The sequence below is a fragment of the Salvelinus namaycush genome, unplaced genomic scaffold, assembly GCF_016432855.1.
Source record: "Salvelinus namaycush isolate Seneca unplaced genomic scaffold, SaNama_1.0 Scaffold901, whole genome shotgun sequence".
Classification (NCBI taxonomy): domain Eukaryota; kingdom Metazoa; phylum Chordata; class Actinopteri; order Salmoniformes; family Salmonidae; genus Salvelinus; species Salvelinus namaycush.
The window spans coordinates 1-105,198 of NW_024061644.1; the positions used below are offsets into that span (position 1 = coordinate 1).

Consider the following 105,198-nt stretch of genomic DNA (forward strand, 5'->3'; position numbering starts at 1 on the left):
AGCACAGAGCACACACAAGCTGCATTCAGTAACAATATTCTTATTTGTCTTATAAATAAAAGGCAGTTGCTCCCTGACAACACAAGGAACTTTGATCGTATTAACCTGTTAGGGCTGCAAGCCCGATATCGGTACACCTCTGACAACATCCAGCTCAAGTGCAGGGCGCGAAATTCAAAATCTATTTTTTTTTAAATATTTAACTTTCACACATTAACAAGTCCAATACAGCATTTGAAAGATAAACATCTTGTCAATCCAGCCAACATGTCCGATTTTTTAAATGTTTTACAGAGGAAAACACCACATATATTTATGTTAGCTCACCACCAAATAAAAAAGAGGACAGACATTTTTCACAGCACAAGTAGGATGAAGTAGCATGCACAAGCCAACCTAACTAACCTAAAACCAACCTAAATAACCTAGAAAAAAACTACATCAGATGACAGTCCTATAACATGTTACACAATAAATCTATGTTTTGTTCAAAAAATTGCATATTTTAGCTATAAATCAGTTTTACATTACTGCTACCATCAAAGCTACAGTCAGAAATCGCACGGGAGTAGCCAGAGAAAATACAGACACCAACATCAACTACTAATTACACATCAGAAAACATTTCAGAGAAATATATGGTGGATAGCTAATGAAAGACAAAGATCTTGTGAATACAGACAATATTTCAGATTCTTTAAATGTTTTACAGCGAAAACACCACATATATTCATGTTAGCTCACCACCAAATACAAAAAGAGAGACAGATATTTTTCACAGCACCGGTAGCATGCAGCTAGCATGCAGCTAGCATGCAAAGCCAACCTAACTAACCTAGAACTAACCTAAATAACCTAGAAAAAACTCCCTCAGATGACAGTCCTATAACATGTTACACAATAAATCTATGTTTTGTTCGAAAAAGTTGAATATTTTAGCTATAAATCAGTTTTACATTACTGCTACCATCTTAGCCACCATCATAGCTACAGTCAGAAATCGCACGGCAGTAGCCAGAGAAAACAGACACCAACGTCAACTACTAATTTCACATCAGAAAAGATTTCAGAAAAATATATGGTGGATAGCTAATGAAAGAGAAAGATCTTGTGAATACAGACAATATTTCCGATTTCTGAAGTGTTTTACAGCGAAAACACAATATATCGTTATATTAGCTTACTACAATAGCTAACACACAGCAGCATTGATTCTAGTCAAACGCTAGCGATAGCACAGTTCGACAGATATATGAAAAAGCATCCCAAATTGGGTCCTTATCTTTGTTGATTTTCCATCAGAATGTTCTCCAAAGGGTCCTTTGTTCAGAACCGTGTTCATTTGGACCTAGAACGAACGATGTCCCTGTTGAATTAGCATGACACACTGGCCATGCCGTGCTAACCTCTCCGTCTTGACAAAATTCTTGCGTCGCATCACGTCTAAAGTCCAGAATAAATTTCAATAATATAATTAAAGTATATTGAAAAAACATACTTTAGGATGATATTGTGACATGTATCAAAGAAAATCGAAGCTGGAGGTCATATTCACCTATAACGAGTGTTTTCCAGGAGCGCAGTCCAGTTCCTACTTCGCGCCCAGAAAAAAAAATTAAGTGCGCACTTATCACTCAAAGATGTTCTTTTCAGTCCCTGACAGAGATAATCAAGTCATTTTTTCTCTCACTTCCGCATGACAACCAGGGGAAGATGTGTGACGTGTTTGTACAGTCCTAAGTGCCAAGGCCTTTTATAGAGAGTATCTTGAAGAGAGACATAGCTTCTTGGAAATGTCACTTTTTACAGAAAATGGGCTGTAAAAAGAGTTATGTTTCACTTAGAGAAATAATTAAACCTGTTTTAGAAACTAGAAGGTGTTTTCTATCCAAAGGTAATAATAATATGCATATTGTACAAGCAAGAATTGAGTACGAGGCCGTTTGAAATGGCCACCTCTTTCCACTGCTGATACTCACTGCTGATTTTTGAGCCATAAGAGGTTAAAAGGGCAGGGGAGACTAGCCCATAGAAGCTGCATTTAGTCAATTCAGCATCAAATGCTTACTACAAGGCAGTGTTGCTGATGAAATAATGCCACACCCCCTAGTGGACAAAAGGCTTACAGCACCTGGTATTCCCAGGCGGTCTCCCATCCAAGTACTAACCAGGCCCGACCCTGCTTAGCTTCCGAGATCAGACGAGATCGGGCGTATTCAGGCTGGTATGGCCGTAAGCGAAGGTGCATCTCTTGGCACACCATATAAAGTCAAAGTGAGTCTGATAAACAGACATTGCATTCTCACCAATTAGATAAGCAGCTTGAACTTTGGCTCACTCAAAAAGTGGAAGAAATTACATATACTGTAGCCATCACTTTTTAGCACAGATAGTTGGATGAAATACAAACAAACCTTGCAAACATTTCTAAGCGAGGGCACATATTTCAGCCTTGTGGGAAAAAACGGACAAATACAATGACTTCTGACAAATACATCATCAGCAACAGTTTCCCATGCAGCTATCCTACTAGCCACAATAAATACACAAAAGCTCTGGATGTTGAAAACCTATTGCATTGTTCTGTGCTAAGGAGGAACGCATGTATGGACAATTTCATATTGGAAGCGCATGACACATCATGACCGGGGGGGGGGGTTAGAGTGGCTTCTCAACTATCTCCTGATTGAAGTACCAGCGTGGCATAAATACAATGCTGCATTTCGCAACATAATGTTTTGACAAAATGCCAACAATATTTTGCTACAAACAAATGTTTCCACCTTTCGATTGGTCCACAAAGTCTCCTTCACAACTGACTTCAAAGATCTCCATAAGCACAGTCAGTTGACTCAAGTCATCCTTAAGCCTGCCGCCAAGCAACGGTTTATCATTAACAAAGACATCAGGGTAAAGCGCAAACGAGCACTACCATAAATTTTGCAATTGAGATTCCCACATTTGGAAAATTCGCAAGGGGTCAGCACAGCCAGAGTGGAATGGCTGAGCCCCACACCGGGTGAACCAACATTTTCCGCTAACGGTAACCACTTTGTGTTCTGATAATATCATATCACATCGACCTGCGTTAAATGCCGTTTAGGAATGCACTTGCACACAGAGTAGTGAAAAAGTAGTTTATTTTGTTTACTAGATTATATCAGTGAACCACTAGATTCCCATCATGCAACACTGTCGAAAAAATCACCAATTACTTTTTAATATCTTAACCTATCTGATATCACAAATGTTTGCGATATGACGAAATACAATCACATTCAGACACACACACACACACACACACACAGACAAATGCATGAAACCAATTGATTTATTATCGATAACATCTCAGATTCTCTTGTGCTTTTGATTTACTCCATAAAAGAAGGGTTGTAATTCCAACATGGAAAACACAGGGCCATCAGACACCAGTCCAGTTCCACTCCTCACCAGCATTATTTCCTTTGATCATTTGAACAGGGCGAGGGAGCACAGAGCACACACAAGCTGCATTCAGTAACAATATTCTTATTTGTCTTATAAATAAAAGGCAGTTGCTCCCTGACAACACAAGGAACTTTGATCGTATTAAAAGGGCAGGGGAGACTAGCCCATAGAAGCTGCATTTAGTCAATTCAGCATCAAATGCTTACTACAAGGCAGTGTTGCTGATGAAATAATGCCACACCCCCTAGTGGACAAAAGGCTTACAGCACCTGGTATTCCCAGGCGGTCTCCCATCCAAGTACTAACCAGGCCCGACCCTGCTTAGCTTCCGAGATCAGACGAGATCGGGCGTATTTTTTTTTTTCTCTTTTATTATGGAGAAACACATAACATTTACAACATTCAATCAACAATCAAAAGGTTGAACAATTCATCCTTTTACAAAATCAAAAAAAAGAAAAGAAAATAGAACCTATTAAAAACACAATCATCCACCAAAACCAATTAATAATTAAAAACAAGTTTTCCATTCGACTCAATTTCAATAAAATTGCTCCCCCACACAAACAATTTTTCAAAATTACATCCACCATATTTATATATTACTTCTATATCTTTCTCTAACATACTTCTAAATAAAACCTCTACACTCACAATTTTCCCTTCATAATGTCCCAAATTCCTTCTTAGTCTTACAGCGTATCTGGCATGACTAAGAACAAAATTCATCAAATTAAAATTAATAACTTTGCTTTTCCCAGTTAAACCAAAAAGAAACAACCTCCTCCACTCAACCCCAGCAACAATCTCTTCTCCCCACTGTTGTACTAAAATCCCCTTTAAAAACTTATGAAACTCATCTAATCTACTACATTCAACAAAAAAGTGCATAAAATTTTCCACCCCCGTACCACAAATATCACATTCTCTTTTAATATCTCTATTTATTTGATGTAAAACCACGTTCGTAAAAATTCTATTATGTTTCATTTTAAAATCATTGTCTTCACATTCTATAGAATTATATTTTACATTTACATTCTTCCATATTGATTTTACATCTATATTTGCAAACACCCTAGACCACACTTTTTCCGAAGCAGGAGTTTTTATCTCTCTTAAAATACATTTTTCATAAACTTTTTTAACTTTCAAACCTGACAAATCATGCTTCTTCCCATTACCTTCATAATATAAAACCGGTAAACCCCTAGCTCTTGTTGCCACCTCTTTATTTATTAAAACACCCCACTCCCCAGGAAGACATCCTAATATTCTCTTATACATGTTCTCCACAGTAGTTCTACTTATTTCATCATTTTCTTCAACCACATTATCAAATATTGCCTGACTTGGAAGGAACCCCGGAATTACCTCATATAAGATGTCCCCAATCTGTCTCATCCCAGCCCTCATAAAATATTTACAAAACAACATCTTATTATTATACTGTATCTTGGGATTTAAAAAAATTGGCTGATTTAAAATATTGTCTAAAATGGTACACTCATAATAAATATTTGGTAAAAACTCCCCCCAAGCCTCAAACACTTCTCTATAAAACAAAGGTATATTACCTAACATTTCCTTTTTCATACACATCAATAAACCATTGTCCCCCATCCTCCCAACCTCCTGCAAATACTCCTTAAAAAATCTTTTCCATCCATAATCTAATTCCCCATATAAATATTTACGTACCATTTTGACTCTAATTGCTGTTTTCCTCACATTTAAATCCACCAACTTCAAGCCCCCCTCCTCATAACCTGCAATCAAAGTTTTAAAAGCTATTTTCACCCCCTTCCCTTCCCATAAAAAATCAACTACAATTTTATTCATTTCAGATAAAACCCATTCTGGCATATCCAAAACATTCATTACATAAATAAAAATTGACATCAACAATGAATTTATGACAATTACTTTCCCTTTTAATTTCAAAGACCTCCCCCTCCACATATTTACCACCTTCCTAACTTTGTTTATAACCCCACTCCATGTCATATCCCTAGCTTCCTGTTCCTTCACCCCTAAAAACACACCTAACACCTTAAAATAATCATTTACCATTTTAAAAGGAAAAATCTCCTCATTAATCTTCCCAACATACATTATTACTGACTTCTCCATATTCACTTTTGCTCCTGAGGCTTTCTCATATACTTTAAAACACTCCATCACCCTTTTAACACTTTCCTCATCTCTAACTGTTATTGTGGTATCGTCTGCATATTGATGAATTAAACTAAAACCTCCTTGCGGAGTCTCTACACAATTTATAAAATGATCTTTTTTAAGGTATGCCGCTAAGGGTTCTACCGATAAAACATACAGTAATGCTGATAAAGGGCACCCCTGTCTCACTGATCTCTCAAGAATAAAAGAATCTGTTAAAACCCCATTACATTTTACCCTACTTTTTGCCTTTCTATATAATAATTTTATCCATCCTATTATTCTATTTCCAAACCCATATTTTTCCAGTACCCTAAACATAAAATCATGTTCCACCCTGTCAAAAGCTTTATTAAAATCTATACTTAAAACAATTCCCCCTCTCTTATCGCTATTCATTTTATTTATCACATCTCTAAGTGTAATGATGGTATCAGCTATGTCTCTTCCAGGCACACTATAATTTTGTGTAGGTGCTATAATATCATTTAAAACCATCTTCATCCTATTCGCCAATATCTTAGCTAAAATCTTATAATCTGAATTTAATAAACTAATTGGCCTATAATTTTCTAATTTCATTTTGCTCCCCTTATTTTTATATAAAACCGATATCAGTCCTGTCACCATGGAGTCTGAAACAGTATTATTATCTTCCATATATTGATACACTTCCATTAAAATCGGTGCTAAAAAACTTTCATACATTTTGTAAAACTCTGCAATTAGTCCATCTACTCCAGGACTTTTATTTATTTGTAATCCCTTAATTGCATCTTTCACTTCATCCACTGTTATCTTCCTATCACATATTTGCTTTTCCTCAACACCAATTTGCACATCCACACTACCTAAAATCTCCTTTACACACTCTTCATCCACCTCCCCTTTCTTAAATAAATCCTTATAAAAATTCTGTACAGTTTCTAATATCTCAACATAATCATTTACCACTTCACCCTTTACATTTTCTATCTCACTAATATATGATTTCGTCTGTTTAGTTTTCTCTAAACCAAGAAAAAAAGACGTACATTTCTCCCCTTCTAAAACATACTTTGCCCTACTTCTAATAGATGCCCCCTTACATTTATCTATTTCACATTTGCTCAATTGTGCCTTTAAATCTAAAAACCTTTCAATATTATAAATAGGATCAATATCACATTTCCTCATTTCTTCATTCAATTTTGCTCTTAAATAATTTTCTTCTCTTGTCATCCTACTCCTTTTCTTCCTTGCATATCTAATACTAAAATCTTTTATTTTTTTCTTAACATTTTCCCACCACTGGCACTTATCATTCCCTTTTTGCTTATCCTCCATTTCATGTTCTATCAAAGATTTAAGTTGTATTCCATATTCCTCATCACCTAGATACCTTGCATTCATACACCACACTCCCCCCCCTTTCCCCTCCCTATCTAACCCCACCGAAAATGTTAACCCAGCATGATCACTAAAAGTTGTAAAAATATACTTAATATCCTTCATAAAATTCCTTAACCCTTCATTTACTAAAACCAGATCTATCCGTGTCTGTTTCAACTCCCCTAAAACCACCTGCCTTCTAGAAAATTCTCTCTTGTACGGATTCTCATCCCTCCATATATCAATCATTCCTTTTTCTATCATCATCTTCTTTAAAACCCCCCTAGATACATCACTTCTAAAAATAGCTCCTCTTGTCATATCCAGTCTATCCATTTTAACATTAAAATCCCCAACTACAATACAGTTTCCCTCACACCATTTTCCTATTTCTAAAAATAAATCTTTGCGCTCTATTTCAGTATTAGGCGCATAAATATTTATAATTCTAAAAACCCTACTCATATATTCAAAATCTACAATTAAAATCCTCCCATTATTATCATTATATATCTGTTTCACATTATCCACCACATCCTTCCTCAATAAAATAGCAACCCCACTTGAATTCCCCCTGCCATTGTTAACAAAAATAAAATCTCTCCATATTTTTTTTACTTCTAAAATACATACATTGTCCCAATGTGTTTCTTGCAGGCATAAAATATCCGAATTCTTCATTTTAACTATTCTTTGAAATTTTTCCATTGTTCTTAAACCATTCGCATTGATTGACATACAATTAACCATTCCAATAAATAATAATAAGAAAATATATTTTCTCATTTTCCTCTACCTTTTGTCATGTTTTCTTCCTTTTTCGTCCTTTTTCACCTCCAACGCCACTTTCCTCTTCCTGTAGCTTACCCTTGCTCTATCAATCTTTTCCATGTCTTCTGAATCTGAAATTGCCTCTAAATCCATCTCTTCCAACCAACTCGAATTCTTCTTTCCTGTGCCTGTTGTGCTGCTTGTATCCATTTGCGTCTCCTGTATAGTTGTCAGCATCCCACTCCCCTCCACTTCACCTCCTTCCGAAGCACCCACATAGCCCGAGGCCCCCCCCAAAAACTGTGAGTCCCCAGTGCCTCCACCCATCCCACTCCCGTCCTCCTCCTGAAAACTCCCTCTTCTTATCTCTGAATCCATACTGCCTCCTATTTCCTCCGTCTTCTGTTCCATCTTTTCCCCTCTTCTTTTCTCCGTCTCTCCTCCCTCCACCACGTCTTCTCCTCCATCGTCTTCTTCTACTCGGGGTGATACATCAGCCTCCACAAAAAGATCCTGGCTCCCCTCCTCATTCACAACCTCTCCACATTTGCACTCGTCAGCTCTCATGCGACATCCTTCGCAAAATGCCCTTTCCTTTCCACCTACACATTCTCTTGCATAATGCCCTTGCTTCCCGCACTTATAACATTTAAATTCAGGGCAGTCCTTCACAATATGCCCAGGCTGAATACAAAGCCTACAAACTCTGACCTGCTTATCATGCATGACTCTAAAGTACTCTCCACCTTCAAGCGTATCAAACTTTGTAGAGTACGGCAGTGATTTCACAGTATCAGTGAATTTGACTTTGCAGTATCTCGTGCCATCTGCTATATCCGTGCCTGGCCAAACTCTCCTCCTGATTTCAGAGACTGCTGATACACCCCAGCTACATAGCTTGCCCAATATAGCACTGTCTTCCATGTATACAGGCAGATTCATGAACGACACCACCACTTCCTTCACATTAATATCTCTCGCCAGTATCTTGGTGTCCTTTATTCGTATTCCATCCATTAGCCGTTCTTTTCCTTTTTCATTCCTCATCGTAACTTCATACTTCTTTTCTCCTTTCATTCGGCATCCCACCACCTCTCCACACACCTCCTTAATTGCTCTTAGTAGTTCCATTGTCGTCACTTTGTCTTCTCCTTCCAACTCAATTGCCACCGTGTATTCTTTTCCATATTTCATTCCTTCTTTATCTTCATTTTTCTTCCGTTGCGCATTTTCGTTGTCCTTTTCCATTCCGTTTGTCGTTGCCATGTTGTCCGTCATAATATATCAAAAAATGGGTCCAAAAAAGGCTCTCCCCCAAGCAGAAAACCTGCAAGGGGGAAGACTAACCAAACTTTAAACTATTCAACTGAAGAAAATAATAAATTATATTGCAAAAACCAATTAATTAACAAAAATAGCTCTCGAGCAAACACTCTCCAGCAAACACTCACTCACAGCTCAAAACTCGCACCTGTCGTCACTTCTCCAATCAGGATGGGCGTATTCAGGCTGGTATGGCCGTAAGCGAAGGTACATCTCTTGGTACACCATATAAAGTCAAAGTGAGTCTGATAAACAGACATTGCATTCTCACCAATTAGATAAGCAGCTTGAACTTTGGCTCACTCAAAAAGTGGAAGAAATTACATATACTGTAGCCATCACTTTTTAGCACAGATAGTTGGATGAAATACAAACAAACCTTGCTAACATTTCTAAGCGAGGGCACATATTTCAGCCTTGTGGGAAAAAACGGACAAATACAATGACTTCTGACAAATACATCATCAGCAACAGTTTCCCATGCAGCTATCCTACTAGCCACAATAAATACACAAAAGCTCTGGATGTTGAAAACCTATTGCATTGTTCTGTGCTAAGGAGGAACGCATGTATGGACAATTTCATATTGGAAGCGCATGACACATCATGACCGGGGGGGGGGGGTTAGAGTGGCTTCTCAACTATCTCCTGATTGAAGTACCAGCGTGGCATAAATACAATGCTGCATTTCGCAACATAATGTTTCGACAAAATGCCAACAATATTTTGCTACAAACAAATGTTTCCACCTTTCGATTGGTCCACAAAGTCTCCTTCACAACTGACTTCAAAGATCTCCATAAGCACAGTCAGTTGACTCAAGTCATCCTTAAGCCTGCCGCCAAGCAACAGTTTATCATTAACAAAGACATCAGGGTAAAGCGCAAACGAGCACTACCATAAATTTTGCAATCGAGATTCCCACATTTGGAAAATTCGCAAGGGGTCAGCACAGCCAGAGTGCAATGGCTGAGCCCCACACCGGGTGAACCACCTTCTTGATCACGGTATCTCTTCTGCTTAGTGGAGGAAAAGTCTCTCCAGTGCCAACATTTTCCGCTAACGGTAACCACTTTGTGTTCTGATAATATCATATCACATCGACCTGCGTTAAATGCCGTTTAGGAATGCACTTGCACACAGAGTAGTGAAAAAGTAGTTTATTTTGTTTACTAGATTATATCAGTGAACCACTAGATTCCCATCATGCAACACTGTCGAAAAAATCACCAATTACTTTTTAATATCTTAACCTATCTGATATCACAAATGTTTGCGATATGACGAAATACAATCACATTCAGACACACACACACACACACAGACAAATGCATGAAACCAATTGATTTATTATCGATAACATCTCAGATTCTCTTGTGCTTTTGATTTACTCCATAAAAGAAGGGTTGTAATTCCAACATGGAAAACACAGGGCCATCAGACACCAGTCCAGTTCCACTCCTCACCAGCATTATTTCCTTTGATCATTTGAACAGGGCGAGGGAGCACAGAGCACACACAAGCTGCATTCAGTAACAATATTCTTATTTGTCTTATAAATAAAAGGCAGTTGCTCCCTGACAACACAAGGAACTTTGATCGTATTAAAAGGGCAGGGGAGACTAGCCCATAGAAGCTGCATTTAGTCAATTCAGCATCAAATGCTTACTACAAGGCAGTGTTGCTGATGAAATAATGCCACACCCCCTAGTGGACAAAAGGCTTACAGCACCTGGTATTCCCAGGCGGTCTCCCATCCAAGTACTAACCAGGCCCGACCCTGCTTAGCTTCCGAGATCAGACGAGATCGGGCGTATTTTTTTTTTTTTTTTTTTTATTATAAAAAAGTTTCAATTACAATATTTTATCAAATGTACAATACACAAAAACCGAGACTAACATAGGCAGGTGAACAATTCACCCCCTATCAAATCAAAGAACTCAAATAAATAAAATACAACAAAAACTAATAAAAGCCTAACATAAATTCCAATCTCACAAAACAGGCATGTTGAAATCAACTCCCGAACAACTATGAAAACCAATAAATTAATAAACATACCAATACTTTCAAAAATTATAAGTGATTCTTCCACCATCCACGTTTGAAATCAACCCACTCCCCTCCACAAAAGCTTCATCAAAACATTCCTTTCCATAACAATAAAACATATCTATATGCTTCTTTAACAATACTACAAAAATATCCCACACCCTTACCTTCTTCCCCTCAAAAAAAGCATAATTCCTCCTACAAAAAATAGCATACCTCAAGAAACTCAAAACAACATTCAACAAACCCACATTAACACCCTCACATTTACCAGACACGCCAAATAACACCAATTCATCCCACACATATTTTTTCAAAATATCACCCCCCCAGTTTCTATGAATCATTCCCTTTACTTTACAAAATAAATCTTTTAACTCCTTACATTCCACAAACAAATGCATTAAATTTTCCGGTGACTCACCACATAAGTCACATTCTCTATTTATTTCCCTATTGATTTGATGTAAAACCACTTTTGTATATATACGATTATGCCTTATTTTAAAATCGTTACTTTCACATTCCATACTATTATATTTTACATTTAAAGTTTTCCATATCTTTTTTACGTCCAAAGTCGGAAAAATTCCTTTCCAAACTTTCTCCGCAGCTGGCCTTTTCACATTTTTCTCTACCATTATTTTATAGAATCTTTTCACTGGGATACTAGATAAATGAGCCTTCTCCTTACTGTTACCAATAAACAAATTTGGAAAGACAAATAAATCTTCCCTAACAACTTCACTATTTATTAAATCCACCCATTTACTTGGTATACTTTCTTTTATCTTCTCATACATATTTCTCACTGTTCCCCTACCCACCTCTACATCCCATTCATGGATGGTATCAAAAATAGCTTCCTCAGGAAAAAAACCTGGAATTACCTCATATGTGTAATCTTTTATTTGTCTAAGACCTGCACTCATGAATACTTCACTATATAACACCTTTTCTTTGTACTTAAGTTTCTCATTCAGAAAAACAGGATGATTCATAATTAGGTCAATATGCCCACACTCATAATACACATTAGGCAACAACTCTGCCCATGCATTTAACACTTCTTTATAAAAATCTGGTACCTTTTCACACATTTTCCTTTTAAGACCCATCAACAAACCATTATCTTCACATCCACCACTCTCATCTAAATAGACTTTGAAAAAATGTTTCCAGCCATAATCTAAGCTGTCATACAAATATTTCTTTACTATTTTTATCCTAATAGCTTTTCTTTTAACATCCAAATCTACAAGTTTTAAACCTCCATCATCATAGTCTGCTATCAATGTTTTCTGCGCAATTCTAACACCTTTACCATCCCATATAAAATTAGACACCACATTATTCAATTCATTTAGAATCCACTCTGGCATGTCTAGAACTCCCAAAACATACACAAGTTTAGATGATACCAAAGCATTTACTACAATTATTTTACCTTTTAACTTTAATTTTCTATTTTTCCAGAAATTCAAAGTTTGCTTGATTTTATTGAGGATCCCTGTCCAAGTTATATCCCTTGCCTCTTTCTCCTCTACACCAATATGTACTCCCAGCACCTTCATAAAATCCTTAGCTACCTTAAATGGAATCTCACACTTATTTGCATTGATATCCCCAAAGAACATAATTTCCGTCTTCTCTATATTAACTTCAGCCCCCGATGCCTTACAATAGATATCTATGATTTTCATAATGCTTTCAATGCTACCTACATCCTTCACAGTAAAAGTAGTGTCATCAGCGTACTGATGTATAACACTGACACCACCACCTGGGATTCCCACACCCCTCACCTCTTTGTCTCCAAGTATTAAAACAGCTAAAGGTTCTGTAGAAACACTGTACAACAGAGCTGACAAAGGACAACCCTGCCTTACTGACCTCTCTATAGGGAAAGTATCTGTTAACACTCCGTTACATTTAACACAACTTTTTGCTCCACTATACAACAAGTTAATCCAAGATACAAATTTTGGCCCAAAACCAAACCTCTCCAAAGTCTGTAGTAGAAAACTATGTTCCACTTTATCAAAAGCTTTCTTAAAATCTAAACTTAAAACTATACCACCTTCATTTTTCATTTGATTAACAACATCTCTAATTGTACAAATTACATCGGCAACATCTCTTCCGGGTATTCCGTAGGCTTGTGTTGATGTAATAATACTTCCAATCACCATTTTCATCCTATTAGCCAAAACTTTAGTCAGTATTTTATAATCTGAATTCAGAAGACTAATAGGCCTATAATTTTCTAACTTTAACCTACTGCCTCTATTTTTAAACAAGATGGTTAACATACCAATTGACATAGACTCAGGGATTTCCTTATTCTCTTCCATATACTGAAAAACCTTCAATAAAATGGGTGCCAAAATATCCACAAAAGCTTTATAGAATTCATTTGTTAAACCATCCAAACCTGGACTTTTATTTCCTTGAGTGTTCTCAATTGCTTTCTTGATTTCCACAATTGAAATATCTTCATCACACATCATTCTATCTGCCTGAGATACTTTGGCACTGATTTTCTCCAACACTTTTGCAACACACACTTTGTCCACATCATTCTTTTTATAAAGATTTCTGTAAAAGGATTCAACTGAATCTAAGATGTCAACAAAATCATTTACCTTTACACCTTTTTCATTTTCTAATTCTACAATATAACTCTTAAATTTCTTTCGTTTTTCAAGCCCCAGAAAAAAGGAAGTACATTTCTCTCCCTCCAAGGCGTACTGTGCCTTACTCCTAACAATAGCCCCTAAACATTTCTTTTTTTCATAAAACCCTAGCTCTGCATGGATTTTCAAATAGTTCACAACATCATAGTCTGGATCAGCATCAGCCTTTTCAAGTTCATGTAACATCCTATTTCTAAGCATTTTTTCTTTCTGCTTATCTAAACGGTTACGATTTTTAGAGTACCTAATACTCCTGTTTTTTACTTTAACTTTCACTTCCTCCCACCATAAACACACATTCTCTTTTAACAGTACATTAGACATTTCATCCTCGATACATTCAACAATTTCCTTTATATAACTTTCTTCCTTTAACAGACTGGCATTTAAACACCAGACACCTCCCCCCCTCATCTCCACAGCAAAACCTATCTGAAATGACATTACTGCATGATCACTGTATGCTGTAAAATTATATGTCATCTTCTGAACCTGCTGTACCACATCTACCTTTGCTAAACATAAATCAATTCTACTTTGTTTTAGTTCATTTAACACCACCTGCCTTCTCGAAAACTCTCTTCTATTTACATTTTCAGCCCTCCATATATCTACAAGATTTTCCTTATTCATTAATTCCCGTAAAGCATTTCTAGACGAATCATGTCTGAAACTATCACATCTCGAGACATCCATTCTAGTACACTTCACGTTAAAATCTCCTACTAGTATACAGTTCTCTGAACACAGTGTTCTTAGGTTATTAAACATATCTCTCCTTTCCGCTTCAATATTCGAAGCATAAACATTAATTAGACGAAAAATGACATTTTGCACTTCAAACTCAATAACAATAATTCTTCCCTGATTATCTGCATATACCTGCTTGACATTTTTAACCACATCATTTTTTACCAAAATAGCCACTCCACATGTTTTATCACTTCCGTGACTACAAAAAATGAGCTCAGACCATTTGCTCTTAATTTCCAGCATTTTGGCGTCCGTCCAATTAGTCTCTTGAAAACACCACATGTCCGTTTCAACAGACACCAAAACCTGCTCCAATTTGTTCATATTTCTTAAACTGTTGCCATTTAGTGATGCAACTCTAATCATTGTTAATATATGCAGAAATATAGCCAAAAACAAACATGTCATTTCAAAATAGACTTTTTCTTTTTTCCAGATCCCGTCACCTCCTTAGCTTTCACTAATGCTCTCTTATTTCTAGCAAACCGCTGAAAATCCTCAATATCTATTTCTTCGTCTGACTCCTGACTTGTACTTGTAAGGGGAGCAACATCCAAGCCTTTTGTAAAACATTCTTTAACAGTGCCATCAACTCCAGTGGACCCAGCCCTCTCCTTGGTTTCATTTTCACACAGGTTTAAAGCTGGTTCAGGCACCTGAGAAGCACCCTGCACCATCTCTACCTGTGTATCCAATTCACCAATCATGTGCTGCTGCTCCACCTTGTCAGCAGCAGAGACCAAGACTGCGTCTCGAGTACTGCCAGAAGGCATTACATACTCTCCAAGCATATCTATAGCTGTCTCTGGAATCACCTGCGACACACTTTCCATATCACTCTCTTCCTCCCCCTCCATAGTCTCACTCCTCTCAACCTCTTCTTCAGTAATGAGGTCCAGTGTTTGCAGAAATAAGACATCCTTTTCCTTCTTACATTTACATCTGTCCTTAGGTCTGTCACACCTTCTACACATATCACCGATGTTCGAACATTCTCTGGCATAATGTCCTTGTTCACCACATTTATGACATACAAATTCTGGACATTCTTTGAGTATGTGTCCCGGTTGAATACATAGTCTACATACCTTCACTTGGTTATCGTGGATCACTCGGAAATATTCAAATCCTTCTACAGTGTTGAATTTGGTTGAGTAAGGTAATGATTGCACACTGTCCGTAAACTTCACCTTACAAAATCTCGTCCCGTCCACAATGTCCGTTCCTGGCCACATCCTCCTCTTGATTGGTGTTGTTGCGTTCACATTCCATCCTTGTAATTTGTCATGTATTTCCTCATCCGTAATATATGCCGGCATGTTCAAAAAGGACACCACAAGTTCATCATTTCCCAGTTCTTTCGCCATTATTTGGCAGCTCTTTATTTTTAGCCCGTCTAGTAGTCTTTCTTTTCCTTTCGCGTGTGACATGGTTATTTCGTACTTATTTCTGTCCTTCATTCTACATCCCAATATCATTCCACATACTTCTTTTATTCCTCTCAGCAATTCCATCGTTGTTATTTTTTCTTCTCCAATAACTTCCACGTTCACCGTCAATTCTTTCTCATATTTTCTTCTCCTCAACTCTTCATTCGACGCTCTTTTTTCTCCGTTGTCCATTCTCATTGTTGTTGTTATTCTTGATGTCGAAGCCATTGTATCCGTCCAATTATTTTACTTAGAATCCCCCAAACAGCTCACGCCGTTGGGGGATAAAAACGCAAATATTTACAAAGAAAATAAGCTACACTCCCCACACAAACTTCCAAACTTAAAGTATATAAACCAGCAAAACCAAAAACGATTTTCTCTCTACAAACAATTCACAAACAATCCAACACCTGCTGCTCACTCACTTCCTGAAACTTCCAAAAAGGGGCGTATTCAGGCTGGTATGGCCGTAAGCGAAGGTACATCTCTTGGTACACCATATAAAGTCAAAGTGAGTCTGATAAACAGACATTGCATTCTCACCAATTAGATAAGCAGCTTGAACTTTGGCTCACTCAAAAAGTGGAAGAAATTACATATACTGTAGCCATCACTTTTTAGCACAGATAGTTGGATGAAATACAAACAAACCTTGCAAACATTTCTAAGCGAGGGCACATATTTCAGCCTTGTGGGAAAAAACGGACAAATACAATGACTTCTGACAAATACATCATCAGCAACAGTTTCCCATGCAGCTATCCTACTAGCCACAATAAATACACAAAAGCTCTGGATGTTGAAAACCTATTGCATTGTTCTGTGCTAAGGAGGAACGCATGTATGGACAATTTCATATTGGAAGCGCATGACACATCATGACCGGGGGGGGGGTTAGAGTGGCTTCTCAACTATCTCCTGATTGAAGTACCAGCGTGGCATAAATACAATGCTGCATTTCGCAACATAATGTTTCGACAAAATGCCAACAATATTTTGCTACAAACAAATGTTTCCACCTTTCGATTGGTCCACAAAGTCTCCTTCACAACTGACTTCAAAGATCTCCATAAGCACAGTCAGTTGACTCAAGTCATCCTTAAGCCTGCCGCCAAGCAACAGGTTTATCATTAACAAAGACATCAGGGTAAAGCGCAAACGAGCACTACCATAAATTTTGCAATCGAGATTCCCACATTTGGAAAATTCGCAAGGGGTCAGCACAGCCAGAGTGCAATGGCTGAGCCCCACACCGGGTGAACCACCTTCTTGATCACGGTATCTCTTCTGCTTAGTGGAGGAAAAGTCTCTCCAGTGCCAACATTTTCCGCTAACGGTAACCACTTTGTGTTCTGATAATATCATATCACATCGACCTGCGTTAAATGCCGTTTAGGAATGCACTTGCACACAGAGTAGTGAAAAAGTAGTTTATTTTGTTTACTAGATTATATCAGTGAACCACTAGATTCCCATCATGCAACACTGTCGAAAAAATCACCAATTACTTTTTAATATCTTAACCTATCTGATATCACAAATGTTTGCGATATGACGAAATACAATCACATTCAGACACACACACACACACACAGACAAATGCATGAAACCAATTGATTTATTATCGATAACATCTCAGATTCTCTTGTGCTTTTGATTTACTCCATAAAAGAAGGGTTGTAATTCCAACATGGAAAACACAGGGCCATCAGACACCAGTCCAGTTCCACTCCTCACCAGCATTATTTCCTTTGATCATTTGAACAGGGCGAGGGAGCACAGAGCACACACAAGCTGCATTCAGTAACAATATTCTTATTTGTCTTATGCATAAAAGGCAGTTGCTCCCTGACAACACAAGGAACTTTGATCGTATTAAAAGGGCAGGGGAGACTAGCCCATAGAAGCTGCATTTAGTCAATTCAGCATCAAATGCTTACTACAAGGCAGTGTTGCTGATGAAATAATGCCACACCCCCTAGTGGACAAAAGGCTTACAGCACCTGGTATTCCCAGGCGGTCTCCCATCCAAGTACTAACCAGGCCCGACCCTGCTTAGCTTCCGAGATCAGACGAGATCGGGCGTATTCAGGCTGGTATGGCCGTAAGCGAAGGTACATCTCTTGGTACACCATATAAAGTCAAAGTGAGTCTGATAAACAGACATTGCATTCTCACCAATTAGATAAGCAGCTTGAACTTTGGCTCACTCAAAAAGTGGAAGAAATTACATATACTGTAGCCATCACTTTTTAGCACAGATAGTTGGATGAAATACAAACAAACCTTGCAAACATTTCTAAGCGAGGGCACATATTTCAGCCTTGTGGGAAAAAACGGACAAATACAATGACTTCTGACAAATACATCATCAGCAACAGTTTCCCATGCAGCTATCCTACTAGCCACAATAAATACACAAAAGCTCTGGATGTTGAAAACCTATTGCATTGTTCTGTGCTAAGGAGGAACGCATGTATGGACAATTTCATATTGGAAGCGCATGGGGCGCGTATGACACATCATGACCGGGGGGGGGGTTAGAGTGGCTTCTCAACTATCTCCTGATTGAAGTACCAGCGTGGCATAAATACAATGCTGCATTTCGCAACATAATGTTTCGACAAAATGCCAACAATATTTTGCTACAAACAAATGTTTCCACCTTTCGATTGGTCCACAAAGTCTCCTTCACAACTGACTTCAAAGATCTCCATAAGCACAGTCAGTTGACTCAAGTCATCCTTAAGCCTGCCGCCAAGCAACAGTTTATCATTAACAAAGACATCAGGGTAAAGCTCAAACGAGCACTACCATAAATTTTGCAATCGGATTCCCACATTTGGAAAATTCGCAAGGGGTCAGCACAGCCAGAGTGCAATGGCTGAGCCCCACACCGGGTGAACCACCTTCTTGATCACGGTATCTCTTCTGCTTAGTGGAGGAAAAGTGTCTCCAGTGCCAACATTTTCCGCTAACGGTAACCACTTTGTGTTCTGATAATATCATATCACATCGACCTGCGTTAAATGCCGTTTAGGAATGCACTTGCACACAGAGTAGTGAAAAAGTAGTTTATTTTGTTTACTAGATTATATCAGTGAACCACTAGATTCCCATCATGCAACACTGTCGAAAAAATCACCAATTACTTTTTAATATCTTAACCTATCTGATATCACAAATGTTTGCGATATGACGAAATACAATCACATTCAGACACACACACACACACACACACAGACAAATGCATGAAACCAATTGATTTATTATCGATAACATCTCAGATTCTCTTGTGCTTTTGATTTACTCCATAAAAGAAGGGTTGTAATTCCAACATGGAAAACACAGGGCCATCAGACACCAGTCCAGTTCCACTCCTCACCAGCATTATTTCCTTTGATCATTTGAACAGGGCGAGGGAGCACAGAGCACACACAAGCTGCATTCAGTAACAATATTCTTATTTGTCTTATGCAATAAAAGGCAGTTGCTCCCTGACAACACAAGGAACTTTGATCGTATTAAAAGGGCAGGGGAGACTAGCCCATAGAAGCTGCATTTAGTCAATTCAGCATCAAATGCTTACTACAAGGCAGTGTTGCTGATGAAATAATGCCACACCCCCTAGTGGACAAAAGGCTTACAGCACCTGGTATTCCCAGGCGGTCTCCCATCCAAGTACTAACCAGGCCCGACCCTGCTTAGCTTCCGAGATCAGACGAGATCGGGCGTATTCAGGCTGGTATGGCCGTAAGCGAAGGTACATCTCTTGGCACACCATATAAAGTCAAAGTGAGTCTGATAAACAGACATTGCATTCTCACCAATTAGATAAGCAGCTTGAACTTTGGCTCACTCAAAAAGTGGAAGAAATTACATATACTGTAGCCATCACTTTTTAGCACAGATAGTTGGATGAAATACAAACAAACCTTGCTAACATTTCAAAGCGAGGGCACATATTTCAGCCTTGTGGGAAAAAACGGACAAATACAATGACTTCTGACAAATACATCATCAGCAACAGTTTCCCATGCAGCTATCCTACTAGCCACAATAAATACACAAAAGCTCTGGATGTTGAAAACCTATTGCATTGTTCTGTGCTAAGGAGGAACGCATGTATGGACAATTTCATATTGGAAGCGCATGACACATCATGACCGGGGGGGGGGGTTAGAGTGGCTTCTCAACTATCTCCTGATTGAAGTACCAGCGTGGCATAAATACAATGCTGCATTTCGCAACATAATGTTTCGACAAAATGCCAACAATATTTTGCTACAAACAAATGTTTCCACCTTTCGATTGGTCCACAAAGTCTCCTTCACAACTGACTTCAAAGATCTCCATAAGCACAGTCAGTTGACTCAAGTCATCCTTAAGCCTGCCGCCAAGCAACAGTTTATCATTAACAAAGACATCAGGGTAAAGCTCAAACGAGCACTACCATAAATTTTGCAATCGGATTCCCACATTTGGAAAATTCGCAAGGGGTCAGCACAGCCAGAGTGCAATGGCTGAGCCCCACACCGGGTGAACCACCTTCTTGATCACGGTATCTCTTCTGCTTAGTGGAGGAAAAGTGTCTCCAGTGCCAACATTTTCCGCTAACGGTAACCACTTTGTGTTCTGATAATATCATATCACATCGACCTGCGTTAAATGCCGTTTAGGAATGCACTTGCACACAGAGTAGTGAAAAAGTAGTTTATTTTGTTTACTAGATTATATCAGTGAACCACTAGATTCCCATCATGCAACACTGTCGAAAAAATCACCAATTACTTTTTAATATCTTAACCTATCTGATATCACAAATGTTTGCGATATGACGAAATACAATCACATTCAGACACACACACACACACACAGACAAATGCATGAAACCAATTGATTTATTATCGATAACATCTCAGATTCTCTTGTGCTTTTGATTTACTCCATAAAAGAAGGGTTGTAATTCCAACATGGAAAACACAGGGCCATCAGACACCAGTCCAGTTCCACTCCTCACCAGCATTATTTCCTTTGATCATTTGAACAGGGCGAGGGAGCACAGAGCACACACAAGCTGCATTCAGTAACAATATTCTTATTTGTCTTATGCATAAAAGGCAGTTGCTCCCTGACAACACAAGGAACTTTGATCGTATTAAAAGGGCAGGGGAGACTAGCCCATAGAAGCTGCATTTAGTCAATTCAGCATCAAATGCTTACTACAAGGCAGTGTTGCTGATGAAATAATGCCACACCCCCTAGTGGACAAAAGGCTTACAGCACCTGGTATTCCCAGGCGGTCTCCCATCCAAGTACTAACCAGGCCCGACCCTGCTTAGCTTCCGAGATCAGACGAGATCGGGCGTATTCAGGCTGGTATGGCCGTAAGCGAAGGTACATCTCTTGGCACACCATATAAAGTCAAAGTGAGTCTGATAAACAGACATTGCATTCTCACCAATTAGATAAGCAGCTTGAACTTTGGCTCACTCAAAAAGTGGAAGAAATTACATATACTGTAGCCATCACTTTTTAGCACAGATAGTTGGATGAAATACAAACAAACCTTGCAAACATTTCTAAGCGAGGGCACATATTTCAGCCTTGTGGGAAAAAACGGACAAATACAATGACTTCTGACAAATACATCATCAGCAACAGTTTCCCATGCAGCTATCCTACTAGCCACAATAAATACACAAAAGCTCTGGATGTTGAAAACCTATTGCATTGTTCTGTGCTAAGGAGGAACGCATGTATGGACAATTTCATATTGGAAGCGCATGACACATCATGACCGGGGGGGGGGGGTTAGAGTGGCTTCTCAACTATCTCCTGATTGAAGTACCAGCGTGGCATAAATACAATGCTGCATTTCGCAACATAATGTTTCGACAAAATGCCAACAATATTTTGCTACAAACAAATGTTTCCACCTTTCGATTGGTCCACAAAGTCTCCTTCACAACTGACTTCAAAGATCTCCATAAGCACAGTCAGTTGACTCAAGTCATCCTTAAGCCTGCCGCCAAGCAACGGTTTATCATTAACAAAGACATCAGGGTAAAGCGCAAACGAGCACTACCATAAATTTTGCAATCGAGATTCCCACATTTGGAAAATTCACAAGGGGTCAGCACAGCCAGAGTGCAATGGCTGAGCCCCACACCGGGTGAACCACCTTCTTGATCACGTTTTCTCTTCTGCTTAGTGGAGGAAAAGTCTCTCCAGTGCCAACATTTTCCGCTAACGGTAACCACTTTGTGTTCTGATAATATCATATCACATCGACCTGCGTTAAATGCCGTTTAGGAATGCACTTGCACACAGAGTAGTGAAAAAGTAGTTTATTTTGTTTACTAGATTATATCAGTGAACCACTAGATTCCCATCATGCAACACTGTCGAAAAAATCACCAATTACTTTTTAATATCTTAACCTATCTGATATCACAAATGTTTGCGATATGACGAAATACAATCACATTCAGACACACACACACACACACACAGACAAATGCATGAAACCAATTGATTTATTATCGATAACATCTCAGATTCTCTTGTGCTTTTGATTTACTCCATAAAAGAAGGGTTGTAATTCCAACATGGAAAACACAGGGCCATCAGACACCAGTCCAGTTCCACTCCTCACCAGCATTATTTCCTTTGATCATTTGAACAGGGCGAGGGAGCACAGAGCACACACAAGCTGCATTCAGTAACAATATTCTTATTTGTCTTATGAATAAAAGGCAGTTGCTCCCTGACAACACAAGGAACTTTGATCGTATTAAAAGGGCAGGGGAGACTAGCCCATAGAAGCTGCATTTAGTCAATTCAGCATCAAATGCTTACTACAAGGCAGTGTTGCTGATGAAATAATGCCACACCCCCTAGTGGACAAAAGGCTTACAGCACCTGGTATTCCCAGGCGGTCTCCCATCCAAGTACTAACCAGGCCCGACCCTGCTTAGCTTCCGAGATCAGACGAGATCGGGCAGTATTCAGGCTGGTATGGCCGTAAGCGAAGGTACATCTCTTGGCACACCATATAAAGTCAAAGTGAGTCTGATAAACAGACATTGCATTCTCACCAATTAGATAAGCAGCTTGAACTTTGGCTCACTCAAAAAGTGGAAGAAATTACATATACTGTAGCCATCACTTTTTAGCACAGATAGTTGGATGAAATACAAACAAACCTTGCAAACATTTCTAAGCGAGGGCACATATTTCAGCCTTGTGGGAAAAAACGGACAAATACAATGACTTCTGACAAATACATCATCAGCAACAGTTTCCCATGCAGCTATCCTACTAGCCACAATAAATACACAAAAGCTCTGGATGTTGAAAACCTATTGCATTGTTCTGTGCTAAGGAGGAACGCATGTATGGACAATTTCATATTGGAAGCGCATGACACATCATGACCGGGGGGGGGGTTAGAGTGGCTTCTCAACTATCTCCTGATTGAAGTACCAGCGTGGCATAAATACAATGCTGCATTTCGCAACATAATGTTTCGACAAAATGCCAACAATATTTTGCTACAAACAAATGTTTCCACCTTTCGATTGGTCCACAAAGTCTCCTTCACAACTGACTTCAAAGATCTCCATAAGCACAGTCAGTTGACTCAAGTCATCCTTAAGCCTGCCGCCAAGCAACAGTTTATCATTAACAAAGACATCAGGGTAAAGCTCAAACGAGCACTACCATAAATTTTGCAATCGGATTCCCACATTTGGAAAATTCGCAAGGGGTCAGCACAGCCAGAGTGCAATGGCTGAGCCCCACACCGGGTGAACCACCTTCTTGATCACGGTATCTCTTCTGCTTAGTGGAGGAAAAGTGTCTCCAGTGCCAACATTTTCCGCTAACGGTAACCACTTTGTGTTCTGATAATATCATATCACATCGACCTGCGTTAAATGCCGTTTAGGAATGCACTTGCACACAGAGTAGTGAAAAAGTAGTTTATTTTGTTTACTAGATTATATCAGTGAACCACTAGATTCCCATCATGCAACACTGTCGAAAAAATCACCAATTACTTTTTAATATCTTAACCCATCTGATATCACAAATGTTTGCGATATGACGAAATACAATCACATTCAGACACACACACACACACAGACAAATGCATGAAACCAATTGATTTATTATCGATAACATCTCAGATTCTCTTGTGCTTTTGATTTACTCCATAAAAGAAGGGTTGTAATTCCAACATGGAAAACACAGGGCCATCAGACACCAGTCCAGTTCCACTCCTCACCAGCATTATTTCCTTTGATCATTTGAACAGGGCGAGGGAGCACAGAGCACACACAAGCTGCATTCAGTAACAATATTCTTATTTGTCTTATAAATAAAAGGCAGTTGCTCCCTGACAACACAAGGAACTTTGATCGTATTAAAAGGGCAGGGGAGACTAGCCCATAGAAGCTGCATTTAGTCAATTCAGCATCAAATGCTTACTACAAGGCAGTGTTGCTGATGAAATAATGCCACACCCCCTAGTGGACAAAAGGCTTACAGCACCTGGTATTCCCAGGCGGTCTCCCATCCAAGTACTAACCAGGCCCGACCCTGCTTAGCTTCCGAGATCAGACGAGATCGGGCGTATTCAGGCTGGTATGGCCGTAAGCGAAGGTACATCTCTTGGCACACCATATAAAGTCAAAGTGAGTCTGATAAACAGACATTGCATTCTCACCAATTAGATAAGCAGCTTGAACTTTGGCTCACTCAAAAAGTGGAAGAAATTACATATACTGTAGCCATCACTTTTTAGCACAGATAGTTGGATGAAATACAAACAAACCTTGCAAACATTTCTAAGCGAGGGCACATATTTCAGCCTTGTGGGAAAAAACGGACAAATACAATGACTTCTGACAAATACATCATCAGCAACAGTTTCCCATGCAGCTATCCTACTAGCCACAATAAATACACAAAAGCTCTGGATGTTGAAAACCTATTGCATTGTTCTGTGCTAAGGAGGAACGCATGTATGGACAATTTCATATTGGAAGCGCATGACACATCATGACCGGGGGGGGGGTTAGAGTGGCTTCTCAACTATCTCCTGATTGAAGTACCAGCGTGGCATAAATACAATGCTGCATTTCGCAACATAATGTTTCGACAAAATGCCAACAATATTTTGCTACAAACAAATGTTTCCACCTTTCGATTGGTCCACAAAGTCTCCTTCACAACTGACTTCAAAGATCTCCATAAGCACAGTCAGTTGACTCAAGTCATCCTTAAGCCTGCCGCCAAGCAACAGTTTATCATTAACAAAGACATCAGGGTAAAGCTCAAACGAGCACTACCATAAATTTTGCAATCGAGATTCCCACATTTGGAAAATTCGCAAGGGGTCAGCACAGCCAGAGTGCAATGGCTGAGCCCCACACCGGGTGAACCACCTTCTTGATCACGGTATCTCTTCTGCTTAGTGGAGGAAAAGTGTCTCCAGTGCCAACATTTTCCGCTAACGGTAACCACTTTGTGTTCTGATAATATCATATCACATCGACCTGCGTTAAATGCCGTTTAGGAATGCACTTGCACACAGAGTAGTGAAAAAGTAGTTTATTTTGTTTACTAGATTATATCAGTGAACCACTAGATTCCCATCATGCAACACTGTCGAAAAAATCACCAATTACTTTTTAATATCTTAACCTATCTGATATCACAAATGTTTGCGATATGACGAAATACAATCACATTCAGACACACACACACACACACACAGACAAATGCATGAAACCAATTGATTTATTATCGATAACATCTCAGATTCTCTTGTGCTTTTGATTTACTCCATAAAAGAAGGGTTGTAATTCCAACATGGAAAACACAGGGCCATCAGACACCAGTCCAGTTCCACTCCTCACCAGCATTATTTCCTTTGATCATTTGAACAGGGCGAGGGAGCACAGAGCACACACAAGCTGCATTCAGTAACAATATTCTTATTTGTCTTATAATAAAAGGCAGTTGCTCCCTGACAACACAAGGAACTTTGATCGTATTAAAAGGGCAGGGGAGACTAGCCCATAGAAGCTGCATTTAGTCAATTCAGCATCAAATGCTTACTACAAGGCAGTGTTGCTGATGAAATAATGCCACACCCCCTAGTGGACAAAAGGCTTACAGCACCTGGTATTCCCAGGCGGTCTCCCATCCAAGTACTAACCAGGCCCGACCCTGCTTAGCTTCCGAGATCAGACGAGATCGGGCGTATTCAGGCTGGTATGGCCGTAAGCGAAGGTACATCTCTTGGCACACCATATAAAGTCAAAGTGAGTCTGATAAACAGACATTGCATTCTCACCAATTAGATAAGCAGCTTGAACTTTGGCTCACTCAAAAAGTGGAAGAAATTACATATACTGTAGCCATCACTTTTTAGCACAGATAGTTGGATGAAATACAAACAAACCTTGCTAACATTTCTAAGCGAGGGCACATATTTCAGCCTTGTGGGAAAAAACGGACAAATACAATGACTTCTGACAAATACATCATCAGCAACAGTTTCCCATGCAGCTATCCTACTAGCCACAATAAATACACAAAAGCTCTGGATGTTGAAAACCTATTGCATTGTTCTGTGCTAAGGAGGAACGCATGTATGGACAATTTCATATTGGAAGCGCATGACACATCATGACCGGGGGGGGGGTTAGAGTGGCTTCTCAACTATCTCCTGATTGAAGTACCAGCGTGGCATAAATACAATGCTGCATTTCGCAACATAATGTTTCGACAAAATGCCAACAATATTTTGCTACAAACAAATGTTTCCACCTTTCGATTGGTCCACAAAGTCTCCTTCACAACTGACTTCAAAGATCTCCATAAGCACAGTCAGTTGACTCAAGTCATCCTTAAGCCTGCCGCCAAGCAACAGGTTTATCATTAACAAAGACATCAGGGTAAAGCGCAAACGAGCACTACCATAAATTTTGCAATCGAGATTCCCACATTTGGAAAATTCGCAAGGGGTCAGCACAGCCAGAGTGCAATGGCTGAGCCCCACACCGGGTGAACCACCTTCTTGATCACGGTATCTCTTCTGCTTAGTGGAGGAAAAGTGTCTCCAGTGCCAACATTTTCCGCTAACGGTAACCACTTTGTGTTCTGATAATATCATATCACATCGACCTGCGTTAAATGCCGTTTAGGAATGCACTTGCACACAGAGTAGTGAAAAAGTAGTTTATTTTGTTTACTAGATTATATCAGTGAACCACTAGATTCCCATCATGCAACACTGTCGAAAAAATCACCAATTACTTTTTAATATCTTAACCTATCTGATATCACAAATGTTTGCGATATGACGAAATACAATCACATTCAGACACACACACACACACACACAGACAAATGCATGAAACCAATTGATTTATTATCGATAACATCTCAGATTCTCTTGTGCTTTTGATTTACTCCATAAAAGAAGGGTTGTAATTCCAACATGGAAAACACAGGGCCATCAGACACCAGTCCAGTTCCACTCCTCACCAGCATTATTTCCTTTGATCATTTGAACAGGGCGAGGGAGCACAGAGCACACACAAGCTGCATTCAGTAACAATATTCTTATTTGTCTTATAATAAAAGGCAGTTGCTCCCTGACAACACAAGGAACTTTGATCGTATTAAAAGGGCAGGGGAGACTAGCCCATAGAAGCTGCATTTAGTCAATTCAGCATCAAATGCTTACTACAAGGCAGTGTTGCTGATGAAATAATGCCACACCCCCTAGTGGACAAAAGGCTTACAGCACCTGGTATTCCCAGGCGGTCTCCCATCCAAGTACTAACCAGGCCCGACCCTGCTTAGCTTCCGAGATCAGACGAGATCGGGCATATTTTATTTTTTTTTTTTTTTTTTATTATAAAAAAGTTTCAATTACAATATTTTATCAAATGTACAATACACAAAAACCGAGACTAACATAGGCAGGTGAACAATTCACCCCCTATCAAATCAAAGAACTCAAATAAATAAAATACAACAAAAACTAATAAAAGCCTAACATAAATTCCAATCTCACAAAACAGGCATGTTGAAATCAACTCTCGAACAACTATGAAAACCAATAAATTAATAAACATACCAATACTTTCAAAAATTATAAGTGATTCTTCCACCATCCACGTTTGAAATCAACCCACTCCCCTCCACAAAAGCTTCATCAAAACATTCCTTTCCATAACAATAAAACATATCTATATGCTTCTTTAACAATACTACAAAAATATCCCACACCCTTACCTTCTTCCCCTCAAAAAAAGCATAATTCCTCCTACAAAAAATAGCATACCTCAAGAAACTCAAAACAACATTCAACAAACCCACATTAACACCCTCACATTTACCAGACACGCCAAATAACACCAATTCATCCCACACATATTTTTTCAAAATATCACCCCCCCAGTTTCTATGAATCATTCCCTTTACTTTACAAAATAAATCTTTTAACTCCTTACATTCCACAAACAAATGCATTAAATTTTCCGGTGACTCACCACATAAGTCACATTCTCTATTTATTTCCCTATTGATTTGATGTAAAACCACTTTTGTATATATACGATTATGCCTTATTTTAAAATCGTTACTTTCACATTCCATACTATTATATTTTACATTTAAAGTTTTCCATATCTTTTTTACGTCCAAAGTCGGAAAAATTCCTTTCCAAACTTTCTCCGCAGCTGGCCTTTTCACATTTTTCTCTACCATTATTTTATAGAATCTTTTCACTGGGATACTAGATAAATGAGCCTTCTCCTTACTGTTACCAATAAACAAATTTGGAAAGACAAATAAATCTTCCCTAACAACTTCACTATTTATTAAATCCACCCATTTACTTGGTATACTTTCTTTTATCTTCTCATACATATTTCTCACTGTTCCCCTACCCACCTCTACATCCCATTCATGGATGGTATCAAAAATAGCTTCCTCAGGAAAAAAACCTGGAATTACCTCATATGTGTAATCTTTTATTTGTCTAAGACCTGCACTCATGAATACTTCACTATATAACACCTTTTCTTTGTACTTAAGTTTCTCATTCAGAAAAACAGGATGATTCATAATTAGGTCAATATGCCCACACTCATAATACACATTAGGCAACAACTCTGCCCATGCATTTAACACTTCTTTATAAAAATCTGGTACCTTTTCACACATTTTCCTTTTAAGACCCATCAACAAACCATTATCTTCACATCCACCACTCTCATCTAAATAGACTTTGAAAAAATGTTTCCAGCCATAATCTAAGCTGTCATACAAATATTTCTTTACTATTTTTATCCTAATAGCTTTTCTTTTAACATCCAAATCTACAAGTTTTAAACCTCCATCATCATAGTCTGCTATCAATGTTTTCTGCGCAATTCTAACACCTTTACCATCCCATATAAAATTAGACACCACATTATTCAATTCATTTAGAACCCACTCTGGCATGTCTAGAACTCCCAAAACATACACAAGTTTAGATGATACCAAAGCATTTACTACAATTATTTTACCTTTTAACTTTAATTTTCTATTTTTCCAGAAATTCAAAGTTTGCTTGATTTTATTGAGGATCCCTGTCCAAGTTATATCCCTTGCCTCTTTCTCCTCTACACCAATATGTACTCCCAGCACCTTCATAAAATCCTTAGCTACCTTAAATGGAATCTCACACTTATTTGCATTGATATCCCCAAAGAACATAATTTCCGTCTTCTCTATATTAACTTCAGCCCCCGATGCCTTACAATAGATATCTATGATTTTCATAATGCTTTCAATGCTACCTACATCCTTCACAGTAAAAGTAGTGTCATCAGCGTACTGATGTATAACACTGACACCACCACCTGGGATTCCCACACCCCTCACCTCTTTGTCTCCAAGTATTAAAACAGCTAAAGGTTCTGTAGAAACACTGTACAACAGAGCTGACAAAGGACAACCCTGCCTTACTGACCTCTCTATAGGGAAAGTATCTGTTAACACTCCGTTACATTTAACACAACTTTTTGCTCCACTATACAACAAGTTAATCCAAGATACAAATTTTGGCCCAAAACCAAACCTCTCCAAAGTCTGTAGTAGAAAACTATGTTCCACTTTATCAAAAGCTTTCTTAAAATCTAAACTTAAAACTATACCACCTTCATTTTTCATTTGATTAACAACATCTCTAATTGTACAAATTACATCGGCAACATCTCTTCCGGGTATTCCGTAGGCTTGTGTTGATGTAATAATACTTCCAATCACCATTTTCATCCTATTAGCCAAAACTTTAGTCAGTATTTTATAATCTGAATTCAGAAGACTAATAGGCCTATAATTTTCTAACTTTAACCTACTGCCTCTATTTTTAAACAAGATGGTTAACATACCAATTGACATAGACTCAGGGATTTCCTTATTCTCTTCCATATACTGAAAAACCTTCAATAAAATGGGTGCCAAAATATCCACAAAAGCTTTATAGAATTCATTTGTTAAACCATCCAAACCTGGACTTTTATTTCCTTGAGTGTTCTCAATTGCTTTCTTGATTTCCACAATTGAAATATCTTCATCACACATCATTCTATCTGCCTGAGATACTTTGGCACTGATTTTCTCCAACACTTTTGCAACACACACTTTGTCCACATCATTCTTTTTATAAAGATTTCTGTAAAAGGATTCAACTGAATCTAAGATGTCAACAAAATCATTTACCTTTACACCTTTTTCATTTTCTAATTCTACAATATAACTCTTAAATTTCTTTCGTTTTTCAAGCCCCAGAAAAAAGGAAGTACATTTCTCTCCCTCCAAGGCGTACTGTGCCTTACTCCTAACAATAGCCCCTAAACATTTCTTTTTTTCATAAAACCCTAGCTCTGCATGGATTTTCAAATAGTTCACAACATCATAGTCTGGATCAGCATCAGCCTTTTCAAGTTCATGTAACATCCTATTTCTAAGCATTTTTTCTTTCTGCTTATCTAAACGGTTACGATTTTTAGAGTACCTAATACTCCTGTTTTTTACTTTAACTTTCACTTCCTCCCACCATAAACACACATTCTCTTTTAACAGTACATTAGACATTTCATCCTCGATACATTCAACAATTTCCTTTATATAACTTTCTTCCTTTAACAGACTGGCATTTAAACACCAGACACCTCCCCCCCTCATCTCCACAGCAAAACCTATCTGAAATGACATTACTGCATGATCACTGTATGCTGTAAAATTATATGTCATCTTCTGAACCTGCTGTACCACATCTACCTTTGCTAAACATAAATCAATTCTACTTTGTTTTAGTTCATTTAACACCACCTGCCTTCTCGAAAACTCTCTTCTATTTACATTTTCAGCCCTCCATATATCTACAAGATTTTCCTTATTCATTAATTCCCGTAAAGCATTTCTAGACGAATCATGTCTGAAACTATCACATCTCGAGACATCCATTCTAGTACACTTCACGTTAAAATCTCCTACTAGTATACAGTTCTCTGAACACAGTGTTCTTAGGTTATTAAACATATCTCTCCTTTCCGCTTCAATATTCGAAGCATAAACATTAATTAGACGAAAAATGACATTTTGCACTTCAAACTCAATAACAATAATTCTTCCCTGATTATCTGCATATACCTGCTTGACATTTTTAACCACATCATTTTTTACCAAAATAGCCACTCCACATGTTTTATCACTTCCGTGACTACAAAAAATGAGCTCAGACCATTTGCTCTTAATTTCCAGCATTTTGGCGTCCGTCCAATTAGTCTCTTGAAAACACCACATGTCCGTTTCAACAGACACCAAAACCTGCTCCAATTTGTTCATATTTCTTAAACTGTTGCCATTTAGTGATGCAACTCTAATCATTGTTAATATATGCAGAAATATAGCCAAAAACAAACATGTCATTTCAAAATAGACTTTTTCTTTTTTCCAGATCCCGTCACCTCCTTAGCTTTCACTAATGCTCTCTTATTTCTAGCAAACCGCTGAAAATCCTCAATATCTATTTCTTCGTCTGACTCCTGACTTGTACTTGTAAGGGGAGCAACATCCAAGCCTTTTGTAAAACATTCTTTAACAGTGCCATCAACTCCAGTGGACCCAGCCCTCTCCTTGGTTTCATTTTCACACAGGTTTAAAGCTGGTTCAGGCACCTGAGAAGCACCCTGCACCATCTCTACCTGTGTATCCAATTCACCAATCATGTGCTGCTGCTCCACCTTGTCAGCAGCAGAGACCAAGACTGCGTCTCGAGTACTGCCAGAAGGCATTACATACTCTCCAAGCATATCTATAGCTGTCTCTGGAATCACCTGCGACACACTTTCCATATCACTCTCTTCCTCCCCCTCCATAGTCTCACTCCTCTCAACCTCTTCTTCAGTAATGAGGTCCAGTGTTTGCAGAAATAAGACATCCTTTTCCTTCTTACATTTACATCTGTCCTTAGGTCTGTCACACCTTCTACACATATCACCGATGTTCGAACATTCTCTGGCATAATGTCCTTGTTCACCACATTTATGACATACAAATTCTGGACATTCTTTGAGTATGTGTCCCGGTTGAATACATAGTCTACATACCTTCACTTGGTTATCGTGGATCACTCGGAAATATTCAAATCCTTCTACAGTGTTGAATTTGGTTGAGTAAGGTAATGATTGCACACTGTCCGTAAACTTCACCTTACAAAATCTCGTCCCGTCCACAATGTCCGTTCCTGGCCACATCCTCCTCTTGATTGGTGTTGTTGCGTTCACATTCCATCCTTGTAATTTGTCATGTATTTCCTCATCCGTAATATATGCCGGCATGTTCAAAAAGGACACCACAAGTTCATCATTTCCCAGTTCTTTCGCCATTATTTGGCAGCTCTTTATTTTTAGCCCGTCTAGTAGTCTTTCTTTTCCTTTCGCGTGTGACATGGTTATTTCGTACTTATTTCTGTCCTTCATTCTACATCCCAATATCATTCCACATACTTCTTTTATTCCTCTCAGCAATTCCATCGTTGTTATTTTTTCTTCTCCAATAACTTCCACGTTCACCGTCAATTCTTTCTCATATTTTCTTCTCCTCAACTCTTCATTCGACGCTCTTTTTTCTCCGTTGTCCATTCTCATTGTTGTTGTTATTCTTGATGTCGAAGCCATTGTATCCGTCCAATTATTTTACTTAGAATCCCCCAAACAGCTCACGCCGTTGGGGGATAAAAACGCAAATATTTACAAAGAAAATAAGCTACACTCCCCACACAAACTTCCAAACTTAAAGTATATAAACCAGCAAAACCAAAAACGATTTTCTCTCTACAAACAATTCACAAACAATCCAACACCTGCTGCTCACTCACTTCCTGAAACTTCCAAAAAAGGGGCGTATTCAGGCTGGTATGGCCGTAAGCGAAGGTACATCTCTTGGCACACCATATAAAGTCAAAGTGAGTCTGATAAACAGACATTGCATTCTCACCAATTAGATAAGCAGCTTGAACTTTGGCTCACTCAAAAAGTGGAAGAAATTACATATACTGTAGCCATCACTTTTTAGCACAGATAGTTGGATGAAATACAAACAAACCTTGCTAACATTTCTAAGCGAGGGCACATATTTCAGCCTTGTGGGAAAAAACGGACAAATACAATGACTTCTGACAAATACATCATCAGCAACAGTTTCCCATGCAGCTATCCTACTAGCCACAATAAATACACAAAAGCTCTGGATGTTGAAAACCTATTGCATTGTTCTGTGCTAAGGAGGAACGCATGTATGGACAATTTCATATTGGAAGCGCATGGCACATCATGACCGGGGGGGGGGTTAGAGTGGCTTCTCAACTATCTCCTGATTGAAGTACCAGCGTGGCATAAATACAATGCTGCATTTCGCAACATAATGTTTCGACAAAATGCCAACAATATTTTGCTACAAACAAATGTTTCCACCTTTCGATTGGTCCACAAAGTCTCCTTCACAACTGACTTCAAAGATCTCCATAAGCACAGTCAGTTGACTCAAGTCATCCTTAAGCCTGCCGCCAAGCAACAGTTTATCATTAACAAAGACATCAGGGTAAAGCTCAAACGAGCACTACCATAAATTTTGCAATCGGATTCCCACATTTGGAAAATTCGCAAGGGGTCAGCACAGCCAGAGTGCAATGGCTGAGCCCCACACCGGGTGAACCACCTTCTTGATCACGGTATCTCTTCTGCTTAGTGGAGGAAAAGTGTCTCCAGTGCCAACATTTTCCGCTAACGGTAACCACTTTGTGTTCTGATAATATCATATCACATCGACCTGCGTTAAATGCCGTTTAGGAATGCACTTGCACACAGAGTAGTGAAAAAGTAGTTTATTTTGTTTACTAGATTATATCAGTGAACCACTAGATTCCCATCATGCAACACTGTCGAAAAAATCACCAATTACTTTTTAATATCTTAACCCTATCTGATATCACAAATGTTTGCGATATGACGAAATACAATCACATTCAGACACACACACACACACACAGACAAATGCATGAAACCAATTGATTTATTATCGATAACATCTCAGATTCTCTTGTGCTTTTGATTTACTCCATAAAAGAAGGGTTGTAATTCCAACATGGAAAACACAGGGCCATCAGACACCAGTCCAGTTCCACTCCTCACCAGCATTATTTCCTTTGATCATTTGAACAGGGCGAGGGAGCACAGAGCACACACAAGCTGCATTCAGTAACAATATTCTTATTTGTCTTATGCATAAAAGGCAGTTGCTCCCTGACAACACAAGGAACTTTGATCGTATTAAAAGGGCAGGGGAGACTAGCCCATAGAAGCTGCATTTAGTCAATTCAGCATCAAATGCTTACTACAAGGCAGTGTTGCTGATGAAATAATGCCACACCCCCTAGTGGACAAAAGGCTTACAGCACCTGGTATTCCCAGGCGGTCTCCCATCCAAGTACTAACCAGGCCCGACCCTGCTTAGCTTCCGAGATCAGACGAGATCGGGCGTATTTTTTTTTTTTTTTTCTTTTATTATGAAGAAACACATAACATTTACAACATTCAATCAACAATCAAAAGGTTGAACAATTCATCCTTTTACAAAATCAAAAAAAGAAAAGAAAATAAAACCTATTAGAAACACAATCATCCACCAAAACCAATTAATAATTAAAAACAAGTTTTCCATTCGACCCAATTTCAATAAAATTGCTCCCCCACACAAACAATTTTTCAAAATTACATCCACCATATTTATATATTACTTCTATATCTTTCTCTAACATACTTCTAAATAAAACCTCTACACTCACAATTTTCCCTTCATAATGTCCCAAATTCCTTCTTAGTCTTACAGCGTATCTGGCATGACTAAGAACAAAATTCATCAAATTAAAATTAATAACTTTGCTTTTCCCAGTTAAACCAAAAAGAAACAACCTCCTCCACTCAACCCCAGCAACAATCTCTTCTCCCCACTGTTGTACTAAAATCCCCTTTAAAAACTTATGAAACTCATCTAATCTACTACATTCAACAAAAAAGTGCATAAAATTTTCCACCCCCGTACCACAAATATCACATTCTCTTTTAATATCTCTATTTATTTGATGTAAAACCACGTTCGTAAAAATTCTATTATGTTTCATTTTAAAATCATTGTCTTCACATTCTATAGAATTATATTTTACATTTACATTCTTCCATATTGATTTTACATCTATATTTGCAAACACCCTAGACCACACTTTTTCCGAAGCAGGAGTTTTTATCTCTCTTAAAATACATTTTTCATAAACTTTTTTAACTTTCAAACCTGACAAATCATGCTTCTTCCCATTACCTTCATAATATAAAACCGGTAAACCCCTAGCTCTTGTTGCCACCTCTTTATTTATTAAAACACCCCACTCCCCAGGAAGACATCCTAATATTCTCTTATACATGTTCTCCACAGTAGTTCTACTTATTTCATCATTTTCTTCAACCACATTATCAAATATTGCCTGACTTGGAAGGAACCCCGGAATTACCTCATATAAGATGTCCCCAATCTGTCTCATCCCAGCCCTCATAAAATATTTACAAAACAACATCTTATTATTATACTGTATCTTGGGATTTAAAAAAATTGGCTGATTTAAAATATTGTCTAAAATGGTACACTCATAATAAATATTTGGTAAAAACTCCCCCCAAGCCTCAAACACTTCTCTATAAAACAAAGGTATATTACCTAACATTTCCTTTTTCATACACATCAATAAACCATTGTCCCCCATCCTCCCAACCTCCTGCAAATACTCCTTAAAAAATCTTTTCCATCCATAATCTAATTCCCCATATAAATATTTACGTACCATTTTGACTCTAATTGCTGTTTTCCTCACATTTAAATCCACCAACTTCAAGCCCCCCTCCTCATAACCTGCAATCAAAGTTTTAAAAGCTATTTTCACCCCCTTCCCTTCCCATAAAAAATCAACTACAATTTTATTCATTTCAGATAAAACCCATTCTGGCATATCCAAAACATTCATTACATAAATAAAAATTGACATCAACAATGAATTTATGACAATTACTTTCCCTTTTAATTTCAAAGACCTCCCCCTCCACATATTTACCACCTTCCTAACTTTGTTTATAACCCCACTCCATGTCATATCCCTAGCTTCCTGTTCCTTCACCCCTAAAAACACACCTAACACCTTAAAATAATCATTTACCATTTTAAAAGGAAAAATCTCCTCATTAATCTTCCCAACATACATTATTACTGACTTCTCCATATTCACTTTTGCTCCTGAGGCTTTCTCATATACTTTAAAACACTCCATCACCCTTTTAACACTTTCCTCATCTCTAACTGTTATTGTGGTATCGTCTGCATATTGATGAATTAAACTAAAACCTCCTTGCGGAGTCTCTACACAATTTATAAAATGATCTTTTTTAAGGTATGCCGCTAAGGGTTCTACCGATAAAACATACAGTAATGCTGATAAAGGGCACCCCTGTCTCACTGATCTCTCAAGAATAAAAGAATCTGTTAAAACCCCATTACATTTTACCCTACTTTTTGCCTTTCTATATAATAATTTTATCCATCCTATTATTCTATTTCCAAACCCATATTTTTCCAGTACCCTAAACATAAAATCATGTTCCACCCTGTCAAAAGCTTTATTAAAATCTATACTTAAAACAATTCCCCCTCTCTTATCGCTATTCATTTTATTTATCACATCTCTAAGTGTAATGATGGTATCAGCTATGTCTCTTCCAGGCACACTATAATTTTGTGTAGGTGCTATAATATCATTTAAAACCATCTTCATCCTATTCGCCAATATCTTAGCTAAAATCTTATAATCTGAATTTAATAAACTAATTGGCCTATAATTTTCTAATTTCATTTTGCTCCCCTTATTTTTATATAAAACCGATATCAGTCCTGTCACCATGGAGTCTGAAACAGTATTATTATCTTCCATATATTGATACACTTCCATTAAAATCGGTGCTAAAAAACTTTCATACATTTTGTAAAACTCTGCAATTAGTCCATCTACTCCAGGACTTTTATTTATTTGTAATCCCTTAATTGCATCTTTCACTTCATCCACTGTTATCTTCCTATCACATATTTGCTTTTCCTCAACACCAATTTGCACATCCACACTACCTAAAATCTCCTTTACACACTCTTCATCCACCTCCCCTTTCTTAAATAAATCCTTATAAAAATTCTGTACAGTTTCTAATATCTCAACATAATCATTTACCACTTCACCCTTTACATTTTCTATCTCACTAATATATGATTTCGTCTGTTTAGTTTTCTCTAAACCAAGAAAAAAAGACGTACATTTCTCCCCTTCTAAAACATACTTTGCCCTACTTCTAATAGATGCCCCCTTACATTTATCTATTTCACATTTGCTCAATTGTGCCTTTAAATCTAAAAACCTTTCAATATTATAAATAGGATCAATATCACATTTCCTCATTTCTTCATTCAATTTTGCTCTTAAATAATTTTCTTCTCTTGTCATCCTACTCCTTTTCTTCCTTGCATATCTAATACTAAAATCTTTTATTTTTTTCTTAACATTTTCCCACCACTGGCACTTATCATTCCCTTTTTGCTTATCCTCCATTTCATGTTCTATCAAAGATTTAAGTTGTATTCCATATTCCTCATCACCTAGATACCTTGCATTCATACACCACACTCCCCCCCCTTTCCCCTCCCTATCTAACCCCACCGAAAATGTTAACCCAGCATGATCACTAAAAGTTGTAAAAATATACTTAATATCCTTCATAAAATTCCTTAACCCTTCATTTACTAAAACCAGATCTATCCGTGTCTGTTTCAACTCCCCTAAAACCACCTGCCTTCTAGAAAATTCTCTCTTGTACGGATTCTCATCCCTCCATATATCAATCATTCCTTTTTCTATCATCATCTTCTTTAAAACCCCCCTAGATACATCACTTCTAAAAATAGCTCCTCTTGTCATATCCAGTCTATCCATTTTAACATTAAAATCCCCAACTACAATACAGTTTCCCTCACACCATTTTCCTATTTCTAAAAATAAATCTTTGCGCTCTATTTCAGTATTAGGCGCATAAATATTTATAATTCTAAAAACCCTACTCATATATTCAAAATCTACAATTAAAATCCTCCCATTATTATCATTATATATCTGTTTCACATTATCCACTACATCCTTCCTCAATAAAATAGCAACCCCACTTGAATTCCCCCTGCCATTGTTAACAAAAATAAAATCTCTCCATATTTTTTTTACTTCTAAAATACATACATTGTCCCAATGTGTTTCTTGCAGGCATAAAATATCCGAATTCTTCATTTTAACTATTCTTTGAAATTTTTCCATTGTTCTTAAACCATTCGCATTGATTGACATACAATTAACCATTCCAATAAATAATAATAAGAAAATATATTTTCTCATTTTCCTCTACCTTTTGTCATGTTTTCTTCCTTTTTCGTCCTTTTTCACCTCCAACGCCACTTTCCTCTTCCTGTAGCTTACCCTTGCTCTATCAATCTTTTCCATGTCTTCTGAATCTGAAATTGCCTCTAAATCCATCTCTTCCAACCAACTCGAATTCTTCTTTCCTGTGCCTGTTGTGCTGCTTGTATCCATTTGCGTCTCCTGTATAGTTGTCAGCATCCCACTCCCCTCCACTTCACCTCCTTCCGAAGCACCCACATAGCCCGAGGCCCCCCCCAAAAACTGTGAGTCCCCAGTGCCTCCACCCATCCCACTCCCGTCCTCCTCCTGAAAACTCCCTCTTCTTATCTCTGAATCCATACTGCCTCCTATTTCCTCCGTCTTCTGTTCCATCTTTTCCCCTCTTCTTTTCTCCGTCTCTCCTCCCTCCACCACGTCTTCTCCTCCATCGTCTTCTTCTACTCGGGGTGATACATCAGCCTCCACAAAAAGATCCTGGCTCCCCTCCTCATTCACAACCTCTCCACATTTGCACTCGTCAGCTCTCATGCGACATCCTTCGCAAAATGCCCTTTCCTTTCCACCTACACATTCTCTTGCATAATGCCCTTGCTTCCCGCACTTATAACATTTAAATTCAGGGCAGTCCTTCACAATATGCCCAGGCTGAATACAAAGCCTACAAACTCTGACCTGCTTATCATGCATGACTCTAAAGTACTCTCCACCTTCAAGCGTATCAAACTTTGTAGAGTACGGCAGTGATTTCACAGTATCAGTGAATTTGACTTTGCAGTATCTCGTGCCATCTGCTATATCCGTGCCTGGCCAAACTCTCCTCCTGATTTCAGAGACTGCTGATACACCCCAGCTACATAGCTTGCCCAATATAGCACTGTCTTCCATGTATACAGGCAGATTCATGAACGACACCACCACTTCCTTCACATTAATATCTCTCGCCAGTATCTTGGTGTCCTTTATTCGTATTCCATCCATTAGCCGTTCTTTTCCTTTTTCATTCCTCATCGTAACTTCATACTTCTTTTCTCCTTTCATTCGGCATCCCACCACCTCTCCACACACCTCCTTAATTGCTCTTAGTAGTTCCATTGTCGTCACTTTGTCTTCTCCTTCCAACTCAATTGCCACCGTGTATTCTTTTCCATATTTCATTCCTTCTTTATCTTCATTTTTCTTCCGTTGCGCATTTTCGTTGTCCTTTTCCATTCCGTTTGTCGTTGCCATGTTGTCCGTCATAATATATCAAAAAATGGGTCCAAAAAAGGCTCTCCCCCAAGCAGAAAACCTGCAAGGGGGAAGACTAACCAAACTTTAAACTATTCAACTGAAGAAAATAATAAATTATATTGCAAAAACCAATTAATTAACAAAAATAGCTCTCGAGCAAACACTCTCCAGCAAACACTCACTCACAGCTCAGACACTCGCACCTGTCGTCACTTCTCCAATCAGGATGGGCGTATTCAGGCTGGTATGGCCGTAAGCGAAGGTACATCTCTTGGCACACCATATAAAGTCAAAGTGAGTCTGATAAACAGACATTGCATTCTCACCAATTAGATAAGCAGCTTGAACTTTGGCTCACTCAAAAAGTGGAAGAAATTACATATACTGTAGCCATCACTTTTTAGCACAGATAGTTGGATGAAATACAAACAAACCTTGCAAACATTTCTAAGCGAGGGCACATATTTCAGCCTTGTGGGAAAAAACGGACAAATACAATGACTTCTGACAAATACATCATCAGCAACAGTTTCCCATGCAGGCTATCCTACTAGCCACAATAAATACACAAAAGCTCTGGATGTTGAAAACCTATTGCATTGTTCTGTGCTAAGGAGGAACGCATGTATGGACAATTTCATATTGGAAGCGCATGACACATCATGACCGGGGGGGGGTTAGAGTGGCTTCTCAACTATCTCCTGATTGAAGTACCAGCGTGGCATAAATACAATGCTGCATTTCGCAACATAATGTTTTGACAAAATGCCAACAATATTTTGCTACAAACAAATGTTTCCACCTTTCGATTGGTCCACAAAGTCTCCTTCACAACTGACTTCAAAGATCTCCATAAGCACAGTCAGTTGACTCAAGTCATCCTTAAGCCTGCCGCCAAGCAACGGTTTATCATTAACAAAGACATCAAGGTAAAGCGCAAACGAGCACTACCATAAATTTTGCAATCGAGATTCCCACATTTGGAAAATTCACAAGGGGTCAGCACAGCCAGAGTGCAATGGCTGAGCCCCACACCGGGTGAACCACCTTCTTGATCACGGTTTCTCTTCTGCTTAGTGGAGGAAAAGTCTCTCCAGTGCCAACATTTTCCGCTAACGGTAACCACTTTGTGTTCTGATAATATCATATCACATCGACCTGCGTTAAATGCCGTTTAGGAATGCACTTGCACACAGAGTAGTGAAAAAGTAGTTTATTTTGTTTACTAGATTATATCAGTGAACCACTAGATTCCCATCATGCAACACTGTCGAAAAAATCACCAATTACTTTTTAATATCTTAACCTATCTGATATCACAAATGTTTGCGATATGACGAAATACAATCACATTCAGACACACACACACACACACACACAGACAAATGCATGAAACCAATTGATTTATTATCGATAACATCTCAGATTCTCTTGTGCTTTTGATTTACTCCATAAAAGAAGGGTTGTAATTCCAACATGGAAAACACAGGGCCATCAGACACCAGTCCAGTTCCACTCCTCACCAGCATTATTTCCTTTGATCATTTGAACAGGGCGAGGGAGCACAGAGCACACACAAGCTGCATTCAGTAACAATATTCTTATTTGTCTTATAAATAAAAGGCAGTTGCTCCCTGACAACACAAGGAACTTTGATCGTATTAAAAGGGCAGGGGAGACTAGCCCATAGAAGCTGCATTTAGTCAATTCAGCATCAAATGCTTACTACAAGGCAGTGTTGCTGATGAAATAATGCCACACCCCCTAGTGGACAAAAGGCTTACAGCACCTGGTATTCCCAGGCGGTCTCCCATCCAAGTACTAACCAGGCCCGACCCTGCTTAGCTTCCGAGATCAGACGAGATCGGGCGTATTTTTTTTTTTTATCTTTTATTATGAAAAAACACATAATATTTACAACATTCAATCAATAATAAAAAAGGATGAACAATTCATCCTTTTACAAAATCAAAAAATCAAAAATAAATAAAATAAAACCTATTAAAAAACACAATCATCCACTAAATCCACTTAATAATGAAATACAAGTTTCCCATTTGACAGAATTTCAATAAAAGTACTCCCCCACACAAACAATTTTTCAAAATTTCCTCCACCGTATCTATATATTATCTCTATATCTCTCTCTAATATGCTCCTAAAAAAACCTTCCACACTCACAATTTTCCCTTCATAATGACCTAAATTTCTTCTTAATCTTATCGCATATCTAGCATGACTTAGTATAAAATTCACCAAATTAAAATTTAAAACTTTACTTTTCCCATTTACACCAAAAAGAAACAACCTCCTCCACTCCACCCCAGTAAAAATCTCTTCTCCCCAATGTTTTACTAAAAGCCCTTTTAAAAACTCGTGAAAGTCTTTCAACCTACTACATTCAATAAAAAAGTGCATCAAATTTTCCACCCCCGTACCACAAATATCGCATTCTCTTTTAATATCCCTATTTATTTGATGCAAAACCACATTTGTAAAAATCCTATTATGTTTCAATTTAAAATCATTGTCTTCACATTCTATAAAATTATATTTTACATTTACATTCTTCCATATTGATTTTACATCCATGTTTGGAAACACCCTAGACCACACTTTCTCCGCAGCAGGACTTTTTATCTCTTTTAAAATACATTTTCTATAAACCATTTTAACTTTTAGCCCTGATAAATCATGTTTCTCCCCATTACTTTCATAATATAAAACTGGTAAAGCCCTAGATCTTTTGACCACCTCTTTGTTTATTAAAATCACCCACTCCCCGGGAATACATCCTAATATTTTCTTGTACATATTCTCCACAGTAGTTTTACTTATTTCTTCATCTACTTCAACCACATTGTCATATATAGCCTGAAATGGAAGAAACCCAGGAATTACCTCATATGCTATGTCACCTATCTGCCTCATCCCAGCCCTCATAAAATATTTACAAAACAACATCATATTATTGCACTTTATCTTTGGATTTAAAAATATCGGCTGATTTAAAATATTTTCTAAACTGGTACATTCATAATAAATATTTGGTAAAAACCGCCCCCAAGCCTCAAACACTTCTCTGTAAAACAAAGGTATATTACCTAACATTTCCTTCTTCATACTCATCAATAAACCATTGTCCCCCATCCTCCCAACCTCCTGCAAATACTCTTTAAAAAACCTTTTCCACCCATAATCCAATTCACCAAATAAATATTTCCGTACCATTTTTACTCTAATTGCTGTTTTCCTTACACTTAAATCTACCAACTTCAAACCCCCCTCCTCATAACCTGCAATCAAAGTTTTAAAAGCTATTCTCACCCCCTTCCCTTCCCATAAAAAATCAACTACAATTTTATTCATTTCAGATAAAACCCATTCTGGCATATCCAAAACATTCATTACATAAATAAATATTGACATCAACAATGAATTTATGACAATTACTTTCCCTTTTAATTTCAAAGACCTCCCCCTCCACATATTTACCACCTTTCTAACTTTATTTATTACACCACTCCATGTCAAATCCCTAGCTTCCATTTCTTTCACCCCTAAAAACACTCCTAATACCTTAAAATAATCTTTAACCACTTTAAAAGGAAAATTCCCCTCATTAATCTTCCCAATATACATTACTACTGACTTCTCCATGTTAACCTTTGCACCCGATGCTTGTCCATATACTTTAAAACACTCCATCACCCTTTTTACACTACCCTCATCTCTAACTGTTATAGTGGTATCATCTGCGTATTGATGTATCAAACTAAAACCTCCTTGCGGAGTCTCTACACAATTTATAAGATTATCTCTTTTAAGAAATGCTGCTAAAGGTTCTACCGATAAAACGAATAATAAAGCTGATAAAGGACACCCCTGTCTCACAGATCTCTCAAGAATAAAAGAATCGGTTAAAACCCCATTACATTTCACCCTACTTTTTGCCTTCTTATATAATAATTTTATCCATCCTATTATTCTATTACCAAAACCATATTTATCCATTACCCTAAACATAAAATCATGTTCCACCCTATCAAAAGCTTTATTTAAATCTATGCTTAAAACAATTCCCCCCATCTTATCATGATTCATTTTATTTATCACATCTCTAATTGTATTAATTGTATCCGCAATATCTCTACCAGGCACACTATAATTCTGTGTAGGTGCTATAATATCATTTAAAACTTGCTTCATTCTATTTGCCAGTATCTTTGCTAAAATCTTATAATCCGAATTTAATAAACTAATTGGCCTATAATTCTCCTAATTTTAATTTACTCCCCTTATTTTTATATAAAATCGTTATCAGCCCTGTCACCATAGATTCAGAAATACTATCATTATCCTCCATATATTGATAAACTTCCAATAAAATAGGTGCTAAAAAACTGGCATATATTTTATAAAACTCTGCAATTATTCCATCTACTCCAGGACTCTTATTTACTTGTAAACCCTTAATCGCATCTTTAACTTCAGTCAATGTTATCTTCCCATCACACATTTGTTTATCCTCTACATTAATTTGCACATCCACACTATCCAATATCTCCTTTACACACCCCTCATCCACCTCCCCTTTCTTAAATAAATCCTTATAAAAATTCTGCACTGTTTCTAAAACCTCTACATAATCATTGACAACTTCACCCTTTATATTTTCGATCTCTCTAATATATGTTCTCCTCTGTTTATTCTTCTCTAAACCAAGAAAAAATGAAGTACATTTCTCCCCCTCCAAAACATACTTTGCCTTACTTCTTATAATTGCACCCTTACACTTATCTATTTCATATTTAGTCAATTGTGCTTTTAATTCCAAAAACTTTCCTATATTATAATTAGGTTCACTGTCACACTTCCTCATTTCTTTATCCAATTTAGCCCTCAACTCATTTTCTTCTCTTTTCATCCTACCTCTCTTTTTCCTTGCATATCCTATACTAAAAACTTTTATTTTTTCCTTAACCTTATCCCACCATGAACACTTATCATTCTCTTTCTGCTTATCCTCCATTTCACATGCTATCAAAGATTTAAGTTGTTTCCCATATTCCTCATCTCCCAAATACCCTGCATTCATACACCATATTCCACCCCCTGTTCTTTCCTTATCTAATCCCACTGAAAATGTTAAACCTGCATGATCACTAAAAGTTGTAAAAACATACTTAATATCTTTCATAAAATTCCTTAAACCTTCTTTTACTAAAACCAGATCTATCCTCGTTTGTTTCAAATCCCCTAAAACCACCTGCCTTCTAGAAAATTCTCTTTTTTCTGGATTTTCCTCTCTCCATATATCAATTATTCCTTTTTCTAACATCATCTTCTTTAAAACCCCCCTAGATACATCACTTCTAAAAATAGCTCCTCTTGTCATATCCAGTCTATCCATTTTAACATTAAAATCCCCAACTACAATACAGTTTCCCTCACACCATTTCCCTATTTCTAAAAATAAATCTTTGCGCTCTATTTCAGTATTAGGCGCATAAATATTTATAATTCTAAAAACCATACTCATATATTCAAAATCTACAATTAAAATCCTCCCATTATTATCATTATATATCTGTTTCACATTATCCACCACATCCTTCCTCAATAAAATAGCAACCCCACTTGAATTCCCTCTGCCATTGTTTACATAAATAAAATCCCTCCATATTTTTTTTACTTCTAAAACACATACGTTATCCCAGTGCGTCTCTTGAATACATAAAATATCTGAATTCTTCATTTTTACTATTCTATTAAATTTTCCCATTGTCCTCAAACCATTTGCATTTATTGACATTATATTAACCATTCTAATAAATAAAAAAATAATAAAATATAATTTCATTATTCTCTACCTGTTATCCAGTTTCTTTCCTCTTCCACCCTTTCTCTCCCCCTCTTCCCCCCGCTTTCCTCTTCCTGTATCCTTCCCTCGTTCTTTCAATCTTTTCTCCATCATCCGTATCCGATATCTCTTCCAAGTCCATGTTTTCCAGCCAACTCCCCTTCTTGACATCCACATCTGTTGTGCTCCCCGTGCTCATCGCCGTCTCTGGTATTGTCATCAACTCCATAACCCCCTCCATTTCTTCACCCCCCGAGCTACTTGTTAGTGCTGTGCTTTCCCCCAAAACCTGTGAGTCCCCCGTGCTTCCCCCCCGTCCACTCCCCCCCTCCTCCTGAAAACTCCCTCTTCTTATTTCTGTGTCCATACTGCTCCCAATTTCATTTATCTTCTGGTCCTTCTTCTTTCTTCCTTCCTCCGTCTCTCCACCTTCCACCACGTCCTCTCCTCCACCTTCTTCTCCTTCTTGCGACAATCCCACTGCTTCCTCATATATTGTTTGACTCCCCTCTTCAGCCCTAACCTCTCCACAGTTGCACTCCGCCAATCTTTTTCTGCATCCACCACAAAAATTCCTTTCCTTCTCTCCATCACATTCTCTCGCATAGTGTCCTTGATTGCCACACTTAAAACACTTAAATTCCGGGCAGTCTTTTACTATGTGCCCGGGTTGAATACACATACGACACACTCTGACCTGTTTGTCATGAATGACTCTGAAATATTCTGCTCCCTCCAACGTCTCAATTCTTGTAGAATAAGGTAATGATGTCACTTTTTCTGTGAACTTGACCTTGCAGAAACGTGTCCCGTCAACCACCTCCGTTCCTGGCCAAACTCTCCTCCTTATCTCCGAGACAGCCGCCACTCCCCAGCTACTCAGCTTGCCCAGTATCACACCATCTTCTACATATACTGGGAGATTCATGAACGACACCACCACTTCCTTCACATTAATATCTCTCGCCAGAATCTTTGTATCCTTTATTCTTAATCCATCCATTAGACGTTCTTTTCCTTTTTCATTTCTCATCGTAATTTCGTACTTCTTCTCCCCTTTCATTCGGCATCCCACCACCTCTCCACACACCTCCTTAATTGCTCTTAGTAGTTCCATTGTCGTCACCTTGTCTTCTCCTTCCAACTCAATTGCCACCGTGTATTCCTTGCCATATTTCATTTCTTCTTTATCTTCATTTTTCTTCCGTTGCGCTTTTTCGTTGTCTTTGTCCATTCCGTTTGTCTTTTCCATGTTGTCCGTCATAGTAAAAAAATGAATCCAAAAAACTCTCCCCCAAGCAGAAAAACTGCAAGGGGGAAGACTAACCAAACTTAAAACTATTCAACTGAAGAAAATAATAAATTATATTGCAAAAACCAATTAATTAACAAAAATAGCTCTCGAGCAAACACTCTCCAGCAAACACTCACTCACAGCTCAGACACTCGCACCTGTCGTCACTTCTCCAATCAGGAAATGCGCATTCAGGCTGGTATGGCCGTAAGCGAAGGTACATCTCTTGGCACACCATATAAAGTCAAAGTGAGTCTGATAAACAGACATTGCATTCTCACCAATTAGATAAGCAGCTTGAACTTTGGCTCACTCAAAAAGTGGAAGAAATTACATATACTGTAGCCATCACTTTTTAGCACAGATAGTTGGATGAAATACAAACAAACCTTGCTAACATTTCTAAGCGAGGGCACATATTTCAGCCTTGTGGGAAAAAACGGACAAATACAATGACTTCTGACAAATACATCATCAGCAACAGTTTCCCATGCAGCTATCCTACTAGCCACAATAAATACACAAAAGCTCTGGATGTTGAAAACCTATTGCATTGTTCTGTGCTAAGGAGGAACGCATGTATGGACAATTTCATATTGGAAGCGCATGACACATCATGACCGGGGGGGGGGTTAGAGTGGCTTCTCAACTATCTCCTGATTGAAGTACCAGCGTGGCATAAATACAATGCTGCATTTCGCAACATAATGTTTTGACAAAATGCCAACAATATTTTGCTACAAACAAATGTTTCCACCTTTCGATTGGTCCACAAAGTCTCCTTCACAACTGACTTCAAAGATCTCCATAAGCACAGTCAGTTGACTCAAGTCATCCTTAAGCCTGCCGCCAAGCAACGGTTTATCATTAACAAAGACATCAGGGTAAAGCGCAAACGAGCACTACCATAAATTTTGCAATCGAGATTCCCACATTTGGAAAATTCGCAAGGGGTCAGCACAGCCAGAGTGGAATGGCTGAGCCCCACACCGGGTGAACCACCTTCTTGATCACGGTATCTCTTCTGCTTAGTGGAGGAAAAGTCTCTCCAGTGCCAACATTTTCCGCTAACGGTAACCACTTTGTGTTCTGATAATATCATATCACATCGACCTGCGTTAAATGCCGTTTAGGAATGCACTTGCACACAGAGTAGTGAAAAAGTAGTTTATTTTGTTTACTAGATTATATCAGTGAACCACTAGATTCCCATCATGCAACACTGTCGAAAAAATCACCAATTACTTTTTAATATCTTAACCTATCTGATATCACAAATGTTTGCGATATGACGAAATACAATCACATTCAGACACACACACACACACACACACACAGACAAATGCATGAAACCAATTGATTTATTATCGATAACATCTCAGATTCTCTTGTGCTTTTGATTTACTCCATAAAAGAAGGGTTGTAATTCCAACATGGAAAACACAGGGCCATCAGACACCAGTCCAGTTCCACTCCTCACCAGCATTATTTCCTTTGATCATTTGAACAGGGCGAGGGAGCACAGAGCACACACAAGCTGCATTCAGTAACAATATTCTTATTTGTCTTATAAATAAAAGGCAGTTGCTCCCTGACAACACAAGGAACTTTGATCGTATTAAAAGGGCAGGGGAGACTAGCCCATAGAAGCTGCATTTAGTCAATTCAGCATCAAATGCTTACTACAAGGCAGTGTTGCTGATGAAATAATGCCACACCCCCTAGTGGACAAAAGGCTTACAGCACCTGGTATTCCCAGGCGGTCTCCCATCCAAGTACTAACCAGGCCCGACCCTGCTTAGCTTCCGAGATCAGACGAGATCGGGCGTATTTTTTTTTTTTTTTTTCTTTTATTATGAAGAAACACATAACATTTACAACATTCAATCAACAATCAAAAGGTTGAACAATTCATCCTTTTACAAAATCAAAAAAAGAAAAGAAAATAAAACCTATTAGAAACACAATCATCCACCAAAACCAATTAATAATTAAAAACAAGTTTTCCATTCGACTCAATTTCAATAAAATTGCTCCCCCACACAAACAATTTTTCAAAATTACATCCACCATATTTATATATTACTTCTATATCTTTCTCTAACATACTTCTAAATAAAACCTCTACACTCACAATTTTCCCTTCATAATGTCCCAAATTCCTTCTTAGTCTTACAGCGTATCTGGCATGACTAAGAACAAAATTCATCAAATTAAAATTAATAACTTTGCTTTTCCCAGTTAAACCAAAAAGAAACAACCTCCTCCACTCAACCCCAGCAACAATCTCTTCTCCCCACTGTTGTACTAAAATCCCCTTTAAAAACTTATGAAACTCATCTAATCTACTACATTCAACAAAAAAGTGCATAAAATTTTCCACCCCCGTACCACAAATATCACATTCTCTTTTAATATCTCTATTTATTTGATGTAAAACCACGTTCGTAAAAATTCTATTATGTTTCATTTTAAAATCATTGTCTTCACATTCTATAGAATTATATTTTACATTTACATTCTTCCATATTGATTTTACATCTATATTTGCAAACACCCTAGACCACACTTTTTCCGAAGCAGGAGTTTTTATCTCTCTTAAAATACATTTTTCATAAACTTTTTTAACTTTCAAACCTGACAAATCATGCTTCTTCCCATTACCTTCATAATATAAAACCGGTAAACCCCTAGCTCTTGTTGCCACCTCTTTATTTATTAAAACACCCCACTCCCCAGGAAGACATCCTAATATTCTCTTATACATGTTCTCCACAGTAGTTCTACTTATTTCATCATTTTCTTCAACCACATTATCAAATATTGCCTGACTTGGAAGGAACCCCGGAATTACCTCATATAAGATGTCCCCAATCTGTCTCATCCCAGCCCTCATAAAATATTTACAAAACAACATCTTATTATTATACTGTATCTTGGGATTTAAAAAAATTGGCTGATTTAAAATATTGTCTAAAATGGTACACTCATAATAAATATTTGGTAAAAACTCCCCCCAAGCCTCAAACACTTCTCTATAAAACAAAGGTATATTACCTAACATTTCCTTTTTCATACACATCAATAAACCATTGTCCCCCATCCTCCCAACCTCCTGCAAATACTCCTTAAAAAATCTTTTCCATCCATAATCTAATTCCCCATATAAATATTTACGTACCATTTTGACTCTAATTGCTGTTTTCCTCACATTTAAATCCACCAACTTCAAGCCCCCCTCCTCATAACCTGCAATCAAAGTTTTAAAAGCTATTTTCACCCCCTTCCCTTCCCATAAAAAATCAACTACAATTTTATTCATTTCAGATAAAACCCATTCTGGCATATCCAAAACATTCATTACATAAATAAAAATTGACATCAACAATGAATTTATGACAATTACTTTCCCTTTTAATTTCAAAGACCTCCCCCTCCACATATTTACCACCTTCCTAACTTTGTTTATAACCCCACTCCATGTCATATCCCTAGCTTCCTGTTCCTTCACCCCTAAAAACACACCTAACACCTTAAAATAATCATTTACCATTTTAAAAGGAAAAATCTCCTCATTAATCTTCCCAACATACATTATTACTGACTTCTCCATATTCACTTTTGCTCCTGAGGCTTTCTCATATACTTTAAAACACTCCATCACCCTTTTAACACTTTCCTCATCTCTAACTGTTATTGTGGTATCGTCTGCATATTGATGAATTAAACTAAAACCTCCTTGCGGAGTCTCTACACAATTTATAAAATGATCTTTTTTAAGGTATGCCGCTAAGGGTTCTACCGATAAAACATACAGTAATGCTGATAAAGGGCACCCCTGTCTCACTGATCTCTCAAGAATAAAAGAATCTGTTAAAACCCCATTACATTTTACCCTACTTTTTGCCTTTCTATATAATAATTTTATCCATCCTATTATTCTATTTCCAAACCCATATTTTTCCAGTACCCTAAACATAAAATCATGTTCCACCCTGTCAAAAGCTTTATTAAAATCTATACTTAAAACAATTCCCCCTCTCTTATCGCTATTCATTTTATTTATCACATCTCTAAGTGTAATGATGGTATCAGCTATGTCTCTTCCAGGCACACTATAATTTTGTGTAGGTGCTATAATATCATTTAAAACCATCTTCATCCTATTCGCCAATATCTTAGCTAAAATCTTATAATCTGAATTTAATAAACTAATTGGCCTATAATTTTCTAATTTCATTTTGCTCCCCTTATTTTTATATAAAACCGATATCAGTCCTGTCACCATGGAGTCTGAAACAGTATTATTATCTTCCATATATTGATACACTTCCATTAAAATCGGTGCTAAAAAACTTTCATACATTTTGTAAAACTCTGCAATTAGTCCATCTACTCCAGGACTTTTATTTATTTGTAATCCCTTAATTGCATCTTTCACTTCATCCACTGTTATCTTCCTATCACATATTTGCTTTTCCTCAACACCAATTTGCACATCCACACTACCTAAAATCTCCTTTACACACTCTTCATCCACCTCCCCTTTCTTAAATAAATCCTTATAAAAATTCTGTACAGTTTCTAATATCTCAACATAATCATTTACCACTTCACCCTTTACATTTTCTATCTCACTAATATATGATTTCGTCTGTTTAGTTTTCTCTAAACCAAGAAAAAAAGACGTACATTTCTCCCCTTCTAAAACATACTTTGCCCTACTTCTAATAGATGCCCCCTTACATTTATCTATTTCACATTTGCTCAATTGTGCCTTTAAATCTAAAAACCTTTCAATATTATAAATAGGATCAATATCACATTTCCTCATTTCTTCATTCAATTTTGCTCTTAAATAATTTTCTTCTCTTGTCATCCTACTCCTTTTCTTCCTTGCATATCTAATACTAAAATCTTTTATTTTTTTCTTAACATTTTCCCACCACTGGCACTTATCATTCCCTTTTTGCTTATCCTCCATTTCATGTTCTATCAAAGATTTAAGTTGTATTCCATATTCCTCATCACCTAGATACCTTGCATTCATACACCACACTCCCCCCCCTTTCCCCTCCCTATCTAACCCCACCGAAAATGTTAACCCAGCATGATCACTAAAAGTTGTAAAAATATACTTAATATCCTTCATAAAATTCCTTAACCCTTCATTTACTAAAACCAGATCTATCCGTGTCTGTTTCAACTCCCCTAAAACCACCTGCCTTCTAGAAAATTCTCTCTTGTACGGATTCTCATCCCTCCATATATCAATCATTCCTTTTTCTATCATCATCTTCTTTAAAACCCCCCTAGATACATCACTTCTAAAAATAGCTCCTCTTGTCATATCCAGTCTATCCATTTTAACATTAAAATCCCCAACTACAATACAGTTTCCCTCACACCATTTTCCTATTTCTAAAAATAAATCTTTGCGCTCTATTTCAGTATTAGGCGCATAAATATTTATAATTCTAAAAACCCTACTCATATATTCAAAATCTACAATTAAAATCCTCCCATTATTATCATTATATATCTGTTTCACATTATCCACCACATCCTTCCTCAATAAAATAGCAACCCCACTTGAATTCCCCCTGCCATTGTTAACAAAAATAAAATCTCTCCATATTTTTTTTACTTCTAAAATACATACATTGTCCCAATGTGTTTCTTGCAGGCATAAAATATCCGAATTCTTCATTTTAACTATTCTTTGAAATTTTTCCATTGTTCTTAAACCATTCGCATTGATTGACATACAATTAACCATTCCAATAAATAATAATAAGAAAATATATTTTCTCATTTTCCTCTACCTTTTGTCATGTTTTCTTCCTTTTTCGTCCTTTTTCACCTCCAACGCCACTTTCCTCTTCCTGTAGCTTACCCTTGCTCTATCAATCTTTTCCATGTCTTCTGAATCTGAAATTGCCTCTAAATCCATCTCTTCCAACCAACTCGAATTCTTCTTTCCTGTGCCTGTTGTGCTGCTTGTATCCATTTGCGTCTCCTGTATAGTTGTCAGCATCCCACTCCCCTCCACTTCACCTCCTTCCGAAGCACCCACATAGCCCGAGGCCCCCCCCAAAAACTGTGAGTCCCCAGTGCCTCCACCCATCCCACTCCCGTCCTCCTCCTGAAAACTCCCTCTTCTTATCTCTGAATCCATACTGCCTCCTATTTCCTCCGTCTTCTGTTCCATCTTTTCCCCTCTTCTTTTCTCCGTCTCTCCTCCCTCCACCACGTCTTCTCCTCCATCGTCTTCTTCTACTCGGGGTGATACATCAGCCTCCACAAAAAGATCCTGGCTCCCCTCCTCATTCACAACCTCTCCACATTTGCACTCGTCAGCTCTCATGCGACATCCTTCGCAAAATGCCCTTTCCTTTCCACCTACACATTCTCTTGCATAATGCCCTTGCTTCCCGCACTTATAACATTTAAATTCAGGGCAGTCCTTCACAATATGCCCAGGCTGAATACAAAGCCTACAAACTCTGACCTGCTTATCATGCATGACTCTAAAGTACTCTCCACCTTCAAGCGTATCAAACTTTGTAGAGTACGGCAGTGATTTCACAGTATCAGTGAATTTGACTTTGCAGTATCTCGTGCCATCTGCTATATCCGTGCCTGGCCAAACTCTCCTCCTGATTTCAGAGACTGCTGATACACCCCAGCTACATAGCTTGCCCAATATAGCACTGTCTTCCATGTATACAGGCAGATTCATGAACGACACCACCACTTCCTTCACATTAATATCTCTCGCCAGTATCTTGGTGTCCTTTATTCGTATTCCATCCATTAGCCGTTCTTTTCCTTTTTCATTCCTCATCGTAACTTCATACTTCTTTTCTCCTTTCATTCGGCATCCCACCACCTCTCCACACACCTCCTTAATTGCTCTTAGTAGTTCCATTGTCGTCACTTTGTCTTCTCCTTCCAACTCAATTGCCACCGTGTATTCTTTTCCATATTTCATTCCTTCTTTATCTTCATTTTTCTTCCGTTGCGCATTTTCGTTGTCCTTTTCCATTCCGTTTGTCGTTGCCATGTTGTCCGTCATAATATATCAAAAAATGGGTCCAAAAAAGGCTCTCCCCCAAGCAGAAAACCTGCAAGGGGGAAGACTAACCAAACTTTAAACTATTCAACTGAAGAAAATAATAAATTATATTGCAAAAACCAATTAATTAACAAAAATAGCTCTCGAGCAAACACTCTCCAGCAAACACTCACTCACAGCTCAGACACTCGCACCTGTCGTCACTTCTCCAATCAGGATGGGCGTATTCAGGCTGGTATGGCCGTAAGCGAAGGTACATCTCTTGGCACACCATATAAAGTCAAAGTGAGTCTGATAAACAGACATTGCATTCTCACCAATTAGATAAGCAGCTTGAACTTTGGCTCACTCAAAAAGTGGAAGAAATTACATATACTGTAGCCATCACTTTTTAGCACAGATAGTTGGATGAAATACAAACAAACCTTGCTAACATTTCTAAGCGAGGGCACATATTTCAGCCTTGTGGGAAAAAACGGACAAATACAATGACTTCTGACAAATACATCATCAGCAACAGTTTCCCATGCAGCTATCCTACTAGCCACAATAAATACACAAAAGCTCTGGATGTTGAAAACCTATTGCATTGTTCTGTGCTAAGGAGGAACGCATGTATGGACAATTTCATATTGGAAGCGCATGACACATCATGACCGGGGGGGGGTTAGAGTGGCTTCTCAACTATCTCCTGATTGAAGTACCAGCGTGGCATAAATACAATGCTGCATTTCGCAACATAATGTTTCGACAAAATGCCAACAATATTTTGCTACAAACAAATGTTTCCACCTTTCGATTGGTCCACAAAGTCTCCTTCACAACTGACTTCAAAGATCTCCATAAGCACAGTCAGTTGACTCAAGTCATCCTTAAGCCTGCCGCCAAGCAACGGTTTATCATTAACAAAGACATCAGGGTAAAGCGCAAACGACCACTACCATAAATTTTGCAATTCGAGATTCCCACATTTGGAAAATTCGCAAGGGGTCAGCACAGCCAGAGTGGAATGGCTGAGCCCCACACCTGGGTGAACCACCTTCTTGATCACGGTATCTCTTCTGCTTAGTGGAGGGAAAAGTCTCTCCAGTGCCAACATTTTCCGCTAACGGTAACCACTTTGTGTTCTGATAATATCATATCACATCGACCTGCGTTAAATGCCGTTTAGGAATGCACTTGCACACAGAGTAGGTGAAAAAGTAGTTTATTTTGTTTACTAGATTATATCAGTGAACCACTAGATTCCCATCATGCAACACTGTCGAAAAAATCACCAATTACTTTTTAATATCTTAACCTATCTGATATCACAAATGTTTGCGATATGACGAAATACAATCACATTCAGACACACACACACACACACAGACAAATGCATGAAACCAATTGATTTATTATCGATAACATCTCAGATTCTCTTGTGCTTTTGATTTACTCCATAAAAGAAGGGTTGTAATTCCAACATGGAAAACACAGGGCCATCAGACACCAGTCCAGTTCCACTCCTCACCAGCATTATTTCCTTTGATCATTTGAACAGGGCGAGGGAGCACAGAGCACACACAAGCTGCATTCAGTAACAATATTCTTATTTGTCTTATAAATAAAAGGCAGTTGCTCCCTGACAACACAAGGAACTTTGATCGTATTAAAAGGGCAGGGGAGACTAGCCCATAGAAGCTGCATTTAGTCAATTCAGCATCAAATGCTTACTACAAGGCAGTGTTGCTGATGAAATAATGCCACACCCCCTAGTGGACAAAAGGCTTACAGCACCTGGTATTCCCAGGCGGTCTCCCATCCAAGTACTAACCAGGCCCGACCCTGCTTAGCTTCCGAGATCAGACGAGATCGGGCGTATTTTTTTTTTTTTTTATCTTTTATTATGAAAAAACACATAATATTTACAACATTCAATCAATAATCAAAAGGATTGAACAATTCATCCTTTTACAAAATCAAAAAATAAAAATAAATAAAATAAAACCTATTAAAAACACAATCATCCACTAAATCCACTTAATAATGAAATACAAGTTTCCCATTTGACAGAATTTCAATAAAAGTACTCCCCCACACAAACAATTTTTCAAAATTTCCTCCACCGTATCTATATATTATCTCTATATCTCTCTCTAATATGCTCCTAAAAAAACCTTCCACACTCACAATTTTCCCTTCATAATGACCTAAATTTCCTTCTTAATCTTATCGCATATCTAGCATGACTTAGTATAAAATTCACCAAATTAAAATTTAAAACTTTACTTTTCCCATTTACACCAAAAAGAAACAACCTCCTCCACTCCACCCCAGTAAAAATCTCTTCTCCCCAATGTTTTACTAAAAGCCCTTTTAAAAACTCGTGAAAGTCTTTCAACCTACTACATTCAATAAAAAAGTGCATCAAATTTTCCACCCCCGTACCACAAATATCGCATTCTCTTTTAATATCCCTATTTATTTGATGCAAAACCACATTTGTAAAAATCCTATTATGTTTCAATTTAAAATCATTGTCTTCACATTCTATAAAATTATATTTTACATTTACATTCTTCCATATTGATTTTACATCCATGTTTGGAAACACCCTAGACCACACTTTCTCCGCAGCAGGACTTTTTATCTCTTTTAAAATACATTTTCTATAAACCATTTTAACTTTTAGCCCTGATAAATCATGTTTCTCCCCATTACTTTCATAATATAAAACTGGTAAAGCCCTAGATCTTTTGACCACCTCTTTGTTTATTAAAATCACCCACTCCCCGGGAATACATCCTAATATTTTCTTGTACATATTCTCCACAGTAGTTTTACTTATTTCTTCATCTACTTCAACCACATTGTCATATATAGCCTGAAATGGAAGAAACCCAGGAATTACCTCATATGCTATGTCACCTATCTGCCTCATCCCAGCCCTCATAAAATATTTACAAAACAACATCATATTATTGCACTTTATCTTTGGATTTAAAAATATCGGCTGATTTAAAATATTTTCTAAACTGGTACATTCATAATAAATATTTGGTAAAAACCGCCCCCAAGCCTCAAACACTTCTCTGTAAAACAAAGGTATATTACCTAACATTTCCTTCTTCATACTCATCAATAAACCATTGTCCCCCATCCTCCCAACCTCCTGCAAATACTCTTTAAAAAACCTTTTCCACCCATAATCCAATTCACCAAATAAATATTTCCGTACCATTTTTACTCTAATTGCTGTTTTCCTTACACTTAAATCTACCAACTTCAAACCCCCCTCCTCATAACCTGCAATCAAAGTTTTAAAAGCTATTCTCACCCCCTTCCCTTCCCATAAAAAATCAACTACAATTTTATTCATTTCAGATAAAACCCATTCTGGCATATCCAAAACATTCATTACATAAATAAATATTGACATCAACAATGAATTTATGACAATTACTTTCCCTTTTAATTTCAAAGACCTCCCCCTCCACATATTTACCACCTTTCTAACTTTATTTATTACACCACTCCATGTCAAATCCCTAGCTTCCATTTCTTTCACCCCTAAAAACACTCCTAATACCTTAAAATAATCTTTAACCACTTTAAAAGGAAAATTCCCCTCATTAATCTTCCCAATATACATTACTACTGACTTCTCCATGTTAACCTTTGCACCCGATGCTTGTCCATATACTTTAAAACACTCCATCACCCTTTTTACACTACCCTCATCTCTAACTGTTATAGTGGTATCATCTGCGTATTGATGTATCAAACTAAAACCTCCTTGCGGAGTCTCTACACAATTTATAAGATTATCTCTTTTAAGAAATGCTGCTAAAGGTTCTACCGATAAAACGAATAATAAAGCTGATAAAGGACACCCCTGTCTCACAGATCTCTCAAGAATAAAAGAATCGGTTAAAACCCCATTACATTTCACCCTACTTTTTGCCTTCTTATATAATAATTTTATCCATCCTATTATTCTATTACCAAAACCATATTTATCCATTACCCTAAACATAAAATCATGTTCCACCCTATCAAAAGCTTTATTTAAATCTATGCTTAAAACAATTCCCCCCATCTTATCATGATTCATTTTATTTATCACATCTCTAATTGTATTAATTGTATCCGCAATATCTCTACCAGGCACACTATAATTCTGTGTAGGTGCTATAATATCATTTAAAACTTGCTTCATTCTATTTGCCAGTATCTTTGCTAAAATCTTATAATCCGAATTTAATAAACTAATTGGCCTATAATTCTCCAATTTTAATTTACTCCCCTTATTTTTATATAAAATCGTTATCAGCCCTGTCACCATAGATTCAGAAATACTATCATTATCCTCCATATATTGATAAACTTCCAATAAAATAGGTGCTAAAAAACTGGCATATATTTTATAAAACTCTGCAATTATTCCATCTACTCCAGGACTCTTATTTACTTGTAAACCCTTAATCGCATCTTTAACTTCAGTCAATGTTATCTTCCCATCACATATTTGCTTTTCCTCAACACCAATTTGCACATCCACACTACCTAAAATCTCCTTTACACACTCTTCATCCACCTCCCCTTTCTTAAATAAATCCTTATAAAAATTCTGTACAGTTTCTAATATCTCAACATAATCATTTACCACTTCACCCTTTACATTTTCTATCTCACTAATATATGATTTCGTCTGTTTAGTTTTCTCTAAACCAAGAAAAAAAGACGTACATTTCTCCCCTTCTAAAACATACTTTGCCCTACTTCTAATAGATGCCCCCTTACATTTATCTATTTCACATTTGCTCAATTGTGCCTTTAAATCTAAAAACCTTTCAATATTATAAATAGGATCAATATCACATTTCCTCATTTCTTCATTCAATTTTGCTCTTAAATAATTTTCTTCTCTTGTCATCCTACTCCTTTTCTTCCTTGCATATCTAATACTAAAATCTTTTATTTTTTTCTTAACATTTTCCCACCACTGGCACTTATCATTCCCTTTCTGCTTATCCTCCATTTCACATGTTCTATCAAAGATTTAAGTTGTATTCCATATTCCTCATCTACCTAGATACCCTGCATTCATACACCACACTTCCCCCCCCTGTTCCCTTCCCTATCTAATCCCACCGAAAATGTTAACCCAGCATGATCACTAAAAGTTGTAAAAATATACTTAATATCCTTCATAAAATTCCTTAACCCTTCATTTACTAAAACCAGATCTATCCGTGTCTGTTTCAACTCCCCTAAAACCACCTGCCTTCTAGAAAATTCTCTCTTTTACTGGATTTCTCATCCTCCATATATCAATCATTCCTTTTTCTAATCATCATCTTCTTTAAAACCCCCCTAGATACATCACTTCTAAAAATAGCTCCTCTTGTCATATCCAGTCTATCCATTTTAACATTAAAATCCCCAACTACAATACAGTTTCCCTCACACCATTTTCCCTATTTCTAAAAATAAATCTTTGCGCTCTATTTCAGTATTAGGCGCATAAATATTTATAATTCTAAAAACCATACTCATATATTCAAAATCTACAATTAAAATCCTCCCATTATTATCATTATATATCTGTTTCACATTATCCACCACATCCCTCCTCAATAAAATAGCAACCCCACTTGAATTCCCTCTGCCGTTGTTTACATAAATAAAATCCCTCCATATTTTTTTTAACTTCTAAAACACATACATTATCCCAGTGCGTCTCTTGAATACATAAAATATCTGACTTCTTCATTTTTATTATTCTATTAAATTTTCCCATTGTCCTCAATCCATTTGCATTTATTGACATTATATTTACCATTCTAATAAATAATAAAATGATAAAATATAATTTCATTTTCCTCTACCTGTTATCCAGTTTCTTTCCTCTTCCACCCTTTCTCTCCCCCTCTTCCCGCCGCTTTCCTCTTCCTGTATCCTTCCCTCGTTCTTTCAATCTTTTCTCCATCCTCCGTATCCGATATCTCTTCCAAGTCCATGTTTTCCAGCCAACTCGAATTCTTCTTTCCTGTGCCTGTTGTGCTGCTTGTATCCATTTGCGTCTCCTGTATAGTTGTCAGCATCCCACTCCCCTCCACTTCACCTCCTTCCGAAGCACCCACATAGCCCGAGGCCCCCCCCAAAAACTGTGAGTCCCCAGTGCCTCCACCCATCCCACTCCCGTCCTCCTCCTGAAAACTCCCTCTTCTTATCTCTGAATCCATACTGCCTCCTATTTCCTCCGTCTTCTGTTCCATCTTTTCCCCTCTTCTTTTCTCCGTCTCTCCTCCCTCCACCACGTCTTCTCCTCCATCGTCTTCTTCTACTCGGGGTGATACATCAGCCTCCACAAAAAGATCCTGGCTCCCCTCCTCATTCACAACCTCTCCACATTTGCACTCGTCAGCTCTCATGCGACATCCTTCGCAAAATGCCCTTTCCTTTCCACCTACACATTCTCTTGCATAATGCCCTTGCTTCCCGCACTTATAACATTTAAATTCAGGGCAGTCCTTCACAATATGCCCGGGTTGAATACACATACGACACACTCTGACCTGTTTGTCATGATGACTCTGAAATATTCTGCTCCCTCCAACGTCTCAATTCTTGTAGAATAAGGTAATGATGTCACTTTTTCTGTGAACTTGACCTTGCAGAAACGTGTCCCGTCAACCACCTCTGTTCCTGGCCAAACTCTCCTCCTTATCTCCGAGACAGCCGCCACTCCCCAGCTACTCAGCTTGCCCAGTATCACACCGTCTTCTACATATACTGGGAGATTCATGAACGACACCACCACTTCCTTCACATTAATATCTCTCGCCAGAATCTTTGTATCCTTTATTCTTAATCCATCCATTAGACGTTCTTTTCCTTTTTCATTTCTCATCGTAATTTCGTACTTCTTCTCCCCTTTCATTCGGCATCCCACCACCTCTCCACACACCTCCTTAATTGCTCTTAGTAGTTCCATTGTCGTCACCTTGTCTTCTCCTTCCAACTCAATTGCCACCGTGTATTCTTTTCCATATTTCATTCCTTCTTTATCTTCATTTTTCTTCCGTTGCGCCTTTTCGTTGTCTTTGTCCATTCCGTTTGTCTTTTCCATGTTGTCCGTCATAGTAAAAAAATGAATCCAAAAAACTCTCCCCCAAGCAGAAAAACTGCAAGGGGGAAGACTAACCAAACTTTAAAACTATTCAACTGAAGAAAATAATAAATTATATTGCAAAAACCAATTAATTAACAAAAATAGCTCTCGAGCAAACACTCTCCAGCAAACACTCACTCACAGCTCAGACACTCGCACCTGTCGTCACTTCTCCAATCAGGAAATGCGCATTCAGGCTGGTATGGCCGTAAGCGAAGGTACATCTCTTGGTACACCATATAAAGTCAAAGTGAGTCTGATAAACAGACATTGCATTCTCACCAATTAGATAAGCAGCTTGAACTTTGGCTCACTCAAAAAGTGGAAGAAATTACATATACTGTAGCCATCACTTTTTAGCACAGATAGTTGGATGAAATACAAACAAACCTTGCTAACATTTCTAAGCGAGGGCACATATTTCAGCCTTGTGGGAAAAAACGGACAAATACAATGACTTCTGACAAATACATCATCAGCAACAGTTTCCCATGCAGCTATCCTACTAGCCACAATAAATACACAAAAGCTCTGGATGTTGAAAACCTATTGCATTGTTCTGTGCTAAGGAGGAACGCATGTATGGACAATTTCATATTGGAAGCGCATGACACATCATGACCGGGGGGGGGGGTTAGAGTGGCTTCTCAACTATCTCCTGATTGAAGTACCAGCGTGGCATAAATACAATGCTGCATTTCGCAACATAATGTTTCGACAAAATGCCAACAATATTTTGCTACAAACAAATGTTTCCACCTTTCGATTGGTCCACAAAGTCTCCTTCACAACTGACTTCAAAGATCTCCATAAGCACAGTCAGTTGACTCAAGTCATCCTTAAGCCTGCCGCCAAGCAACGGTTTATCATTAACAAAGACATCAGGGTAAAGCGCAAACGAGCACTACCATAAATTTTGCAATCGAGATTCCCACATTTGGAAAATTCGCAAGGGGTCAGCACAGCCAGAGTGCAATGGCTGAGCCCCACACCGGGTGAACCACCTTCTTGATCACGGTATCTCTTCTGCTTAGTGGAGGGAAAAGTCTCTCCAGTGCCAACATTTTCCGCTAACGGTAACCACTTTGTGTTCTGATAATATCATATCACATCGACCTGCGTTAAATGCCGTTTAGGAATGCACTTGCACACAGAGTAGTGAAAAAGTAGTTTATTTTGTTTACTAGATTATATCAGTGAACCACTAGATTCCCATCATGCAACACTGTCGAAAAAATCACCAATTACTTTTTAATATCTTAACCTATCTGATATCACAAATGTTTGCGATATGACGAAATACAATCACATTCAGACACACACACACACACACACAGACAAATGCATGAAACCAATTGATTTATTATCGATAACATCTCAGATTCTCTTGTGCTTTTGATTTACTCCATAAAAGAAGGGTTGTAATTCCAACATGGAAAACACAGGGCCATCAGACACCAGTCCAGTTCCACTCCTCACCAGCATTATTTCCTTTGATCATTTGAACAGGGCGAGGGAGCACAGAGCACACACAAGCTGCATTCAGTAACAATATTCTTATTTGTCTTATAAATAAAAGGCAGTTGCTCCCTGACAACACAAGGAACTTTGATCGTATTAAAAGGGCAGGGGAGACTAGCCCATAGAAGCTGCATTTAGTCAATTCAGCATCAAATGCTTACTACAAGGCAGTGTTGCTGATGAAATAATGCCACACCCCCTAGTGGACAAAAGGCTTACAGCACCTGGTATTCCCAGGCGGTCTCCCATCCAAGTACTAACCAGGCCCGACCCTGCTTAGCTTCCGAGATCAGACGAGATCGGGCGTATTTTTTTTTTTTTTTCTTTTATTATGAAGAAACACATAACATTTACAACATTCAATCAACAATCAAAAGGTTGAACAATTCATCCTTTTACAAAATCAAAAAAAGAAAAGAAAATAAAACCTATTAGAAACACAATCATCCACCAAAACCAATTAATAATTAAAAACAAGTTTTCCATTCGACTCAATTTCAATAAAATTGCTCCCCCACACAAACAATTTTTCAAAATTACATCCACCATATTTATATATTACTTCTATATCTTTCTCTAACATACTTCTAAATAAAACCTCTACACTCACAATTTTCCCTTCATAATGTCCCAAATTCCTTCTTAGTCTTACAGCGTATCTGGCATGACTAAGAACAAAATTCATCAAATTAAAATTAATAACTTTGCTTTTCCCAGTTAAACCAAAAAGAAACAACCTCCTCCACTCAACCCCAGCAACAATCTCTTCTCCCCACTGTTGTACTAAAATCCCCTTTAAAAACTTATGAAACTCATCTAATCTACTACATTCAACAAAAAAGTGCATAAAATTTTCCACCCCCGTACCACAAATATCACATTCTCTTTTAATATCTCTATTTATTTGATGTAAAACCACGTTCGTAAAAATTCTATTATGTTTCATTTTAAAATCATTGTCTTCACATTCTATAGAATTATATTTTACATTTACATTCTTCCATATTGATTTTACATCTATATTTGCAAACACCCTAGACCACACTTTTTCCGAAGCAGGAGTTTTTATCTCTCTTAAAATACATTTTTCATAAACTTTTTTAACTTTCAAACCTGACAAATCATGCTTCTTCCCATTACCTTCATAATATAAAACCGGTAAACCCCTAGCTCTTGTTGCCACCTCTTTATTTATTAAAACACCCCACTCCCCAGGAAGACATCCTAATATTCTCTTATACATGTTCTCCACAGTAGTTCTACTTATTTCATCATTTTCTTCAACCACATTATCAAATATTGCCTGACTTGGAAGGAACCCCGGAATTACCTCATATAAGATGTCCCCAATCTGTCTCATCCCAGCCCTCATAAAATATTTACAAAACAACATCTTATTATTATACTGTATCTTGGGATTTAAAAAAATTGGCTGATTTAAAATATTGTCTAAAATGGTACACTCATAATAAATATTTGGTAAAAACTCCCCCCAAGCCTCAAACACTTCTCTATAAAACAAAGGTATATTACCTAACATTTCCTTTTTCATACACATCAATAAACCATTGTCCCCCATCCTCCCAACCTCCTGCAAATACTCCTTAAAAAATCTTTTCCATCCATAATCTAATTCCCCATATAAATATTTACGTACCATTTTGACTCTAATTGCTGTTTTCCTCACATTTAAATCCACCAACTTCAAGCCCCCCTCCTCATAACCTGCAATCAAAGTTTTAAAAGCTATTTTCACCCCCTTCCCTTCCCATAAAAAATCAACTACAATTTTATTCATTTCAGATAAAACCCATTCTGGCATATCCAAAACATTCATTACATAAATAAAAATTGACATCAACAATGAATTTATGACAATTACTTTCCCTTTTAATTTCAAAGACCTCCCCCTCCACATATTTACCACCTTCCTAACTTTGTTTATAACCCCACTCCATGTCATATCCCTAGCTTCCTGTTCCTTCACCCCTAAAAACACACCTAACACCTTAAAATAATCATTTACCATTTTAAAAGGAAAAATCTCCTCATTAATCTTCCCAACATACATTATTACTGACTTCTCCATATTCACTTTTGCTCCTGAGGCTTTCTCATATACTTTAAAACACTCCATCACCCTTTTAACACTTTCCTCATCTCTAACTGTTATTGTGGTATCGTCTGCATATTGATGAATTAAACTAAAACCTCCTTGCGGAGTCTCTACACAATTTATAAAATGATCTTTTTTAAGGTATGCCGCTAAGGGTTCTACCGATAAAACATACAGTAATGCTGATAAAGGGCACCCCTGTCTCACTGATCTCTCAAGAATAAAAGAATCTGTTAAAACCCCATTACATTTTACCCTACTTTTTGCCTTTCTATATAATAATTTTATCCATCCTATTATTCTATTTCCAAACCCATATTTTTCCAGTACCCTAAACATAAAATCATGTTCCACCCTGTCAAAAGCTTTATTAAAATCTATACTTAAAACAATTCCCCCTCTCTTATCGCTATTCATTTTATTTATCACATCTCTAAGTGTAATGATGGTATCAGCTATGTCTCTTCCAGGCACACTATAATTTTGTGTAGGTGCTATAATATCATTTAAAACCATCTTCATCCTATTCGCCAATATCTTAGCTAAAATCTTATAATCTGAATTTAATAAACTAATTGGCCTATAATTTTCTAATTTCATTTTGCTCCCCTTATTTTTATATAAAACCGATATCAGTCCTGTCACCATGGAGTCTGAAACAGTATTATTATCTTCCATATATTGATACACTTCCATTAAAATCGGTGCTAAAAAACTTTCATACATTTTGTAAAACTCTGCAATTAGTCCATCTACTCCAGGACTTTTATTTATTTGTAATCCCTTAATTGCATCTTTCACTTCATCCACTGTTATCTTCCTATCACATATTTGCTTTTCCTCAACACCAATTTGCACATCCACACTACCTAAAATCTCCTTTACACACTCTTCATCCACCTCCCCTTTCTTAAATAAATCCTTATAAAAATTCTGTACAGTTTCTAATATCTCAACATAATCATTTACCACTTCACCCTTTACATTTTCTATCTCACTAATATATGATTTCGTCTGTTTAGTTTTCTCTAAACCAAGAAAAAAAGACGTACATTTCTCCCCTTCTAAAACATACTTTGCCCTACTTCTAATAGATGCCCCCTTACATTTATCTATTTCACATTTGCTCAATTGTGCCTTTAAATCTAAAAACCTTTCAATATTATAAATAGGATCAATATCACATTTCCTCATTTCTTCATTCAATTTTGCTCTTAAATAATTTTCTTCTCTTGTCATCCTACTCCTTTTCTTCCTTGCATATCTAATACTAAAATCTTTTATTTTTTTCTTAACATTTTCCCACCACTGGCACTTATCATTCCCTTTTTGCTTATCCTCCATTTCATGTTCTATCAAAGATTTAAGTTGTATTCCATATTCCTCATCACCTAGATACCTTGCATTCATACACCACACTCCCCCCCCTTTCCCCTCCCTATCTAACCCCACCGAAAATGTTAACCCAGCATGATCACTAAAAGTTGTAAAAATATACTTAATATCCTTCATAAAATTCCTTAACCCTTCATTTACTAAAACCAGATCTATCCGTGTCTGTTTCAACTCCCCTAAAACCACCTGCCTTCTAGAAAATTCTCTCTTGTACGGATTCTCATCCCTCCATATATCAATCATTCCTTTTTCTATCATCATCTTCTTTAAAACCCCCCTAGATACATCACTTCTAAAAATAGCTCCTCTTGTCATATCCAGTCTATCCATTTTAACATTAAAATCCCCAACTACAATACAGTTTCCCTCACACCATTTTCCTATTTCTAAAAATAAATCTTTGCGCTCTATTTCAGTATTAGGCGCATAAATATTTATAATTCTAAAAACCCTACTCATATATTCAAAATCTACAATTAAAATCCTCCCATTATTATCATTATATATCTGTTTCACATTATCCACCACATCCTTCCTCAATAAAATAGCAACCCCACTTGAATTCCCCCTGCCATTGTTAACAAAAATAAAATCTCTCCATATTTTTTTTACTTCTAAAATACATACATTGTCCCAATGTGTTTCTTGCAGGCATAAAATATCCGAATTCTTCATTTTAACTATTCTTTGAAATTTTTCCATTGTTCTTAAACCATTCGCATTGATTGACATACAATTAACCATTCCAATAAATAATAATAAGAAAATATATTTTCTCATTTTCCTCTACCTTTTGTCATGTTTTCTTCCTTTTTCGTCCTTTTTCACCTCCAACGCCACTTTCCTCTTCCTGTAGCTTACCCTTGCTCTATCAATCTTTTCCATGTCTTCTGAATCTGAAATTGCCTCTAAATCCATCTCTTCCAACCAACTCGAATTCTTCTTTCCTGTGCCTGTTGTGCTGCTTGTATCCATTTGCGTCTCCTGTATAGTTGTCAGCATCCCACTCCCCTCCACTTCACCTCCTTCCGAAGCACCCACATAGCCCGAGGCCCCCCCCAAAAACTGTGAGTCCCCAGTGCCTCCACCCATCCCACTCCCGTCCTCCTCCTGAAAACTCCCTCTTCTTATCTCTGAATCCATACTGCCTCCTATTTCCTCCGTCTTCTGTTCCATCTTTTCCCCTCTTCTTTTCTCCGTCTCTCCTCCCTCCACCACGTCTTCTCCTCCATCGTCTTCTTCTACTCGGGGTGATACATCAGCCTCCACAAAAAGATCCTGGCTCCCCTCCTCATTCACAACCTCTCCACATTTGCACTCGTCAGCTCTCATGCGACATCCTTCGCAAAATGCCCTTTCCTTTCCACCTACACATTCTCTTGCATAATGCCCTTGCTTCCCGCACTTATAACATTTAAATTCAGGGCAGTCCTTCACAATATGCCCAGGCTGAATACAAAGCCTACAAACTCTGACCTGCTTATCATGCATGACTCTAAAGTACTCTCCACCTTCAAGCGTATCAAACTTTGTAGAGTACGGCAGTGATTTCACAGTATCAGTGAATTTGACTTTGCAGTATCTCGTGCCATCTGCTATATCCGTGCCTGGCCAAACTCTCCTCCTGATTTCAGAGACTGCTGATACACCCCAGCTACATAGCTTGCCCAATATAGCACTGTCTTCCATGTATACAGGCAGATTCATGAACGACACCACCACTTCCTTCACATTAATATCTCTCGCCAGTATCTTGGTGTCCTTTATTCGTATTCCATCCATTAGCCGTTCTTTTCCTTTTTCATTCCTCATCGTAACTTCATACTTCTTTTCTCCTTTCATTCGGCATCCCACCACCTCTCCACACACCTCCTTAATTGCTCTTAGTAGTTCCATTGTCGTCACTTTGTCTTCTCCTTCCAACTCAATTGCCACCGTGTATTCTTTTCCATATTTCATTCCTTCTTTATCTTCATTTTTCTTCCGTTGCGCATTTTCGTTGTCCTTTTCCATTCCGTTTGTCGTTGCCATGTTGTCCGTCATAATATATCAAAAAATGGGTCCAAAAAAGGCTCTCCCCCAAGCAGAAAACCTGCAAGGGGGAAGACTAACCAAACTTTAAACTATTCAACTGAAGAAAATAATAAATTATATTGCAAAAACCAATTAATTAACAAAAATAGCTCTCGAGCAAACACTCTCCAGCAAACACTCACTCACAGCTCAGACACTCGCACCTGTCGTCACTTCTCCAATCAGGATGGGCGTATTCAGGCTGGTATGGCCGTAAGCGAAGGTACATCTCTTGGCACACCATATAAAGTCAAAGTGAGTCTGATAAACAGACATTGCATTCTCACCAATTAGATAAGCAGCTTGAACTTTGGCTCACTCAAAAAGTGGAAGAAATTACATATACTGTAGCCATCACTTTTTAGCACAGATAGTTGGATGAAATACAAACAAACCTTGCTAACATTTCTAAGCGAGGGCACATATTTCAGCCTTGTGGGAAAAAACGGACAAATACAATGACTTCTGACAAATACATCATCAGCAACAGTTTCCCATGCAGCTATCCTACTAGCCACAATAAATACACAAAAGCTCTGGATGTTGAAAACCTATTGCATTGTTCTGTGCTAAGGAGGAACGCATGTATGGACAATTTCATATTGGAAGCGCATGACACATCATGACCGGGGGGGGGTTAGAGTGGCTTCTCAACTATCTCCTGATTGAAGTACCAGCGTGGCATAAATACAATGCTGCATTTCGCAACATAATGTTTTGACAAAATGCCAACAATATTTTGCTACAAACAAATGTTTCCACCTTTCGATTGGTCCACAAAGTCTCCTTCACAACTGACTTCAAAGATCTCCATAAGCACAGTCAGTTGACTCAAGTCATCCTTAAGCCTGCCGCCAAGCAACGGTTTATCATTAACAAAGACATCAGGGTAAAGCGCAAACGACCACTACCATAAATTTTGCAATCGAGATTCCCACATTTGGAAAATTCGCAAGGGGTCAGCACAGCCAGAGTGGAATGGCTGAGCCCCACACCGGGTGAACCACCTTCTTGATCACGGTATCTCTTCTGCTTAGTGGAGGGAAAGTCTCTCCAGTGCCAACATTTTCCGCTAACGGTAACCACTTTGTGTTCTGATAATATCATATCACATCGACCTGCGTTAAATGCCGTTTAGGAATGCACTTGCACACAGAGTAGTGAAAAAGTAGTTTATTTTGTTTACTAGATTATATCAGTGAACCACTAGATTCCCATCATGCAACACTGTCGAAAAAATCACCAATTACTTTTTAATATCTTAACCTATCTGATATCACAAATGTTTGCGATATGACGAAATACAATCACATTCAGACACACACACACACACACAGACAAATGCATGAAACCAATTGATTTATTATCGATAACATCTCAGATTCTCTTGTGCTTTTGATTTACTCCATAAAAGAAGGGTTGTAATTCCAACATGGAAAACACAGGGCCATCAGACACCAGTCCAGTTCCACTCCTCACCAGCATTATTTCCTTTGATCATTTGAACAGGGCGAGGGAGCACAGAGCACACACAAGCTGCATTCAGTAACAATATTCTTATTTGTCTTATAAATAAAAGGCAGTTGCTCCCTGACAACACAAGGAACTTTGATCGTATTAAAAGGGCAGGGGAGACTAGCCCATAGAAGCTGCATTTAGTCAATTCAGCATCAAATGCTTACTACAAGGCAGTGTTGCTGATGAAATAATGCCACACCCCCTAGTGGACAAAAGGCTGACAGCACCTTGTATTCCCAGGCGGTCTCCCATCCAAGTACTAACCAGGCCCGACCCTGCTTAGCTTCCGAGATCAGACGAGATCGGGCGTATTTTTTTTTTCTCTTTTATTATGAAAAAACACATAATATTTACAACATTCAATCAATAATAAAAAAGGATGAACAATTCATCCTTTTACAAAATAAAAAAATAAAAAATAAATAAAATAAAACCTATTAAAAAACACAATCATCCATTTACATCCACTTAATAATGAAATACAAGTTTCCCATTTGACAGAATTTCAATAAGAGTACTCCCCCACACAAACAATTTTTCAAAATTTCCTCCACCGTATCTATATATTATCTCTATATCTCTCTCTAATATGCTCCTAAAAAAACCTTCCACACTCACAATTTTCCCTTCATAATGACCTAAATTCCTTCTTAATCTTATCGCATATCTAGCATGACTTATTACAAAATTCACCAAATTAATATTTAAAACTTTACTTTTCCCATTTAAACCAAAAAGAAACAACCTCCTCCACTCCACCCCAGTAAAAATCTCTTCTCCCCAATGTTTTACTAAAAGTCCTTTTAAAAACTCATGAAAATCTTTCAACCTACTACATTCAATAAAAAAGTGCATCAAATTTTCCACCCCCGTACCACAAATATCACATTCTCTTTTAATATCCCTATTTATTTGATGCAAAACCACATTTGTAAAAATCCTATTATGTTTCAATTTAAAATCATTGTCTTCACATTCTATAAAATTATATTTTACATTTACATTCTTCCATATTGATTTTACATCCATGTTTGGAAACACCCTAGACCACACTTTCTCCGCAGCAGGACTTTTTATCTCTTTTAAAATACATTTTCTATAAACCATTTTAACTTTTAGACCTGATAAATCATGATTCTCCCCATTACTTTCATAATATAAAACTGGTAACGCCCTAGATCTTTTGACCACCTCTTTGTTTATTAAAATCACCCACTCCCCGGGAATACATCCTAATATTTTCTTGTACATATTCTCCACAGTAGTTTTACTTATTTCTTCATCTACTTCAACCACATTGTCATATATAGCCTGAAATGGAAGAAACCCAGGAATTACCTCATATGCTATGTCACCTATCTGCCTCATCCCAGCCCTCATAAAATATTTACAAAACAACATCATATTATTGCACTTTATCTTTGGATTTAAAAATATCGGCTGATTTAAAATATTTTCTAAACTGGTACATTCATAATAAATATTTGGTAAAAACCGCCCCCAAGCCTCAAACACTTCTCTGTAAAACAAAGGTATATTACCTAACATTTCCTTCTTCATACTCATCAATAAACCATTGTCCCCCATCCTCCCAACCTCCTGCAAATACTCTTTAAAAAACCTTTTCCACCCATAATCCAATTCACCAAATAAATATTTCCGTACCATTTTTACTCTAATTGCTGTTTTCCTTACACTTAAATCTACCAACTTCAAACCCCCCTCCTCATAACCTGCAATCAAAGTTTTAAAAGCTATTCTCACCCCCTTCCCTTCCCATAAAAAATCAACTACAATTTTATTCATTTCAGATAAAACCCATTCTGGCATATCCAAAACATTCATTACATAAATAAATATTGACATCAACAATGAATTTATGACAATTACTTTCCCTTTTAATTTCAAAGACCTCCCCCTCCACATATTTACCACCTTTCTAACTTTATTTATTACACCACTCCATGTCAAATCCCTAGCTTCCATTTCTTTCACCCCTAAAAACACTCCTAATACCTTAAAATAATCTTTAACCACTTTAAAAGGAAAATTCCCCTCATTAATCTTCCCAATATACATTACTACTGACTTCTCCATGTTAACCTTTGCACCCGATGCTTGTCCATATACTTTAAAACACTCCATCACCCTTTTTACACTACCCTCATCTCTAACTGTTATAGTGGTATCATCTGCGTATTGATGTATCAAACTAAAACCTCCTTGCGGAGTCTCTACACAATTTATAAGATTATCTCTTTTAAGAAATGCTGCTAAAGGTTCTACCGATAAAACGAATAATAAAGCTGATAAAGGACACCCCTGTCTCACAGATCTCTCAAGAATAAAAGAATCGGTTAAAACCCCATTACATTTCACCCTACTTTTTGCCTTCTTATATAATAATTTTATCCATCCTATTATTCTATTACCAAAACCATATTTATCCATTACCCTAAACATAAAATCATGTTCCACCCTATCAAAAGCTTTATTTAAATCTATGCTTAAAACAATTCCCCCCATCTTATCATGATTCATTTTATTTATCACATCTCTAATTGTATTAATTGTATCCGCAATATCTCTACCAGGCACACTATAATTCTGTGTAGGTGCTATAATATCATTTAAAACTTGCTTCATTCTATTTGCCAGTATCTTAGCTAAAATCTTATAATCCGAATTTAATAAACTAATTGGCCTATAATTCTCCAATTTTAATTTACTCCCCTTATTTTTATATAAAATCGTTATCAGCCCTGTCACCATAGATTCAGAAATACTATCATTATCCTCCATATATTGATAAACTTCCAATAAAATAGGTGCTAAAAAACTGGCATATATTTTATAAAACTCTGCAATTATTCCATCTACTCCAGGACTCTTATTTACTTGTAAACCCTTAATCGCATCTTTAACTTCAGTCAATGTTATCTTCCCATCACACATTTGTTTATCCTCTACATTAATTTGCACATCCACACTATCCAATATCTCCTTTACACACCCCTCATCCACCTCCCCTTTCTTAAATAAATCCTTATAAAAATGCTGCACTGTTTCTAAAACCTCTACATAATCATTGACAACTTCACCCTTTATATTTTCGATCTCTCTAATATATGTTCTCCTCTGTTTATTCTTCTCTAAACCAAGAAAAAATGAAGTACATTTCTCCCCCTCCAAAACATACTTTGCCTTACTTCTTATAATTGCACCCTTACACTTATCTATTTCATATTTAGTCAATTGTGCTTTTAATTCCACAAACTTTCCTATATTATAATTAGGTTCACTGTCACACTTCCTCATTTCTTTATCCAATTTAGCTCTCAACTCATTTTCTTCTCTTTTCATCCTACCTCTCTTTTTCCTTGCATATCCTATACTAAAAACTTTTATTTTTTCCTTAACCTTATCCCACCATGAACACTTATCATTCTCTTTCTGCTTATCCTCCATTTCACATGCTATCAAAGATTTAAGTTGTTTCCCATATTCCTCATCTCCCAAATACCCTGCATTCATACACCATATTCCACCCCCTGTTCTTTCCTTATCTAATCCCACTGAAAATGTTAAACCTGCATGATCACTAAAAGTTGTAAAAACATACTTAATATCTTTCATAAAATTCCTTAAACCTTCTTTTACTAAAACCAGATCTATCCTCGTTTGTTTCAAATCCCCTAAAACCACCTGCCTTCTAGAAAATTCTCTTTTTTCTGGATTTTCCTCTCTCCATATATCAATTATTCCTTTTTCTAACATCATCTTCTTTAAAACCCCCCTAGATACATCACTTCTAAAAATAGCTCCTCTTGTCATATCCAGTCTATCCATTTTAACATTAAAATCCCCAACTACAATACAGTTTCCCTCACACCATTTCCCTATTTCTAAAAATAAATCTTTGCGCTCTATTTCAGTATTAGGCGCATAAATATTTATAATTCTAAAAACCATACTCATATATTCAAAATCTACAATTAAAATCCTCCCATTATTATCATTATATATCTGTTTCACATTATCCACCACATCCTTCCTCAATAAAATAGCAACCCCACTTGAATTCCCTCTGCCATTGTTTACATAAATAAAATCCCTCCATATTTTTTTTACTTCTAAAACACATACATTATCCCAGTGCGTCTCTTGAATACATAAAATATCTGAATTCTTCATTTTTACTATTCTATTAAATTTTCCCATTGTCCTCAAACCATTTGCATTTATTGACATTATATTAACCATTCTAATAAATAAAAAAATAATAAAATATAATTTCATTATCCTCTACCTGTTATCCAGTTTCTTTCCTCTTCCACAATTTCTCTCCCCCTCTTCCCCCCGCTTTCCTCTTCCTGTATCCTTCCCTTGTTCTTTCAATCTTTTCTCCATCATCCGTATCCGATATCTCTTCCAAGTCCATGTTTTCCAGCCAACTCCCCTTCTTGACATCCACATCCGTTGTGCTCCCCGTGCTCATCGCCGTCTCTGGTATTGTCATCAACTCCATAACCCCCTCCATTTCTTCACCCCCCGAGCTACTTGTTAGTGCTGTGCTTTCCCCCAAAACCTGTGAGTCCCCCTTGCTTCCCCCCAGTCCACTCCCCCCCTCCTCCTGAAAACTCCCTCTTCTTATTTCTGAGTCCATACTGCTCCCAATTTCATTTATCTTCTGGTCCTTCTTCCTTCTTCCTTCCTCCGTCTCTCCACCTTCCACCACGTCCTCTCCTCCATCTTCTTCTCCTTCTTGCGACAATACCACTGCTTCCTCGAATATTGTTTGACTCCCCTCTTCAGCCCTAACCTCTCCACAGTTGCACTCCGCCAATCTCTTTCTGCATCCACCACAAAAATTCCTTTCCTTCTCTCCATCACATTCTCTCGCATAGTGTCCTTGATTGCCACACTTAAAACACTTAAATTCCGGGCAGTCTTTAACTATGTGCCCGGGTTGAATACACATACGACACACTCTGACCTGTTTGTCATGAATGACTCTGAAATATTCTGCTCCCTCCAACGTCTCAATTCTTGTAGAATAAGGTAATGATGTCACTTTTTCTGTGAACTTGACCTTGCAGAAACGTGTCCCGTCAACCACCTCCGTTCCTGGCCAAACTCTCCTCCTTATCTCCGAGACAGCCGCCACTCCCCAGCTACTCAGCTTGCCCAGTATCACACCATCTTCTACATATACTGGGAGATTCATGAACGACACCACCACTTCCTTCACATTAATATCTCTCGCCAGTATCTTGGTGTCCTTTATCCTTATTCCATCCATTAGCCGTTCTTTTCCTTTTTCATTCCTCATCGTAACTTCATACTTCTTTTCTCCTTTCATTCGGCATCCCACCACCTCTCCACACACCTCCTTAATTGCTCGTAGTAGTTCCATTGTCGTCACTTTGTCTTCTCCTTCCAACTCAATTGCCACCGTGTATTCTTTTCCATATTTCATTCCTTCTTTATCTTCATTTTTCTTCCGTTGCGCCTTTTCGTTGTCTTTGTCCATTCCGTTTGTCTTTTCCATGTTGTCAGTCATAGTAAAAAATGAATCCAAAAAAAACTCTCCCCCAAGCAGAAAAACTGCAAAGGGGAAGACTAACCAAACTTTAAACTATTCAACTGAAGAAAATAATAAATTATATTGCAAAAACCAATTAATTAACAAAAATAGCTCTCGAGCAAACACTCTCCAGCAAACACTCACTCACAGCTCAGACACTCGCACCTGTCGTCACTTCTCCAATCAGGAAATGCGCATTCAGGCTGGTATGGCCGTAAGCGAAGGTACATCTCTTGGCACACCATATAAAGTCAAAGTGAGTCTGATAAACAGACATTGCATTCTCACCAATTAGATAAGCAGCTTGAACTTTGGCTCACTCAAAAAGTGGAAGAAATTACATATACTGTAGCCATCACTTTTTAGCACAGATAGTTGGATGAAATACAAACAAACCTTGCAAACATTTCTAAGCGAGGGCACATATTTCAGCCTTGTGGGAAAAAACGGACAAATACAATGACTTCTGTCAAATACATCATCAGCAACAGTTTCCCATGCAGCTATCCTACTAGCCACAATAAATACACAAAAGCTCTGGATGTTGAAAACCTATTGCATTGTTCTGTGCTAAGGAGGAACGCATGTATGGACAATTTCATACCTTAAGGGAAGCCTGGGACGGGAGCCATATGATCGGTGAAGATTCTCCCATTGCGAATGTACGGTCCCTTACTAGACGTCCGACTTCGTCTCGGAAAATCGCGGACGGCGTCGGGCCGAGGGCGGGGGGGAGCTCTTTCGGGAAGTCATCGAAGAAATCGTCTCGGACGTTCGGTCACCGTTTTATAAAAATAACAAATTTTTGACTTGGACTCCGCATTCTCGAAAATTCCCACCAGGGGGCAAATAAATCATATTGCAGGCGCACAAACACGGGGCAAACGAGCGCGGCCTTTTCTCCTAAACGGAAAATATTTCGAAGACGAAACTCGGCGAGCGTAGGTTTGGAGTAAAGGGAAGTTGGCCCCGAACAAGATGGCGTCGAGGCCTCTGCGCTTTTTGAGTTATGGACATTTTTCTGGGATTAAAGGTCAAAAACGCAAAGTAGGGTGCAATTTGACCGCTTCACGTCAAAGTACATAAGCATACGGTGTCAGGAAAAAAAGAACCAGCCGTTTATCTATCGTAATTTCAGAGAAATCGTACATTGTCCATTTGGTGATGTTCACGAAGAGGAATTTTTTTTTCAAAAAATTCACAGATCCAGTTGCAGTTTGTTCACACGAACATTTTTAAAGTGGGTCTCGAAGCTCTGCGAGAATTCTGTGATTTTATGTGATTTTATGAAGTAACACACACTCATTTAACCCTCTGTTAATAAGTCAGTTCTTAACATAAAGACTTAAAACTCAATATTAAATAAGAGCCTACCCCAAGGAGGGTATGTGTTCACGTTCAGCTTCCTATGTCAACTGGAAGTACCTTAAAATGGTGCATAGGGTCAGGTTTGAAGGGTAATAAAGGTCAGATCTTTTCAAAACTTCACTTGTGTGATTAGACAACCCTCATGAACTGTAATCAGTCATTTTTCCCAACAGATGTCAAAGAAAAGCTCTCTCACACAAACACACACACACACAAAAAGGAAGGATGGAGTGAAAAAGTACGGTGCTTAAAGACACACAAAGCCTGCAATGGCATGACTATTATCTCCAGGCCGTGCCGAGTTCAACGAGATGCCCCGCTTGACCGTAGCTCGCTCGGTCTGAGCGCAGCGACCGTTACAAGAAAATGGACCCAAATGACCTTTTGACCTCATGTCAATTTTATTTGCTTTTGGGAGACAGAGAGAGAACCGTTAAGGTTAGAAGCACAATTTCACCTCAGGAATGTTCTTAAGGTCCTCCCGATCTGTGCAAGCCTAACCTTGACCTTGTGGCATTAACCCTTAACAGTTAGAAGCTGGTGTTTACATCAAACAATTTACAATGACATGTCGCCCCATAGGAATACATTGACTGCACCTCTCAATTCAACCTGAAGCCTATGTGGGTTATGAATGTCTTATGAACCTGTCTTTGATGTCAGTCCATCAGGCCACCATGAGGTCTACCTGTGTCGATTCTAAGCTTCCTGGAGCAACCGGAAGTGGTTAAATCACCCTAAAAGTGTTTGCCATAGCCAACCTGCAGTTTGAGAGAAATAGTGCATTCAGCCCTATGTAAATCAGTCAATTTTTAACATACAGACTTAAAACTCAGGATTCTGTAACAGCCTACTCCAGTGATGATATGTGTTTATTTATAGCTTCCTGTGACAACCGGAAGTGCCATAACTGGTGTCAAATGGGCTGTTTCGAAGGGTTAAAAATGTCAAATCTTTCCAAAACTTCATATATGTGAATAGACAACCCTCATGAACTGTAAATCAGTCCTTCATCCCATCAGATTTCAAAAAAAAAAATACACACCGACACAGAAATGATGGAGGGACACACTGAGGGGCTAAGAGGCAGACAGTGCCTGCAGTAGTTACTTTTGTTCCAACTTTTAAAGAACCGTCAGACCTAGAGTTCTGAAAATTTACAAACCTGTTCTAGACCTCAGGTCGATTGTGCACGGTGAATTATATGACTCTAGAAGGTTCTCGGATCGATAAAAAGCCTCGTGTATTTGCCATGTTTTCAATTCATTTTGACCTCAACGAAACGGACGACATTTAGAAAATTCCCAGAGTCTCAAGACTAGGTGCGTTGAAACCGGCTCGGCCCATAGAGACAGACCCCAACAAGCCTGTTTGATTGCTCATTCAAGGACCCCGTAGCAAGGCAATGAAAAAAGTGGAATTTCAGCACCAATTAGGGTTTTGCTCGGGCACCGAATGACCTATCGAGCCGAAACTTGGGATTCGAGGTCGCCTCACATAGGGCTAAACATAATGTGTGAACTGGACCCGCAGCTAGAACATAACTACGTATTATTTGTTTTATTATGGTTTAAATAGAAGGCGCTGTGAATTTTGGGCCTGCTCTGAAATATGTTATAGTTGGCATCTAAAGGAGTTGGAAAAAGTGAGTTTGGAGTCAGATGGTATCAGTTTGGTGTCTGAAAATATCTATTTGACTGATGGACACTGACTTGCTCGTTCATAACACTATGAGGGTTATGAATGTCTTATGAACCTGTCTTCAATGACAATCCATCAAGCCACTATGAGGTCTACCTGTGTTGATTCTAAGCTTCCTGGAGCAACCGGAAGTGATAAAATCACCCTAAAAGTGTTTTGCCATACCCAACCAGCAGTTTGTGATATATAGTGCATTCAACCCTGTGTAAATCAGTCAGTTCTTAACGTATAGACTTAAAACTCAGGATTCTGTAAAATCATACCCCGATCAGGATAGGTCTTTACTTATAGCTTCCTGTGCCAACCGGAAGTGCCTTAAAATGGGGTCATAGGTGCTGTTTCAAAGGGTTAAAAAAGTCAGATCTTTCCAAAACTTTAAGTGTGTGATTAGGCAACCCTCATGAAGTGTAAATCAGTCATTTCTCTGAAACAGATGTCAAAGAAAAGCTCACACACACACACACAGACACACACAGCAAGGATGGAGTCAGAAAAAAAAAAGTCAGAAAATATTCATGTTTTTTTCCCTGGAAAATATTTTATGTTTTTTCTTCTCGAGTCAATGGCCTGAGTATTTATGGAGTTTTTCCAAAAAACTCAAAAAATATTCTAAGTCCAAACTTTTCGTGCACCTGGTATTTTTTTTGGGTTACCAGGTGCCATGGTTGAAATTGCTTTTAGGGGGCATCCAGACTTCCATACCCGCTCTGGGAGCACTATTCTTCGGCCAAAAATCAATGTGTGCTGGCCTGAGTGATATATGGAGGTTTTCCAAAAAAGTCAGAAATTATTCTGTTTTTTTTCTGGAAAATATTTTTTGTTTTTTCTTCTCGAGTCAATGGCCTGAGTGATTTATGGAGTTTTTCCAAAAAACTCAAAAAATATTCTAAGTCCAAACTTTTCGTGCACCTGGTATTTTTTTGGGGTTATCAGGTGCCATGGTTGAAATTGCTTTTAGGGGGCATCCAGACTTCCATACCCGCTCTGGGAGCACTATTCTTCGGCCAAAAATCTATGTATGCTGGCCTGAGTGATTTATGGAGGTTTTCAAAAAAAGTCAGAAAATATTCTGTTTTTTCTTCTGGAATTTTTGTTTTGTTTTTTCTTCTCGAGTCAATGGGGGTCCGGCCTGAGTGATTTAAGGAGGTTTCCAAAAAAAGTAAAAAAATATTCTATGTTTCATGTTTTGGGTTACCAGGCGTCATTTTTCAAAACGGTTTTAAATGCTTCATTTTGGCCTTTTAAAAACAAAATGTTATTTTCGACTATGAAATCCAAAAAGCACTTTTTTAAAGGGGTTGATAAGTTTTTTCTAATTTATTCACATTTTTGACTTCATATTAAATCAGATTGCAAATGCACAAAACATATTCCTTAAGTACAAGTAAACATTTCAAAAAAATTATGATAATAAAATGTGACTAAAGTATCTTCATACAGTTCTTATACATGTGTAATTGACCTAAAAATTGAAAGAATTTCAAAAAACGGTCCAGAAAGCACTTTTTTAAAGGAGGTTATACGTTTTTTCCAAATTTTTGACATTTTTGACTTTTGACTTTTGACTTCCTATGAAATCACATTCCAAATGCACAAAACAAATTCCTTAAGTCCAAATAAAAATGTCCAAAAAATTATGTTAATAAAATTTGACAAAAGTATTTTCATACAGTTCTTACACATGTGTAATTGACATAAAAATCGAAAATATTTCGAAAAACGGTCCAGAAAGCACTTTTTTAAGGGGGTGATAAGTTTTTGCCAAAACTTTCAAAATTTCAAAATTTGGCTCTGGGGTCTTGACTTGCGTTACAGTAAGCCTATGAAAAATTAAGATGGAACTCACTCGCCCATTATAGGATTTTTGGGGTGTTACACAGCTCATTTACAATATGGCATTTGCCATCAACTTTGGACGAAACAGCGCCGGATGTAATGTGAAATCCCACACAATCCCATTGTGTATATGGTCCGCTCGGTGCCAATAAGTTGCCATGTTATTTTGTACAATTGAGGGGGGAGTTCCCTTACATATTGGAAGCGCATGACACATCATGACCGGGGGGGGGGGGTTAGAGTGGCTTCTCAACTATCTCCTGATTGAAGTACCAGCGTGGCATAAATACAATGCTGCATTTCGCAACATAATGTTTTGACAAAATGCCAACAATATTTTGCTACAAACAAATGTTTCCACCTTTCGATTGGTCCACAAAGTCTCCTTCACAACTGACTTCAAAGATCTCCATAAGCACAGTCAGTTGACTCAAGTCATCCTTAAGCCTGCCGCCAAGCAACGGTTTATCATTAACAAAGACATCAGGGTAAAGCGCAAACGAGCACTACCATAAATTTTGCAATTGAGATTCCCACACTTGGAAAATTCACAAGGGGTCAGCACAGCCAGAGTGCAATGGCTGAGCCCCACACCGGGTGAACCACCTTCTTTTTCACGATATCTCTTCTGCTTAGTGGAGGGCAAGTCTCTCCAGTGCCAACATTTTCCGCTAACGGTAACCACTTTGTGTTCTGATAATATCATATCACATCGACCTGCGTTAAATGCCGTTTAGGAATGCACTTGCACACAGAGTAGTGAAAAAGTAGTTTATTTTGTTTACTAGATTATATCAGTGAACCACTAGATTCCCATCATGCAACACTGTCGAAAAAATCACCAATTACTTTTTAATATCTTAACCTATCTGATATCACAAATGTTTGCGATATGACGAAATACAATCACATTCAGACACACACACACACACACACACACACAGACAAATGCATGAAACCAATTGATTTATTATCGATAACATCTCAGATTCTCTTGTGCTTTTGATTTACTCCATAAAAGAAGGGTTGTAATTCCAACATGGAAAACACAGGGCCATCAGACACCAGTCCAGTTCCACTCCTCAGCAGCATTATTTCCTTTGATCATTTGAACAGGGCGAGGGAGCACAGAGCACACACAAGCTGCATTCAGTAACAATATTCTTATTTGTCTTATAAATAAAAGGCCTGACAACACAAGGAACTTTGATCGTATTAAAAGGGCAGGGGAGACTAGCCCATAGAAGCTGCATTTAGTCAATTCAGCATCAAATGCTTACTACAAGGCAGTGTTGCTGATGAAATAATGCCACACCCCCTAGTGGACAAAAGGCTTACAGCACCTGGTATTCCCAGGCGGTCTCCCATCCAAGTACTAACCAGGCCCGACCCTGCTTAGCTTCCGAGATCAGACGAGATCGGGCGTATTTTTTTTTTTTTTTATCTTTTATTATGAAAAAACACATAATATTTACAACATTCAATCAATAATCAAAAAGGATGAACAATTCATCCTTTTACAAAATCAAAAAAAGAAAAATGAAACCTATTAAAAAAACACAATCATCCACCAAAACCAATTAATAATTAAAAACAAGTTTTCCATTCGACTCAATTTCAATAAAAGTGCTCCCCCACACAAACAATTTTTCAAAATTACATCCACCATATTTATATATTACTTCTATATCTTTCTCTAAAATACTTCTAAATAAAACCTCCACACTCACAATTTTCCCTTCATAATGTCCCAAATTCCGTCTTTGTCTTACAGCGTATCTGGCATGACTAAGAACAAAATTCATCAAATTAAAATTAAAAACTTTGCTTTTCCCAGTTAACCCAAAAAGAAACAACCTCCTCCACTCAACCCCATCAACAATCTCTTCTCCCCAATGTTGTACTAAAATCCCCTTTAAAAACTTATGAAACTCTTCTAATCTACTACATTCAACAAAAAAGTGCATAAAATTTTCCACCCCCGTATCACAAATATCACATTCTCTTTTAATATCTCTATTTATTTGATGTAAAACCACGTTCGTAAAAATCCTATTATGTTTCAATTTAAAATCATTGTCTTCACATTCTATAGAATTATATTTTACATTTACATTCTTCCATATTGATTTCACATCTATATTTGCAAACACCCTAGACCACACTTTTTCCGAAGCAGGAGTTTTTATCTCTCTTAAAATACATTTTTCATATACCTTTTTAACTTTCAAACCTGACAAATCATACTTCTTCCCATTACTTTCATAATATAAAACCGGTAAACCCCTAGCTCTTGTAGCCACCTCTTTATTTATTAAAACACCCCATTCCCCAGGAAGACATCCTAATATTCTCTTATACATGTTCTCCACAGTAGTTCTACTTATTTCATCATTTTCTTCAACCACATTATCAAATATTGCCTGACATGGAAGGAACCCCGGAATGACCTCATATAAGATGTCCCCAATCTGTCTCATCCCAGCCCTCATAAAATATTTACAAAACAACATCTTATTATTATACTGTATCTTGGGATTTAAAAAAATTGGCTGATTTAAAATATTGTCTAAAATGGTACACTCATAATAAATCTTTGGTAAAAACTCCCCCCAAGCCTCAAACACTTCTCTATAAAACAAAGGTATATTACCTAACATTTCCTTTTTCATACACATCAATAAACCATTGTCCCCCATCCTCCCAACCTCCTGCAAATACTCCTTAAAAAATCTTTTCCATCCATAATCTAATTCCCCATATAAATATTTACGTACCATTTTGACTCTAATTGCTGTTTTCCTCACATTTAAATCCACCAACTTCAAACCCCCCTCCTCATAACCTGCAATCAAAGTTTTAAAAGCTATTTTCACCCCCTTCCCTTCCCATAAAAAATCAACTACAATTTTATTCATTTCAGATAAAACCCATTCTGGCATATCCAAAACATTCATTACATAATTAAAAATTGACATCAACAATGAATTTATGACAATTACTTTCCCTTTTAATTTCAAAGACCTCCCCCTCCACATATTTACCACCTTCCTAACTTTGTTTATAACTCCACTCCATGTCATATCCCTAGCTTCCTGTTCCTTCACCCCTAAAAACACACCTAACACCTTAAAATAATCATTTACCATTTTAAAAGGAAAAATCTCCTCATTAATCTTTCCAACGTACATTATTACTGACTTCTCCATATTCACTTTTGCTCCTGAGGCTTTCTCATATACTTTAAAACACTCCATCACCCTTTTAACACTTTCCTCGTCTCTAACTGTTATTGTGGTATCGTCTGCATATTGATGAATTAAACTAAAACCTCCTTGCGGAGTCTCTACACAATTTATAAAATGATCTTTTTTAAGGTATGCCGCTAAGGGTTCTACCGATAAAACATACAATAATGCTGATAAAGGGCACCCCTGTCTCACTGATCTCTCAAGAATAAAAGAATCTGTTAAAACCCCATTACATTTTACCCTACTTTTTTCCTTTCTATATAATAATTTTATCCATCCTATTATTCTATTTCCAAACCCATATTTTTCCAGTACCCTAAACATAAAATCATGTTCCACCCTGTCAAAAGCTTTATTAAAATCTATACTTAAAACAATTCCCCCTCTCTTATCGCTATTCATTTTATTTATCACATCTCTAAGTGTAATGATGGTATCAGCTATGTCTCTTCCAGGCACACTATAATTTTGTGTAGGTGCTATAATATCATTTAAAACCATCTTCATCCTATTCGCCAATATCTTAGCTAAAATCTTGTAATCTGAGTTTAATAAACTAATTGGCCTATAATTTTCTAATTTCATTTTGCTCCCCTTATTTTTATATAAAACCGATATCAGTCCTGTCACCATGGAGTCTGAAACAGTATTATTATCTTCCATGTATTGATACACTTCCATTAAAATCGGTGCTAAAAAACTTTCATACATTTTGTAAAACTCTGCAATTAGTCCATCTACTCCAGGACTTTTATTTATTTGTAATCCCTTAATTGCATCTTTCACTTCATCCACTGTTATCTTCCTATCACATATTTGCTTATCCTCAACACCAATTTGCACATCCACACTACCTAAAATCTCCTTTACACACTCTTCATCCACCTCCCCTTTCTTAAATAAATCCTTATAAAAATTCTGTACAGTTTCTAATATCTCAACATAATCATTTACCACTTCACCCTTTACATTTTCTATCTCACTAATATATGATTTCGTCTGTTTAGTTTTCTCTAAACCAAGAAAAAAAGACGTACATTTTTCCCCTTCTAAAACATACTTTGCCCTACTTCTAATAGATGCCCCCTTACATTTATCTATTTCACATTTGCTCAATTGTGCCTTTAAATCTAAAAACCTTTCAATATTATAAATAGGATCAATATCACATTTCCTCATTTCTTCATTCAATGTTGCTCTTAAATAATTTTCTTCTCTTGTCATCCTACTCCTCTTCTTCCTTGCATATCTAATACTAAAATCTTTTATTTTTTTCTTAACATTTTCCCACCACTGGCACTTATCATTCCCTTTTTGCTTATCCTCCATTTCATGTTCTATCAAAGATTTAAGTTGTATTCCATATTCCTCATCACCTAGATACCTTGCATTCATACACCACACTCCCCCCCCTTTCCCCTCCCTATCTAACCCCACCGAAAATGTTAACCCAGCATGATGAATAAAAGTTGTAAAAATATACTTAATATCCTTCATAAAATTCCTTAACCCTTCATTTACTAAAACCAGATCTATCCGTGTCTGTTTCAACTCCCCTAAAACCACCTGCCTTCTAGAAAATTCTCTCTTGTTCGGATTCTCATCCCTCCATATATCAATCAAATTGTTTTCCAACATAATCTTCCTTAAAACCCCCCTAGATACGTCACTTCTAAAAATAGCTCCCCTTGCCATATCTAATCTATTCATTTTAATATTAAAATCCCCAACTAAAATACAGTTACCCCTGCACCATTTCCCTATTTCTAAAAATAAATCCCTCCGCTCTATCTCATTATTCGGCGCATAAATATTTATAATCCTAAAAACCCTATTCATATATTCAAAATCCAATATTAAAATCCTCCCATTATTATCATTATATATCTTCTTCACATTTTCTACTACATCCTTCCTTAATAAAATTGCAACCCCACTTGAATTCCCTCTGCCATTGTTTACATAAATAAAATCCCTCCATATTTTTTTTACTTCTAAAACACATACATTATCCCAGTGTGTTTCTTGAATACATAAAATATCTGAATTCTTCATTTGTACTATTCTATTAAATTTTCCCATTGTTCTCAAACCATTTGCATTTATCGACATTATATTAACCATTCTAATAAATAATAAAATAATAAAATATAATTCCATTATCCTTTACCTATTATCCAGTTTCTTTCCTCTTCCACCCTTTCTCTCCCCCTCTTCCCACCGCTTTCCTCTTCCTGTATCCTTCCCTCGTTCTTTCAATCTTTTCCCCATCTTCTGTGTCCGATATCTCCTCCAAGTCCATGCTATCCAGCCAACACCCACTCTTGGCATCCACCTCCGTTGTGCTCCCCGTATTCATCTCCGTTTCTGCCACCGTCATCGCTGTGCTCCCCGTGCTCGTCTCCATCTCATGTACAGTCGCCGTTGTGCTCCCCGTGCTCATCTCCGCCTCCGTTATTTTCCTCAAACCCAAAACCCTCTCCATTTCTTCACCCCCCGAGGTACTTGTTAGTGCTGTGCTTTCCCCCAAAACCTGTGAGTCCCCCGTGCTTCCCCCCAGTCCACTCCCCCCCTCCTCCTGAAAACTCCCTCTTCTTATTTCCGAGTCCATACTGCTCCCAATTTCATTTATCTTCTGGTCCTTCTTCCTTCTTCCTTCCTCCGTCTCTCCACCTTCCACCACGTCCTCTCCTCCATCTTCTTCTCCTTCTTGCGACAATACCACTGCTTCCTCGAATATTGTTTGACTCTCCTCTTCAGCCCTAACCTCTCCACAGTTGCACTCCGCCAATCTCTTTCTACATCCACCACAAAAATTCCTTTCCTTCTCTCCATCACATTCTCTCGCATAGTGTCCTTGATTGCCACACTTAAAACACTTAAATTCCGGGCAGTCTTTTACTATGTGCCCGGGTTGAATGCACAACCGACACACTCTGACCTGTTTGTCATGAATGACTCTGAAATATTCTGCTCCCTCCAACGTCTCAATTCTTGTAGAATAAGGTAATGATGTCACTTTTTCTGTGAACTTGACTTTGCAGAAACGTGTCCCGTCAACCACCTCCGTTCCTGGCCAAACTCTCCTCCTTATCTCCGAGACGGCCGCCACTCCCCAGCTACTCAGCTTGCCCAGTATCACACCATCTTCTACGTATACTGGGAGATTCATAAAAGACACCACCAATTCCTTCACATTAATATCTCTCGCCAGAATCCTTGTGTCCTTTATTCGCAATCCATCCATTAACCGTTCTTTTCCTTTTTCATTTCTCATCGTAATTTCGTACTTCTTTTCTCCTTTCATTCGGCATCCCACCACCTCTCCACACACCTCCTTAATTGCTCTTAGTAGTTCCATTGTCGTCACTTTGTCTTCTCCTTCCAACTCAATTGCCACCGTGTATTCTTTTCCATATTTCATCCCTTCTTTATCTTCCTTTTTCTTCCGTTGCGCCTTTTCGTTGTCTTTGTCCATTCCGTTTGTCTTTTCCATGTTGTCCGTCATAGTAAAAATGAATCCAAAAAAAAAACTCTCCCCCAAGCAGAAAAACTGCAAGGGGGAAGACTAACCAAACTTTAAACTATTCAACTGAAGAAAATAATAAATTATATTGCAAAAACCAATTAATTAACAAAAATAGCTCTCGAGCAAACACTCTCCAGCAAACACTCACTCACAGCTCAGACACTCGCACCTGTCGTCACTTCTCCAATCAGGAAATGCGCATTCAGGCTGGTATGGCCGTAAGCGAAGGTACATCTCTTGGCACACCATATAAAGTCAAAGTGAGTCTGATAAACAGACATTGCATTCTCACCAATTAGATAAGCAGCTTGAACTTTGGCTCACTCAAAAAGTGGAAGAAATTACATATACTGTAGCCATCACTTTTTAGCACAGATAGTTGGATGAAATACAAACAAACCTTGCAAACATTTCTAAGCGAGGGCACATATTTCAGCCTTGTGGGAAAAAACGGACAAATACAATGACTTCTGACAAATACATCATCAGCAACAGTTTCCCATGCAGCTATCCTACTAGCCACAATAAATACACAAAAGCTCTGGATGTTGAAAACCTATTGCATTGTTCTGTGCTAAGGAGGAATGCATGTATGGACAATTTCATATTGGAAGCGCATGACACATCATGACCGGGGGGGGGGGGTTAGAGTGGCTTCTCAACTATCTCCTGATTGAAGTACCAGCGTGGCATAAATACAATGCTGCATTTCGCAACATAATGTTTTGACAAAATGCCAACAATATTTTGCTACAAACAAATGTTTCCACCTTTCGATTGGTCCACAAAGTCTCCTTCACAACTGACTTCAAAGATCTCCATAAGCACAGTCAGTTGACTCAAGTCATCCTTAAGCCTGCCGCCAAGCAACGGTTTATCATTAACAAAGACATCAGGGTAAAGCGCAAACGAGCACTACCATACATTTTGCAATTGAGATTCCCACATTTGGAAAATTCGCAAGGGGTCAGCACAGCCAGAGTGGAATGGCTGAGCCCCACACCGGGTGAACCAACATTTTCCGCTAACGGTAACCACTTTGTGTTCTGATAATATCATATCACATCGACCTGCGTTAAATGCCGTTTAGGAATGCACTTGCACACAGAGTAGTGAAAAAGTAGTTTATTTTGTTTACTAGATTATATCAGTGAACCACTAGATTCCCATCATGCAACACTGTCGAAAAAATCACCAATTACTTTTTAATATCTTAACCTATCTGATATCACAAATGTTTGCGATATGACGAAATACAATCACATTCAGACACACACACACACACACAGACAAATGCATGAAACCAATTGATTTATTATCGATAACATCTCAGATTCTCTTGTGCTTTTGATTTACTCCATAAAAGAAGGGTTGTAATTCCAACATGGAAAACACAGGGCCATCAGACACCAGTCCAGTTCCACTCCTCACCAGCATTATTTCCTTTGATCATTTGAACAGGGCGAGGGAGCACAGAGCACACACAAGCTGCATTCAGTAACAATATTCTTATTTGTCTTATAAATAAAAGGCAGTTGCTCCCTGACAACACAAGGAACTTTGATCGTATTAAAAGGGCAGGGGAGACTAGCCCATAGAAGCTGCATTTAGTCAATTCAGCATCAAATGCTTACTACAAGGCAGTGTTGCTGATGAAATAATGCCACACCCCCTAGTGGACAAAAGGCTTACAGCACCTGGTATTCCCAGGCGGTCTCACATTCAAGTACTAACCAGGCCCGACCCTGCTTAGCTTCCGAGATCAGACGAGATCGGGCGTATTCAGGCTGGTATGGCCATACGCATAGGGACATCTCTTGGCACACCATATAAAGTCAAAGTGAGTCTGATAAACAGACATTGCATTCTCACCAATTAGATAAGCAGCTTGAACTTTGGCTCACTCAAAAAGTGGAAGAAATTACATATACTGTAGCCATCACTTTTTAGCACAGATAGTTGGATGAAATACAAACAAACCTTGCAAACATTTCTAAGCGAGGGCACATATTTCAGCCTTGTGGGAAAAAACGGACAAATACAATGACTTCTGACAAATACATCATCAGCAACAGTTTCCCATGCAGCTATCCTACTAGCCACAATAAATACACAAAAGCTCTGGATGTTGAAAACCTATTGCATTGTTCTGTGCTAAGGAGGAACGCATGTATGGACAATTTCATATTGGAAGCGCATGACACATCATGACCGGGGGGGGGGGGGTTAGAGTGGCTTCTCAACTATCTCCTGATTGAAGTACCAGCGTGGCATAAATACAATGCTGCATTTCGCAACATAATGTTTTGACAAAATGCCAACAATATTTTGCTACAAACAAATGTTTCCACCTTTCGATTGGTCCACAAAGTCTCCTTCACAACTGACTTCAAAGACCTCCATAAGCACAGTCAGTTGACTCAAGTCATCCTTAAGCCTGCCGCCAAGCAACAGTTTATCATTAACAAAGACATCAGGGTAAAGCGCAAACGAGCACTACCATAAATTTTGCAATCGAGATTCCCACATTTGGAAAATTCTCAAGGGGTCAGCACAGCCAGAGTGCAATGGCTGAGCCCCACACCGGGTGAACCACCTTCTTGATCACAGTATCTCTTCTGCTTAGTGGAGGAAAAGTCTCTCCAGTGCCAACATTTTCCGCTAACGGTAACCACTTTGTGTTCTGATAATATCATATCACATCGACCTGCGTTAAATGCCGTTTAGGAATGCACTTGCACACAGAGTAGTGAAAAAGTAGTTTATTTTGTTTACCAGATTATATCAGTGAACCACTAGATTCCCATCATGCAACACTGTCGAAAAAATCACCAATTACTTTTTAATATCTTAACCTATCTGATATCACAAATGTTTGCGATATGACGAAATACAATCACATTCAGACACACACACACACACACACAGACAAATGCATGAAACCAATTGATTTATTATCGATAACATCTCAGATTCTCTTGTGCTTTTGATTTACTCCATAAAAGAAGGGTTGTAATTCCAACATGGAAAACACAGGGCCATCAGACACCAGTCCAGTTCCACTCCTCACCAGCATTATTTCCTTTGATCATTTGAACAGGGCGAGGGAGCACAGAGCACACACAAGCTGCATTAGTAACAATATTCTTATTTGTCTTATAAATAAAAGGCAGTTGCTCCCTGACAACACAAGGAACTTTGATCGTATTAAAAGGGCAGGGGAGACTAGCCCATAGAAGCTGCATTTAGTCAATTCAGCATCAAATGCTTACTACAAGGCAGTGTTGCTGATGAAATAATGCCACACCCCCTAGTGGACAAAAGGCTTACAGCACCTGGTATTCCCAGGCGGTCTCCCATCCAAGTACTAACCAGGCCCGACCCTGCTTAGCTTCCGAGATCAGACGAGATCGGGCGTATTCAGGCTGGTATGGCCGTAAGCGAACGTACATCTCTTGGCACACCATATAAAGTCAAAGTGAGTCTGATAAACAGACATTGCATTCTCACCAATTAGATAAGCAGCTTGAACTTTGGCTCACTCAAAAAGTGGAAGAAATTACATATACTGTAGCCATCACTTTTTAGCACAGATAGTTGGATGAAATACAAACAAACCTTGCAAACATTTCTAAGCGAGGGCACATATTTCAGCCTTGTGGGAAAAAACGGACAAATACAATGACTTCTGACAAATACATCATCAGCAACAGTTTCCCATGCAGCTATCCTACTAGCCACAATAAATACACAAAAGCTCTGGATGTTGAAAACCTATTGCATTGTTCTGTGCTAAGGAGGAACGCATGTATGGACAATTTCATATTGGAAGCGCATGACACATCATGACCGGGGGGGGGGGTTAGAGTGGCTTCTCAACTATCTCCTGATTGAAGTACCAGCGTGGCATAAATACAATGCTGCATTTCGCAACATAATGTTTTGACAAAATGCCAACAATATTTTGCTACAAACAAATGTTTCCACCTTTCGATTGGTCCACAAAGTCTCCTTCACAACTGACTTCAAAGATCTCCATAAGCACAGTCAGTTGACTCAAGTCATCCTTAAGCCTGCCGCCAAGCAACGGTTTATCATTAACAAAGACATCAGGGTAAAGCGCAAACGAGCACTACCATAAATTTTGCAATTGAGATTCCCACATTTGGAAAATTCGCAAGGGGTCAGCACAGCCAGAGTGGAATGGCTGAGCCCCACACCGGGTGAACCAGCTTCTTGATCACGGTATCTCTTCTGCTTAGTGGAGGGCAAGTCTCTCCAGTGCCAACATTTTCCGCTAACGGTAACCACTTTGTGTTCTGATAATATCATATCACATCGACCTGCGTTAAATGCCGTTTAGGAATGCACTTGCACACAGAGTAGTGAAAAAGTAGTTTATTTTGTTTACTAGATTATATCAGTGAACCACTAGATTCCCATCATGCAACACTGTCGAAAAAATCACCAATTACTTTTTAATATCTTAACCTATCTGATATCACAAATGTTTGCGATATGACGAAATACAATCACATTCAGACACACACACACACACACACACACACAGACAAATGCATGAAACCAATTGATTTATTATCGATAACATCTCAGATTCTCTTGTGCTTTTGATTTACTCCATAAAAGAAGGGTTGTAATTCCAACATGGAAAACACAGGGCCATCAGACACCAGTCCAGTTCCACTCCTCACCAGCATTATTTCCTTTGATCATTTGAACAGGGCGAGGGAGCACAGAGCACACACAAGCTGCATTCAGTAACAATATTCTTATTTGTCTTATAAATAAAAGGCAGTTGCTCCCTGACAACACAAGGAACTTTGATCGTATTAAAAGGGCAGGGGAGACTAGCCCATAGAAGCTGCATTTAGTCAATTCAGCATCAAATGCTTACTACAAGGCAGTGTTGCTGATGAAATAATGCCACACCCCCTAGTGGACAAAAGGCTTACAGCACCTGGTATTCCCAGGCGGTCTCACATTCAAGTACTAACCAGGCCCGACCCTGCTTAGCTTCCGAGATCAGACGAGATCGGGCGTATTCAGGCTGGTATGGCCGTACGCATAGGGACATCTCTTGGCACACCATATAAAGTCAAAGTGAGTCTGATAAACAGACATTGCATTCTCACCAATTAGATAAGCAGCTTGAACTTTGGCTCACTCAAAAAGTGGAAGAAATTACATATACTGTAGCCATCACTTTTTAGCACAGATAGTTGGATGAAATACAAACAAACCTTGCAAACATTTCTAAGCGAGGGCACATATTTCAGCCTTGTGGGAAAAAACGGACAAATACAATGACTTCTGACAAATACATCATCAGCAACAGTTTCCCATGCAGCTATCCTACTAGCCACAATAAATACACAAAAGCTCTGGATGTTGAAAACCTATTGCATTGTTCTGTGCTAAGGAGGAACGCATGTATGGACAATTTCATATTGGAAGCGCATGACACATCATGACCGGGGGGGGGGGTTAGAGTGGCTTCTCAACTATCTCCTGATTGAAGTACCAGCGTGGCATAAATACAATGCTGCATTTCGCAACATAATGTTTTGACAAAATGCCAACAATATTTTGCTACAAACAAATGTTTCCACCTTTCGATTGGTCCACAAAGTCTCCTTCACAACTGACTTCAAAGATCTCCATAAGCACAGTCAGTTGACTCAAGTCATCCTTAAGCCTGCCGCCAAGCAACGGTTTATCATTAACAAAGACATCAGGGTAAAGCGCAAACGAGCACTACCATAAATTTTGCAATCGAGATTCCCACATTTGGAAAATTCTCAAGGGGTCAGCACAACAAGAGTGCAATGGCTGAGCCCCACACCGGGTGAACCACCTTCTTGATCACGGTATCTCTTCTGCTTAGTGGAGGAAAAGTCTCTCCAGTGCCAACATTTTCCGCTAACGGTAACCACTTTGTGTTCTGATAATATCATATCACATCGACCTGCGTTAAATGCCGTTTAGGAATGCACTTGCACACAGAGTAGTGAAAAAGTAGTTTATTTTGTTTACTAGATTATATCAGTGAACCACTAGATTCCCATCATGCAACACTGTCGAAAAAAATCACCAATTACTTTTTAATATCTTAACCTATCTGATATCACAAATGTTTGCGATATGACGAAATACAATCACATTCAGACACACACACACACACACACACACAGACAAATGCATGAAACCAATTGATTTATTATCGATAACATCTCAGATTCTCTTGTGCTTTTGATTTACTCCATAAAAGAAGGGTTGTAATTCCAACATGGAAAACACAGGGCCATCAGACACCAGTCCAGTTCCACTCCTCACCAGCATTATTTCCTTTGATCATTTGAACAGGGCGAGGGAGCACAGAGCACACACAAGCTGCATTCAGTAACAATATTCTTATTTGTCTTATAAATAAAAGGCAGTTGCTCCCTGACAACACAAGGAACTTTGATCGTATTAAAAGGGCAGGGGAGACTAGCCCATAGAAGCTGCATTTAGTCAATTCAGCATCAAATGCTTACTACAAGGCAGTGTTGCTGATGAAATAATGCCACACCCCCTAGTGGACAAAAGGCTTACAGCACCTGGTATTCCCAGGCGGTCTCCCATCCAAGTACTAACCAGGCCCGACCCTGCTTAGCTTCCGAGATCAGACGAGATCGGGCGTATTCAGGCTGGTATGGCCGTAAGCGAAGGGACATCTCTTGGCACACCATATAAAGTCAAAGTGAGTCTGATAAACAGACATTGCATTCTCACCAATTAGATAAGCAGCTTGAACTTTGGCTCACTCAAAAAGTGGAAGAAATTACATATACTGTAGCCATCACTTTTTAGCACAGATAGTTGGATGAAATACAAACAAACCTTGCAAACATTTCTAAGCGAGGGCACATATTTCAGCCTTGTGGGAAAAAACGGACAAATACAATGACTTCTGACAAATACATCATCAGCAACAGTTTCCCATGCAGCTATCCTACTAGCCACAATAAATACACAAAAGCTCTGGATGTTGAAAACCTATTGCATTGTTCTGTGCTAAGGAGGAACGCATGTATGGACAATTTCATATTGGAAGCGCATGACACATCATGACCGGGGGGGGGGTTAGAGTGGCTTCTCAACTATCTCCTGATTGAAGTACCAGCGTGGCATAAATACAATGCTGCATTTCGCAACATAATGTTTTGACAAAATGCCAACAATATTTTGCTACAAACAAATGTTTCCACCTTTCGATTGGTCCACAAAGTCTCCTTCACAACTGACTTCAAAGATCTCCATAAGCACAGTCAGTTGACTCAAGTCATCCTTAAGCCTGCCGCCAAGCAACGGTTTATCATTAACAAAGACATCAGGGTAAAGCGCAAATGAGCACTACCATAAATTTTGCAATTGAGATTCCCACATTTGGAAAATTCACAAGGGGTCAGCACAGCCAGAGTGGAATGGCTGAGCCCCACACCGGGTGAACCAGCTTCTTGATCACGGTATCTCTTCTGCTTAGTGGAGGGCAAGTCTCTCCAGTGCCAACATTTTCCGCTAACGGTAACCACTTTGTGTTCTGATAATATCATATCACATCGACCTGCGTTAAATGCCGTTTAGGAATGCACTTGCACACAGAGTAGTGAAAAAGTAGTTTATTTTGTTTACTAGATTATATCAGTGAACCACTAGATTCCCATCATGCAACACTGTCGAAAAAATCACCAATTACTTTTTAATATCTTAACCTATCTGATATCACAAATGTTTGCGATATGACGAAATACAATCACATTCAGACACACACACACACACACACAGACAAATGCATGAAACCAATTGATTTATTATCGATAACATCTCAGATTCTCTTGTGCTTTTGATTTACTCCATAAAAGAAGGGTTGTAATTCCAACATGGAAAACACAGGGCCATCAGACACCAGTCCAGTTCCACTCCTCACCAGCATTATTTCCTTTGATCATTTGAACAGGGCGAGGGAGCACAGAGCACACACAAGCTGCATTCAGTAACAATATTCTTATTTGTCTTATAAATAAAAGGCAGTTGCTCCCTGACAACACAAGGAACTTTGATCGTATTAAAAGGGCAGGGGAGACTAGCCCATAGAAGCTGCATTTAGTCAATTCAGCATCAAATGCTTACTACAAGGCAGTGTTGCTGATGAAATAATGCCACACCCCCTAGTGGACAAAAGGCTTACAGCACCTGGTATTCCCAGACAGGTCTCCCATCCAAGTACTAACCAGGCCCGACCCTGCTTAGCTTCCGAGATCAGACGAGATCGGGCATATTCAGGCAGGTATGGCCGTAAGCGAGGTACAACTCTTGGCACACCATATAAAGTCAAAGTGAGTCTGATAAACAGACATTGCATTCTCACCAATTAGATAAGCAGCTTGAACTTTGGCTCACTCAAAAAGTGGAAGAAATTACATATACTGTAGCCATCACTTTTTAGCACAGATAGTTGGATGAAATACAAACAAACCTTGCTAACATTTCTAAGCGAGGGCACATATTTCAGCCTTGTGGGAAAAAACGGACAAATACAATGACTTCTGACAAATACATCATCAGCAACAGTTTCCCATGCAGCTATCCTACTAGCCACAATAAATACACAAAAGCTCTGGATGTTGAAAACCTATTGCATTGTTCTGTGCTAAGGAGGAACGCATGTATGGACAATTTCATATTGGAAGCGCATGACACATCATGACCGGGGGGGGGGTTAGAGTGGCTTCTCAACTATCTCCTGATTGAAGTACCAGCGTGGCATAAATACAATGCTGCATTTCGCAACATAATGTTTCGACAAAATGCCAACAATATTTTGCTACAAACAAATGTTTCCACCTTTCGATTGGTCCACAAAGTCTCCTTCACAACTGACTTCAAAGATCTCCATAAGCACAGTCAGTTGACTCAAGTCATCCTCAAGCTTGCCGCCAAGCAACGGTTTGTCATTAAACAAGACATCAGGGGAGAGCGCGGACGCAGTCCCCCACTACCATAAATTATGCAATCGAGATTTCCACATTTGGGAAATTCACAGGGGTCAGCATAGCTGGCGTGCAATGGCTAAGCCTCGCCCTGGGTGAACCGCCTTTCTTGATCACGGTATCTCCCTTGCCAGGTAAGTATGAGTTATAGTCATCGGTGGAGGGCAAGTGTCTCCAGTGCCAACATTTTCGGCTAATGGTAACCACTTTGTGTTCCGATAATATCACATCACATCGACCTGCGTTAAATGCCGTTTAGGAATGCACTTGCAGACAGAGTGGTGAAAAAGTAGTTCATTTTGTTTACTAGATTATATCAGTGAACCACTAGATTCCCATCATGCAACACTGTAGAAAAATCACCAATGACTTTTTAATATCTTAACCTGTCTGATATCACAAATGTATGCGATATGACGAAATAAAATCACATTCAGACACACACACACACACACACACACACAGACAAATGCATGAAACCAATTGATTTATTATCGATAACATCTCAGATTCTCTTGTGCTTTTGATTTACTCCATAAAAGAAGGGTTGTAATTCCAACATGGAAAACACAGGGCCATCAGACACCAGTCCAGTTCCACTCCTCACCAGCATTATTTCCTTTGATCATTTGAACAGGGCGAGGGAGCACAGAGCACACACAAGCTGCATTCAGTAACAATATTCTTATTTGTCTTATACATAAAAGGCAGTTGCTCCCTGACAACACAAGGAACTTTGATTCGTATTAAAAGGGCAGGGGAGACTAGCCCATAGAAGCTGCATTTAGTCAATTCAGCATCAAATGCTTACTACAAGGCAGTGTTGCTGATGAAATAATGCCAGCACACCCTAGTGGACAAAAGGCTTACAGCACCTGGTATTCCCAGGCGGTCTCCCATCCAAGTACTAACCAGGCCCGACCCTGCTTAGCTTCCGAGATCAGACGAGATCGGGCGTATTCAGGCTGGTATGGCCGTAAGCGAAAGTGACATACTCTTGGTACACCATATAAAGTCAAAGTGAGTCTGATAAACAGACATTGCATTCTCACCAATTAGATAAGCAGCTTGAACTTTGGCTCACTCAATAAGTGGAAGAAATTACATATACTGTAGCCATCACTTTTTAGCACAGATAGTTGGATGAAATACAAACAAACCTTGCTAAACATTTCTAAAGCGAGGGCACATATTTCAGCCTTGTGGGAAAAAACGGACAAATACAATGACTTCTGACAAATACATCATTAGCAACAGTTTCCCATGCAGCTATCCTACTAGCCACAATAAATACACAAAAGCTCTGGAATGTTGAAAACCTATTGCATTGTTCTGTGTCTAAGGAGGAAGCGCATGTATGGACAATTTCATATTGTAAGCGCATGGGCGTATGACACATCATGACCATGGGGGTTAGAGCGGCTTCTCAACTATCTCTTGATTGAAGTACCAGCGTGGCATAAATACAATGCTGCATTTCGCAACATAATGTTTTGACAAAATGCCAACAATATTTTGCTACAAACAAATGTTTCCACCTTTCGATTGGTCCACAAAGTCTCCTTCACAACTGACTTCAAAGATCTCCATAAGCACAGTCAGTTGACTCAAGTCATCCTTAAGCCTGCCGCCAAGCAACGGTTTATCATTAACAAAGACATCAGGGTAAAGCGCAAACGAGCACTACCATAAATTTTGCAATCGAGATTCCCACATTTGGAAAATTCTCAAGGGGTCAGCACAGCCAGAGTGCAATGGCTGAGCCCCACACCGGGTGAACCACCTTCTTGATCACGGTATCTCTTCTGCTTAGTGGAGGAAAAGTCTCTCCAGTGCCAACATTTTCCGCTAACGGTAACCACTTTGTGTTCTGATAATATCATATCACATCGACCTGCGTTAAATGCCGTTTAGGAATGCACTTGCACACAGAGTAGTGAAAAAGTAGTTTATTTTGTTTACTAGATTATATCAGTGAACCACTAGATTCCCATCATGCAACACTGTAGAAAAAATCACCAATTACTTTTTAATATCTTAACCTATCTGATATCACAAATGTTTGCGATATGACGAAATACAATCACATTCAGACACACACACACACACACACACACACAGACAAATGCATGAAAGCAATTGATTTATTATCGATAACATCTCAGATTCTCTTGTGCTTTTGATTTACTCCATAAAAGAAGGGTTGTAATTCCAACATGGAAAACACAGGGCCATCAGACACCAGTCCAGTTCCACTCCTCACCAGCATTATTTCCTTTGATCATTTGAACAGGGCGAGGGAGCACAGAGCACACACAAGCTGCATTCAGTAACAATATTCTTATTTGTCTTATACATAAAAGGCAGTTGCTCCCTGACAACACAAGGAACTTTGATCGTATTAAAAGGGCAGGGGAGACTAGCCCATAGAAGCTGCATTTAGTCAATTCAGCATCAAATGCTTACTACAAGGCAGTGTTGCTGATGAAATAATGCCAGCACACCCTAGTGGACAAAAGGCTTACAGCACCTGGTATTCCCAGGCAGGTCTCCCATCCAAGTACTAACCAGGCCCGACCCTGCTTAGCTTCCGAGATCAGACGAGATCGGGCGTATTCAGGCTGGTATGGCCGTAAGCGAAGTGACATACTCTTGGTACACCATATAAAGTCAAAGTGAGTCTGATAAACAGACATTGCATTCTCACCAATTAGATAAGCAGCCTTGAACTTTGGCTCACTCAATAAGTGGAAGAAATTACATATACTGTAGCCATCACTTTTTAGCACAGATAGTTGGATGAAATACAAACCAACCTTGCTAACATTTCTAAGCGAGGGCACATATTTCAGCCTTGTGGGAAAAAACGGACAAATACAATGACTTCTGACAAATACATCATTCAGCAACAGTTTCCCATGCAGCTATCCTACTAGCCACAATAAATACACAAAAGCTCTGGATGTTGAAAACCTATTGCATTGTTCTGTGTCAAGGAGGAGCGCATGTATGGACAATTTCATATTGTAAGCGCATGGGCGTATGACACATCATGACCATGGGGGTTAGAGCGGCTTCTCAACTATCTCTTGATTGAAGTACCAGCGTGGCATAAATACCATGCTGCATTTCGCAACATGATGTTTCCACAAAATGTCAACAATGTTTGGCTACAAACAAATGTTTCTACCTTTCAATTGGTCCACAAAGTGTCTTTCACAACTGACTTCAAAGATCTCCATAAGCACGGGCAATTGGCTCAAGTCATCCTCAAGCTTGCCGCCAAGCAACGGTTTGTCATTAAACAAGACATCAGGGGAGAGCGCGGACGCAGTCCCCCACTACCATAAATTATGCAATCGAGATTTCCACATTTGGGAAATTCACAGGGGTCAGCATAGCTGGCGTGCAATGGCTAAGCCTCGCCCTGGGTGAACCGCCTTTCTTGATCACGGTATCTCCCTTGCCAGGTAAGTATGAGTTATAGTCATCGGTGGAGGGCAAGTGTCTCCAGTGCCAACATTTTCGGCTAATGGTAACCACTTTGTGTTCCGATAATATCACATCACATCGACCTGCGTTAAATGCCGTTTAGGAATGCACTTGCAGACAGAGTGGTGAAAAAGTAGTTCATTTTGTTTACTAGATTATATCAGTGAACCACTAGATTCCCATCATGCAACACTGTAGAAAAATCACCAATGACTTTTTAATATCTTAACCTGTCTGATATCACAAATGTATGCGATATGACGAAATAAAATCACATTCAGACACACACACACACACACACACACACAGACAAATGCATGAAAGCAATTGATTTATTATCGATAACATCTCACATTCTCTTGTACTTTTGATTTACGCCGTAAAAGAAGGGTTGTAATTCCACCATGGAAAACACAGGGCCATCAGACACCAGTCCAGTTCCACTCCTCACCAGCATTATTTCCTTTGATCATTTGAACAGGGCGAGGGAGCACAAAGCACACACAAGCTGCATTCAGTAACAATATTCTTATTTGTCTTATGCATAAAAGGCAGTTGCTCCCTGACAACACAAGGAACTTTGATTGTATTAAAAGGGCAGGGGAGACTAGCCCATAGAAGCGGCATTTAGTCAATTCAGCATCAAATGCTTACTACAAGGCAGTGTTGCTGATGAAATAATGCCAGAGCACACCCTAGTGGACAAAATGCTTACAGCACCTGGTATTCCCAGGCAGTCTCCCATCCAAGTACTAACCAGGCCCAACCCTGCTTAGCTTCCGAGATCAGACGAGATCGGGCGTATCCAGGCTGGTATGGCCGTAAGCAAATGACTAACTCTTGGTACACCATATAAAGTCAAAGTGAGTCTGATAAACAGACATTTTCACCAATTAGATAAGCAGCCTGAACTTTGGGTCACTCAGTAAGTGGAAGAAATTACATATACTGTAGCCATCACTTTTTAGCACAGATAGTTGGATGAAATACAAACCAACCTTGCTAACATTTCAAAGCGAGGGCACATATTTCAGCCTTGTGGGAAAAAACGGACAAATACAATGACTTCTGACAAATACATCATTAGCAACAGTTTCCCATGCAGCTATCCTACTAGCCAGAATAAATACACAAAATCTCTGAATGTTGAAAACCTATTGCATTGTTCTGTGTCAAGGAGGAGCGCATGTATGGACAATTTCATATTGTAAGCGCATGGGCGTATGACACATCATGACCATGGGGGTTAGAGCGGCTTCTCAACTATCTCTTGATTGAAGTACCAGCGTGGCATAAATACCATGCTGCATTTCGCAACATGATGTTTCCACAAAATGTCAACAATGTTTGGCTACAAACAAATGTTTCTACCTTTCAATTGGTCCACAAAGTGTCTTTCACAACTGACTTCAAAGATCTCCATAAGCACGGGCAATTGGCTCAAGTCATCCTCAAGCTTGCCGCCAAGCAACGGTTTGTCATTAAACAAGACATCAGGGGAGAGCGCGGACGCAGTCCCCCACTACCATAAATTATGCAATCGAGATTTCCACATTTGGGAAATTCACAGGGGTCAGCATAGCTGGCGTGCAATGGCTAAGCCTCGCCCTGGGTGAACCGCCTTTCTTGATCACGGTATCTCCCTTGCCAGGTAAGTATGAGTTATAGTCATCGGTGGAGGGCAAGTGTCTCCAGTGCCAACATTTTCGGCTAATGGTAACCACTTTGTGTTCCGATAATATCACATCACATCGACCTGCGTTAAATGCCGTTTAGGAATGCACTTGCAGACAGAGTGGTGAAAAAGTAGTTCATTTTGTTTACTAGATTATATCAGTGAACCACTAGATTCCCATCATGCAACACTGTAGAAAAATCACCAATGACTTTTTAATATCTTAACTTCTTATGGCTGCAAGGCAAAGTGTTGAGTAGCCAGTGAAATCGTGCCCATTTCAAACGGCCTCCTACTCAAATCTTGCTCGTACAATATGAATATTATTATTCTTTTTGGATAGAAAACACTTTCTAGTTTCTAAAACAGTTGGAATTATTTCTCTGAGTGAAACAGAAGTCCTTCTGCAGCACTTTTCCTGACCAGGAAGTGAAATGTCAGAAATCGATGCTCTTTTCAACTTGATGCCTATACATGGTCTTGACACTTAGGAGTCTGCTGACACTCTATACGCCTTCCTATTGGTGTAAAGAGGATGTCAGAGAAGAAATTTTTGTGCTCATCTTGTTCTGTGGTGGAAAAAAACCTATTTCGTTGACGTGACCGTCCACTTCCGGTACTCTGAAGGAAGTGGGATTGACTTCTGTTTTGCCTTCGTAACGAACGGCTAACATCTCCGGCTCGAATTTTTTTTGATACATGTGACCATATCATCGTAATGTATGTTTTTTCAATATAGTTTAATCAGATTATTGAAACTTTATTCGGGAGTTTTGCCGTGTTCCGTCCTCTGACTGTGTTTACGTTGGAGAAATTTATGCCATCGGCTAGTGCCAATGCTAATTGAAGAGGGAAATTTGCCATTCTGAATCGAAACAACGACTCATCTGGACAGAGGACACCTTCTTCAACATTCTGATGAAAGATCAGCAAAAGTAAGACCCATTTTATGATGTTATTTCATATATCTGTCGTGCATGTGAACTGGCCGTGGGCGCCCAATTGTGTCTGTCTATTGTAGCTACGCTAATATAGCGATACATTTTGTTTTCGCTGTAAAACATTTAATAAATCGGAAATATTGTTTGGAATCACAAGATGCCTGTCTTTCAATTGCTGCAGACTATGTATTTTTCAGAAATGTTTTATGATGAGTAATTAGGTATTTGACGTTGGTGTCTGTAAATATTATGGCTGCTTTCGGTGCAATTTCGGATTGTAGCTGAAATGTAAACTATGGTTTATACATGAAATATGCAAATTTTTCGAACAAAACATATGCTATACAATAAATATGTTATCAGACTGTCATCTGATGAATTTGTTTCTTGGTTAGTGGCTATTTATATATTTATTTGGTCGAATTTGTGATAGCACCTGATGGAGTAAGAAACTGATGGAGTTAGAAAAGTTGTGTCTTTTGCTAACGTGGTTAGCTAATAGATTTACATATTTTGTCTTCCCTGTAAAACATTTTAAAAATCGGACATGTTGGCTTGATTCACAAGATGTGCACCTTTCATCTGGTGTCTTGGACTTGTTAATGTGTGAAAGTTAAATATTTAAAAAAAATAGATTTTGAATTTCGCGCCCTGCACTTTGAGCTGGATGTTGTCATAAGTGTACCGGTGTCGGGCTGCCCCCGTAAAAGGTTAACCTGTCTGATATCACAAATGTATGCGATATGACGAAATAAAATCACATTCAGACACACACACACACACACACACACACACACACACACACACACACACACACACACACACACACACACACACACACACACACACACACACACACACACACACACACACACACAGACAAATGCATGAAACCAATTGATTTATTATCGATAACATCTCAGATTCTCTTGTGCTTTTGATTTACTCCATAAAAGAAGGGTTGTAATTCCAACATGGAAAACACAGGGCCATCAGACACCAGTCCAGTTCCACTCCTCACCAGCATTATTTCCTTTGATCATTTGAACAGGGCGAGGGAGCACAGAGCACACACAAGCTGCATTCAGTAACAATATTCTTATTTGTCTTATAAATAAAAGGCAGTTGCTCCCTGACAACACAAGGAACTTTGATCGTATTAAAAGGGCAGGGGAGACTAGCCCATAGAAGCTGCATTTAGTCAATTCAGCATCAAATGCTTACTACAAGGCAGTGTTGCTGATGAAATAATGCCACACCCCCTAGTGGACAAAAGGCTTACAGCACCTGGTATTCCCAGGCGATCTCCCACCCAAGTACTAACGAGGCCCGACCCTGCTTAGCTTCCGAGATCAGACGAGATCGGGAGTATTTTTATTTTTTTATTTTATTATGAAGAAACACATAACATTTACAACATTCAATCAACAATCAAAAGGTTGAACAATTCATCCTTTTACAAAATCAAAAAAAGAAAAGAAAATAAAACCTATTAGAAACACAATCATCCACCAAAACCAATTAATAATTAAAAACAAGTTTTCCATTCGACTCAATTTCAATAAAATTGCTCCCCCACACAAACAATTTTTCAAAATTACATCCACCATATTTATATATTACTTCTATATCTTTCTCTAAAATACTTCTAAATAAAACCTCCACACTCACAATTTTCCCTTCATAATGTCCCAAATTCCTTCTTAGTCTTACAGCGTATCTGGCATGACTAAGAACAAAATTCATCAAATTAAAATTAATAACTTTGCTTTTCCCAGTTAAACCAAAAAGAAACAACCTCCTCCACTCAAACCCCAGCAACAATCTCTTCTCCCCACTGTTGTACTAAAATCCCCTTTAAAAACTTATGAAACTCATCTAATCTACTACATTCAACAAAAAAGTGCATAAAATTTTCCACCCCCGTACCACAAATATCACATTCTCTTTTAATATCTCTATTTATTTGATGTAAAACCACGTTCGTAAAAATTCTATTATGTTTCATTTTAAAATCATTGTCTTCACATTCTATAGAATTATATTTTACATTTACATTCTTCCATATTGATTTTACATCTATATTTGCAAACACCCTAGACCACACTTTTTCCGAAGCAGGAGTTTTTTATCTCTCTTAAAATACATTTTTCATAAACTTTTTTAACTTTCAAACCTGACAAATCATGCTTCTTCCCATTACCTTCATAATATAAAACCGGTAAAACCCCTAGCTCTTGTTGCCACCTCTTTATTTATTAAAACACCCCACTCCCCAGGAAGACATCCTAATATTCTCTTATACATGTTCTCCACAGTAGTTCTACTTATTTCATCATTTTCTTCAACCACATTATCAAATATT

General features: G+C 38.2%; 18 non-coding genes and 20 pseudogenes across 18 annotated transcripts; all 38 read right to left on the minus strand.

Moving 5' to 3' along the window:
* Window positions 1–2,119: 2,119 nt before the first annotated feature.
* On the minus strand, window positions 2,120–2,238 carry LOC120043368. Its single transcript, XR_005476413.1, has one exon. It is a non-coding gene; the product is annotated as a 5S ribosomal RNA (ribosomal RNA).
* A 7,729-nt stretch (window positions 2,239–9,967) lies between these two features.
* Window positions 9,968–10,117, minus strand: LOC120043385 (annotated as a pseudogene).
* Window positions 10,118–17,173: 7,056 nt separating this feature from the next.
* On the minus strand, window positions 17,174–17,323 carry LOC120043386 (annotated as a pseudogene).
* A 693-nt stretch (window positions 17,324–18,016) lies between these two features.
* LOC120043380 lies at window positions 18,017–18,135 on the minus strand. The gene has a single exon (XR_005476424.1). It is a non-coding gene; the product is annotated as a 5S ribosomal RNA (ribosomal RNA).
* A 685-nt stretch (window positions 18,136–18,820) lies between these two features.
* On the minus strand, window positions 18,821–18,967 carry LOC120043398 (annotated as a pseudogene).
* A 698-nt stretch (window positions 18,968–19,665) lies between these two features.
* LOC120043381 lies at window positions 19,666–19,784 on the minus strand. Its single transcript, XR_005476425.1, has one exon. It is a non-coding gene; the product is annotated as a 5S ribosomal RNA (ribosomal RNA).
* Window positions 19,785–20,459: 675 nt separating this feature from the next.
* LOC120043399 lies at window positions 20,460–20,606 on the minus strand (annotated as a pseudogene).
* A 693-nt stretch (window positions 20,607–21,299) lies between these two features.
* Window positions 21,300–21,418, minus strand: LOC120043391. The gene has a single exon (XR_005476429.1). It is a non-coding gene; the product is annotated as a 5S ribosomal RNA (ribosomal RNA).
* Window positions 21,419–22,092: 674 nt separating this feature from the next.
* LOC120043395 lies at window positions 22,093–22,242 on the minus strand (annotated as a pseudogene).
* A 695-nt stretch (window positions 22,243–22,937) lies between these two features.
* LOC120043374 lies at window positions 22,938–23,057 on the minus strand. The gene has a single exon (XR_005476419.1). It is a non-coding gene; the product is annotated as a 5S ribosomal RNA (ribosomal RNA).
* Window positions 23,058–23,731: 674 nt separating this feature from the next.
* On the minus strand, window positions 23,732–23,878 carry LOC120043400 (annotated as a pseudogene).
* Window positions 23,879–24,569: 691 nt separating this feature from the next.
* LOC120043403 lies at window positions 24,570–24,688 on the minus strand. The gene has a single exon (XR_005476430.1). It is a non-coding gene; the product is annotated as a 5S ribosomal RNA (ribosomal RNA).
* A 674-nt stretch (window positions 24,689–25,362) lies between these two features.
* LOC120043389 lies at window positions 25,363–25,510 on the minus strand (annotated as a pseudogene).
* A 694-nt stretch (window positions 25,511–26,204) lies between these two features.
* On the minus strand, window positions 26,205–26,323 carry LOC120043369. Its single transcript, XR_005476414.1, has one exon. It is a non-coding gene; the product is annotated as a 5S ribosomal RNA (ribosomal RNA).
* Window positions 26,324–26,996: 673 nt separating this feature from the next.
* LOC120043387 lies at window positions 26,997–27,146 on the minus strand (annotated as a pseudogene).
* Window positions 27,147–34,208: 7,062 nt separating this feature from the next.
* LOC120043401 lies at window positions 34,209–34,355 on the minus strand (annotated as a pseudogene).
* Window positions 34,356–41,313: 6,958 nt separating this feature from the next.
* LOC120043390 lies at window positions 41,314–41,463 on the minus strand (annotated as a pseudogene).
* A 6,962-nt stretch (window positions 41,464–48,425) lies between these two features.
* LOC120043396 lies at window positions 48,426–48,575 on the minus strand (annotated as a pseudogene).
* Window positions 48,576–55,538: 6,963 nt separating this feature from the next.
* Window positions 55,539–55,690, minus strand: LOC120043397 (annotated as a pseudogene).
* A 6,974-nt stretch (window positions 55,691–62,664) lies between these two features.
* On the minus strand, window positions 62,665–62,814 carry LOC120043388 (annotated as a pseudogene).
* A 6,958-nt stretch (window positions 62,815–69,772) lies between these two features.
* LOC120043392 lies at window positions 69,773–69,922 on the minus strand (annotated as a pseudogene).
* An 11,459-nt stretch (window positions 69,923–81,381) lies between these two features.
* LOC120043404 lies at window positions 81,382–81,531 on the minus strand (annotated as a pseudogene).
* Window positions 81,532–89,357: 7,826 nt separating this feature from the next.
* On the minus strand, window positions 89,358–89,476 carry LOC120043379. Its single transcript, XR_005476423.1, has one exon. It is a non-coding gene; the product is annotated as a 5S ribosomal RNA (ribosomal RNA).
* Window positions 89,477–90,151: 675 nt separating this feature from the next.
* Window positions 90,152–90,301, minus strand: LOC120043402 (annotated as a pseudogene).
* A 694-nt stretch (window positions 90,302–90,995) lies between these two features.
* LOC120043370 lies at window positions 90,996–91,114 on the minus strand. Its single transcript, XR_005476415.1, has one exon. It is a non-coding gene; the product is annotated as a 5S ribosomal RNA (ribosomal RNA).
* Window positions 91,115–91,787: 673 nt separating this feature from the next.
* LOC120043407 lies at window positions 91,788–91,937 on the minus strand (annotated as a pseudogene).
* Window positions 91,938–92,638: 701 nt separating this feature from the next.
* LOC120043378 lies at window positions 92,639–92,757 on the minus strand. Its single transcript, XR_005476422.1, has one exon. It is a non-coding gene; the product is annotated as a 5S ribosomal RNA (ribosomal RNA).
* A 673-nt stretch (window positions 92,758–93,430) lies between these two features.
* On the minus strand, window positions 93,431–93,580 carry LOC120043405 (annotated as a pseudogene).
* Window positions 93,581–94,280: 700 nt separating this feature from the next.
* Window positions 94,281–94,399, minus strand: LOC120043371. The gene has a single exon (XR_005476416.1). It is a non-coding gene; the product is annotated as a 5S ribosomal RNA (ribosomal RNA).
* Window positions 94,400–95,073: 674 nt separating this feature from the next.
* LOC120043406 lies at window positions 95,074–95,221 on the minus strand (annotated as a pseudogene).
* Window positions 95,222–95,916: 695 nt separating this feature from the next.
* LOC120043376 lies at window positions 95,917–96,036 on the minus strand. Its single transcript, XR_005476421.1, has one exon. It is a non-coding gene; the product is annotated as a 5S ribosomal RNA (ribosomal RNA).
* Window positions 96,037–96,702: 666 nt separating this feature from the next.
* Window positions 96,703–96,867, minus strand: LOC120043382. Its single transcript, XR_005476426.1, has one exon. It is a non-coding gene; the product is annotated as a U1 spliceosomal RNA (small nuclear RNA).
* Window positions 96,868–97,588: 721 nt separating this feature from the next.
* LOC120043372 lies at window positions 97,589–97,707 on the minus strand. The gene has a single exon (XR_005476417.1). It is a non-coding gene; the product is annotated as a 5S ribosomal RNA (ribosomal RNA).
* Window positions 97,708–98,391: 684 nt separating this feature from the next.
* On the minus strand, window positions 98,392–98,541 carry LOC120043394 (annotated as a pseudogene).
* Window positions 98,542–99,243: 702 nt separating this feature from the next.
* Window positions 99,244–99,363, minus strand: LOC120043375. The gene has a single exon (XR_005476420.1). It is a non-coding gene; the product is annotated as a 5S ribosomal RNA (ribosomal RNA).
* A 675-nt stretch (window positions 99,364–100,038) lies between these two features.
* Window positions 100,039–100,203, minus strand: LOC120043383. Its single transcript, XR_005476427.1, has one exon. It is a non-coding gene; the product is annotated as a U1 spliceosomal RNA (small nuclear RNA).
* A 722-nt stretch (window positions 100,204–100,925) lies between these two features.
* Window positions 100,926–101,044, minus strand: LOC120043373. The gene has a single exon (XR_005476418.1). It is a non-coding gene; the product is annotated as a 5S ribosomal RNA (ribosomal RNA).
* Window positions 101,045–101,711: 667 nt separating this feature from the next.
* Window positions 101,712–101,876, minus strand: LOC120043384. Its single transcript, XR_005476428.1, has one exon. It is a non-coding gene; the product is annotated as a U1 spliceosomal RNA (small nuclear RNA).
* Between the last annotated feature and the right edge of the window lie 3,322 nt (window positions 101,877–105,198).